The 144,179-nt window shown below is 36.9% G+C and overlaps 1 protein-coding gene, 1 long non-coding RNA gene, 5 other non-coding genes and 1 pseudogene across 7 annotated transcripts; 7 read left to right on the top strand and 1 right to left on the bottom strand.

The window, feature by feature from the left end:
• Positions 1 to 8,299: 8,299 nt before the first annotated feature.
• Positions 8,300 to 8,370, top strand: TRNAC-GCA (transfer RNA cysteine (anticodon GCA)). The gene has a single exon. It is a non-coding gene; the product is annotated as a tRNA-Cys (tRNA).
• Positions 8,371 to 20,888: 12,518 nt separating this feature from the next.
• On the top strand, positions 20,889 to 20,992 carry LOC112768641 (small nucleolar RNA R71). Its single transcript, XR_003186045.1, has one exon. It is a non-coding gene; the product is annotated as a small nucleolar RNA R71 (small nucleolar RNA).
• Positions 20,993 to 32,600: 11,608 nt separating this feature from the next.
• On the top strand, positions 32,601 to 32,708 carry LOC112768342 (small nucleolar RNA R71). Its single transcript, XR_003185777.1, has one exon. It is a non-coding gene; the product is annotated as a small nucleolar RNA R71 (small nucleolar RNA).
• A 10,608-nt stretch (positions 32,709 to 43,316) lies between these two features.
• On the top strand, positions 43,317 to 47,220 carry LOC112765085 (uncharacterized). The gene is made up of 6 exons (XM_025810951.2): positions 43,317 to 43,559; positions 43,641 to 43,672; positions 45,065 to 45,253; positions 46,073 to 46,120; positions 46,717 to 46,781; positions 46,853 to 47,220. Exons 1-6 carry the CDS (start codon positions 43,474 to 43,476, stop codon positions 46,955 to 46,957), a joined length of 525 nt encoding a protein of 174 aa, XP_025666736.1. The 5' UTR covers positions 43,317 to 43,473; the 3' UTR covers positions 46,958 to 47,220.
• Positions 47,221 to 50,632: 3,412 nt separating this feature from the next.
• On the top strand, positions 50,633 to 54,302 carry LOC112767064 (uncharacterized). The gene is made up of 3 exons (XR_011875252.1): positions 50,633 to 51,082; positions 52,885 to 52,969; positions 53,846 to 54,302. It is a non-coding gene; the product is annotated as an uncharacterized lncRNA (long non-coding RNA).
• A 1,371-nt stretch (positions 54,303 to 55,673) lies between these two features.
• On the bottom strand, positions 55,674 to 107,004 carry LOC112763293 (B-box zinc finger protein 24-like; annotated as a pseudogene).
• LOC112767534 (small nucleolar RNA R71) lies at positions 80,864 to 80,971 on the top strand. The gene has a single exon (XR_003184976.1). It is a non-coding gene; the product is annotated as a small nucleolar RNA R71 (small nucleolar RNA).
• Positions 107,005 to 133,529: 26,525 nt separating the features above from the next.
• LOC112767746 (small nucleolar RNA R71) lies at positions 133,530 to 133,637 on the top strand. The gene has a single exon (XR_003185186.1). It is a non-coding gene; the product is annotated as a small nucleolar RNA R71 (small nucleolar RNA).
• The last annotated feature ends 10,542 nt before the right edge of the window (positions 133,638 to 144,179 follow it).

The raw sequence follows: 144,179 nt of genomic DNA, 5'->3' as shown, positions 1-144,179 counted from the left end.
ACTTTCAAGCTTATATTTCTTACCTTGTGAACCTATCCCTCTAAGCTTCACTCATAAATATTTCTTGTATGCTTGAGGACAAGCATTCCTCTAAGTTTGGTTTTGGAAGATTCGGCCGTTGCAAGTGAGACTCAATGGCCTCATCATCAGGAGCTAGAAAGGGGAAAGACAAGCAACTGGTAGAGTAAGCCACATTTGATCAGAGAAGGTTCAAATCCAAACACAATGAATGCACCTTCTTTGGTTGGATGATAGGCAAAGATGTTGTCCCGGAGGTGCCTTTCAAGCTAAGAAAAGATGAATACCCCGAGATATAAAAAGTGATTAGAAAAAAGAGATGGGAGCTTCTCTGTGATCAACCTTAAATAATGAGTATGGTTCTCATCCATGAGTTTTATGCCAATGTCATAAGAGAATTTAACGATGAAGAGCCATACATGAGCTATGTAAGAGGGATGACTATTGACTTTAGCCCAGACACCATCAATAGGGTGCTAAAGACCAAGCCAAAACGGTTCAAACAAACTAGCTATGAAGAAAGGGTTGAACATGACGCAAGATGTGAGGATATGCTAAGTGATTTATGCAAGATAGGCACTGATTGGGTGATGGATTCACATAAACTCCCACTCAAGCTTAGAAGAGGTGATCTCACACCGGAAGCCAAGGGATGGCACGACATAGTGAGGAGATCATTAATCCCTACTTCAAACAACTCCGAAGTGACAGTGAATAGAGCAATAATGATCCACTGCATAATGAAAGGAGGGGAGATCAATGTGGGAGAAGTCATAGCCAAGAACATTGTTGACATCGCTGAAAAGGTCACACCAGATAGTTGGCTAGGATATCCTAGTACTATTTTGCGGCTATGTGAAGAGGCTGGAGTGCCACTTGAGGAGTTTGAAGATACTGACATAGTGTCCATTGGGAAGCCTATCACCAAGGAAAGATTGGAGTATGTCACCACAATCCAATTGGAGAGGCAGCCTCTAGCAAGAAGAAAGAAAAGGAGGGAAGCAAGACAAGAGGAGGAGCAAGAAGAAATAGAAGAACCAAATGCCTTAAACATGAACCAACTTTAATTTGCCTTAGAAGGAATCAATAAGCAATACTCAGAATTCAACAAAGCCAAGAGGAACAAGTTCAGCAACAAAGGGACCTTTGGCAATTGATGGATCAGCAAAGAGGAGTTCAAGCTCAATGGATGGATCAGCATAGGGAATTTCAAACACATATAATGGAACAACAAAAAGAACAATATACCAAAATGTATGAAGCCATTAACAACTCAACTGCTGAATACGAAAGATCCATGAACAAGGTAATGCAAGAACAGGTTCAGTTAAGGGAAGAGCAGGCTCGACAAAGGGAGCTCCTCCAAAGGATGGATGATAGACAAGACACCTTTCACAAGGAATACAATGAAAGCAGAATGTTCAGAGAGGCTAGACACGGAGATAGAGTTGAGTATGATATGTGCACTCAAGCAAAACTCAGTTACCTTTGTGGAACACTCCCAGTGCTCTACCCACAAATCCAAACATTTCAATAAGCACACAAGGTATTAGAAGAATAAGAAATCTCAAGGGTGAAATTCAATGTTCAAAGGCTAAAAGATAAAATGATAAGCTCAGGGATATGGAAAGCAGAAGACTCAACAACAAAACAACAAAACAACAAGAAGAAGTAAGAAAGAAGAAGAGGGAGGATCCGAAAGACAAAGGAAAGAAAAGAGAATCAAGCAAAGGAAAGGGGCATAAAGCTTAAAGGAGGTGAAGTTCTTTTTAGTACTTTAATAAATAAAGAAGATGTGTGTCTGAAACATGTTACACCTTCTAGGCTGTTTTCTTTTACAATATGCATTGTCATTCATGATGCTTACTCCATGTATCACTCATTTGCTTGGAATGTATGCTTGCCTTAAGTTTCTTTTACTTTCTAATGGAATAAAAGATGTGGTTTGAACAAAAACAGAGAGGGAATCTAGCTTAAGAAGAATAAGTAGGCCTCATGAAAGTGTTAGTATATATGTTTTCATTGTGAATAGATCAAGGCTCAAGATGATTAAAAGGGGTTAAGATGCTTTCTCACATAAGACTAGTTGGTTAGTGGTAATAAGACTCTAGACAGTAGAGATATAAAGATCCTTGACAATGAAGTAATACAAAAAAAAAAAAAAACAAGAGCTAAGAAGAAAAAGAGAAACAAAGAAAAGAACAAAAAAGTGGACAGCTAGGCATCAATGACAGAATTTTGGATATGTGTCTGTGGTGATTGATGTTAGGGGATATACTTGGGCAAGTAAATCCGAGGGGTGCTTTGCCACCCGGTAACTTGAGTTAACTAACTCGGAATTATCGATTGAAAACTCACCATCAAGAGTAGCCCCATAACAGAACATTTAGCAACCCAAAGAGGTGCTGGACACCACTATCCAAATAAAACTTCAAGTTATATGCCTGTAATTGAATGTGTTAAGGAGAGAGGCTTGAGTTAATAAATCTTTTAGAGTGTTTCAACGCTTAACAACTTAAACCAATTGGTTTGGGATTGTTGATTGAAAGCTTATGCTAAAAAGCCACCTTAAGACAGGATTTTTAGCTCAATTGAAACAGATAAATCTTGAAAAAAAAAGAGAGGAAAAAAGAACAGTTTGAGGACTATATGATAAGGCAATGAAAAAAAAGGTCTAGTAAAGCTAGCCAAACTAGTATTGAAGCAAGTGTCTTAACTAGAAAATTTAAATGAGCCTTGATCATTTGCACTAAATAAATGACTACACTAATGAGGATGATGACACATTCCATGAAATAAGTCTTCTCTGTTATGACATTTAATTCTTGCATCTTAAATTCTCTTGTCAAAGTCTTCTACCTTTTGCTTGAGGACAAACAACATTTTAAGTTTGGTGTTGTGATGCATTAGCATATTTGCTATATTAGCTAGCTAGTTTAGTTAGTTTTAGCTTATTTTCATTCATTATCTTTGAAATAAACAAGCACTTTGATAAGTTTTACTCCCATGCATAAAAATACCAAGGACTAGGTTAATTGCAGCCAAATTCATGCAAATGATTCAAGAAATGCATAAATGAATGAGTATCAATGAATCTCTTGAAATTGATTGCATGGATTGGTAAGACTTTCAAGCAATTTCCCTTGTTAATGATAGGTGATGAAACAAGAAGGCATTGAAGCAAGAATAAAGCAAGCAAGTGGCTAACAACTCCTTCAAGAAGAGCAATGTGCACGTTGCTAACTTGAAGCTACATTGGAGTGCTTGGCAACAACGCCAAGAAGCAAACTGAGCAAGGTTTGGCTGGGAAATAAAGGTTGCTATGTTGCCAACTCCAGGATACATTGGCGTGTCCAATGATAACGCTAGGGAGCTTGGAGGGTGATATCAAGCCACTCGAGCACGTTGCCCACCCAGGATACATGGGCGTGCTTAATGGAAACGCCAGCAACATAGGCAATCTTGGAGGACTACCCACGTTGCCAAAGAGAGAAGAGGAAAGCGTGCTTAGCAACAACGTCTGAGGCAAAGGTTCTGGTCCAGGGAAGGAGCTCGAGCACGTTGCCAATGTGCTGATTCATTGGTGTGTGTAATGGCAATGCCAGGGAGCAAATCCTGGAAGGAGGCAGTCTGGAGAGCACGTTGCCAATGCTGGTCCTAGAGGCGTGTTCCACTAACAACGCCAGGCAACCACGGAGAGTATTTCTAAACCCTCAAGCACATTTCCAGCCTAGAGATACATGGGCGTGCTCTATGATAACGTAGCAAGCAAAGTTTGGAGCCATAAGGAAGGCTCGAGCACGTTGCCAACGCCAGGTTCTAAAGGCGTGCTCAATGGCAACGTTGAAGCAAAGCCTAGAGGAAGGAAGCAGCCCTGGAGAAGAGCTTGAGCACGTTCCTAACGCCGGGTTCCAAAGGCATGTTCTAAAGCAACGCCAGAAAGCAAAGCGTAGAGGAAGGAAGCAGCCCTGGAGAGAGCTCGAGCACGTTGCCAACCTGAGGATGCATTGGCGTGTCCAATGATAACACCAAGGAGGAAGCCTGGTCCTGGGAATGAGGCTAGCACGTTGCCAACGCCAGATTCTAAAGGCGTGTTTAATGGCAACGTTGCAAGCAAGGTTTAGAGCTAGAAGGCAGTCTTGGAAGGCAATTCCAAGCTTCAATCACATTTCCAACACTGGGTTCATAGGCGTGTGTAATGGCAATGCCAGGAAGCAAGCATGGAGCAAGGGGGCAGAGGCTGGCACGTTGCTAACGTGCTGAAAAGGAGCGTGTTCAGCAACAACGCCGGCGACCATGGAAGCCTGACTTCACCTTCTTCAATGATGCATAACTTGATCTAGGAAGATCCAATTGAGACGATTTCAATTGTATTAGAAAGAGGACAATCAGAGCTTTCCAACGATGTATAATAGTCTATAGTGAAGCAGAGGATTGAAGCTGAAACTAGGGGCAACTTTGAGCATCAAAAGTGAGTTCATGAAGGAGAGGGTCAAGTGTTTGGCAATAACTTGGGCCAGCAACGCCCAAGCTACCAGCCCAGGACAATCACAAGCATGTTACCAACGTGCTACAACACTGGCGTGTTTGCCAGTAACGCCATTCACTGGGCCAGAATTGATGAGAACAAGCTCTGCTCTCTCTGTTCTCTTCAAAGGCCAGTAAACTCCACTCTAATGAGCCAGCCAATTCAACAGGAAAAAGCCCAAATTGCTAACCCAATTAAGAACCTCTCAAAGAGTTTTAGGACTAGTATAAATAGGGATGAGTACTGTAATTTAGGGGGCTTGGACACTTTTACCTTTATACTAGTTTTAATTACTTTTACTTTTACTGCATTGGAAGAGAGGAGATACCAGAAAGCAATTTTGTTTTATTTGGACGTGAACTTTCAGTTTTAAGAACTTCTTCTTCTTCATTCTTCTCTACACTTAGTTTAATTTTTATCTTTGCAATTGTTGTTGAAATTGGAGCTATGATTCACTAAACCCCATTTTCATTAGGGGGAAAAGCTCTATTTATTTGAATGAATTGATAACTCTTCTTCTCCTTCTTAATTCAAGGGGTTCATCCAAGAGGAAAGTCTTGTTCTTCAAAGATTCAATCACCATCGAGAGAGGGGTTGAATCTATGTGAATTATGTGATGAACTTGAGAAAGGAGTCACATAATTCAGTTTAGAGTTCATTCTTTCATAATTTCCTTGATCAATACACTTTGGGTTGGTATGTGAGATGTAATCACCCTTGGTTGAGATCCTGGGAATTGTGTGGCTTGAAAGATTAGTTAATGAGCTTCATCTCTTCTCATGAACAATTAGATCACGAGAGTGGCAATTGATTGTGTTGATGAGAAATTGAGTTACCAAGAGATTGGAATTCAATTATTCACAATTTGCCATGGATCTATACCTATGATTGAGAAGGAAGTGATCATCATCAATTCATGAGAATTTACATCTCTAATCCCTAATGATCTCTTCCATCATTAATTCTCATTTCCTTTGTTCTTTAGTTATTTTTTAATACCCATTACCCAACTCCCTTTTACATTCAAGCAATTTAACGTTCCTGCTATTTAGATTCAGTTTTAATTACTTGCAATTTACTTCTCTGCCCTCTACAATTCAGCACTCTACTTTCTTGCAATCTACTTTTTATGTCATTTAAGTTTCTTGCAATCTAAGTTTCCATTATTTACTTTCAGTCATTTAATTCGCCTCAATTACTTTACTTCTTTAAATTTCTTGTCATTTAATTCCTTGCAATTTCTTTCAAGCATTCAAATCTCATGAAATCAAAATGATGTTTGCTTAACTAAAAAAACCATTTAATTAAAGTTGCTTAATCCACCAATCTCCGTGGGATCGACCTCACTCAGGTGAGTTTTACTTCTTGATACGATCCGGTATACTTGCCGGTTACGTGAGAATTATTAATTTTCACGTATCACTTTGCCAAGATCTTTGGAAGCTTCTTTACCTAGGTTGTCATCTACTTCTACATTTGAGTGGGTAAAAGTCATCTCTATTAGCTTTATTGTCCCACTTGAGTATGGCTTGCTTGAAACGGATGGTCAACTTAGGGAACTTTGTGGGATAAAGCATAAGAAAAGGATGTTTCGTGGTTGGCGTTGCAAATAAAGGCTCATTTTGGTTGACACATCAAAGATGAGATACAAAGGTTGGACTAGTGCTCAATTAGGTGGGTCTAGAAAGAGAATTTAGCACTTCATTGAGAATTCATCTTCCTTGTCACCCGGATGGATTAATGATAATCAACTTGAAGACGGGTGTAGAAAGAAGATATGGGATTCGGGAATACATGAGGATCAATTGTGGGAGCCCTTAGCTTGTGCGGAACTCCATCAAGACTTGGTAATATTAATTTTAAAGAATGGAGCTCATTGGAAGTCTAAGCATCGGTGGTTGTTCAAGGAAGAGTTCAAGCACAAGCCACCTTGATGAGGAGCTCCCATAAGTCCAACTTAAGGACAATAAATAAAAGTGCTAGGTGGGAGACACCCCACCATGGTAACATCTTTTCATTTTTTCTTCTCTTTTGTAAATATTAGTAAAATTAGTTTAATTTCATGTTTTGATTGGTTTGTTGAGTTTAGTTGGTAGTCTAGTATGTTAAATAAGGTTTTAGGGTGTTTTGGTAGCTGTTTGGAGGTTTGGAATGCTTGGTTTGGTGCAAGAACATGGAAAAATTTTGAAAAATAGAGCACCATGCCACGCGTACGCATGACCCCAAGTCTTTTGCCAATCGCGCACGCGTCACTCATGCGTACGCGTGGAATCCAAAATTTCCAATTTCCATACAAATTCCAGAGAGTTGTGCGAGTTTTCTGCTGGAATTGTGCCTTTCGCACAACACCATCCATGCATACGCGTCACCTCACGCGTATGCATCGCCTCTCTGATTTTCCTATCATGCGTACGCGTGACCCACGCGTACGCGTGACCTACGCGTACGCGTCACTCCCATTTCACCTCACCACGCGCACGCGTCACACCACGCGTACACGTGGATTGCCCTGTTTCACCATTCTTCTTTTCTCGTCTTCTTTCTATTTCTTTCCTTCTCCTCTCTTCTTCTCTTTTATTTCCCATTCTTCAACCATCATCCAATACTACCGTACACCATCAACCATTTGTTAGTTTAGTTAGCTAGCTAGTTTAGTTAGTTTCATTTTTTGTTGTTAATTTTTGTTTTCATGATAAGTGTTGGATTATTAATTTTATTGCTGTATATTACTGCTTATTACTAACTAAATGCTATTTTAGCATAATTGTTTTTGGATATTCATTGTTGGATTCTCTTGTTGAGGTTACAATTTATTACTTGGTTTTGAATTTTTCATGCTTAACCTTTGTGAACACCAAGTACATGAGAATTGTCTTTAACGAATGTTAAATCTTTTTTGAATCACATGATTTGGCCACCATGTGATTTGAACCCTTTTCTTTGATTAGGAAATTTCTTGATGGATGTTGTGTATTTATCTTAATGCGTTGTATTTCTTGACCATATGCATCCATATGTTATGCTTATGCCTTAATGACATGATTGACCATTATTTGTTTACTTATGTGTTCTACACATATTTGAAACTAGTCATTTTGGCATAATGTTTCTTTTGTAAAATTGGATTGGAAGCTCACCTAGGGATATCCTTTTGAATTTCTCAAGCTATATAGACCATGCTTGCTATGTGATTGACTTTTCACCTCTAGTTCTCTTTTACTACATTGCATAGCAATCATATTTCCCATCTTATGTCCACTAAGTGAGGTGAGCCCAAATTCAAAGTATGTCATCGATTGATGTGTAAGTTTCATATATCACTTGGTCCATTAAATTCTCTTGCACATCAATCAATGTCCATTCATTATCAAATTCACAATTGCTTGATTTAATTACTTGAATGCTCTCATGTTTTTTATTGCTTGTTTGGTTGTCTTACCCTACAAGTTTTCTTTGAAGTATTTCAAGCACACTAGAATGAGTGAAGTGCATGTTCCTTTTGTGCAATTGTGACATAGCTCTCTATGTTAATGTGTGTGTTCTAAACGGTGCCCAATTTGAAATTCACACACTACTATTCATTGATATCACACTAATTCACTCACTCAATTCTGGTGGTTTCTACCTCATCTAACAATTTACGCTTCCTTGCTTTTACATTTACTTTTCTCACTATCTTGCCTTCTATTTTCAGGATGAATCTCATATCTCTTTTTCAATAAAAAAAGGGTATTCTCATATATATATCGTTTTGGCGGCATGGCCGAGCGGTAAGGCGGGGGACTGCAAATCCTTTTTCCCCAGTTCAAATCCGGGTGTCGCCTGATCGACAAGAGAATTGAATTTTGACCTTTTAATTAAAAAAATGAGAGGAAAAACGAATTTATCTGTAATGTTTTCCGACTCTACTAGAAATCTGATCAAAACTTGTTTGATGTTCTAATAGAATTTATTGAATTGTTTCGTGTTAATATAATAGTTTTAGTGCAGAATCGAATCCCCCTTTGACTCTGTACCAGCGATTTAAATAAATATATATAGTTATTATAGTTTCTAGTATTCTCAGTGATTAGATTAATACCAAAAAAAAACAACAAGAATTAGTGAACAATAGTAAAATAATTCCTTCATAGTGATATTTTTTATAGAGATAGGAGAAAATAGATAGAGAGGTAGGAATTTATCGAACGAACCGCACTCCTTCGTATACGTCAGGAGTCCATTGATGAGAAGGGGCTGGGGAAAGCTTGAACCCAATTCCTACAGTGATGAATATAAGCGCAATTGAGATTCCTGGGGAGTTATACATTTGTGTATTGATAAGACCATTCACTATTTCTTGAAGCTCGATCTCTCCCCCGGATGAACCATAGAGCCAAGAGAAACCATGAACCAGAATAGAAGAGCTTGCCCCACCCATGAGTAAATATTTCGTAGTAGCCTCATTAGACCGTACATCTTTCTTGGTATATCCAGAAAGTAGATAGGAGCATAGACTGAAACATTCTGGAGCTACAAAGATAGTTATTAAATCGTTAGCGCCGCATAAAAACATTCCTCCTAGAGTAGCTGTTAATACGAATAACAGAAACTCTGTTAGAGCCATTCTACTACTTTAATTCCGGTTTCAAAAATGGATAATTTTGTGTCTAATTGTATAAAGGCAGGCGCGGATCGATGAATAGGAGATGTTGTGCGAGTATCTACAGGACCCAAATTATCAATAGGTTCGCCAAGTACGTTAAAAATTCGTCCTAGAGTTGCTCCGCCCACTGGAACACTTAGGGGAGCTCCCGTATCAATCACTTCCATTCCTCTCATTAGACCATCTGTAGCGCTCATAGCTACAGCTCTAACTCGATTATTTCCTAATAATTGCTGTACTTCACAAGTCACGTTAATTTGTTGACCAACAATGTCTCGACCCTTTACTACCAGAGCGTTGTAAATATTTGGCATCTTCCCTGGAGGGAAAGCTACATCCAATACCGGACCTATTATTTGGTCGATACGTCCCAGGTTTTTTTTTTCAAGCACAGAAATCTCAGGACCAGAAGTGGTAGGATTTATTCTCATATTTTAATATATCCTTTTTTTAGTTTTAGTTAGATTAGAAGATTTTTGAAAAGATTCAGAATTTCGATATAATTAGATTAGATAGAAATGGATTAAAACGAGAAGTAAAATACTTTTTATTTTTGATTTTAATCTGACCCGCTCGACTCAACCCTATATGTATGGCTAAAAATTGCCTCTGTAACGTGAAGAAATCGATCGATTTCTTCACGATCGGATTATATTTGTTTTCAATACTGTTGTCAATATTAGTGTTGAAAACATAGAATCGCGAAAAACAAATGAATTCGTTAATTCCTTCATGCTCGTTCCAAGTTCGAAGTACCATTTGTACAAATAAGAATCCCCCTCGTTACAAGATTTCTTCTTCATATAGATAGATATAGGATCTATGGAGCAATTACTTAGAAGTACATTTTTTGAAATAGCCCTTCCTATCTGATAGAAAAGGATCCCATGATCCTGAACCGATCTTACCTGGGATATAAGCAAAAATGGAAGTGGGAGAAAGAACAAGCAGCAACCGGTTGATCCACCAGCTGAAGGTGGCAACTCGGCAAATCTTCATACCCTCTTGCTCATCTTTGAATGCACCGAGGACGGTGCAAACTTTCAAGTGTAGGGAGGTCGTTCGACCAATCGGCATTTTTGGGTGACAAATTTCTAATCCCAACACTTTTGCATTTCATTTTTAGGTCTTCTAGGATTTTTTGTCGCATTTTCTTGTTTTGCATATATATATAATAAGCTTAGTCAAATAATAAAATTTTTCAAGAAATCTATCTGTAGGGCATCCCAATTGATTTGAGTACAATTTTTTTTTCATCGAACTTGCTTGAATTATATATCGTGGATCATGTTTTTGAGCTAAGAACACAAGCATGTGAGATTTGAGTCTAATTGTGTGGTTACATCATATAACCACTTATTTTCATTCTTGTGTGTATTATTCTCTTTCTATGATTGTAATCTTTGATTTGTTTGATTCTTTATGTCCATTATTTTGTGTATGAATGTATTTATATGATTGAGGCCATCATTTCAATTAGCTCACTTACCCAAATAGCCTTACCTTTTATCTTTCATTGTTAGCCAACTTTGAGCCTATGATAAACCCACTTGTTCTTAATTTTAGCACATTACAAGCCTTAAAGCGAAAAACATTAAATATCCTTTACTTGGATCTTTGATTAGCTTAGGCTAGTGAGTGTGTATCATTCAAGTGTGGGAAAACTTGGGACATTAGTTGAGGTAAAAGGGTAGTTTTGTATTTCTATTGAAAACATTGGGAATTGGGTACATACTCATGTGTTAATTAAATATAAAACCATATGCATTGATGCTCTTGTGTATATTGTAGTTTGAAAAAAAATGAGAAAAACAAATAGGAAAATAAAAAGAAAAAAATATGTAGAAAAAGAAAAGAAAAAATAGAAAAAGAAAAAGAAAGAAAAAAAAGCAATAAAAAGGGGACAAAATACCCCAAAGTAAAGTTTAATAATAATCAATGCATATGAGTTGTGATAGTGATGCACGGAAAATTTGTCTCTCAACAAATCTCCCTTCGGCAAGTGTACCGAAGTTGTCGTCAAGTAAAAACTCACAATAGAGTGAGGTCGAATCCCACAGGGATTGATTGATCAAGCAACTTTAATTAGAAGAATGTTCTAGTTGAGCGAATCCAGGATTTAGGTTGAGAGTTGCAGAAAATAAAATGGCGGGAATGTAAATAACAGAAAAGTAAATGCTAGAATTAAAGTACTGAAAGTAAATGACTGAAAATAAATTGCAGAATTGTAAATGGGAATGGGGGATTTGCTCATAAAAGTAAATGGCAGAAATTAAAGAGAATGGGTAAGATCAGAGATGGGGAGTTCATTGGGCTTAGGAGATGTTGCAATTCTCCGGATCAAGTTCATTTTCATCTCTTCCTCAATCAATGCACTCATTGATCTCCTTGGCAATCTTAAGTGATTGAATTACAATTTCTTGCAATTCAATCTCTCAAATCTTGATCAATAGCCAATTCCTTGGTCAATTGCTCATGAGAAGAGATGAAGTATGGTCACTGATTATACCACATGCATTTCCCAAATCAAGTATTGAGAGGGTTATAGTCACATACCCATCCAAACCCAATTTGATCCAGCATGAGAAAGCATTTCTAGCTTGATCTCTTCATTCCTCTTTCAAGGTTCAAAAGAGATCCAAGTTTGAATAGCTTCTCTTCCAAGATAACTACTCAATTGGATGAAGATCGAAAGCTTTCAAGTAAAATCAAGAGGAAAGATAGAAGAAGAATAATGAAAATTAGTATTGATCCATCAAATTACAACAGAGCTCCCTAACCCAATGAAAGGGGTTTAGTTGTTCATAGCTCTTGAAAATGAAAACAAAGATGGAGAATACATCATAAAACTAGAATTTGCAAAGAAAGTAAAATACAGAGAGTAGTTCTCTTTTTCCCAGCCTCCAGAGCTTCTTTACAATTCAAAGCTACTCCTATATATACTACTCTTCTCAGCTTCTAGTTTACTCTTCAAGTCTTGAGCCTTTGGATCTTGAGTTTGAAGCAGTTCTTTTCTTCATTTGGGCTTGGCTTTACTTGCAGAGAGAAAGTGCTAAGTGGGCAGAGACTTCAGCTCAGGACGTTAGGGGTGTTAATATTTAGTGAGAATATAAGTTCGAGAACGTTAGTGACACTTAACATTGTCACTAACGTTCCAATGCACCCCTTTGCCTTACGTTAAAAGCCACGTTAACCGACCCACGTTAACTAGGTTAACGTGGCTTTTAACGTTGCCTTATTAATCCTTCGAGAACGTTAGTGACACTCAACATTGTCACTAACATTCCAGTGTGCCCCTTCTTGTTTTACGTTAAAGCCCACGTTAACCTAGTTAACGTGGCTTCTAACGTGGTCCTTGCCAACCTTCGAGAACGTTAGTGACACTCAACATTGTCACTAACGTTCCAATGTGCCCCTGGGTCTCACGTTAGAGTCCACGTTAACTAGGTTAACGTGGCCTCTAACGTAGCCATCTTTAGCCATCCCAACGTTAGTGACAATGTTGAGTGTCACTAACGTTGGCTCATCCTTCATTCCTCATCGTTAGCTTCCACGTTAACTAAGTTAACGTGGATGTTAACGTGACTCTTGGGGGTTGTGTGGTTGCTTCAACGTTAGTGACAATGTTGAGTGTCACTAACGTTGTTGACAACTCTTCATCCTTTACGTTAGTTCCCACGTTAACCAAGTTAACGTGGGAGTTAACGTGGTACTTTGCACCATAGGCCAACGTTAGTGACAATGTTGAGTGTCACTAACGTTGGCTTCTCTTCCCCCCTTAACGTTAGAGGTCACGTTAACTAGGTTAACATGGCTTCTAACGTGGCCACTTATGAGTAATTGCCAACGTTAGTGACAATGTTAAGTGTCACTAACGTTGGCTCATCTTCTCTTCTCCACGTTAGAGTTCACGTTAACTTAGTTAACGTGACTCTCTAATGTGGGCATTGATGGCTTTTTGAGAATGTTATTGGCAATCACTTTTCTCATTAATCTTGCAAGTTACCTCCCCTTTTCTTGCTTCCTTTTTGGTTCTGAAATCAAGCAATAAAGTGCATCAAAGCTCTAGTCCAAGTCATGAGTAATGCAACATAATATTTGTCACTAAACTTATGCAAAATCCTCATGAAATTATGTAAAATGCACAATGTATGCTTGAATCAAGGTATAAGTGAATATTTACCCAAAACTAGCTTATTTCCTAAAGAAATGTATGAAACTATCCTAAAAACAGTAAAGAAAAGGTCAGTGAAACTGGCCAAGATGCCCTGGCATCACAACACCAAACTTAAAGCTTGCTTGTCCCTAAGCAAGTACTGGAACAAGAGAATGATGAATGGAATATCCAGAGGAATGAGTCATCCTTGTGGAAGTCATATTACTGATTTTATGGTGGTTTCATGCATAGCAACTTAGGTTCATTCCATTACTGGCTTTCAGACCTTTATCATGTCCCTAAACACTTACTTTGTTTATATCTCATGAGACTTTTATTCATTGACCCTTTTATTGTTATTTCAAGGGTTATTTGTGTTATTTAGGCTAAGTGCTCTGTAAGGGGGCAACTCTTTAAGATAAGCTTTGATGACAAGTCATCTTAGCCTATTTTCACTAGTTTTTTTTACTTATTTTCGATTGATTTATGCACTTTCTTGAGCCATAAGCAAGCCAATTGGGTAGATTTCCATGTTTCCTTTGATTCAATCAACCATGTATGAATTAATGCAATTTCATGAGATTTTATGCTATAATTGTCATATATTATGAAAGAATAACAAACTCATGATTTTAAGCAAAGCTTTGATGTGTTTGGTTGATTGATGATAGGTGAAAAGAGTTTTGAAGAAGGTTGAAGGAAGAAGGAATGGCTAGGAGTAAGAGAGAACAAAAAGTTTGAGCCAAAGTTTGCCTCAAACTTTAGCTCAAACTTTTAAAAGAGTTGAAAACATACCAGAGAAAAAAAGCTTGAGCAAAAGTTTGCCTCAAACTTTAGCTCAAACTTTTGGAAGAATTGAAAACACTCCAGAGGAAAAAAGCTTGAGCAAAAGTTTGCCTCAAACTTTAGCTCAAACTTTTGGGAGAAAAGCTTGAGCCAACGTTTGCCTCAAACTTTTTGGCAAACGTTGGCATCACAAAATCAATACCCTGGAGGAAAAAGCTTGCGCCAACGTTTGAGGTCAAACTTTTGCTCAAACGTTGGTGCCACACTTGCACACCCTGGAGGAGAAAAGCTTGCGCCAACGTTTGCCTCAAGCTTTTTGGCAAACATTGGCGCCACACACATTTACAAGGGGGCCAACGTTTGAGCAAAAGTTTGACCTCAAACTTTGGCTCAAACGTTGGTAGCAGCAAGCTTAAGCAATCTGGTATAAAAAGTTTGAGTAAAAGTTTGCCTCAAACTTTTACTCAAACTTTTATGATTTCAACCCGGTTCACAATGGATCTTTCTCCAACTCCAAGAGCAATCAACCAAGGCCTTTATCAACCCAATTCCATCAAGAACAAAGGCCCAATTCAAGGCTTGAAGACCATTTGAAGAAAGTGTATAAATAGCTTAGGATTTAAGTTTTAGGAGAGTTTTTTTCCTTTTAGAACTTTCCGTTTTAGTTTTGCTGAGTGCTTTTGGTTTTAGAATTAATTTGAGTTTCTGAGTTCGGGGAAGGAGAATTGAATTCTCTTCCTCTTAGTTTTCTTGTTTTTAATTTCAATTACACTTGTCTTGAGTCTTGGGTGTTGAGAATTGGGGAAATTCTGTCTCAATCTCACCTTGAGATCTCATTCTGTTTCTTTTACTGCATCATTGGAGAATTGAGATTTACATTCAAGCTTTCTTCTGTTTTGATCTTTAATTTCTTGCAATTGAATTCCACATTTGGATCTAGGAAGGCATTGAGATCTAAACTCGGTTATCTAGTCTCTTGGGTCCTGAGATCTGGAGTTTGCATTTTAACTTCTCTGTTCAAAGCTTTTCAAGTTCATTTATATTTCCGTTAGAGATCCGGTTCAATTCAAGTCACCTTCTACTTGTCTGATTAATGCAATTTACTTTTCCTTGTTTAATTTCTGCAAATCCATTTCCCAATTCCCTTTATAATTCAAGCCATTTACATTTCTTGCACTTTAAGATTCTGCAATTTACATTTCTTGCAATCTAAGTTTCTGCAATTTACATTACTTGTTCTTTAAGATTCAGCTTATTTACTTTCTTTGCTCTTTAATTTCCTGCAATCTACCCTTCTCCCTTTACATTTCAAGCAATTTAGTTCCTGCAATCACAAATCACCCAACCAATACTTGATTCGCTTGACTAAATCAACCACTAAACTAAAATTGCTCAATCCTTCAATCCCTGTGGGATCGACCTCACTCCCGTGAGTTTTTATTACTTGATGCGACCCGGTACACTTGCCGGTTAGTCTTGGGTGTTTTGGAAATTCGTTTTTCCACAAATTTTCCCATCAAGCTTTCAGCCAACACTCCCGAACCAGTTGGTTCAAGGTGCTAGGTGTTGAAGCACCCCTAAGGACTTACTCCCTCAAGTCTCTCCCCCATACATACACACCACAGGCATATAGTTTATTTATTTTCTTTTCTTGAGACCTTGGTGTCCAGCACCTCTTTGGGTTACTAAATGCTCTGTAGTGAGGGTTACTCTTGATAATGGATTTTCAGCTGATAATCCCGGGTTAGTTAACCCAAGTTACCAAGTGATAAAGCACCCCTAAGAGCTTATTCATCCAAGTAGATCCCTCACACAGGAGCACCACAGACACTTGCCTCAAGGGTAAAACCATTGATGCCTAGCCTTATTGCTTACTCTTTTTCTTTTGTTTTTCACTTCCATTGTTCTTTCCCTTTTTTCTTCTTAGGATCTTGTTATTAACATAGTCTCATGAGTATATCCAAATTCAAGTATTCAGGATAGATAGTTGTCCTCCTAACCTTGTGGTTGAACCAACTTAGCTAACTTATGACTACCCCAAAGATTCATGAGTGCACTTCCACAATATGAACTCTACTCTGGTCTTTTAATAACATAATCATTCTCTTCTTCAATTTGATTCAAAAGGGACAAGCTTACAAGTAAATAAGGGAATGATGCAGTGACATTTAAACCAGAAATCATGGACCTATTTAGAAGGACGATTTAAAAGACAGAATTTTAAAAAGTTTAAACATAACATGGAAGCAGGTTCTATTTCATACAAGATCTTCCTTATTTAAAGCATATAAAACAATGGACTAAAAAGAACTCCACCACCTTTCATTCATGTGGATGTCCCTGCTCCCCTCCTTGCTTGTCCTCATTGTGTCTCTCTTGAATGCTTGTGCTTCCACTTCCTTTGCCTTTTCCAAGCAGCTTCTTCCAGAAACCACCATCTTCCATCTTCTTCTTGAGTGTCTCCTTTTGCTATTTCACCTTCCTCACTTCTTGTTCTACAAAATCTTTTTGGACCTCATCATATGTAAGGATGGCATAGTGTAGCTGATGCATATTACTGGTCATGTAGTTCAACTTGGCTTGAGTATTTACATAGAACTCCTCCCTATGTAGTTGCCTCCCTTCATTGAGTACACTGAACTTATTGAAAGTTTTCATTTGGGCTATCTGCCACTGGTTGAGTTCTTACAAGTACTTCTCTTGAAGTTCTTACCTCTCATTCACTTGGTTGATGGCTTGAGTGAGCCAGGAGTAGTGTTCCTGCTGCTGCTCCATTTGTTGTTTTTGCCATGCTTCTTGTTGGTTCAGCCAGTTGGTTTGAAGGTTCAGCATTTGCTCTTGTCCTTCCATATGTCTCTGTCCCAAATCTTCAATGGCTCTTAGAAGGTGAGTCATATTCAAGTTGGCTGGGTCATGATGCTCTTCTTGTTGATATTCTTCTTGATTAGCTTCTTCCTGGGCCCTTTGCCTTCCTATATGTGGCCTTCTTAGTTGCTGAGCCGGTGTGGTATAGACCATTCGCTCGAGTGTGACTGGCCTCCCTGGGTTCACCCAGTCTGGGCTGCTGTCCTCAAATATTACTTTGGCCTTGTTGCACAAGCGGAGGATGGTGCTGGGGTACCAAAGTCTGGCACCTGAGTCAGCTTTCTCAGCTGACTCTTGAATCCCTTCGGCAATGAGCTCATGCACTTTGATTTCCCCACCTTGCACTAAGCATTGTACCATAGTGGCTCGATTGATGTTAACCTCTGAATTATTAGCAGCTAGTAGGATGGACCTCCTTACAAGCTCAAACCACCCTTTGGCCTCAGGGTGAAGGTCTCCCCTTTTTATGAATTTTGGTCTCCCATCTGAATACCTCTCCCAGTCAGCGGCTATGACACAGATATCTGATGCTATTTCTGAGAGCTCATCCTTATCGGGGCTTCTACTTATCCTTGCCTGATAACTCTCCTCATCAAAATGAGGTGATTTCAAGTGAAGAGCTCTTGTTATGGCACTTGGGCTGAAGTCCACCTCCCTTCCTCTCACATAGCTTTTGAAGGTTGGGGCTTTGGTCTTATCCTCTCTAACTGCATTTGCATAGAATTCTTTGATGAGGTTTCCATTGATCTTCCCCTCTGGACTGGTGAGCAATTGCCACCCCCTCTGTTCGATTTTTCTCCAAATCTGTGGTGATTCATTGGCATTGATTTGGAAGATTAATTCTGGCAATATCCTTCTGGCACTTATCCGCTCAAATTCATGCTCATGAAAGGCAGTTTTGAATCTCTTGTCATCAAAAGGAGCACTCTCCATAGGCCCTTTCCTCTTTTGCCTCTTTGAGCTTGATGATGCCATGACTTGAATTGTTGTTTGAGGGGATTTGGGGCTTCGGATAGATGAAGAGTGGGTTGGTTAAAGTAATTTGTGATGAAGAGTTTAGTGTGCCAATAGAAGTATGGAGAGTGGGGATTTGGATGTGAGGAGTGAGCATGCACTAAGGTTCACTTATATAAGAAAATCATGAGTGAGTGAAGGGTGTGGATTGCATGAATGTTTACTAGATGGGCGGATGGGGTTGTATATGAAGGAAAGACAAGGATCATCACTTTAATGAGAGTGATTGGTTCGGTCTTCAAGGGTTTTCTTTCTCCAATGTTGCATGGCAGCGTTTCCCCATGCGTTTCCTCTTGAGACATATGTGTAGTGCTCTTCATTAAGTGGCGAAATCTCCCCCATTTAATTGTCCAATCAATCCCTTTTTATGCTTCTTTTCCTTTTCTATAAAGATTTGAAACAAGGAAATTAATATCATAAAAAAAATCTACGGCTGGAAAAAAATGAAAGAAAGGATTTGATTATTTGTTTATGAATTCCAACTAACTAACTAACCATTGGTGGGTCCTTATATGCATTTTGGTGGCACCATGGGGTGACACCAAACTTAGTTTGAAGCAATGTGATGAAAAGTTTTGTTCAAAGCTTCCAAGACTAGCATGCATCTTGGTTTGCTTTGAACACCAAATTTGTTCCCCACTATATTTTGCATAAGAAGATTTTCACCAATTGTTTGTTAAGTTTGGATTGAAGCTCATAAAGATTGACTTATTCATTATCATCTGAAAGCATATAAAACATGGGTTGCCTCCCATGAAGTGCTTCTTTAGCGTCACTAGCTTGACATTTTTCCTTCATCATGGTGGTTGGTAGTGCTTAAAGTCCTCCCCTCTTGCTGTGGACTTGTATCCATTGGTTGGATCAATAATCTCCACATGTTCCAGGGAAAGAACTCTGTTGATAGTGAAGACCTTGGGTAATTGAGATGGCACAGTAGGGAGATTAGGGGAATATCTGGGAAGTAGGCTGAGACAACTCTATCCCCTGGAGAAAAGTCTTCCGTAGGGATCTTCTTGTTCTTCCACCCTCTTGGTACCTTCTTCTTTGTTTCTTTTGAGGTTGCCTTCTCCTTGGTGACCTCTTTTTCTAAAGGAGCTGTGGTGCTGTCTTCACCTGCCTCTAGAGGTTTAGGTTCCTCCAACTTTTCCTTGAGCTGTGACAATTGCTGTTTTTCTTGTTTGTCAGTTAAGGGGGTCTCAAAATGAACTGGCTGTGCTTCAGTGCTTGTTTCCTCCTTCAGTGTCTCATTATCATTTGTGCTTAGTTCCTTGTCCTCTTGATTTGTTTCTTGTGAGAGTTTGAAAACATTGAAGCTGAGTCGTTCATCATGGATTCTCAATATTAGCTCCCATTTCTCTACATCAATAAGTGCTCTGGCCGTAGCTAGGAATGGTCTTCCCAATATAATTGGATGAGTGTGACTCTCTTCCATGTCCAGAATGACAAAGTCTGTTGGGAGAAAGTACTTCCCAACTTTTAGCAACACATTTTCCACCACTCCTATTGCTTGCTTTTGAGTTTTGTCAGCCAGTCTGATAATGACATATGTGGGCATTATCTCATTGATCTGCAGCCTCTTCACCAGGGATAAGGGCAGTAAGTTGATGCTGGCCCCTAAATCACATAGTGCTCTGTCGAACATGTTTTCACCTATGGCACAAGGTATATGAAAACTTCCTGGGTCTCTTCTTTTTGTAGGCAACTCAGGTTGAATAAGGGCACTACATTCCTTGTTCATCACTATAGTCTGCCCTCCCTTGAGTGAGCTTTTCCTTGAAAGAAGTTCTTTCATATACTTGATGAATGCAGGCATTTGTTGAATTGCCTTGATGAATGGTATGTTCACATGCAGAGATGCAAACAAGTCTAAGAACCTTGAGTATATTCTTTTTCTCACAACACCATTGAGCAGTTGAGGGAATGGTGCATAGAGCTTCAGCAGCTCTTGTTGTGAGATTTCTGGTTCTTTGTGATCTCTATCCTCCTCCTTTGTTGAGTTGTCTTCAGGTTGTTTGCACACTTTGCTTTGCTTGTCTTCAATCTCTTGATCACTTGTAGTGACCATTTTGCAATCTTCCCATCTTACTTTCTTTGCTTCTCCCTTGGGGTTTTTCTCCGTGTCACTTGGGAAGCTATCAGTAGGTTTGGGAATCTTCTCAGCTAAATATCCCACCTGAAATTCCAGCTTCCTGATGGTCTCTCCCTGGTTCTTAATATTGGCTCGCACCTCCTCTTTGAACACCTTATTTTCTTGAATCTCTTGGCATATTCCTTCAAGTAAGGATTCAATCTTAGAGAGCTTGTCATCAATTGATGAGTGATTCGGAGCAGACGTGTTGTTTTGGTTTTGATAAGTATGTGGAGAAGTGTTATTGTAGGGGTGTTGAGATGTCCTCTGGGTGAATTACTTTTGATCTTGCTCACTTCTCCACCCAAAGTTCGGGTGATTTCTCTATCCAGAGTTGTAAGTCTTGGAGTATGGATCATAGTTTTTCCTTGGTGAATTCCCAATGTAGTTGGCTTGCTCCTGACTCCCCTCTGTTTCTTCATTCACTCCTTCTTGGATTGTTGATGAAGATGAGATTGCTTCTACTTGGTTCCTCTCCATCTTCTTGGTGAGGTCAGCCAGCTGCTGGGTAATGAGCTTGTTTTGGGCCAACAGAGCATCTACATTGTTTAGCTCCATCACTCCTCTTGTGTTCCCTCTTTCGGAAGCATAGAAGTAGTCGTTTTCTACTACTGTTTCAATAACATCTATGGCTTCCTCAATGGTCTTCTTCTTGTTCAAGGATCCTCCAGATGAATGGTCTACTGCCTTCTTTGACTCATAAGAGAGCCCTTCATAGAAAATGTGCAGCTGGACCCATTTGTTGAACATGTCAGGTGGACACCTCCTTGTTAAGTCTTTAAACCTCTCCCATGCTTCATACAGAGTCTCACCATCTTGTTGCCTGAAGGTTTGAACCTCAGCTCTCAGCCTATTGATTCATTGAGGAGGGTAGAATCTTGCTAAGAATTTGTTCACCACATCCTCCCAAGTTGTCAAGCTCGCCCTTGGGAAGGATTCCAGCCACTTGGCTGCCTTGTCTCTGAGTGAGAAGGGAAATAAGAGCAGTCTATAGGCGTCATGATGAACACCATTAGATTTCACTGTGTCACATATTCTCAGGAAGGTGGTCAAATGTTAATTGGGGTCTTCTTGAACACCTCCTCCAAACGAACAGTTGTTCTGAACAAGGGTGATGAGCTGTGGTTTAAGTTCAAAGTTGTTGGCATGGATTGTTGGATTTTGGATGCTACTTCCACAATTGCCTGGGTTTGGATTAATGTAAGAGCCCAAAACTCTTCTATCCTCCCCAGCATGATTTGCTCCACCTCCTCTGCCATGGTTGTGAGTCTCTTCTTCATGATGATTTTTCATGTTTTCTTCCATGTTTGGTTCAAAGTATTCCTCAAATTGTTCCTCCTCTTCTTCAGCACCAACTACTCGTTTTTCTTTTGCCTCCCTCCTTAGTCTAAGGAAGGTTCTCTCCGGTTCAGAATCAAAGGAAGTTGAAGCCCCGCTTCTTCTCCCTGTCATACAACCAACAAGCAGAGAAAATAGGTGCAGACAGTATTTGTGTCAGAATTGTTGTTAGTTGTGGGTGATGCAATATATCAAACAGTTAGTGGGTTAGCAAACAGAATTGAAAATAACAAAGAAAAAACAAAAGAGTAGAGGGAGAAGGGAAGAAGCATAACTAAAACAAAAAGTAAATCACTCAAACAGAAAATGAAATTCACAAAATAAAATGCTCAATCTAGTGATCTTCCAATCTAATCATTGTTGATGCACAATCAATTCCCGGCAACGGCGCCATAAACTTGATGCACGAAAAACTTGTCTCTCAACAAATCTCCCTTCGGCAAGTGTACCGAAGTTGTCGTCAAGTAAAAACTCACAATAGAGTGAGGTCGAATCCCACAAGGATTGATTGATCAAGCAACTTTAATTAAAAGAATGTTCTAGTTGAGCGAATCCAAGATTTGGGTTGAGAGTTGCAGAAAATAAAATGGCGGGAATGTAAATAACAGAAAAGTAAATGCTAGAATTAAAGTACTGGAAGTAAATGACTGAAAATAAATTGCAGAATTGTAAATGGGAATGGAGGATTTGCTCATAAAAGTAAATGGCAGAAATTAAAGAGAATGGGTAAGATCAGAGATGGGGAGTTCATTGGGCTTAGGAGATGTTGCAATTCTCCGGATCAAGTTCATTTTCATCTCTTCCTCAATCAATGCACTCATTGATCTCCTTGGCAATCTTAAGTGATTGAATTACAATTTCTTGCAATTCAATCTCTCAAATCTTGATCAATAGCCAATTCCTTGGTCAATTGCTCATGAGAAGAGATGAAGTATGGTCACTGATTATACCACATGCATTTCCCAAATCAAGTATTGAGAGGGTTATAGTCACATACCCATCCAAACCCAATTTGGTCCAGCATGAGAAAGCATTTCTAGCTTGATCTCTTCATTCCTCTTTCAAGGTTCAAAAGAGATCCAAGTTTGAATAGCTTCTCTTCCAAGATAACTACTCAATTGGATGAAGATCGAAAGCTTTCAAGTAAAATCAAGAGGAAAGATAGAAGAAGAATAATGAAAATTAGTATTGATCCATCAAATTACAACAGAGCTCCCTAACCTAATGAAAGGGTTTAGTTGTTCATAGCTCTTGAAAATGAAAACAAAGATGGAGAATACATCATAAAACTATAATTTGCAAAGAAAGTAAAATACAGAGAGTAGTTCTCTTTTTCCCAGCCTCCAGAGCTTCTTTACAATTCAAAGCTACTCCTATATATACTACTCTTCTCAGCTTCTAGTTTACTCTTCAAGTCTTGGGCCTTTGGATCTTGAGTTTGAAGCAGTTCTTTTCTTCATTTGGGCTTGGCTTTACTTGCAGAGAGAAAGTGCTAAGTGGGCAGAGACTTCAGCTCAGGACGTTAGGGGTGTTAATATTTAGTGAGAATATAAGTTCGAGAATGTTAGTGACACTTAACATTGTCACTAACGTTCCAATGCACCCCTTTGCCTTACGTTAAAACCCACGTTAACTAGGTTAACGTGGCTTTTAACGTTGCCTTGTTAATCCTTCGAGAACGTTAGTGACACTCAACATTGTCACTAACGTTCCAGTGTGCCCCTTCTTGTTTTACATTAAAGCCCACGTTAACTAGGTTAACGTGGCTTCTAACGTGGTCCTTGCCAACCTTCGAGAACGTTAGTGACACTCAACATTATCACTAACGTTCCAATGTGCCCCTGGGTCTAACGTTAGAGTCCACGTTAACTAGGTTAACGTGGCCTCTAACGTAGCCATCTTTAGCCATCCCAACGTTAGTGACAATGTTAAGTGTCACTAACGTTGGCTCATCCTTCATTCCTCATCGTTAGCTTCCACGTTAACTAAGTTAACGTGGATGTTAACGTGACTCTTGAGGGTTGTGTGGTTGCTTCAACGTTAGTGACAATGTTGAGTGTCACTAACGTTGTTGACAACTCTTCATCCTTTACGTTAGTTCCCACGTTAACCAAGTTAACGTGGGAGTTAACGTGGTACTTTGCACCATAGGCCAACGTTAGTGACAATGTTGAGTGTCACTAACGTTGGCTTCTCTTCCCCCCTTAACGTTAGAGGTCACGTTAACTAGGTTAACGTGGCTTCTAACGTGGCCACTTATGAGTAATTGCCAACGTTAGTGACAATGTTAAGTGTCACTAACGTTGGCTCATCTTCTCTTCTCCACGTTAGAGTTCACGTTAACTTAGTTAACGTGACTCTCTAACGTGGGCATTGATGGCTTTTTGAGAATGTTATTGGCAATCACTTTTCTCATTAATCTTGCAAGTTACCTCCCCTTTTCTTGCTTCCTTTTTGGTTCTGAAATCAAGCAATAAAGTGCATCAAAGCTCTAGTCCAAGTCATGAGTAATGCAACATAATATTTGTCACTAAACTTATGCAAAATCCTCATGAAATTATGTAAAATGCACAATGTATGCTTGAATCAAGCTATAAGTGAATATTTACCCAAAACTAGCTTATTTCCTAAAGAAATATATGAAACTATCCTAAAAACAGTAAAGAAAAGGTCAGTGAAACTGGCCAAGATGCCCTGGCATCAGATAGAAAAAAAAGGAAAATGCATGAGTGTGGAAAAAGTGAAGAATGGGTCGTTAGGCTTGTATTAGATTTTTATAGGTTGTTATATAGGTTAGGTGGGAAGCTTAAGTTAATCAAAGATTCAAATTTCAAGTCCACTTGACCAAATGCATCCTTATCTTGACCCTAGCCTCATTACAACCCATGGATAAGTCCTCATGATATTTGTATGCATGCATGAAATAATTGTTGATTGTTAGATGAAAAAAAATCTTGGAAAGCATGATTAGGAGAGAATTGAGTGAATCAACCCTATACACTTGAGTGACTAGAGCAGATACACATCCGGTGAGGGTTCGATTACTCAATAACATGTTTTCACCCATGATCATCTCTTTTTTTGCAAGTTTGTAAAATCTTTCAATAACTCAATTCAATTGTGGGTTTGATTTGATTGCTATTGCTTGAGCCCTTATGCTTATATTAGTTTTTCTTGGGAATTGATCTATTTTGACCAAGTAATTGCATCTATTTAGATAGATTACATATAGGTATATTGCATCTAGTTAGTTTGCATTTAATAAATGATGATACCCTTTGTCTCTTTCTTGGTTTAGCATGAGGACATGCTTGGTTTAAGTGTGGGGAGATTTGATAAATCCCAATTTTATGGTTTATCTTGTGCTTAATTTAGGGGATTTTATTAACTTTTCTCACATTTATTCAATAAAATTGCATAGTTTCATGACTTTCTCCTAATTTGTGCTTAAGAGTGAAAACATGCATTTTAGGCCTTTAATTTGCTAATTTTAATTCACCTTTGATTCCACTAGATTCCTTGATGTGTTCGTTAGTGAATTCAAGTTGAAAAGGCTAAGAATGGATCAAAGGAGTGAAGAGAAAAGCATGAAAAACGGAGGATTCATGGAAAATCAAGGATTTGGAGTGCATACATCGACGCGCACGCGTGACAGACGCGCACGCGTGGATATGAAGTCGCATGGCGATACGTACGCGTGATCCATGCATACGCATGACCCATGCGTACGCGTCGCAGTTCGCATGTGACCTCATTAAAGTGAAAACACTGGCGGTGATTTCTGAGCTTCCCAAGCCCAAATCCAACTCATTTCTAAGGCTATTACATGATGAATTTAAGAGGGGTCAGGGGGGAAGCAATGAGGAAAGTTTTGATCATGCTTTAGTTAGTTTCTAGAGAGAGAAGCTCTCTCTTCTCTCTAGAATTAGGTTAGATGTAGATTAGGATTTTTTTAGATCTTGGTTCAATTCATGTCTTGATTTACTTTTTCTTCACAATTTCTTGTTCCTTTACCTTTCCTTTCCTAGTGTAGTATTTTACTCCTTGTATTTGTTTACTTTGTTGTTGATGCACTCTTGTTTCTTCTATTTTTTGTTAATGCAATTAATGTTTGATTTATTTTATTGTTTAATTGCTTTGTTGTTGTTAATTTTTTGCAATTTTATTTTGCCTTCCTTTTATGCCTTCCAAGTGTTTGATTAAATACTTGGAAGGATGTTAGAGTAGATTTTTGTGTTCTTGGCTTGGGATGGTAACTTAGGTGAACTTGAGTTGCTAATGTCCAAGCGATTGATAATTGGTATCCATTGACCCTAACTTCTACTAAGTTAATTAGTGAGGTGGCTAGGACTTATGGATTAGGATTGATGTAGCTCATTTGACTTTCCTTCACTTGTTAAAGGATGACTTAATGGGATTAATCCATACAATTATCATATTATGGTTAGTGACAAGGATAAAGATCCTTAACCATCAACCCTTGCCAAGACCTTTTTATTATTTGAGTTTCTTTTACTTTCTTATCATTTATGTTTCTTGCCCCTTATTCCAAAACCCCAAAGATATACAATCCATAACCAATAATAAGAACACTTCTGGTGCGTGGCAGAAGTTACGCCAATTAAGAGATTTTAAATAAGAGAACAGTGTTGCAAGTATAGCCCTTAACCAGCTAAAATCCACTTCACCAATTTAGAAAGGTGTCACAAAAATTTAGAATAAAAATACTGGGAGTATGAATCCGAGGTCGTCTCCCAACGAGTTGCGAGAAAGGATGCTAATTTATTAATTAGGAATTTTCTGAGAGAGTTTGAGTTTGGTTGATAAGCAATTAAATAATTTTAAATTAAAGCAATAAAAACTAAGAATGATTATTAATATTCTAGATAAAAAAGCCTTGACTGGGGGAATGATTAATTGGAAGTTCTATCCTTGTTGGGGTCTCTTAAGTATAGTATTAAAAAGGTTGTTGTTTTCACTTAGTTAACCCTTACTAAATAAAGGAAAGTCAAGTGATTGAGCTAACTCTTATTCGCAAATCCTAGTCCTCTCCCTTGGGAAGGTCTAGCGTTAGTAAATACAGAACTAGCCAACAATTTCCAATTAATCAGCACTTAAGCCTTCCAACTCAAGTGTCTCCTTTTAATCAACCCCATGTCAAGTATGGAGTCTACTCCATTGACATGAATATAACGCTCATAAAAATATAAGAAGACATGATGAATTAAATAAAAATAGGGATTTAAAATTAATAAAAAATAAAAGTAATTCTCTGCATTAACAATCCATGAAAATAATCCAATTACTACTCTAAGAAAGAATTAAGAATATGTTATAATAAATAAAAGAGTAAGTAAAGAAACAAACTATAATAATGTCTTCAACGGAGGTAATGACTTCTTCAATATCCAAAAGCATAAAACTAATTAACTATGAATGTAAAGAGAACCTAGAGGGGAAGTAATCCTCTCTAAATTCAGATCTAAAAACCTAAAACTATCCTAATGAGAATATGTCAATGTGTATTGATGTGAATCTGATCTCCCTTGAGTCTCTGCATGTTCCCTAGCTTTATTCTGTGTTTCTGGGCCGAAAACTGGGTCAAAACGCGACCGGAAATCGCCCCCAGTGTTTTCTGTTAATTCTGCAGATCACGCAGGTCACGCGTACACGTCAGTCACACGTTCGCGTCATTCAGCGATTTTTCTTGTCACGCATACGCGTCGTCCGCGCGTTCGCGTCATTCGTGCAGACTCCAATCCGCGCGTACGCGTCAGGCACGGGCACGCGTCGCTGCAATTTTTTCCATTTCGCGCGCTCGCGTGAGCCATGAGCGCGCGTCAGCATTCGCTGGTCATCTCCTTAGTTTCTTGTGTTCCTTCCATTTTTGCAAGCTTCCTCTCCATTCTCTAAGCCATTCCTGCCCTATAAAGCTTGAAACACTTAACACACGGATCACGGCATCAAATGGTATAAAGGAGAATTAAAATATACTAATTAAAGATCTCTAGGAAGCAAGTTTTCAACCATTAAAACAATACTAGGAAGAAATTATAAAATCATGCAATTAGTATGAATAAGTGGGTGAAGACTTGATGAAACCATTCAATTAAACACAAGATAAACCATAAAATAGTGGTTTATCAACCTCCCCACACTTAAACATTAGCATGTCCTCATGCTTAGCTTTACGGATATAAAATAAATGAGTAGGGAAAAGTAAGACTCATGCAATGTAATGTAATGCACCCTATGTATATGAATGCAACTATATGCTTAAATGATTTTGTCTACTTGGTTAAAAATAAATAAGTTCTTTCAAGACAAAAATAGATCAAATTCCACTAACTCAAATTATACAATAAAAGCAAGTAAACTCGTAGGAAGACAGCTTATGAAAGCAGGAAACATAGAATTAAGCATTGAACCCTTACTGATGGTGTATATGTACTCTAGTCACTCTAGTGTATAGGGTAATCACTCTAATCTTCTCTAATCATGCTTTCTAAACTTTGTTCTTCACCTAACCAATCAACAAGTATTTAATGTACCAATGCAAACATCATGAGGTCTTTTCAAGGTTATAATGGGGCCAAGGTAAAGGTGAGGATATATATGGCTAAGTGAGCTATAAATTGAATCCTTGATTATCCTAAGCTACCACCAAACATACATACTCTATTTTCTTCTTAGATCATCCTTAACTACCCAAAATTCTCCCACTTTTGTTTTATATACTCATGCATCAACTTTTCTCTTAACTTGTATCACATATGCATTGATTTTTATTGAACTTAATTTAGCATTGGGGAAATTTTGTCCCCTTATTTATTTATCTAATTACTTATTTATTTGAATATTTTTGGATTTTTTATTGAAGCATAAAAATAAACATAACATTGCCAATGCACATGGATTTTTAATTTTTCTAGTTTCACATGAGTAGGTACCCAAATTCCCAACATTATATCATGACACATTCCCTTATTAACCCATGTTCCCACAGTTTCCCACACTTAATTGATACACACTTTCTATCTTAAGCTAACCAAAGATTCAATTTGGGGTATTACTTATTTTTCCATTTAAGGCTAGTAATGTGGTAAAATATAGAACAAATGGGATCAAAAGGCTCAAAGTGGCTAACAAAGGTAAATGGAAGGATAGGCTATTTAGGGTAGGTGAGTTAATAAAATAATGGCCTCAGTCATATGCATGCATATAACACATTAAATATTGGACATATAGGATGGAACAAAATATAGATTACAATCATAGAGAAGCAAACACACAAGAATAAAATATTATGGTTAAATAATGTAACCATGTCATTAAGCTCAAGTCTCACAAGTTGTGTGTTCTAACTTTTAACTATGTTCCAAATACAACTCCCAAACAAGTTTAACACAAAAATTTTGGTTTAAATTAGTGAAATTTATCAAAAATATGGTCTTAAAAAGAAACTTATTATTTTTCAACCAAATAGAACATGCATGCAAATAACCTATTACTATGCTATCTATCCTATCCTAAACAAAAGAAAAATTAATAAATATTCTATTTTATTGGTGCTAAGAAAAAGAAATTACCTCCGAAAGTCAGGTACTGACCGACCTCCCCACACTTAAAGCTTGGCACCGTCCTCGGTGCCATCAGTCAGGAACAAAGGGAGGCTGGTAGCAGCATCTCCACAATCGGAATTGTCATGGCTCCCTGTGCTGGTAAATGAAGTAGAGTCTGGGGTGTCTGGGTCTTCTTTAGGTGGGTGGTGACCAACAAGCAGCTCCTTGAGGTATGTAAATCGGCGCTTGTTATGGTTCTCCCTTTGCTTTCCTTTTCTGTCAATCTGGTCTAATCTCTCAATTATCTGATGGAGCAGTTAGTTTGTTGAAGGTGCTTGTGATGTGGAAGGAGTAGGAATATCTTCGGCCAGTTCTGCAGGCCGGCTAGTAGTGGCTGCTGGAGGTCTGATATACTTCCCATTAAGGACTATCTGATCATCTCGTGGAATCATGGCCTTGGTGTCCCCAGCTCTGTAGGAGACTCCGGCTGCTGAGACTAGATCTAAAACCAAAGCGGGAAAAGATAAGTTGTCTGCAATCTGTACATGTCCCATAGCATGCCGAATGTGTCTTGGTAAATTGAGGTGCTGGTCTGTAAGGATACACCAGAGTAGAACAACCATGTCTGCAGTGAAGGAGGACTCGTGAGTGCTCAAAAAGACGTAATGGGACATAATCTGTGCCCATACTCGAGCCTCCAAGGTGAGTGCTGAAGCCAATATGGTCTTAGGTCGAGATCGATGGTATCCATAGATCTATTTGCTACAAGGTTGTGCTATAACTCTGAGAACGGCGTCCCAGTCAAATTGGTATGTCTGGCGTTTGAATGAGGCTTCTTGGAATGTGTCCAATCCTTCTGGAGCAGGGGGAAGATCTAAAGCTCGTTGAATAGCCTCTTCTGTTATGGAGACTTGTTTCTGACGAACATAGACAGATTGCATGGTTTGCATGTGAAAGTTGGAGTAGAATTCTACTACCCATGAAAGATTTACCTGCCTTGGCTGTCTCCGTAGGAATCCCCAATGTCTTCATTCAATTTGCAGCTCAACAAATTCAACAATGTTAGTCGAGAGGATGAGAAGATATTCGTTATTATAATTCCTCTCAGTCAGGATAGGGAACATCTGCTCATAGTAGCGGTTAGGGAACTGCGCAGTGTCCTTTGCTGGGAAAGCTTTTTCTTTTTTATCGACCTTGACGATCCTCTTGATTTGTTTTGTTGAGGGCTTTACTGCTGTGGCTCCAGACTTCTTGGGTACCACTTGTACTGGACTGACCTATTCACTGTCTGAGATGAGGTAAATGATATCTGCTTCAAGTAACCTGGTTACTTCTTTCTTGACAACTTCTAAGATGGTGGGGTTCAATCTTCTTTGGGGTTGACAGACAGGTTTTGATTCCTCTTCTAAATATATTCTGTGCTTACAAACTTGAGGACTGATGCCTACTATATCCACCAAGCTCCATCCAATTGCTTTCTTATGTTTTTTCAGCACACTAAGCAGTTGCTCCTCCTGTTGAGAAGTGAGTTCCCTTGCAATGATGACTAGGAACTTCTAATTATCCTCAAGGTAAGCATACTTGAGGTGTGGAGGGAGGGGCTTCAATTCCAATTTCAGCTCATGGCTAGGTTCTGGATCATCCGGGGCTAGTGGTAATGGTAAAGTGTCTTCATTATGTTCAGAGGGTGTCCCCACACTTGGACCTTGCTCCATGTGCTTCTCTTCTAATTCTTCTTGGTGAACTTCAGCTATAGTTTCATCAATGATGTCACACTAGAAGATAGAATGATCTTCCGGTAGGTGCTTCATAGCTTCATTTAAACTGAAACTTACTGTTTTGCCATCTATCTCAAAGGAGTAAGTTCTTGAGAATGCATCCAGCTTGAACTTTGAAGTTTTCAGGAATGGTCTTTCAAGCAGGATTGATGATGGTCTTCCTGAGTCATTAGGGGGCATTTCCAGGATATAGAAGTCAATGGGAAATGCGAGCCCCTTAATGCTCACTAATACATCTTCAGCAATTCCAACTACTGTAATAATACTTTTATCTGCTAACACAAAACGAGTTGCCGACCTTTTTAAGGGATGGAGCCTTAAGGTATCATATATAGACAATGGCATTATACTAACACACGCTCCTAAGTCATACATGCAATCAGAAAATATCACACCTCCAATGGTACAATTAACCATGCATGGACCTGGATCACTACATTTTTCAGGTATACTTCCCATTAAAGCAGATATAGAACTACCTAAAGGGATAGTTTTTAATTCATTAATTTTATCTTTATGAATGCATAAATCTTTTAGAAACTTTGCATATTTAGGTACTTGCTGAATAACATCAAAAAGGGGAACAGTTACCTCAACCTTTTTAAAAATTTCTACCATTTTGGGATCAAGTTCCATCTGCTTTCTGGACTTCCTTGCAAGGTGTGGGAATGGGATAGGGGTGGTGCCACTTGCAGCTTCTGTATCCTTTGGTACTCTATTCCTTTGCTTTGCTACTTCTTCTTCAACCTTATCTTGTACTTTATCTTCCTCTTCAGCATCTTCCATTTCATCATCTTCTACTTCCACTGAGTCTTCAATTGGGGCGTGTTCTATTGGGCTTGGCTCCTCCTTATTCCTCTCTGGCAGTGTGGTTCCGGACCTCAAGGTGATGCCATTGATGCCTCCACTGGAGCTTAAAGGTTGGTTAGTGGAAGTAGGTAATGAATCTATCTGGGCGGCGAGAGCTTATAAAGTAGCATTCAGACCATTTAAAGTAGAGTTCAGTGTAGTCTGTATGTCTTGTTGTCCTTGTGCAAGAGAACAAAGCATCTCGTCATTTGATGAGAAAGTAGGATAAGTGATCTGTGGTACTTGTTGCTGGTTATGCTGGGGTCCTTGTGACTGTCTTAAGTGAGGAGCTCTGTAAGGTTGGTTCTGATTCTGCTGTCTGTTGTTGTTATTCCACCTCTGGTTTCTACTGTTGTCTCTGCCTCCTCTGTTATAGTTGTCCCTCCAGCCATGGTTGAAATTATCTCTCCAACTTTGGTTGGAGTTGTCTTGCCATCCTTGGTTATAGTTTCCTCATTGGTTGTAATTGCCGCCTTGTTGGTTGTATCCTTGATTCGGGTGGTCATAGAAGTTATGAGTTGCTGCCACAGTATTGTCTTCTTGTTGGAGCTGCGGGCATTCATTAGTATAATGACTATAATCAGCACATATACCGCATACTCTTTGGGGAACTAACTATTGGCTCTATTGTGGTGGGGAAGGCTGAGCTTGTTGTTGTTGATTCAACTGTAATTGCTTCAGTAGGTTGGTCATTTCACATATACTCTGTGTAGGAGCAGAAGTCTCAGTGCTAGAGAAAAATTCTGCAACAGCTTTTGAATGGCTATTCCTGTGCCTGTGATTCCTGGTGGACTCAGCTAAGTCGTTGATCAATTGCCATGCTTCATCTGCGGTCTTGTACTTCTTCAGAGAACCATTACTAGCACCATCTAGTGTAGTTTTATCCCGAGGCTTCATTCCTTGAGTAAAATAGTTGATCAACACTAGTCTGTCAATCATGTGGTGGGGGTATGCGTCCAGAAGGTTCTTAAAACGCTCCCAGTACTCATAGAGAGTTTCTGATTCACCTTGAACAATGCATGAGATCTCTTTCCTTAGTCTGTCAGTAACTTCAGCTGGAAAGTATTTCTCCAAAATTCTCTCCTAAGCATATCCCAGTTAGTAATAGTCGCTTCAGGTTGGGAGTAGTACCACTCCCTCGCCTTTCCTTCAAGAGAAAATGGGAAGGCAGTTAACAGAATAGAAGTTTTATTCGCACCCTGACGCCTAACAGTAGAACAGGCTGTCTGGAAATCTCTGAGTTGCTTGATGGGCTCCTGAGCAAGTAAGCCATGAAACTTGGGCATTAAGTTGATTAGTGCAGTCTTTAGTTCGAAATCTGCAGCCAGAGTTGTGTGATGCACTTGATACGGCTGCATTGTAAAATCTGGGGCTCTAGCTTCCTGGAGAGTAATCCTCCTAGCTTCTGCCATTCTATCTGCACGTGAATTAACTAAATCAGTAGTAAAGGAGCTTGTTTCGCTCTCAGATGGAGGTTTAGATTCGCCCTCAAATGAGACTGGTGAATTGATAACAATCACTTCACCACCCTCAGAGGCTAACCGACGTCGAGCTCGCCTAATACGTGGAATAGTTCTTTCAATTTCAGGATCAAACGTAGCTAAGCTCGGATCAGGCAGTGAACGCGTCATTCAATGAAAGAAACATATAGCTCATGGTAATAAAATAAAAATAAAATATGCAAATAAAAATAAAAATATGTACACTAATTAATAATTTAGCACACAATTAAACTTCCCGGCAACGGCGCCAAAAACTGGTGCGGGGCAGAAGTTAGGCCAATTAAGAGATTTTAAATAAGAGAACAGCGTTCCAAGTATAGCCCTTAACCAGCTAAAATCCACCTCACCAATTTAGAAAGGTGTCACAAAAATTTAGAATACTGGGAGTATGAATCCCAGGTCGTCTCCCAACGAGTTGCGAAAAAGGATGCTAATTTATTAATTAGGAATTTTCTGAGAGAGTTTGAATTTGGTTGATAAGCAATTAAATAATTGTAAATTAAAGCAATAAAAACTAAGAATGATTATTAATATTCTAGATAAAAAAGCCTTGACTAGGGGAATGATTAATTGAAAGTTCTATCCTTGTTGGGGTCTCTTAAGTATAGTATTAAAAAGGTTGTTGTTTTCACTTAGTTAACCCTTACTAAATAAAGGAAAGTCAAGTGATTGAGCTAACTCTTATTCGCAAATCCTAGTCCTCTCCCTTGGGAAGGTCTAGCGTTAGTAAATACGGAACTAGCCAACAATTTCTAATTAATCAGCACTTAAGCCTTCCAACTCAAGTGTCTCCTTTTAATCAACCCCCATGTCAAGTATGGAGTCTACTCCATTGACATGAATATAACACTCATAAAAATATAAGAAGACATGATGAATTAAATAAAAATAGGGATTTAAAATTAATAAAAAAATAAGAGTAATTCTTTGCATTAACAATCTATGAAAATAATCCAATTACTACTCTAAGCAAGAATTACGAATATGTTATAAATAAATAAAAGAGTAAGTAAAGAAACAAACTAGAATAATGTCTTCAACAGAGGTAATGACTTCTTCAATATCCAAAAGCATAAAACTAATTAACTATGAATGTAAAGAGAACCTAGAGGGGAAGTAATCCTCTCTAAATTCAGATCTAAAAACCTAAAACTATCCTAATGAGAATATGTCAATGTGTATTGATGTGAATCTGATCTCCCTTGAGTCTCTGCATGTTCCCTGGAAAATTGGGTCAAAACGCTGCCCGAAATTGCCCCCAGCATTTTCTGTTAATTCTGCAGATCGCGCAGGTCACGCGTACGCGTCAGTCACGCGTACGCGTCATTCAGCAATTTTCCTTGTCACGCGTATGCGTCGTCTGTGTGTTCATGTCATTTGTGTAGACACCAATCTGAGCGTACGCGTCAGGCACGCACACGCGTCACTGCAATTTTTTCCATTCCGCGCGCTCGCGTGAGCCATGCGCGCGCGTCAGAATTCACTGGTCATCTCCTTAGTTTCTTTTGTTCCTTCCATTTTTCCAAGCTTCCTCCCCATTCTCTAAGCCATTCCTGTCCTATAAAGCCTGAAACACTTAACACACGGATCACGGCATCGAATGGTATAAAGGAGAATTAAAATATACTAATTAAAAATCTCTAGGAAGCAAGTTTTCAACCATTAAAATAATACTATGAAGGAATTATAAAATCATGCAATTAGTATGAATAAGTGGGTGAAGACTTGATGAAACCATTCAATTAAACATAAGATAAACCATAAAATAGTGGTTTATCAACTTCCCTGCAATTTCTTGAGAGACAACCCAAGGTTTAAATACTTCGGTTATTTTTATTGGGGTTTGTACTTGTGACAAACAAAATTTTGATTGAGGATTGTTTGTTGGTTTAGAAACTATACTTGCAACGAGATTTCATTGAGAAATTCTATACCGACGAAATTTCTCTCATCAGTAACCTGAGATAGGTGGATTGGGCTTGAAGGATTGGCCCAAGCGTCAATGGAGGGTGGTCTCGACTTGTTTACGATCGGGAGTTGCCGTCCGATTTGTGTGTTTTGGAGAATGGGGGGTGGTACCTGCAAAGACACTCCGATGCCTAAGTTAGCAAAAGGGATAAGCAAGTTTAGAGTATATTGGAACTTAGTTTTACATGAGTGTGTCAGTGTATTTATAGTGGTGATCTAATAACCACCGTTGGAGTAGTTCCACTTCCGAAGGTGGATAACCGTCCCTTTATCTTAGGGTTGTTGAGATATTGCTTCTGGAAGTGGATGAGAGATTTTAGGAGGTAGTTACTTATTTGAATAAGTGCTATCTGCCAGCTCATCTCGTGTCCGACTTCTTTGGGGAGGGACTTCTATCGAACCCGACCTCTTTCCTGGGAGGTCGGTTAGGTGGTAAAGACCAACCTTTAGATTGGACCTTTTTGACTTGTTTGAGGCTGGACCATAGTGTTAGGGCAGGACATGAAAAAGAACTATATTTTTTGTTAATATATTATTAAAATCACTGGTTTTTGGAATTTTTTACTAAATGAAATTCAATCATTATAAAAATGATATTTCTAATACACAATTATTTTGGCTCATTTTATTCATAGCTTGTAGTCTTGTACAAAGTGGTATTGTTGATATGTTGCACATATTAAGTGTTTGTTTGGATGCCATTAAATCGATAAAAAATATTATTTTTTAATGTAAATTTTTTTTTATTTTTTAGCGTGTTTGAAAAATTTTTAATAGTAGAAATAAAAGCACTAAATAGTAAAAAAAAATATTTTTTGAGAAGCTACAATTTACATTTTTTTTAAAATATTTAAAAAAATAGATATTTTTCACATAATAAATAAAAAAAATATTTTTATCTTATTTTATCTAATAATAATTGATAAATAAATAAATCTTTTTATATGAGATGACCAAACATAAAATATTTTTTATTTCTATAAAAAATATTTTAAAAATATTTTCTTTTTTTTTAAATCTTTTTTAAAAATTAAATCCTAAGAGCCCTTGGTTATATTTTAGTAATTAGTAAATAGTGACTAGTCTACTTAATATACTAAAATTGGGTTTTCTCCCAACTAATGAAGGTGAGGTGTCGATCTTTTGTGATTCTGTTTTTCCTCCAAAATGAACTTTCCTATTCTCTATTCTAAATTATTTTATAAAAAAAATATCTTTATTATAATTATATTATAATTAATATTTAATGAATAATATATAATTATACTAATTTAGGAACATATCTTCGTTATAATTATATCAAATCAATATTTAATACATTATTAAACTACTTATCAATTATCAATTAAAAATATTTTTAATCATTTTAATAATAATAATAATAATAATAATAATAATAATAATAATAATAATAATAATAATAATAATAATATATGATAATGATAATTACCTGTGATATCATTTATTGAAGAAAATATAACATAAAAAAATTATTTATTTAAAATATTATTTATTGTATATAATTTATAAAAAAATATATTTCAGTTTTGTTATTGATTAGAAGATAACCTATTTATATTTTGATTAATTTTATTTATTATTATTATTATATTTAATTTACAGAAAGATAAATTAATAACCATATTATTATTTATCAATATATTAATATTGATAATGATTACATACAAATTATTTAATATTTAATATTTTTATATTATTTATTTTTTATATATTTTTTTATATTTATAAATATTTTTTATTATTTTTATATGCTATATGTTTATCCCACTATTTAAAATTTCTAGATCCGTCACTACTTTTGAGCGTGTTTCTTAATTTATTTTTTATAATTCATTGAATACAATTTATTACAGTAAATTCATTATATCAACTAATTGATTTCATTAGATATTTAAATATCACATGATTTATTATAATTCATATCAATCAAATAATTGTAATTTATTATATCAATTATTTTAATTCATTAATTTATAAGGTACATAATAGCATAGATGATTTGTTACTTATAACGATTAAATACAATAAATACAGATTAATTTAGTTAAAAAAATTATTGTCTCATATGTTTTCTTATTATTTTTTTAATTTATTAAATCCAATCAATTATAATAAATTAATTATATCAACTAATTAATTCAATGAATTATTTCCTAATTTATTTTTTTGAATTCAATAAATCAAATAAAATCAATTATACTAATTATTTGTATCAACTAACTGATTTGATTAATTCTTAAAAAATATTTTTATTTAATTTATTTTATTTATTTAAATACATGAATTATAACTGATTAATTATTTAATTTTATTACGATAAATATTAAATTCTATTCCGAATATAAAAATATAAAATTTTATTCCTTCCATTTTTATTTTACCACTATAAAAGACCATATATGCTAGAAGAAAATATAATTTATTTACCAATTACTTTTTCATTAAGTAACTTTTACTACAATTCTTTTTCTTCCTATGAGGCGTCGTCGCAAGAAGTCAACTATCGTGGATACAAACCACCACACACTCTTCAACTCCCGTGCTCATCATTCAGAGCAATATATGATATGTTATCCATGAAGCATTTATAGACCATGGTGTTATCATGTATGCATAAATAAAAAAATTTTCGTAATTAAGCTTAAGTCATTTACCTGTTTGTGTGGTATATTATAGTGTGAAATTACTTTTAATTTGTGTTGTGCAATGATATTATGGTTTAATTTAAGCTTTTGTTTTAGAACTGTCTTATGATTTTATCTCATCATTTTCTATTAGATATCAAGTTGATATATTTTTATTTATTATTATTGAAACAGATGTGATACAAAATTTGTAAAAAAAAATAAAACTCTCACACTCAATTTATTTTATTGTAGTCTTTTATCTCTTCTATTTCTTTTTATTTTCTTCTTATTCATTTTATTTTTTTTTTAAATATCATATAATTTATTATAATTTATACCAATTAATTATTATAATTCATTATATCAATTAGTTTAATTCATTAATTTATAATATGCATGATAAAATAGATTATTTGTTACTTATACGTTTATTCTTCTAAAATCTAAATCTGAATAATTATATTTTTAGTTTTAGTTATGAACAAAATATCTACTTATAATATACTAAAATTTGGTTTTCTCCCAACTAATGAAGGTGAGGTGTCGATCTCTCGTGACTCCGTTTTTCCTCCAAAATGAACTTTCATATTCTCTATTCTAAATTATTTTATAAAAAATATCTTTATTATAATTATATTATAATTAATATTTAATAAATAATACATAATTATACTAATTTAAAAACATATCTTTATTATAATTATATCAAATCAATATTTAATGCATTATTAAACTACTTATCAATTATCAATTAAAAATACTTTTAATCATTTTAATAATAATAATAGTAATAATAATAATAGTAATAATAATAATAATATATGATAATGATAATTACTCGTGATATCATTTATCGAAAAAAATATAACATAAAAAAATATCTTTTATTTAAAATATCATTTACTGTATATAATTCATAAAAAAATATATTTCACTTTTATTATTGATTAGAAGATAACCTATTTATATTTTGATTAATTTTATTTATTATTATTATAATATTTAATTTACAGAAAGATAAATTAATAACTATATTATTATTTATCAATATATTAATAATGATAATGATTACATAAAAATTATTTAATATTAATATTTTTATATTATTTATTTTTTATATATTTTGATATATTTATAAATATTTTTTATTATTTTTATATGCTATATGTTTACCTCCACTATTTAAAATTTCTGGATCCGTCACTACTTTTGAGCGTTTTCTTAATTTATTTTTTATAATTCATTGAATACAATTTATTATAGTAAATTAATTATATCAACTAATTGATTTAATTAGATATTTAAATATCACACGATTTATTATAATTCATATCAATCAAATAATTATAATTTATTATATCAATTATTTTAATTCATTAATTTATAAAATACATAATAGCATAGATGATTTGTTACTTATAATGATTAAATACAATAAATACAGATTAATTTAGTTAAAAAAATCATTGTCTCATATGTTTTCCTATTTATTTTTTAATTTATTAAATTCAATCCATTATTTCCTAATTTATTTTTTTGAATTCAATAAATCAAATAAAATCTATTATACTAATTTGTATCAACTAACTGATTTGATTAATTCTTAAAAATATTTTTATTTAATTTATTTTATTTATTTAAATACATGAATTATAACTGATTAGTTATTTAATTTTATTGCGGTAAATATTAAATTCTATTCCGAATATAAAAATATAAAATTTTATTCCTTCCATTTTTATTTTATCACTATAAAAGATCATATATGCTAGAAAAAAATATCATTCATTTACCAATTACTTTTTCATTAGGTAGCTTTTACAAGAATTCTTTTTCTTCCTATGAGGCGTCGTCGCAAGAAGTCAACTATCGTGGACACAAACCACTACACACTCTTCAACTCCCGTACTCATCATTCAAAGCAATATATGATATATTATCCATGAAGCATTTATAAACCATGGTGTTATCATGTATGCATAAATAAAAAAAATTCCGTAATTAAACTTAAGTCATTTACCTGTTTGTGTGGTATATTATAGTGTGAAATTACTTTCAATTTGCGTTGTACAATGATATTATGGTTTAATTTAAGCTTTTGTTTTAGAACTGTCTTATGATTTTATCTCATCATCATTTTCTCTTAGATATCAAGTTGATGTATTTTTATTTATTATTATTGAAATGGGTGTGATATAAAATTTGTAAAAAAAAAATAAAACTCTCACACTCAATTTATTTTATTGTAGTGTTTTATCTCTTCTATTTTTTTTTATTTTCTTCTTATTCATTTTATTTTTTTAAATATCATATAATTTATTATAATTTATACCAATTAATTAATTATAATTCATTATATCATATAATTTAATTCATTAATTTATAATATGCATGATAAAATAGATTATTTGTTACTTATACGTTTATTCTTCTAAAATCTAAATTTGAATAATTATATATTTAGTTTTAGTTATGAACAAAATATTATTAATAATAAATGATAATTAACCACTCATACTTTTAATCAAAGTGTTTGGATGATTTTTATATTTATTAATATTAATTATTGATTATTTTTCGTCAATAAATTGTATTATAATTTTATGTTAGTTCATAATTGATTAATGATTAATATTCATGAAGTTATGTTATTCTAAATTTTATATTTTATAAATATTTTATTTAGATGTATTTTAAACTTAAAAATGTATTATTTTTAATAATATCATACTTTTACTTTTTTTAATTATTCTAAATGAATATTTATCAAATACTAATTAAAGCCATCCTTCTATTTATTTTTACTAATTTATTATCTAACTATTATATAAAATTAAAATCGTATTAATGAATTTAATATTAAAGTTAATTTATATTTTTATTTAGAGTGTTTTTCGATTTTTTTAGTCTAATCAACCAAAACTATTCAATTATAAATAGTCATTTCTATCTTATTTTATATTATTAACTAATTAAAATTACTAAAATTTAATAATACAATTCTATTTTATATTTTTATATTTAGTTCAATCCATCTAAGCTATATAATAATTATTTTAATTTTTATATTTTATAATATAATACTACATACATTAATAGTAAAATAACATAGTAAATTTTCATGTTTTAATATTAAATATAAAATTAATACGTACAAAAATTTTTAAGCTTTTAAATCAATACGAATCATTGTAAATAATACTTATTTATGGCATAAACAAAGAAATACAGAATCTTAAGTTTAGCATTTAAAAATTTAGGAACATGTTATATGTACAAATGTAATTGCATAGTATTATTTTTTTAATGGTGTAGACCAACCACTCTAATTTTATTTCACAGTCAAATTTAAAAAAAAAGTCGTAATTTTAAAGGTAGTCAGAAAAAACAACAAAATTAATAAAAATAGTTAACTTATATTATTTTATTAATTTATTTAATATATTAAATTATTTTTATTTATATTAAGATTAATTTTAAATATTTTAAAATAAAAAGTATAATTAATTATAATTTGCATCTTAAATTATGTTGAGTACATGATATTCTATTGTGCTGCTAAAAGTAAAAATGAGATAACAAAGATAATTTTATCTCTTAATTCAGTATATTTATTTATATTTTATACTTTTTTTAAGATTAATTTTGTACGGTGTTGGTATATTAAATAAAAATACCTGTTATAATAACAAAAAATAAAATAAAATTTCAATCAATAATTTTTTATTCTTTACGTTGTTTTTTCAATTATATTTTAGATTTTAATTTATTACTAAAAGGTAGTGAAATTCTATTGATACTGAAATAAAGTTACAAAAAGGTCCATAGGGTAGAATAAGTAAAATAATGTGATACCCACATTACAACATCCAAATGAAACAACCTAAGATCTAAAATGTTTATCTTTCTCTTTCTCACCGTCTATTATATTATCGATTCTATTATATAAAAATCGATTTTTTACATTTAATGATAGAGTCAACGTAGCATATTTCTGAGAGTGTTTCTTAATTTATTTTATTTAACTCATTAAATACAATTCATTATGATGCATTAATTATATCAACTAATTGATTTGATTAGATATTTAAGTATCACACAATTTAAAATTATGTATATTGATTTGATTTTTATGATATATAAATTTAAGGAATAAATTAAAATAATACAACTTATTATTTATTTAATTTGAATATAACAAATACAAAATTAATTTAGTCAAAAGTTTATTATTTTCTAATCTTCTATACATAAAAATGACAAAGCAAAATTGTAAAAATAATCTTTTTATCGTTTTTGCTATTTTAATTTTATTTTCTTTGTTTTTTTTATGTGTAATTTTATTTTACATTAACTTTGTGTATTTAATAACAAAATATACTCATATTAATTCTATTATATAATAATATATTTTTCTCCTATGTTAGTTAAAGAATTTCAATAATTATCAACTACATCTAATAGAATGACTGAGAAGTGAGAACTACGACAAGTTAAACCCAGATTCAAAAGGCTGAAACGAAGGAAAGAAAACAGTGGATATATGATTAGAGAAAAATATATAATAACGAGAAATATACTAAAACTGAATTTTTCTTCCAACTAATAAAAGTGAGGTGTCAATTTCTCATGAATTCATTTTTCCTCTAAAATAAAATAACTATTTTCTCTTCTAAATTTATTTTAGAAAAATATATTTATTATAATTATATTACAATTAACATTTAACGAATAATGCATGATTATACTAATTTAGGAAAATATCTTTATTATAATTATATAAAATCAATATTTAATACATTATCAACTAATAAAAGTGAAGTGTCCATTTCTTATGAATTCATTTTCCCTCCAAAATGAAAGCACTATTCTCTCTTCTAAATTTATTTTAGAAAAATATCTTTATTATAATTATATTACAATATTACAATTATATTACAAGTAGCATTTAATGAATAATGCATAATTATAGTAATTTAGAAAAATAAAATAAAATCCAGTAATTTATCTTTCGACTGCACACGTATGTAGAATAACTTTTAAGAAGGAGTCACGTATAGTAAATACGGTCGATGATTGTAAAACTGTATACTAACATTGATATAATATTATTTCAGGTATATGTTTTGTAGGTATCAAAGAAAAGTGTTGAGTTATTTTTTAGTGGGTTTAAATTATTTATTGTTTATTAGAGACTTTTGTACATTATAATTCTCTAATAATTTATTATTTATTTTGAGCTGATTTTGATATGTTTTTACTTGACAGTAAAACAACATATAAAAAATTATTGGTGAGTTTAAGTATTATTAAGTTATTTATAGTCACATTGAGTATATATGTTTGATTTATTAAAAAAAATAAATTACTAAAACTAATTAATAACTATTTTAGAATTAATATATTTAATACTAAATTAAAAAAAATAAACAATACATAATATATTATATTTTTATTAATCAAATTATTATAATTTAAATTAATCTTAACAAAACAATTTAAAATTATAATTTTAATTTTATCACTCACATGGACGCGCTATTACACTTGTTACTAGTAATTGAGAGATATATTAGACAGGTCAATGGAAGATCTTGGCTCGCTCTCTCAAATCTGAGTTGGGTTATTCATTGAATCATTGTTGCTCCAACTCTCTAAACGAGAGAGTGGTTGGAGAAAGAGGGAGAGATGCTGGACAACGCTCAGGCAGCGATATTACCCCAAGCAGCGGAATCGGGCACTGTGGTCAAGCGCTACGCTCCTCCTAATCAAAGGTATTATTGATTATCTGAATCCGAATCCTTTTCCGTTTCCCTTTTCTTTTCCCATCTCATTTCTACTCATTCTTCTTTCAGGAACCGTTCTGCCAACAGGCGCAAGTCTTCTGGTTAGTTCACTCCTTCTCCCCATTCTTCATTGCTTTTATTTATGTCATTTGAATTCCTCCTAAACCAGCTCATCTCATCCAAATTGTAGCCTAGATAGCCCCTTCATTCTAATTATGCACATACCTCCTGAATCCAGATCATAGTTCCTTCCCTCTCATTTGCCCTGCTTTCCATGGACCATCATCTCCACCAACACCATAAAAGGACTCCCTTTTCTTTTTTTTCTTCAGACACGCATCTCTTCTTTATACCAAAAAAAAAAAAAAAAACTTACTGGTTATATATCCATGAAACAAGTCACGGAAGCAAAATCAGGACAAAGTCACGGCTCAGAGACTGAGTTTAACTAGTAACAAAATCTCACCAGAATTATCGTTTTTGTGCCAGAGTGATTCCCTTGTAGCATTTTAGAATTTCTTAACATGATATTTTATGATCTGCCTTTTCCATTTGTAAATTATGTTCGGCTCTCTGTCACTTGGGAGAAAGAAATGAACGTTTAATCATGAACTTGTTAATTCATTCCAGAGTACACAAGAAATGAAACATAAAAATGAGCGTTTTTATTGCCTTTTTGTGAAAAGATACATATATTTTCAACGTGAAACTGGAGTTTTTGTTGTCAAATTTCACCAACTGTTCTTTTGCTTGATTTCTCAGTACCGCAACCGAAAAGAAAAGAAAGAAAAAGTCAGTTGCTACTTGACCTCTTGATCTTCCCTAAAGAAATATTTCTACAATTAACCATCCTGATTAAATAGTTGGGGAGGAACATAGATTCTACCTGGCAAATGAGTTTGATGTCTCTGATATTCGAGAAAAGGAGGTCTATAATTCGGGTTTTGTTGGTGTATTCAGGCTTGTAAAATTGTGTTAATGAAGTCATATTGAGGGATGGTCAATTTGCAGTTAGTACAAAATATCAATGGGAAACCAGTGGCTGCTGTGAACAATACCTTTAGGTCTTAAAAGTTAGAATGTTTAGGTTTTCAAAGAATTCGTGTATAATCAAACCAGAAATAAACCACAACTTCTGGTGAATATTTAATGCTTTGTACCATAGAAAGTTCTGTGCATTTGATAAAATTGAAAGATCAAATTTATTTGGATTATAGAGGAAGAAATTGACCTAGGCATTACATGTCAGTGACAAATGCTTCCCTTTCTAGTAGCTGTGGTTTCCTTTGAAATTCCTTCATTAAGGTACTTACTTTTAGTGGTGTAAAGAACAAAAGTCTTAAAAAGGACAATTACTAGCGTTAGTTACAGTCTTCAGTGTATGTAATTCATTTTCATTTTGTGAGAAATGCAGACCTCACAATGTATTTGCTTCCAGTTCTGGTTTTGTTTGGTTTCTTTCTAATTTATAGATGTTGATTGGCTCCTGTTAGATCGGCTTGATCGAGCAAACAGTGCAGGAAATGATTCAGAAAAGAATCAAAATGCTTTGCCAAGAAATGCTCATGTTCCAGATCAGGGAGATATTGGTTGCTACAGTCTTGTTAATGAGAATCATTATTCAAGATTCATAGCTCTAGAAGGGTGTAGCTGCAGTGCTGCTTCCCAGCTTCTTAACGATCGTATGTTTACATCTTGTTCTCAGTACTTGTTCCTGTGGACTTGTGTCTGTTGATTAATTGCATATTCGTTTAATGTTGTGCTTTCTATATTCCTTAAGTTATTAGAATAATCCTTTAAGAAATGACATTCAGCTTCAATTGGCATACATTGCTTTGAGATACTCGGATTTAAAGGGATATATCAATCACATTGGTTTCTTTGAAATTGTTGATGGCAAGGGGATATGTAAAAAAGAGAGCGAGCCCTGTGAACAAGCATCCCACCTCACCCAAAAGGTGTGATGTAGGAAGCCAAACCTGATAATTTTATCAGCATCAGTGGTTGATTCCACTGCTTGAACTCATGTCTTGAAGTCACACAGAGACAACTCAATTATCGATTTCAAGTTTTATCTAATATTTTTGCTCATTCATTCTTGTGGATTTTGGAAATGCTATTGCCATCCCATTGAGTTAGTTCCTTCAAGATGGTTTATAGTTTTCACTTAACAACTGCATAGGCAAAGAAATCTAGAAATTGCTTTGTGGATATTGAATATATACTTTGATTTAACTGTCAACCCTATGGTTTATGCATACATGGGCCCATTTGCATATCTTTTTTCTTCTTCTTCTTGACATTAAAAGTTCTATGATTCATTTATCCATGATACGTAATATAAATTTATTGGATTACAAAGGGAAAGGGAGGAGGAAAGAAATGTCTGGTGGTGGTGAGGTTTCGAATGGGCAAGATTTGTTCATTTAGTTTTATGAGTCCACTATGTCCATATCCTTGGTTAACAGTACTTGTTATCCGTTGGCTGTAATTTTTTCCAGGTTGGTCAGCTGCAATACAGTCATACAATAATGCCAAAGATTCATCTGGTGAGTTGGCAACCTTCAATGCTGACAAGCTTTTCCTTTTATGAATGTTTTCTACTGTTTTTAATATTTGATGATATGGAACTCAAACTAGTTGAGTAAATCCCAGTCTTGGAATCGTAAGTTTTGCATGATTTGAACTCAATCATAAGCGATATTATGAATTGACTTGGACTAACTACTGTAGTAGACCGATTCTTTTTAGCACATTTGGCAGGCAGTGTCTTGTGAGTTTAATGTATTTATTGCCCCAAAAATCGCATAGTCGTATGTGTTGTATTGGCTACCCTTGTTAGGAGAAATACAGCATGCCAATGACAAGGTGTAGTTCATGCTGAGGATTCATTAAGTGGTGGATATTCATTATTATTTAATTGAAGAATTCCTCTTTAAGCAGCCTCTAGGTGTTATCTCTTTCTTTTGGTTTTCTATATTTCCATATTTTGTTTATGCATTTTTGTCGCTTTTGTGAATCTGGACAATTCCTCGGTAAGATCAAGTGATAATCAGTTTATGTTCTACTTCTGTATACAAACCAAGTAGTATGGCCATGTGATGTTGCTTTCTAATTTTCATTTCTTCCAACTTTGATATATCAGAAAAGCCAGAAATGTATTCGGGTGCTACATCATCAGTGTGGACTCAGTTCAGACTCCCTCATCAGGTAAGCTTTGTACTAATCTCATCCTCCATCTATCCATCCATCAATTGATATCTTGGTATATTTCCTTTCAGATTATGTCCCCAGGTCCTTCATCTTTTGGTTCACAGCTGGACTTCCTGGGAGAACTTCGCCGCCAAATGCATCGTGCAAATCCTAATCCTGGTTTCAGCCCGTGATGGCTGACTTGGATCATTTAATAAGTAGTTGACTGGGTCCCTTAAGAGCACTTGGCTGCTCAGGTACATGCTCTTGTTTGTCAAACTGTTTACATGTTTCGCGGTATATGTAGCTCGATGATATAAGAATCTATGCGCCACTCTGTAAATTCCATTCAGGATTCATATTTACTATGCCTTCGAAGAATGAGTTCCGTCGTTTTTGACTTTTCGCTGTATAACGTAAGCAACTTCAATATAATATGAATTAAATTATTCCCCAAGTCTAGAGTTTCTTTTCAAATTTATAATTAGGTTTTTAAATTTGTAATTAGGTATCTGACCTTAAAGTTATAAAAACATTTTTTTTTTATAAAAAAAATGTTCCTAAAATTGTCGTTGTGCACTAAAATCGTCCCTGAGATTGATAAAAGTGCACTATGTTAGTTCTGACCCAATTTCCATTAATGACGTGATGATATGACTTGATGACGTCGGCTGTTAGTGATATGCGTCACTCCACAATTTGGCCACGTGTAATTGTATGATGATGTGATGACCAGTGACACGTGGCATGCTGATGTGGATGGTTGTGTCATGTGTCACAATGTTATTTGGCCACGTGTCGCAACAGGATTCGTCCACATGTCTATTATGTCATCATTGTAGATGCACTAAATTAGTCTCTTACTTTGCATTAAGTGAACTTTTAGTCCCTGAAATTGAATGTCGTGCACTAAACTAGTCTCTTTACTAGTTTTTTCTCCTTTTTCTTTTTTGCAAATTTAAAATTCTCAATATCTTTAAATGTATCAATTTCAATTTTATTTTTTCACATATTATTCAAATACAAGTGCTTTTATAAAATTTTTTTTCTTGCAGATACCCCTAACTGCCGTCTTAGAGTTAACGTAAAGGCATTTCAAGCGCTCTCACTACCATTTACACACAAAAGAAACGTGTATTTTACAAGAACAAAAAAAATGTTTATTTTAATTATCGATTTCTTGTTAAAAATACATTTTTTGATGAAAAATGTGTCTAATCAATCATATAATTCTTTTTTTATAGTAACATATTTATAAAAAAAACGTTTTTTTTATGAAAAGATGTGTCTAATCAATCATATAATTTTTTTTTACAATAACATACTTATATATTAAAATTTACTAATGTTAAATTATTATTGAAAAAACTTATACAATTAAAACTAAAATTTTAAATTTTTTTATGAAAGAACTTGTATTTAAACGATTTATAAAAAAATAGAATTGAAATTAGTGCATCTAAATATTGAAAATTTTAAATTTAAAAAAATAAAAAAAATTGGTGAAGGGACTAGTTTGGTGCACGACATTCAATTTCAAGGATTAAAATGAGTCACTTAATTCGAAGTGAAGAACTAATTTGGTGTATCTATAATGATGACATAATGGACAACACGTGGACAAATATTGTTGCGACACGTGGCACAAACGGACGACACATAGCATAACCATCCACATCAGCATGCCACGTATCATTGGTTACCACATCATCATACTATTACACGTGGCCAAACTATGGAATGACACATGTCATTAATAGTACACGTCATCAAGCCATGTCATCACGTCGTTAATGAAAAATGGGTCAGGGACTAACATAGTAAACTTTTGTCAATCTTAGGAACGTAATTAATGCAATTGAAATATCAGAGACGATTTTAGTACAAAATGACAATCTCAGAGATTATTTTGAGGTTTAACTCCAACTATATCTTTTACGTTAAATATGGTTCATCTAAGGTCCTCAAGATTTTTCCCTCTCACCTTATGTTTTTGTGTGAACGCAATTGAAGTGCTTGTATCTTCGGCAATGACAATTTCCTAAATCCTAAACACACATGCGAAGCACCATTAAGTGACAGCACAATAGAATGGTTGTTAATAAGATTTTGAAAATTGAATCTGTCGTAAAACTATTGTTTTAGTTACTAGTTCAAAAGATTCAATTGTTGTTTAATTAAAACAATTAAATTATAATAAAATAACATATAAAATTGTTCCGGCCCAGCCCAGCTAGGTCGGAATTTGGGATCGGACAAATCGCCGACCCAACATTGCACCTTACCTGAACCAAGGACGACCCGCGTAGGGCTGGCAATATATACCCTACCCATGGGTACCCGATCCGGACAACCGTTCGGGTAGGGTTGTCTACCCTACCCGCTGCGAGTAGGGTAAGGTAGGGTGCAAATTTGCTTGCGAGTAGGGTAGGATACGGGTTTAGGGTAAAAATTATTATATGATATATATGTAAAAATTATATGATATATATGTAAAAATTATTATGTAGTGAAGAAAGTAAGTATTGTCCTCACAATCTTCTTCTTACAAAAACTTGAAATAATCACTAAGTTAGTTGATGATCATATTATTTGTAATTTTATATTGAATTTCCTTACTATTTTATTGTTTTTAATTTTAATTTGAACTTAGTTTTTTATTTTCTATTTTATTAATATGTGTGAAATTTGGAATGGTTGAATTTTATATTTATTTGAATATTTTTTTGTTTCTGTGGGTAGGGTCGGGTAGAGTAGGGTTTAGAACTTTAGGGTGCGGGTAGGGTTAGGGTTGAGAGATTCTCAACCCGCGGGTAGGGTAGGGTAGAGTTTTAAGAAAGTTTTCAACCCACGGGTAGGGTTAGGATAGAGTCTAAACCCTACCCTACCCTACCCTACCCATTGACAGCACTAACCCGCGTGCTACCTCCCTATCTGCGTGAAACCAGCCAGCTGGAGGAGGGAAACTTCCTGGAAGGTGGATCTACTCCTGTGGGACCCACCCTAGTAGCAGGTATATATGGAGAGGGCCCTACCCTTCTTCACAGGTACATCACCAAAACCCTACTTTTTCTGTCACCTTGTACGGATCCTGACTTGAGCGTCGGAGTCCCTTTTACAGGTGGCTCCCTCACTTATCGTTCCATCAACTCGGGAGGTCGCGAGGCTCCAACCTTCCCCATCTTCAACGTCAGCTCGGGGGATCCGCTCACACACCAATAACCCAAACCCAGGTCCCCTTTTTTACCACCACACACATAGCATCTCCGACCTATTCAAAAAATAACGGATTGAACAAAAATAAATAAATAAAAAATATAAATACCAATAACTAAATTATATTCTTATTATATTAGTTAGTACGTTACATTATGTTAGTGTTATATTATAACGATAGTCATTTGACTAAAATCTTTTGCCAATTTATAATTTTTTAACTTGAATTAAAATTATTAAGTATTTGAAAATTTGAGTATTTTTTAAAATTATTTTTTTCTTTTTAAATAGAATATATCTTCTAGCATATATTTATTTTAGATTGTATTAATTTATCTATATTAGTATTTTAAATACATGTATACATTATAATAAAAATAAAAAAGAAACTAAAATAAATATTACAACAAAAAGAAATCTTAATAAAAGAGAAAAAATAATTTGTTGGGCTCAAATAGCTAGTTCAACTCCAACATAAAAGTGAAATAATAGGTCATGGATTCCTTACTTCTACATTTTTGTAGGAGTATCATTAACCTTTATGAAAATAATTACAAAATGTACTCTTTTTTTTTTCGAAAAATTTACTAATTAGATTTTGACCCCTCCAATTATTAGTTTATAACTTTTTTTCCTTTTCCTTTCATTTTCAGATTCAAAGGCATTCAGAGAAGAGAGGTCTGCTAGGGTTTTTCTCTCTTTATCAATTCCTGCTAGGGTTTTCAATCCCTGTCTTTCTCTCTTCCGCTTCCCCTGCTGCAAATCTCAATATCTATTCCAATAGTTTCTAGTAAGCCTGATAGATTTGGAACATTACAACCATATTGCTAATAGCGCTCTTTTCGTTTTTCGTCCCATCATCTGGTCACCGCCGAATGATGGCAACTAGGCCTGAAAGTCTTTCTCTCCGAACTTGCTTTTGTCCAAGGCTTCTAAACCTTCGATGAGGTGAAGGCACGTATTTGGATCTGACCTTCTTAGTATATAACTACACCTCAAACCAAGTATATCCTCGCTGTCGTAACCTGCGCCCGCCGCTGCGCAACCTGCCGCCACCGTGCAACCTGCCGCCGCCGCGCAAGACGCTACCTCAACACTTGGAGGTTAGTTAATCATTATTTTTTTCTCAATAGTCAAGAAATTTAATTATGCTTGCAATAAAAACTTAGAAATCTATTCAGTATTTTCACTGAAAATAATTTTATTTGTATATGTATCTGGTCACTACCTCTATGGTAAATACTAGATAGAGCAGCACTATCTAATCTAGTGTAGTAGATGTAGATCAACTCAAACTTTTATGAACAGAAAAGAAAAGAAAGTTGTGGAGGCACGTGAAGTGCCATCAACTTTTGTGTATGTGTTGTGGCCAATGGCAGTGAAGGGTGTCTTTTGGATGCTTGCTTTTCTAGCTGCATAAACGGGTAATTATTGGAGAAAGAGAAATGTGATGCGTGACAATGTAAAATTGACCTCACCATTGTTTGATATTATTCATTTAATGTTTTATTATAATGCTGTTGAATGGTCCTTGTTGCTAAAACATTATTATACTTTACTGCTATTACTGTTGTAATCTGTAAGTGATTAATCTTTGTTGAATGAGACTTGATTAGTAAGCTGAGTTAATTGGAATTTCTAAGGGGGGACAAAATCTAAGATAGCAGTAGCTTAGGCATGGTGGATGAACTCAATAAACTATTTATACTCAAATTGGTTTGGAATTTTGGTTTGGTTCGAGAAATCAATTCATTTTAAAATGTAATCAAACTAAACCATTTGGTTTGGTTGCTACTCAATTAGAACATATGATCAGCCATACCAAAACAGTTAGATCATATGATCAAAATGTGCTTTTCATTTCTAGAACTCCAATTGTAGTGGCAAACCACAAAAGGAAGCTCACAAAATGGCTTACATGCTTTTTTGAATACTCTCTATGAATTTTCACAGAACAATCACTGTTTCTGATGACAGAGTCTTCATAGCTGGTGGGAAAGCTCTTCCCTTTGGGCACTTTCAAGTAGGCTACTCGAAGAAAGATTAAGGACTAATTTAGGGCTTTATTCTCTATATTTTCAATGGTGCATAAATTGGCCTGATTAAACCATCTAATAACCCATCGGAGAAAATTATTTCCGTTAATGATTTTTTTTATTTGCATTGTATGAAAAGTTTTTTATTTGTGAAATTTATCATCACGATGTGAGATTGTGGATCATATAAAACTTTTCAAATACACCGGTGGATTTTAAAAGAAATATGCTAATCCCCTTTTTTCATGTTACCATGCTTGTATTGCTTAGGCTCCACTTAGAGGTTTTGCATAGTTCTTTGTCATTTATTGGTCAAAGGACAATATAAGTCCATGAATTGAGAAAATTCCCTGTATCTATATACTGGTTAGTCGTGTTCTGCTGTTTGGTCAATAACTCTTGTTTTTCTGCAGTATGAGTTATATTATATTGATCATTCAGATAGCATATGAGAATATAATAGCTTTTGGAGCTAATTTATAAGGGTTCTAATCTTTTAAATATCAAATAGGTGTTCTACTCTGACTTAATTATGCCGTGGATTTAATCTATTCGTGAATGACAAAATTCTATTCACAGAGAATTTTTGAAAAGCTCATGAGTAATGTTGTTGATGCCTAGGAACTGGACTTAAAAGGAGCTGTGTATGTAGCAATACTTGAAGTGCTTTTATGATTTCAGTATCTAATTTATAATTGAAGTTTGGTGTTTAAGTGTTGTTTTGTATATATCAAGTGCACCCTTATGACTCTGTTGAATCTTATATCAATTGCTGCTCTAAAAAAAATTAAGACTGTTGAAATTAAAGCTTTATCAAATTGAATTTAAGATTTCTGTTGTGATTGAATTTGTTTGTTTGCCATGCACAGAGGTGACCACATAGTAAAGATAATTGATTGTGAAATTGGAAGTTGCGTAAAGGTGCTAGGTGGTCATAGAAGGATTCCTTGGGTGGTAAGCTTGTAATCTGGCTTTCCATAGTAATTTATTGGATCTATGCCATTACTTTCTTTTGGTGCTTATTGTATAGAATGAATCCTCCAGCATGAATTTTGATAAGATATGCATTTAGGAAGTGACAATTCTATGAAATTCAGCACCAAGTTTTCATTATTATCCATCAAAACCATTGGTTGCTATTCAAATTGTGTGGTTTTTTAATGTTTTGTTATTTGCTTACTGTATCCTAAATTGGTATTTGAATAATTTGTTCAAGTGGTTAGTAGTTGAGTTCAAGTTGTTAGTATCTGAATACTGTATTATGAAAGTATGGGTTGAATCGAAAAAGAGATTTCCTTCAATTCAGTGTAGACATCTAAAATTAAATTGTATTCATTGTAATTAAGCATGATTCTCATGTTAACATAAGGAAACAAATGTTGGAAACCTACTCTGTTAGTTATTTAATATTTTATGTTTAGCCTTATATGTTCACTTAATAGTTTCCTACTCCTCTGAAATAGTTAAATTTATATTTTTCCTTCATTGCTTTGTATGTAAACAATGCTTCACCAATTAAATATCATATAATTGTGTTTGTTATGGACTTTAGGTCTCGAGTACTTCCCCTGATGCACGTATTAGATAATAAGTTTAGGTTATAACTTCAAGTCAAAAGCCGCATTTTAAACTTTTTATCTTGTTTTGCTACATAGCTTAGGTCTTTATTGGACATTCAAATTAAGTTATTACACATAAGTTGCTTTCACACAAGAGTTCAATTAAGTAATTTAACTGACTCTTAAATAAAATTGGAAGAGAGAAAAATGATGGTCCTGCTTTTTTAGTTGCATGTATCACTTAGGATTTGATTTTTCTTCTTTGTCAAAGAGAAAATGGCAGAGATGAATTGATGCTTTGACGACTGAAGGAAAGTATGCTCATATGTATCCGAAATCATTGGTGACCATTACAATGCTGTGGCACCTTGGCAGAATGCAATGTTGTACTTCTGATTACATGCCTTAATTTTTTTTGAAGGATCACAAGTTTGAGTTAATTTTTATGCTTTTTATTGTTATCCTAAAAGGAAAAAAAATTCTTGGATTTTTTTTCTCTTTTCTTTATTCTTTGCCTCCCCTTCCTATCCGTCTCCGGTAATTTAAACGTGGAGTTTGGCCATGAAAGTAGAGTTTGTTTCGGAACATACATATATAGAAATGAGTGAGGCTTACATGTGTACATTATTTGTTTTTGTTTTTTTATCATATACATTTTTATTGTGATAAACTTGTAAGTTCCAGAATCCAAACTACTTGTGATTGTGATGTTAATTTTTATATTTTTTTGCCCCTATGTTTCTTGCATTATAAGTACAACCACGTACTTGAAAGCAAACACATCATTCTCTTAATACACTATCAAGTACCAGTGCTGCGATGCAACTCTTTAAGGTGTTAACAACTTTGATAAGAGAAAAGAAAGGAACGAAAAAGTTCAACAAATTTCATTGACAATTTACTTTTTAAAAGAAATGTATTTATGAGTTTTTATTATTCTCAAATGCTATAACAAGGGCATCAGCCCAATGAATTCAGTGCATGCCAAAAGGTGCTTTTAATAAAATTAACATTGGGAGAGTACTTCTTTATCAAGTTGTATCTTATTTATTATTTTTTATATAACACAATAAATAAATATAATATTATAATTCAATGATTAAATATAAGAGATAAATATAAAAAAGAAAAAAATAGCTAAAGCATTCCAATTCTTTTTATATATAAGCATATATTATCTTCTTCTTTTACGAAAAAATTATCTTAGATTTAGGATAAATAAAATTTTAACATGAAAATAAGGGGAAAAAACTCCTTTTTTTGTTGATTATGGAAATTTTTTGAGTATTTTTAATTAGGTTTTTATATATTTTTTTAATAGAATTCTTACACTACTTTTAATTTTATAATTAGGTCATCAGAAAAGAAAAACTATATAACCGAATAATGAGCATGATTAGTGAACAAATCATTATTATCTAAATTTCAATATTTCAAGTAATTTTGTTGTTTTAGTTGTGAATATATATCTAAATTCATAACCTATATATTCCCGTTAATAATATCAGGGCCGAAAAATTTAAAAACTCCTACTAACAATATTGTTCTTTCTTGTTTACAATTGATCCAATGTCTTTGGTAGCAATTACCATCTTTTTTTGTTGGTGCTTTATTGTGCAAGATTATGGATGATCAATTCATATTTGAAGTGAGTCAATTCCTAATGCTACCACAATCATACCTGTCTAAGTTGAATTTGAATCATATGCACTGTAATTATATCTATCAGAAATATATAAACAGAACCAAATCCATATGCACACATACAGAACCAAACCAACCACCATAACAGGTATTATGCAGGGGTAAGAACCTCTACAGTATGGACAATGATCATAATGAACAGGAAAAAATTAAATTCAATTCTATGCTACTATGAACTTTAAGACACTAAAATTATAGCATTTCATCAGAATCCAATAGTCCACAAAGCATGTGAACACATACTTCTATTCTTACTAGAGAAATGTTCTCTGTACTCAACCTTTTCCTATACACCAAGCCAACTTATTCTTCTCTACCATAAGAGTAAATCCGCTCGGCGTGTGAGGGACGACGATTACATATAACACAACTCCTCTTATTTTCCTCGAAGAAGTATGACCATTACGAACATACAACTCGTCATTAAATCTAACACTGCACATTAATGAAAACACTACTACTGACCATTGTTGTGGTTTATTTATCTTAGCCTAGATTAGGCACAGTGAAATGCTCATCATCTATTTCACCTAAGACTTCAATCCTAGGCTTTTTGCTAGACATGTAATATTTATTAGTGGCTTTAAAAGTGTATGGTGCAAGAGTGCTAGTGTGTGACACAGGAAGCTGAGGAACTTCAGCTGCAGCTAGTGTTTCCTGAGGAAACTATTCACCAAAGATACCAACATCTGCTAGCCATTCCAACTCTCCAAATTCGTCTGCTTGTTTCTGAACATATATAAAAAAAGAATAACAGTAAATTACCAAAAAAGAAAAACATTGATATCATGAAATAATAGCATTGTAGGAATGTCAAAATTAAGTGGCTATTCGACTTTGTTTTTCCTTACCATTGCCCTCAGCTAGATAGATGTTGTGCAGGTATATGGTTCAAACTTTAGACTTCAAAGATGATCTTATTTTAAAACATAAAAACCAAATTGGAATGAAGACAGTGCATGTTAGTACTACAGATGAAGTAAATATTTATACTTCACTGTTTAAGTACAATTCTCAAATTTAAAAAATTTTCAATCACTGAAAACTTTTAAAAGAACTTTTTTTTGTTGAGTTAACATGAATTATGATGATTGCTGATAAACCCCATTTTTAGGGTTTATCTTGTGTTGAATTTAGAGGGTTTTGTCAACTTTTCTCCCATGTATTCAATGAAATAGTATAGTTTCGTAAATTCTCCTTTAATTGTGCTTAAGAGTAAAAACATGCTTTTTAGGTCTTAAAATAGTGAAATTTAATTCACCTTAATTCCATTAGATGCCTTGATATATTTGTTAAGTGATTTCAGGTTTATGAGGCAAAGATTAGATTGAGGGAATAAAGAAAAAGCATGTAGAAATGGAGAACTCATGAAGAAATGAAGGAATCGCAAAGCTGTCAAGCCGACCTCTTCGCACTTAATCGATCATAACTTGAGCTACAGAGGTCCAAATGTGGCGGTTTCAGTTATGTTGGAAAGCTAACATCCAGGGCTTCAAAATGATATAAAATTTGCCATAGTTGCATCGCGTTTAGGGACGCGTACACGCACTATACGTGTACACGCCGATGTTGCACGTGACTCACTAAAGTGCAACTCGTGGCCAGTGATTTCTGGCGCATTTTGGGCCCAATCCAACTCATTTCTGATGCTATTTAACCCAAGGATTGAAGAGGGATGAGACACCTAGTCATCATTAGTTTAGTTTAGATTAGTTTTGGAGGGAAAGTTTAGGCTAATCTCTTCTTAGATCTAGGTTTAATTCATGCTTTGATTTACTTTTCCTTTATAATTTCTTGTTTCTCTACTCTTCCTCTCTCTAATTTTGTATTTCAATTCTTGTAATTCTCTACTTTCATGTTGATGCACTTTTGTTCTTTCCTTTTCCTTTTAATGCAATGCATGTTTTGATTTTCTTTATTGTTCATTTGGTTTGTTATTGTTTAATTCTTTGCAATTGAGTAGTGTAGATTTACTTTTCTTGCAATTTTACTATGCTTTCCTTTTATACCTTCCAAGTGTTTGATAAAATGCTTGGTTGGATTATAGAGTAGAATTTTATGCTCTTGGCTTGGGAAGGTAACTTAGAAACTCTTGAGTTACTAATGTCCAAGTAATTGATGATTGGGAGCCATTAACTCTAGGTCTCACCAATTGAATTGGTGGAGAGCTAGGACTTATGGACTTGGATTGGTATAGCACACTTGACTTTCCTTTACTATTAGTTAGGGGATAACTTAGTGGGATTGATCCTTGCCAATTCTCATGTTGTGGTTAGTGATAGGGATAGAGATCCTTGACCACCAAACCTTGCCAAGACCTTTGTAGCTATTAGTTTACTTCCTTGCCATTTATCTTTCATGTCTTTTATCAAAACCCCAAACATAACTCACAACCAATAACAAGAATACTTTATTGCAATTTCTAGGGAGAACGACCCGAGGTTCCAATACTTCGGTTTATAATTTTAGGGGTTTGTACTTGTGACAAACAATCTTTTGTATGAAAGGATTATTTGTTGGTTTAGAAACTATACTTGCAATGAGAATTTATTGTGAATTCTATACCGTCAAAAAATCCGTTCATCAATTGACTACTGCATGGTATTGTCCTAGATGAAAAGTTAAATGAGGTAAACTTATGAGGACATGAAAAGAAATGTTATGTCCTAATATATATAGCAAAATCACTCTTATCATCCTATCTCTTCTATGCAACTAAAATTTCAAAATAAAGCTACCTTACTTTCTCTGGTGATCCAAACTCTGGTAAATCCAATAGTTGATCAACTGCCCAAAAGCTAGGGGGAGTGAAGCTAGGCGATTGCTGAGAAGGGACTTTCCTTGGAACTTATTGCGCAGCTGGATTAGATGGTTCCAAGTGGCTTTTCTCATCACTTTTGGAGCAGTCATTAGAACCCAAAGCCACCCGGATTCCAGTAGCGAGAAACCGCTGGTGGTTCGCAGAAAGGCTGCCAGCTAAATGAATTGGTTCATCACAATCCTTACAGAAGAGTGCTCTGTCTTCGACATCGAATATGAAAGCTGGCTTATCCTGTAGTTATAAGTAGGAGAACGGAGAGAACACAATTAGCAAGATTTATTTTAGTTAACAAGATCATGCATGATGAACAAGTAGCTTTTCATTTGGGATAAAAACCAGTTGTCAAGCAACATTTTCACCACTCACTCAGCAGAAACTATACACTATTTATCAAGATGGTGTTTTCTGTTTTCGTTTCATGTTTTACCACTTCTTCCTAGAGTCCTAAAAACTGAAAGCAGAAACAGAAAACAAGAACAAAAGCCAAACAAACACTAAGAATTTCACATGGTAACCTTGAGTCTGTTGGGCACAAAATTATGTGAAATCACGTAGTATTTTCTAACAAGCTCACATGAAAAAGTTGCAATGTTTTTAAATATCAACTAACTTCTTTCAAAAACTTTGCTTTTAATATAAAAAAATGCAAGATTTGCATTGGCATAAAGAAATATCGAAGACTTTAGACAGTATAAGCTGTCTGGAATATGGAATCAAATTAAAAGTTACAAAATCGCAGTCTTTACCTTGAGATGTGATCAAGTTGGATGGAACTACCTCCATAATGGCTTCAACAAAATCAACCAGGAATCCCCAACTTGATGACTTTCAAGGCATCATCATCGCACAGGTTCCCATGAAAAGATCGCACGAATAAAATCACAACAATAATAGCAAATTAACCACCAAGATTTAATTAGGGAAGGCTGCAAAAGTAAGGAGACAGGGAAACAGATTATCAGCAAAGCATTTGCTATGCAGCCAAAAAACTGGAGAACATACAGAGTTAGAATTGCTGTTATTGATAAACCACTATTTTATGGTTTATCTTGTGCTCAATTGAGTGGTTTTTATCAATTCTTCACTCGCTTATTCATACTAATTGCATGATTTTACATTTCCTTCTTGATTTTGTGCTATGATTGAAAACATGCTTCTTTGGCCTTATATTTGCTAAATATTAATTCCCTTTTATACCATTCGATGCCGTGATATGTGTGTTAAGTGATTTCAGAGATTACAGGGCAGGAATGGCTCAGAGGATGGAAAGGAAGCATGCAAAAGTGGAAGGAATACAAGAAATTGAAGGAACTGCAAAGCTGTCAGCCCGACCCTCTCGCACTAAAACGGTCATAACTTGAGCTACAGAGGTCCAAATGATGTAGTTCCAGTTGCGTTGGAAAGCTAACGTTCGGGGCTTCGATTTGATATATAATATGCCATAGTTTCTTTGACGATAAGTGACGCAAACGCGTGATCCATGCGGACGCGTCGCAGTGGCGAAAAACCAGCGTGTTTGAATTTGAAACCAGCGAATTCTGGGCTGTTTCTGACCTAGTTCTTGGCCCAGAAAACACAGATTAGAGGCTATAAAGTGGGAGAATGCATCCATTCATCAAAAAAACTTATCATACATTCACAATTCAGAATTTTAGATTTAGATGTAGATTTTAGAGGGAGAGGTTCTCTCCCCTCTCTTAGGATTTAGGATTAGGATTCCTCTTAAAGGAATTAGGATTTCTTCTTCTCAAATTCCAGCTTTAATATTCCTTTTATTTATTTTCTCAATTTAGTTTATGAACTCTTTATGTTTGGATTGATTTTCTTTGATTAATGCAATTTGAGGTATTTCAGAATTATGATTGCTTTCCTTTATTTATCTAAATAATTTAGATTTTTCCCTTTTGGCTTTGGTTGATTAATTGGTAACTCTTGAGTTGTCAAACTCATCGTGATTGATAATTGTTATCTTTGCTGATTGATTTAAATTCCTATAACTCTAGTCTTTCCTTAGGAGTTGACTAGGACTTTAGGTGTTAAATTGATTTATCCACTTGACTTACCTTCATAGTTAGAGGTTGACTTAGTGGGGAGCAAAATATAATTCTCATCACCATTGATAAGGATAACTAGGATAGGACTTCTAATTTTCATACCGTGCCAAGAGTTTTATTAGCTATTGATTTATTAATTCCTGCAATCTATTTTTCTCATTCAAATCTTTTTTAAAAACCCAAAAATACTGTTTTCCATAACCAATAATAAATCGTACTTCCCTGTAATTCCTTGAGATACGACCCGAGGTTTAAATACTTCGGTTATAAATTTTATTGGGTTTGCTTAAGTGACAACCAAAACTTTTCTACGAAAGGATTCTCTGTTGGTTTAGAAACTATACTTACAACGCGATAATATTTGTGAAAATTCTTTACCGATAGAAAATCGGATCGTCAAAAAATGGCACCGTTGCCGGGAAATTGCAAACGTGTGCCTTACTATTGGTTATTGTAAATATTTACTTTTAAATTGATTTTTTTTTCAAAAAAAAATATTCAGATTTTTATTTTAAAATTTTTTATCTTATCTTATTTTAGTTTTAAATTTCAAAATTCAATTTTTTTCCAAAAAAAAAAATCATATCTTTTTCAAAAATCTTATCTTATCTTATTTCAAATTCAAATTTCAAATTTCAAATTTCAAATCTTTTCTCTTATTTATTTTATTTTCCTTTGCTTGTTTATTTGTTTTTATTTTTTATTAGCTACTATGAATTCTCACCCCTTTGGCTATAAGTTTGGTTACAATCATGTTACAGGAAGAGGAGATTACAATGAAAGCTTAGGTCATGGATGGGACAATCAAAGATGGGAGGAGCCACAAGAATTTGATCAACCCTCTTGGCGAAAACCACCTCCAAGGCACTATTAACAACCATTCTATGATGCGCACCAAGATAATGGTTATGGTGGACCTCTTCATGACAATCAATACCCATCACAAAAAACCTATGAACCTCCTCCTCCACGTAATTTTGAACCACCATACTCACAAGCCCCTTACCACCAAACACCACCATATGACCCTAACCTATATCCACCACACCAACCACCATATGAACCACACCCAAAACCACCAGCTCAATATTCACCATCTCCATATCCTTATTAAGAAGAACCACCTTCCTATTATGAACCCTTTCTCCAAAATAATGAACCCTCATATCCACCCCAATCTCCAATGGATTACATCCTTCGTGGTCTTCTTTAAGGGCAAGCGAGGATGAAAAGGGATGTACTGGAATTAGCGACTACCTTAACTGAGGTAGTAAATCAATTAGCTTCCCAACATCTGAGCACTCAAGGAACCCCCACGGTTTTATCTGGAGAATCTACTGAAGAATGTAGCATGAAGGAGACACTAGAAACTCCGGTGGACAGTGAGCAGCACGACTTTGTATTGGAACAATTGGAGGAAGCCGTGATCGTTGAAGAGGAAGAAGTAGTTGAGGACTTGGGATATGCGGAACCTCTATGGGAAACTCAAGTCATAAAGCCTCCTTCTAAGACGTTTGCAATTGATGTTGAGGAGGGTGTACAACCTCCAAAGCATATCATGGTTGAAGACTTTGAAGGGGATGATCAAGAGATGGATTCAATCATTAATGAATTCTTATCTACATTTGAATCCTCTCCCATTGGACTTGACATGGAGATTAAAGAAGAAGAAGCACAACCTCCTATGCCCTTGGTGAGCAATGAAGAAGAGATTGAATTGGAAGAAAGCTACCAAGAGGAAGAGTTTGAAATTGAAGAAGCTTGTAAAGAGGTGGAAATTGTCAAGGAAGAACCCAAGGGAATGGAGCTGAAAATCACCTTACCACAGTTGCTGGAGACCTCTTCCCCAAAGCCATCACCATCCATCCCTTCATTCAAGTGGGTAAATCTCTCATCTCTAAGCTTAATTAGCTCACTTGAATATGCTTTGCTTGAAACAGATGGTCAGCTTAGAGCTCTTTGTGGCTTTAAGAGTAAGAGGGAGATGGTTAGTGGTAGGAGTCGTCATGCAAGATTCAATATGGTGGAAAGCTCAAAGTTTAAATGCAAAGGTTGGTGTAAAGCTCAACTGAATGGGTCTAGGAAGTTGTTTGGCCACTTTAGTGAGAATTCAGATTGCCTGCCACCCGGTTGGAACACTAATGATCAACAAGAAGACGGGTGAAAAAGCAAGGTTTGGGACCCCGGAATTCAGTCTAGCAATCAACATTGTTGGGGCCTTGTCACTTGCTTTGACTTGCTTGAAGGCCTTATACGCCTAGTTTGGAATTCCGGAGGATATTGGAATTGCAAACATTGGTGGGGATTCCTGGATCAGTACAAGCACAAGCCACCATGATAAGGAGCTCACCAAATGTCCAACTTAAGGACTATAACTAAAAGTGCTAGGTGGGAGACAACCCACCATGGTATATTCGTTCCTTTTTATTCTTAATCTTATTTTATTTCATTTTTACTAGTGTTCATTCATAATTTCTGCATATTCACCTGCATTTTGCATTTGCATATGCATATTGCATAAAAAAATAAAATGCACGCGATGCGTAAGCACCGCTGACGCGTCCGCGTCACAAGTGCATTAGGAAGAAAAGAAAAGTGAACAGAGAGTCACGCGAGAGCGTGGCTGGAGGCGTTCCTTAGGCACAAATATGCCCACGCGACCGTGTCGCTGGTGCGCAGAAATTGTGATGGTTCCATTCCTTGGTAACGGCGCTAAAAACTCAATACGCACGTTCATAATCTTAGTTCTTTGTCACAACTTCGCACAACTAACCAGCAAGTGCACTGGGTTGTCCAAGTAATAAACCTTACGTGAGTAAGGGTCGATCCCATGGAGATTGTCGGCTTGAAGCAAGCTATGGTCACTTTGTAAATCTTAGTCAGGCGGATTCAATTGATTATAGAGATTTAATAATTAAAAGATAAATAAAATATAAAATAAAGATAGTGATACTTATGTAATTCATTGGTGAGAATTTCAGATAAGCGTATAGAGATGCGTTCGTTCCTCCTGAACCTCTGCTTTCCTATTATCTTCATCCAATCATTCATACTCCCTTCTATGGCAAGCTGTATGTTAGGCATCACCGTTGTCAATGGCTACATCCTGTCCTCTCAGTGAAAATGGTCCAATGCGCTGTCACTGCATGGCTAATCATCTGTCGGTTCTCGATCATATTGGAATAGGATCCATTGATCCTTTTGCGTCTGTCACTACGCCCAGCACTCGTGAGTTTGAAGCTCGTCGCAGCCATCCCTTCCCAGATCCTACTCGAAATACCACAGACAAGGTTTAGACTTTCCGGATCTCAAGAATGGCCGTCCATGGATTCTAACTTATACCACAAAGATTCTGATTAAGGAATCCCAGAGATACTCATTCAATCTAAGGTAGAACGGAAGTGGTTGTCAGGCACGCGTTCATAGTTAATGATGATGACTGCCACGATCATCACATTCGTATTGAGGTGCGAATGAATATCTTAGAATCAGAATAAGCTTGAATTGAATAGAAAAACAATAGTACTTTGTATTAATTCATGAGGAACAGTAGAGCTCCACACCTTAATCTATGGTGTGTAGAAACTCTACCGTTGAAAATACATAAGTGATGAAGGTCCAGGCATGGCCGAGAGGCCAGCCCCCAAACATGATCTAAGGATCAAAAGACAATCTAAAGATGTTCCAAAAGATGTAAATACAATAGTAAAAAGTCCTATTTATGCTAAACTAGTTACTAGGGTTTACAGAAATGAGTAAATGATGCAGAAATCCACTTCCGGGGCCCACTTGGTGTGTGCTTGGGTTGAGCATTGAGCTTTACACGTGTAGAGGCTTCTCTTGGAGTTGAACACCAGTTTGTAACCTGTTTCTGGCGTTTAACTCCACTTTGCAACTTGTTTCTGGTGTTTAACTCCAGAATGCAGCATGGAACTGGCGTTGAATGCCAGTTTGCGTCGTCTAAACTCGGGCAAAGTATGGATTATTATATATTTCTGGAAAATCCTGGATGTCTATTTTCCAACGCAATTGAGAGCGTGCAATTTAGAGTTCTGTAGCTCCAGAAAATCCACTTTGAGTGCAGGGAGGTCAGAATCCAACAGCATCTGCAGTCCTTCTTCAACCTCTGAATCTGATTTTTGCTCAAGTCCCTCAATTTCAGCCAGAAATTACCTGAAATCACAGAAAAACACACAAACTCATAGTAAAGTCCAGAAATATGAATTTTATTTAAAAACTAATAAAAATATACTAAAAACTAATTAAATCATACTAAAAACTATGTAAAAACAATGCCAAAAAGCGTATAAATTATCCGCTCATCACAACACCAAACTTAAATTGTTGCTTGTCCCCAAGCAACTGAAAATCAAATAGGATAAAAAGAAGAGAATATACTATAAATTCTAAAATATCAATGAAACTTAGCTCCAATCAGGTGAGCGGGACTTGTAGCTTTTTGCCTCTTGAATAGTTTTGGCATCTCACTTTATCCATTGAAGTTCAGAATGATTGACATCTATAGGAACTTAGAATTCAGATAGTGTTATTGATTCTCCTAGTTCAGTATGTTGATTCTTGAACATAGCTACTTTATGAGTCTTGGCCGTGGCCCTAAGTACTTTGTTTTCCAGTATTACAACCGGATACATAAATGCCACAGACACATAACTGGGTGAACCTTTGCATATTGTGACTCAGCTTTGCTAAAGTCCCCAATTAGAGGTGTCCAGGGTTCTTAAGCACACTCTTGTTTTTGCTTTGGACCTTGACTTTAACCGCTCAGTCTCAAGTTTTCACTTGACACCTTCATGCCACAAGCGCATGGTTAGGGACAGCTTGGTTTAGCCGCTTAGGCCAGGATTTTATTCCTTTAGGCCCTCCTATCCACTGATGCTCAAAGCCTTGGATCCTTTTTATTTATCCTTGCCTTTTGGTTTTAAGGGCTATTGGCTTTTTGCTCTTGCCTTTTGGTTTAAAGAGCTTTTGGCTTTTTCTGCTTGCTTTTTCTTTTTCTTTCTTTTTTTTTCGCTATTTATTTATTTTTTTCTTTTCTCTCTTTTTTTTCTGCAGGCTTTTGTATTCACTTCTTTTTCTTGCTTCAAGAATCATTTTTATGATTTTTCAGATTATCAAATAACATTTCTCCTGTTCATCATTCTTTCAAGAGCCAACATATTTAACATTCATAAACATCAACTTCAAAAGACTTATGCACTGTTCAAGCATTCATTCAGAAAACAAAAAGTATTGTCACCACATCAAAATAATTAAACTAGTTTCAAGGATGAATTCGAAACCCTGTACTTCTTGTTCTTTTGTAATTAAAACATTTTTCATTTAAGAGAGGTGATGAAGTCATAGGACATTCATAGCTTTAAGACATAGACACTTAAACACTAATGATCATCTAGTAAAGACACAAACATAATTAAACATGAAGCATGGAAACCGAAAACAGAAAATAAATAGACAAGGAGATTAAGGAATGAGTCCACCTTAGTGAGGGTGGCGTCTTCCTCTTCTTGAAGGACCAATGGTGCTTTTGAGCTCCTCTATGTCTCTTCCTTGCCTTTGTTGCTCCTCCCTCATAGCTCTTTGATATTCTTTAATTTCATGGAGGATGATGGAATGCTCTTGGTGTTCCACCCTTAGTTGTCCCATATTGGAGCTTAATTCTCCTAGGGAGGTGTTGATTTGCTCCCAATAGTTTTATGGAGGAAAGTGCATCCCCTGAGGCATCTCAGGGACTTCATGGTGGGGAATTTCCTCATGCTCTTGCTGAGGTCCATGATCTCTTGTTTGCTCCATCCTTTTCTTAGTGATGGGCTTGTCCTCTTCAATGAGGATGTCTCCCTCTATGTCAATTTCAGCCGAATTGCAGAGGTGGCATATGAGGTGAGGAAAGGCTAACCTTTCCCAAGTGGAGGACTTGTCAGCCACCTTGAAAAGTTCTTGAGGTATAATCTCATGAACTTCTACCTCCTCTCCAATCATGATACTATGGATCATGATGGCCCGGTCTATAGTAACTTCAGACCGGTTACTAGTAGGAATGATTGAGCGTTGAATGAACTCTAGCCATCCCCTAGCCACTGGTTTGAGGTCATGCCTTCTTAATTGAACCGGCTTGCCTCTTGAGTCAATTTTCCATTGAGCTCCTTCTACACATATGTCTATGAGAACTTGGTCCAACCTTTGATCAAAGTTAACCCTTCTTGTGTAGGGGCATGCGTTCTCTTCCATCATTGGCAAGTTGAACGCCAGCCTTACATTTTCCGAACTGAAATCTAAGTATTTCCCCTGAACCATGGTAAGCCAATGCTTTGGATTCGGGTTCACACTTTGATCATGGTTCCTAGTGATCCATGTGTTTGCATAGAACTCTTGAACCATTAGGATCCTGACTTGTTGAATGGGGTTGGTGAGAACTTCCCAACCTCTTCTTTGGATCTCAAGTCGGATCTCCGGATACTCATTCTTTTTGAGCTTGAAAGGAACCTCAGGGATCACTTTCTTCTTGGCCACAACTTCATAGAAGTTGTCTTGATGGACCTTTGAGATGAATCTCTCCATCTCCTATGACTCATAGGTGGAAGCAATTGCCTTCCCTTTCCTCTTTCTAGAGGTTTCTCTGGCCTTAGGTGCCATAAATGGTTATGGAAAAATAAAAAGCTATGCTTTTACCACACCAAACTTAAAATGTTTGCTCGTCCCCGAGCAAAAGAAGAAAGAAAGTAGTAGAAGAAGAAGAAAATGGAGGAGATGGAGGAAGAAGATGTATTCGGCCAAGGAGAAGAAGAGAGGGTTGTGTTGTGTGAAAATGAAGAAGGAGTGAGGGGTTTATATAGGAGTGAGGGGGGTGTAGGGTTCGGCCTTTTGGTCTTGGTTAAGAAATCAGTAACTCAGGAGTTATCAAACTCAAACATGATTGATAATTGTTATCTTTGCTAATTGAATTGAACTTCAACAATCCCAATCTTTCCTTAGGGATTAACTAGGATTTGAGGATCTAACTAATTAGTCACTTGAATTTTCTTTACTTTAAGTAAATACTAACTGAGTGGAATTAAGATTCAATCTTCATCATCATTGATAAGGGTAACTAGGATAGGACTTCTAATTTCTCATACCTTGCCAAAAGTTTATTCTATAGTTATTTATTTACTTTACAGTCTTTTACTTATTTCAATTGCAATTTAAATTACTCGCTCCTCATCTTCAAAACCCCGATTTACAATCTCCATAACCGATAATAAGAACATACTTCCCTGCAGTTCCTTGAGAAGATGACCCGAGGTTTAAATACTTCGGTTATCAATTTATTTAGGGGTTTGTTACTTGTGACAACCAAAACGTTTGTACGAAGGAATTTTTGTTGGTTTAGAAACTATACCTACAACACGACTGTCTTTATAAAATTCTTTACTGGCAAAAATCCTAACGTCAAAGAGTCCTCTGACTTACAGAAAAGCATTATAGCTAAGTATCCCAGGAAAGCACTCTCAGTGATCGTACCACCATCTATCTGACTGCCTCTCTACAACAGATTCTTACATAATCATTCTCATTATCATCATTCATTATCATTCTCATTATTCATCATTACTTTCACATTCTTATACAGTACCTCTTTCTTTCTTTGTTCAATCATACTGTACAAACTTTACATCTTTCAATTTTACAATATCCTGGCTCAAACCATTTCTCTTTATCATATTACTCTTTGTATCTCTTTACTTTACTCTGGTTACTCTGTGCTCTGTGTTACTTTATTTTGCTCTGATTACTCTTTTCTCTGCTTAACGTATGTATTTAAAGCTTATGTAAATTTCGATATGAATAGTTAGCCTGTCCCAAGTATAGGTTCATTAAGTCTATACTGAAACAGTTTAACTTTTTATATTATACCTAACCCTGGGTGCAACTCAAGAACTAACTATGTTGCCCTAGTTCGTTAGCTAGTCTCTGTTTGTTTTTTTGTCATTAAAATTTTACAGACTTTTTCTTTGATTTTTATCTTTTCTTCAACTTTTTATCTTTTATTTATCTTTGCCTCAATAATATGTTCTTACCACTCCCTAAGTGTTTTATGAAGGTAATTATGAAATTCTGTGCTTAAAGTTGTCTTTCTAAAGCTTTTACAGAAAACTGCCTTTTCCATATTATTTTATTATTTTTATTAAAATATTATTTTTAATTAAATATTATTATTTAATATTTTATTATTCTTTATTATTTTATCATTAATTTTCGAAAATTACCTTACCTTTTACTTTTAACCTTTAAAATTTACTTTTTACTACCAGTAACTTTTAATATTTCTACTTTAACCACCTTAACTTTCAAAAATTACTAAATAACCCCTTAAACACCAAAATTTTTACTTCCTTGCCCTTTTAAGGATCTAAAGCCCGTTCTTCATTGTTCTTCATCACACTCAAAGTGTTATTCATGTTTGATGAGCGGATAATTTATACGCTTTTTGACATTGTTTTTAGTATGTTTTTAGTAGGATCTAGTTACTTTTAGGGATGTTTTTAATAGATTTTGTGTTAAATTTACATTTCTGGACTTTACTATGAGTTTGTGTGTTTTTCTGTAATTTCAGGTATTTTCTGGCTGAAATTGAGGGACTTGAGCAAAAATCAGATTCAGAGGTTGAAAAAGGACTGCTGATGTTGTTGGATTCTGACCTCCCTGCACTCAAAGTGAATTTTCTGGAGCTACAGAACTCGAAATGGCGCGCTTCCAATTGCGTTGGAAAGTAGACATCCAGGGCTTTCCAGCAATATATAATAGTCCATACTTTGGCCAAGAATTGATGACGTAAACTGGTGTTCAACGCCAGCCTTCTGCCCAAATCTGGCGTCCAGCGCCAGAAAAGGATCCAAAACCAGAGTTGAACGCCCAAACTGGCACAAAAACTGGCGTTCAACTCCACAAATGGCCTCTGCACGTGCAACACTTAGGCTCAGCCCAAACACACACCAAGTGGGCCCCGGAAGTGGATTTATTCATCAATTACTTACTCATGTAAACCCTAGTGACTAGTTTATTATAAATAGGACCTCTTACTATTGTATTAGACGTCTTTTTGACCATCTTTGGTCTCAGTTTTAATCCATTGTTCATCTTTGGATTACCCTATGATCCTTTGATCACGTTTTAGGGGGCTGGCCATCTCGGCCATGCCTGGACCTTCACTTATGTATTTTCATACGGTAGAGTTTCTACACTCCATAGATTAAGGTGTGGAGCTCTGCTGTTCCTCAAAGATTAATGCAAAGTACTACTGTTTTCTATTCAATTCTTCTTATTTCTCTTCTAAGATATCCATTCGCACCCAAGAACGTGATGAAGGTGATGATTATGTGTGACGCTCATCATCCTTCCCCCTTATGAACGCGTGCCTGACAAACACTTCTGTTCTACATGAATTAAGCTAGAATGAGTATCTCTTAGATCTCCTAACCAGAATCTTCGTGGCGTAAGCTAGAATGATGGCAGCATTCAAGAGAATCCGGAAGGTCTAAACCTTGTCTGTGGTATTCTGAGTAGGATTCAATGATTGAATGACTGTGACGAGCTTCAAAATCGCGATTGCAGGGCGTTAGTGACAGACGCAAAAGGAGGGTGAATCCTATTCCAGCATGATCAGGAACCGACAGATGAATAGCCGTGCCGTGACAGGGTGCGTGAGCATAAGATTCACTGAGAGGAGGGGATGTAGCCACTGACAACGGTGATGCCCTTGCATACAGCCAGCCATGGAAAGGAGTAAGACTGATTGGATGAAGATAGCAGGAAAGCAGAGGTTCAGAGGAACGAAAAGCATCTCCATTCGCTTATCTGAAATCCCTGCCAATGAATCTACATAAGTATCTCTATCCCTTTTATTGTTTATTTTAATCTAATAAAATATCATGTTTAAATCCGCCTGACTGAGATTTGCAAGGTGACCATAGCTTGCTTCAAGCCAACAATCTCTGTGGGATCGACCCTTACTCACGTAAGGTTTATTACTTGGACGACCCAGTACACTTGCTGGTTAGTTGAACGGAGTTGTGTCCACACATACATAGAGCCACAATGAGGATTCAATACAATTATATATTGTTACTCTCACACAAGTACAAAGAACATGGAACACAATTTCGTGCACCAATGTTTTTCATAAATTCTTCAGATTCTTTCTCTGTTTTTACCCGTTTTTCAGTCTTTTCAGCAACCGATTTTTACTATAATTGATAATAAATTAGCAGCCACTAAAACCCCATATTTTTTACATGATTTCAACACAAATTGAACCTCAATTTAAGCCTAGGATTTCGTTTTTCCATCAGCCCTCAAGAACAACATTCATAGCTTAAATATCATCAAATTTCATCAAAATTTCAACAAACTTTCACCAAGAATAACTCATATAAGAAATCAATTTCAAGCATAAACAAACCATATCATAATCATACATCTCAAACACAATCAATCAAGATTAAATTTGTCACACCCTACCTGGTTTTGCTGCTCGTAATTCAGTTAGACTTTCAGGTGGTCCTTTAGCATTTTTTCCTCCTAAATCACATCAAGAACAACTTTAAATCCAAAAACCCTCAACTAACCAAATCTCCCTCAGAACGTTAGGAGGTGATTTATAACCTTAGACTTGCTGGAAAGTCACGTTTCTTGGCCCTCAAGTCAAGTTAAGCATGATTCCTAAGGAAGAACATCAAGAAAACACATGTTTAAGCATGTTTCCTTGAAAACCGAATTGAAAGGGGAAAGGAATAGCCATCTCACCTTATTTCCAGCCTTGATAAGTTACATGGTTATGTAGAGGAAGAAGAGAGGATCATTTTGGTGAAATCGGAGTTTTGATTTGAGTTTTGGTTCAGAAGAAATCAAGCTTTGAAGATTAAGTGTTCATGAAGTTTTCTCTCTTTTCTCTCCTTTCAATTTCGGCCAAAGGGAGTAAATGACCAGCCTTGGAGTGTCTTGGGGGTGTAAGGTGAGTTGTGATTGGTTGGCTTGGAGGTGGGTTAAAATAATATTAAAATATCTCAGGTGTATAACTACTAAAACTAGATGTATCGGAACACTTGTAAAAACATCTCTAAAAATTATTTGCTGAGCTACTAGCATAAATGACACTAGTAACATATTTATTATGAGAATAGAACATGTATGATGAGACCTTAGCATTGCTAAAGTCATTAGAGAGTGCTGGTGCTAAGCTGCACTAGTAAACTGTGAACCCGGTTAAACTGATTTCCTGTTTTTAACTAAAATAGACCAAGTAACCTTATAATATCATTCAAGCATCTTATAATACTAATATAATGATAATATTATACTATTATATCTCTTCTCTCATGAGTCGAGTCCGGTTCGTCAAACTGAGACTATTTACGAAAACTAAAATCAGAACTCCTAACCGATACGGTTCAAAAACTAGGTTCTTCGCGATTGCGTTGTCGGGCTTGTCTCAAATAAGGTCCTGAGTTAAAGATAATATAATGACAATGAGGATTGAGATGCTTGATGATACAGAAGAGGTGTTTCCTTTACTGATCTTTCGGAGAAATCCGTGTCTTCAGAAAAGATCTCGCGTACTCGAAAATTAGGGTTGTTACACTTGCTGCACTCCACGCACTCTGCTTGGATGGCTGTGCGTATGCACAGGTAGTTGTGCACACGCACACATCTCTGAGCTCACTCCTTTGATTTCTCTTGCTTCCTCCTCTTTGCATACTCTTCTTCCATTTTCTCCAATCCATTCCTACCTTACATACCTGAAAGAACTCACCAACAATATCAAGGCATCGAATAGAAGGAAAATGGAATAAAATAGATTAAATTAGGTTTAAAAGAGCATATTTTCATGATCAAGCACAAATTGGGAGGAGAGATCAAAAGCATGCTATTCAAGGGAGTAAGTGTGAGTTTATGTAATGAAAATCCATTCAATTCTAACAAAAAATCATCATCAAATATGGATTCATCAACTTGCCTTCCCAAGCATCATCCAATGGCTTTGTGATGAGGCTGGAGTAGAGAAGGTTATTCATGAAACACTGGTGGAGCAATATAAACCAATCATTGCAAGGAAGATGGAGAAAGTGGTGGCCATCAACCCACTACAAAGAGCCAGGAAACACAGGGCTCATGTGCAAGAGCCACAAGGGCCACCACAACAAGAAGAAGTTTATGTACAAGCACCATTTCCATAGTTCCAAGCACAATTTCCAGAAGGCTTTAATTGGGAGGAGATGCAAGGAAACATTCACCAAATGCAAGGGAACATCAACCACATGCAAGAAGACATTACTCAACTTAGGGAGCAACAAAAGCAATGGGAGAAAATGCAAGAGAGTATCCAGCAACTCCAAGGAAGTGTGGAGTGCATGAAGGTGCAGCAAGGCCAATTTTACTGGGGAGAAATGCAAGGCAGCCTCAACAAAATCATGGAGCAAAATCAAGTACAGTAGAGGAACCTTGCTAAATTTAGGTCCCTCTCTGAGGCTAGGACCACATCAAGGAGACAATATAACATAAACACACAAGCAAAGATGAATCACTTGTGTAATGTGGTAGCCACTCTCAACCCCAATTATCCAATATTCATGCAAGGTATGGAAGAGTTGAGTGCAAGGTAAGAAGAGATACTAACCAAGCACAAAGAGGATGAAAAGGACCTATATGAGGAGGTTGGGCTTTTGGAAGCCAAGGGATACCCCTACACAAGAAAGAGCTTTCCAAGAAGAAGGATGGTGATGGGTCCTCCAAAAAGAAGGATAAGGGAAAGGGACCTATGCATTGAAAGCTGCTCAAGGATACAAGGTTGTTGAGTCCCATGGTTGAAAATTTACTCTCTGAATTTCTGCTTGATAGTTTGTATTGATATGTTAGTTGTTGTTAGTTCTTCTATGTTTTAGAGTCTTTCTATGAGTCCTTTAAATTTCTGTTTTTAAATTGAGAAAGAAAAGGTCCTTTTATCAAGTTTTCATCACATCAATAATAAAAGTAGTTGTTTTCAAAAGAATCAATGATGAGTTGTTGCAAAAACAAGAGGAAGAGACTAAGACCCAAGTGGGATAATTCAAAATTTAGAGAAAAGGAACAAAGTATGGAATCATGAATGAAAATCTAAAAGTAAGTAGACCATAATGTACACTTGGACATAGAGGACACAACAAGTAGAGGCCAAAGATGACCCTTGAATATCCATAGAACCAAGGAGTAGTTAGCAAAAGACCCAAGGCTTTGAGCATTAACTACTAGGAATTAAGAAAGAAACAAGTAGCTCAAAGAGCCAAGATCCTAGTATATGCTTGTGGTGAAGATGTGTCAAGAAGAGAGACCTGAGCAAGTAAATTCTTAGGGGTATTTTAACACCTAGTACCCTAAAACCAACTAGTTTGGGAGTGCTAATTTAAAGCTTAACCTAAAGGGTCGTCTTGAGACAAAACACCTAGAGTCGTGGTCAATCAAAGAAACAAAAAGAAGAGGAATGAAAAGAAAGAACAATCAAAGAAAAATAACTAATCTTACTACTTCAAGGTGACAATCAATAGAAAGGGCTCTTAAGGCAAGCACTTAAAAGAGATCCTCAAAAGTCTAGGAGTTCATTGTGATATGATAATAACAAAGTTCATGCATGAATTGATTTTTGGCCTATATTTCTAATTGAGAATGCATCTTTTCAGGGTCAAGTCTCGATCAATTAAGAACAATTCACATTGATTTGCTTGGGGACAAGCAGAACTTAAGTTTGGTATTGTGATGACTTGCATCATCTACCTCTTTTTCTTATCTAAAAGGACCATAGAAATAGTGAAATCTAATCCAATTAATGCAATTTCATGAACTAAATGATGAATTTTATGGTACATTGCTTTGAAAAGAGTTTTGCTTGAATTTCAGGTGAAAAGAGCAACAAAAGAAGAAGGAAGCAAGAAAGAGGAGCTGGGCGTGTGTGCTGGGCATGCCACTTGGTGCAAATACGAACAAACTGAATGGGCGTTGCACACCAGCCAATGGGCATGGCATGCCAGTTAACAAGTCAAGAGAGCAGAGTGAAAGAAATTCAGTGGGCGTGGCATGCCAGCTAATGGTCATGGCACACTAGTTATCAGTTCCAGAGGAGAGTCCATGAAGCTTTCAATGGGCGTGGCACGCCAAGGTGGTGTGGGAAATCGTGATTCACACTTTTCACAACTCCGCACAACTAACCAGCAAGTGCACTGGGTCGTCCAACTAATACCTTACGTGAGTAAGGGTCGATCCCACGGAGATTGTCGGCTTGAAGCAAGCTATGGTCATCCTTCTAAATCTCAGTCAGGCGGATTCAAATGGTTTTGAGGTTTTGATAATTAAAAGATAAATAAAACATAAAATAAAATAAAGTTAGTTATGTAATTCATTGGTGGGAATTTCAGATAATCGTCTGCAGATACTTTGTTGTTTCTGAACCTTTGCTTTCTTACTGCCTTCTTCCAATCATGCATGCTCCCTTCCATGGCAAGCTGTAGGATCCTCTCAGTGAAAATGGTCCTTTACGGTTTCTGCACGGCTAATCAACTGTCGGATTTCTCGTCTCGGATGAAAAATACCAGGTACAGCTACCGCATGGCTAATCATCTGTCGGTTCCCACTAGCGTCGGAATAGGATCCATTGACCCTTTTGCACACTATCACTTGCGCCCAACATTCGCAGGTTTAAAGCTCGTCACAATCATCCCTTCCCAGATCCTACTCGGAATAACACAGACAAGGTTTAGACTTTCCGGATCCTAGGAATGCTGCCAATAATTCTAGCCTATACCACGAAGATACTAATCTTATGGACTCAGTCGGTGTATTAGATATCCAAGAGAGTATACTCCAGCTGTCGTCCAATGACTACGTTGAACATCATGTAGACCGCTTTGTGGTTGTCAGGAACGCGGATCTTGGCTAAGCGAGTAACGAAGATTGGGTGATTGTCACGGGTCACCCCTTCATTCTGACTTAACTGAATTAAGTACGAGAGTATATCTTGGAGAAGAAGTAGGCGTGAATTGAATAGAAAATAGTAGTAATTGCATTAATTCATGAAGAACAGTAGAGCTCCACACCTTAATCTATGGGGTGTAGAAACTCCACCGTAGAAAATACATAAGTGAAAAGAGGTCTAGGCATGGCCGTGAGGCCAGCCTCCAAACGTGAAAAGATGATCAAAGTTACATATGATTCCAAAGATATAAAATAAATCTCTAAAAGTAGTTTTTATACTAAACTGGTAACCTAGGTTTACAGAAAATGAGTAACTAAGTACAGATAGTGCAGAAATCCACTTCCAGGGCCCACTTGGTGTGTGCTTGGGTTAAGAATTGAAGCTTTTTCGTGCATAGGCTGTTCCTGGAGTTAAACGCCAGCTTTGTTGCCAGTTTGGGCGTTTAACTCCAATTCTGGTGCTAGTTTGGGCGTTTTACGCTAAGATGTTTTAGGCTGGCTTTGGATGCTAGTTTAGCCCATCAAATCTCGAGCAAAGTATGGACTATTATATATTGCTGGAAAGCCCAGAATGTCTACTTTCCAACACAATTGAGAACGCGCCAATTGGGCTTTCGTAGCTCCAGAAAATCCATTTCGAGTGCAGAAGGGTCAGAATCCAACAGCATCTGTAGTCCTTTTTTAGCCTCTGAATCAGATTTTTTCTCAGGTCCCTCAATTTCAGCCAGAAAATACTTGAAATCATAGAAAAACATACAAACTCATAGTAAAGTCCAGAAATGTGATTTTTAGATAAAAACTAATAAAAATATAATAAAAAGTAACTAAAACATACTAAAAACTATGTAAAAATAATGTCAAAAAGGGTATAAATTATCCGCTCATCACAACACCAAACTTAAATTGTTGCTTGTACCCAAGCAACTAAAAACAAAATAGGATAAAAAGAAGAGAAAATACAATGAATTCCAAACTTATCAATGAAGATTAGCTTCAATTAGATGAGCGGGACATGTAGCCTTTTTACTTTTGAACAGTTTTGGCATCTCACTTTATCCTTTGAAGTTCAGAATGATTGGCATCTATAGGAACTCAAAATTCAGATAGTGTTATTGATTCTCTTAGTTCAGTATGTTGATTCTTGAACACAGCTACTTTATGAGTCTTGGCCGTGACCCTAAGCATTTTGTTTTCCAGTATTACCACCGGATACATAAATGCCACAGGCACATAACTGGGTGAACCTTTTCAGATTGTGACTCAGCTTTGCTAGAGTCCCCAATTAGAGGTATCCAGAGCTCTTAAGCACACTCTTTTTGCTTTGGACTACGACTTTAATCACTCAGTCTCAAGCTTTTCACTTGACACCTTCACGCCACAAGCACATGGTTAGGGATAGCTTGGTTTAGCCGCTTAGGCTAGGATTTTATTCCTTTGGGCCCTCCTATCCATTAATGCTCAAATCCTTGGATCATTTTTACCCTTGCCTTTTGGTTTAAAGGGCTATTGGCTTTTTCTGCTTGCTTTTTCTTTTTTTTTCTTTTTTCTTTTTTTTGCATATTTTTTTCTTTTTTTTTCGCAAGCTTTGTGTTTCACTGCTTTTTCTTGCTTCAAGAATCAATTATATGATTTTTTAGATTATCAATGGCATTTTTCCTTTTCCATTATTCTTTCAAGAGCCAACAATTTTAACATTCATAAACAACAAATTCAAAAATATGCACTGTTCAAGCATTCATTCAGAAAGCAAAAAGTACTGCCACCACATCAAAATAATTAAACTAATTTCAAGATAGAATTCGAAATCATGCACTTCTTGTTCTTTTGCAATTAAAAACATTTTTTCATTTAAGAAAGGTGAAGGATTCATAGAACATTCATAGCATTAAGACATAGACACTAGACACTAATCATCATGTAATAAAGACACAAACATAGACAAAACATAAAGCATAAATTTCAAAAAATAGAAAAATAAGAACAAGGAAATTTATGAACGGGTCAACCTTAGTGATGGCGGCTAGTTCTTCCTCTTGAAGATCTTATGGAGTGCTTGAGCTCCTCTATGTCTCTTCCTTGCCGTTGTTGCTCCTCCCTCATGGCTCTTTGGTCTTCTCTAATTTCATGGAGGAGGATGGAATGCTCTTGGTGCTCCATCCTTAGTTGCCCCATGTTGGAACTCAATTCTCCTAAGGAGGTGTTGATTTTCTCCCAATAGTTTTGTGGAGGAAAGTGCATCCCTTGAGGCATCTCAGGGATTTCATGATGAGGAACTTCCTCATGCTCTTGTTGAGGTCCATGAGTGGGCTCTCTTGTTTGCTTCATCCTTTTCTTAGTGATAGGCTTGTCTCCTTCAATGAGGATGTCTTCCTCTATGACAATTCCAGCTGAATTGCATAGGGTACAAATGAGATGAGGGAAGGCTAACCTTGCCAAAATGGAGGGCTTGTCTGCCACCTTGTAGGGTTCTATGGATATGATCTCATGAACTTCTACTTCCTCTCCATTCATGATGCTATGGATCATGATAGCCCGGTCTATTATAACTTCAGACCGGTTGCTAGTATGAATGATAGAGCGTTGGATGAACTCCAACCATCCCCTAGCCACGGGTTTGAGGTCAAGCCTTCTTAGTTGAACCGGCTTGCCTCTTGAGTCTCTCTTCCATTGAGCTCCTTCTACACAAATGTCCCTAAGGACTTGGTCTAACCTTTGATCAAAGTTGACCCTTCTAGTGAAAGGATGAGGATCTCCTCTCATCATTGGCAAGTTAAATGCCAACCTTACATTTTCTGGCCTGAAATCCAAGTAATTTCCCCGAACCATTGTGAGCTAATTCTTTGGGTTTGGGTTCATACTTTGGTCATGGTTCCTAGTTATCCATGCATTAGCATAGAACTCTTGAACCATTAAGATTCTGACTTGTTGGATTGGGTTGGTGAGAGCTTCCCAACCTCTTCTTCGAATCTCACATCAGATCTCCGGATATTCACCCTTTTTGAGCTTGAAGGGGACCTCAGAGATCACCTTTTTCTTGGCCACAACTTCATAGAAGTGGTCTTGATGGACCTTTGAGATGAATCTCTCCATCTCCCATGACTCAGAGGTGGAAGCAATTGCCTTCCCTTTCCTCTTTCTAGAGGTTTCTCCAGCCTTAGGTGCCATTGATGGTTATGGAAAAATAGAAAAGCAGAGCCTTTTCCACACCAAACTTAAAAGGTTTGCTCGTCCTCGAGCAAAAGAAGAAAGAAAGGAGTAGAAGAAGAAGAAATGGAGGAGATGGAGGATAGTAAAGGTTTCGGCCAAGGGGGATAGTAGTGTGTATGATGTGTGAAATTGAAGGTAGTGAGGAGGGGTATTTATAGGGTAGGAGAGAGGGGGAATTCGGTCATGAAGGGGTGGGTTTGGGAGGAAATGGTTTGAATTTGAATGATGAGGTAGGTGGGGTTTATGATGGATGGATGTGAGTGGTGAAGAGGATATCGGGAAGAGGGTAAGATTTGATAGGTGAGGGGTATTTGGGGAAGAGTGTTAGGAAAGGTGTGAAGAGGAGAGAAGAAGAGGTGGGGTAGGTGAGGATCCTGTGGGATCCACAAATCCTGAGGTGTGAAGGAATTCTGCTCCCTGCACCATTCTGGCATTCAAACGCCCACTGTGTGCCAATTCTGGTGTTTAACGCCAGCTCTGCTACCTTTCCTGGTGTTAAACGCCAGTCTGCTGCCCCTTTCTGGCATTTAATGCTAGGTAGATGCTAGACACCCATTTCTGGCGTTAAACGCCTAGAGTGCTGCCGATTCTGGCGTTTAACGCCCAGAATGCTGCAAGGCTGGGCGTTAAACGCCCATTCTGCTATCTTTACTGGCGTTTAAACGCCAGTAAGTTTGTCCTCCAGGGTGTGCTATTTTTGATGCTCTTTTTCATTTTGCTTTAATTCTGCAGTTGTTTTTATGACTTCACATGATCATCAACCTCAAGAAAACATAAAATGACAATGGAATATAAATAAATATAATTAAATAACATTGGGTTACCTCCCAACAAGTGCTTCTTTAATGTCAATAGCTTGACAGTGAGCTCTTAGAGAGCTTCACAGAGACTCAAAGCTTGATGATGGCCTTCCAACACCAAACTTAGAAGTTGAGTGTGGGGGCTCTGTTTGACTCTATACTGAGAGAAGCTTTTCATGTTTCCTCTCCATGGTTACAGAAGAAGATCCTTGAGCCTTAAACACAAGGTAGTCCTCATTCAATTGAAGGACTAACTCTCCTCTGTCCACATCAATCACAGCCCTTGCTGTGGCTAGGAAGGGTCTTCCAAAGATGATGGATTCATCTTCTTCCTTCCCAGTGTCTAGGATTAGGAAATTAGCAGGGATGTAAAAGCTTTCAACCTTCACTAAGACATCCTCTACAAGTCTATAAGCCTGTTTCCTTGAATTGTCTGCCATCTCTAGTGAGATTCTTACAGCTTGTACCTTAAAGATCCCCAGTTTCTCCATTATAGAGAGTGTCATGAGGTTTATACTTAAACCAAGGTTACACAGAGCCTTCTTAAAGGTCATGGTGCCTATGATACAAGGTATTAAGAACTTTCCAAGATCCAGTTTCTTCTGAGGTAATTTCTGTTGAACCAAGGTATTTAGTTCATTAATGAGCAATGGAGGTTCATCCTCCCAAGTCTCATTACCAAATAACTTGGCATTCAGCTTCATGATTGATCCTAAATACCGATCAACTTGTTCTTCAATAATATCTCCATCCTCTTTAGAGGAAGAATACTCATCAGAGCTTATGAATGGCAACAGAAAGTTCAGTGGAATCTCTATGGTCTCTATATGAGCCTCAGATTCCTTTGGTTCCTCATTAGGGAACTCCTTAGTGGTCAGTGGACGTCCGTTGAGGTCTTCCTCACTAGAAATCACTGCCTCTTCCTCCTCTATAGGTTCGGCCATGTTGGACATATTGATGGCCTTGCACTCTCTCTTTGGATTCTCTTCTGTATTGCTTGGGAGAGTACTAGGAGGAGTTTCAGTAACTCTTTTACTCAGCTGACCCATTTGTGCCTCCAGATTTCTAATGGAGGACCTTGTTTCATTCATGAAACTGTGAGTGATCTTAGTTAGATTAGAGACTATGGTTGCTAAGTCAGAGAGGCTCTGCTTAGAATTCTCTGTCTGCTGCTCAGAAGATGATGGAAAAGGCTTACTATTGCCAAACCTATTTCTTCCACCATTATTATTGAAGCCTTGATTAGTCTTCTATTGATCCTTCCATGAGAAATTTGGATGATTCTTCCATGAAGGATTATAGGTGTTTCTATAAGATTCTTCCATGTAATTCACCTCTTCCATTGCAGGATTCTCAGGGTCATAAGCTTCTCCTTCAGGGAAAGCTTCTTTAGTACTGCCTGATACAGCTTGCATTTCAGTCAGACTCTGAGAAATCTTATTGACTTGCTGAGTCAATATTTTATTCTGAGCCAATATGGCCTTCAGAGTATCAATCTGAAGAACTCCTTTCTTCTAAGTTGTCCCATTATTCATAGGATTTCTGTCAGAAGTGTACATGAACTGGTTATTTGTAACCATTTTAATGAGTTTCTGGGCTTTTGCAGGCATCTTCTTCAGATGAAGAGATCCACCAGCAGAGTGATCCAATGACATCTTGAACAATTTACACAGACCATCATAGAATATACATAAGATGCTCCATTCTGAAAGCATGTCAGAAGGACACCTTCTGATCAATTGCTTGTATCTTTCCCAAGCTTCATAGAGGGATTCACCTTCCTTCTGTCTGAAGGTTTGGATTTTCACTCTAAGCTTGCTCAACTTTTGAGGTGGAAAGAATTTGGCTAAGAAAGCATTAACCAACTTTTCCCAAGAGTTCAGGATTTCTTTAAGTTGTGAGTCCAACCATGTCCTAGCTCTGTCTCTTACAGCAAAGGGGAAAAGCATAAGTCTGTAGACCTCGGGATTAACCCCATTGGTCTTAACAATGTCACAGATTTGTAAGAATTCAGCTAAGAACTGATGAGGATCTTCCAATAGAAGTCCATGAAACTTGCAATTCTGCTGCATTAGAGAAACTAATTGAGGCTTAAGCTCAAAGTTGTTTGCTCCAATTACAGGAATTGAGATGCTTCTTCCATAGAAGTTAGAAGTGAATGCAGTAAAGTCACCAAGCATCTTCCTTGCATCTCCACCATTGTTGTTATTTTTGGTTACCATGTCTTCTTTTTTGAAAATTTCTGTTAGGTCCTTTCCAGAGTGTTGTGCTTTAGCTTCTCTTAGCTTCCTCTTTAGAGTCCTTTCAGGTTCCGGATCAGCTTCAACAAGAATATTCTTATCCTTGTTCCTGCTCATATGAAAAAGAAGAGAACAGAAAAGAATAGGAATCCTCTATGTCACAGTATAGAGATTCCTTTATGTGAGTAGAAGAATGAAAGAATAGAATGAAGAAGGGAGAAGAAGAAGAATTCGAACACAGAGAGGGAGTGGGTTTGAATTTTTAAGAAGAAGGGTGTTAGTAAATAAATAAAATAAATAGAAAGAGATGAGAGAGATAAGAGATTCGAATTTTAATTTAAAAGAAGAAAAAAATATTTTTGTTTTTAATTTAATTATAAGTTAGAATTTGATTTTATTAAAAGAAATAAAATAAAATTAGAATTTAAAACAATTAGTTAATTAAAAAGAATTTTGAAAAAGTTGTTAGTTAGTTTTCGAAAATTAGAGAGAGGAAAGTAGTTAGGTAGTTTTGAAAAAGATGTGATTGAAATAGAAAACTTTTTAAAATCAAACTAAAAGTCAAGTAGTTAATTGAAAAAGATTTGAAAATCAATTTTGAAAAGATAAGAAGTTAGAAAAGGATTTTGAAATTAAATTTTGAAAAAGATATGATTGAAATTTATTTTGAAAAGGATTTGAAAATGAAATTAAAAATATTTGATTTTTGAAATTAAAGTTGATTACTTGACTAACAAGAAACTAAAAGATATGATTTTATAATTTAAAGATTGAACCTTTCTTAATAGGCAAGTAACAACTTGAAAATTTTTTACTCAAAATATTAAATGTTAGCAATTAATTTGAAAATCATGAAATAAAAATAAGAAAAAGATTTTGAAAATTAATTTTGGGATTTTTGAAAACATGAAAGAAAATTGAAAAAGATTTGATTTTGAAAAAGATTTGAAAAGATAGAATTTTTTTTTATTTGAAATTTTGACTTGACTAACAAGAAACAACTAAAATTTAAAACTTTTGACTAAATCAACCCAAAATTTCGAAATTTATGAGTAAAATAAGGGAAAGATATTATTTTTTATTTTTGAAGTTTTAATGAGAAGAGAGAAAAACAACGAAAAGACACAAAACATAGGAAATTAAGATCAAAACAAAAATTGCATGCAAAAACACTTTGAATGTCAAGATGAACACCAAGAACACTTTGAAGATCATGATGAACATCAAAAACATATTTTTTGAAAATTTTTAAGAAAAGAAAAACATGCAAGACACCAAACTTAAATTTTTTTTTTTTAAACTTTAGACACTAGTAATTCAAGAATGCATATGAAAAACAAGAAAAGACACAAAAACAAGAAAATTTAAAGATCAAACAAGGAAAATCATCAAGAGCAATTTGAAGATCAAGAAAGAACACATGATGAATTTTCGAAAATTTAAAGAAAATTAAAAGCATGCAATTGACACCAAACTTAAAATTTGACACTAGACTCAAACAAGAAACACAAAATATTTTTGGTTTTTATGATTTTATTAATTTTTTTTTTGTATTTTTCGAAAATTATTTTGGAAAAAGAAATAAAGAGATACAAAATTTTTAATAAGAATTCCAGGAATCATGCAACGTTAGTCTAAAGCTTCGGTCCAAAAGAATTAGACATGGCCAGATGGCTAGCCAAGCTTTAAGTGAAAGCTTCGGTCCAAAAGATTTAGACATGGCCAAATAGCCAGCCAAGCTTTAGCATAAAATATACAAGCATGTCAATGAGAAGTGGAAGCCTCAGTCCAACAGATTAGACATGGCTTCACAGCCAGCCAGGGTTCAACATATCTCATGATACTCTAGAATTCAGTCTTAAAAATTCTGAAGAACACAATTTTTTTTATTTTTTTTTTGAAAATAAATAAAAAAATAAAGCTTAAACATAAAATAAAATTACCTAATCTAAGCAACAAGTTGAATCGTCAGTTGTCCAAACTCGAACAATCCCCGGCAACGGCGCCAAAAACTTGGTGCACGGAAATTGTGATTCACACTTTTCACAACTCCGCACAACTAACCAGCAAGTGCACTGGGTCATCCAAATAATACCTTACGTTAGTAAGGGTCGATCCCACGGAGATTGTCGGCTTGAAGCAAGCTATGGTCATCCTTGTAAATCTCAGTCAGGTGGATTCAAATGGTTTTGAGGTTTTGATAATTAAAAGATAAATAAAACATAAAAAAAAAAATTTACTTATGTAATTCATTGGTGCGAATTTCATATAAGCGTCTGCAGATGCTTTGTTGTTTCTGAACCTCTGCTTTCCTACTGCCTTCTTCCAATCATGCATGCTCCCTTCCATGGCAAGCTGTAGGATCCTCTCAGAGAAAATGGTCCTCTACGGTTTCTGCACGGCTAATCAACTGTCGGATTTCTCGTTTTGGATGAAAAATACCAGGTACAGCTACCACATGGCTAATCATCTGTCGGTTCCCACTAGCATCGGAATAGGATCCATTGATCCGTTTGCACACTGTCACTTGCGCCCAACATTCGCAGGTTTGAAGCTCGTCACAGTCACCCCTTCCCAGATCCTACTCGGAATACCACAGACAAGGTTTAGACTTTCCGGATCCTAGGAATGCTGCCAATAATTCTAGCCTATACCACCAAAATACTAATCTCACGGACTCGGTCGGTGTATTAGATATCCAAGAGAGTATACTCCAGCTGTCGTCCAATGACTACGTTGAACATCATGTAGACCGCTTTGTGGTTGTCAGGCACGCGGATCTTGGCTAAGCGAGTAACGAAGATTGGGTGATTGTCACGGGTCACCCCTTCATTCTGACTTAACTAAATTAAGTACGAGATTATATTTTGGAGAAGAAGTAGGCGTGAATTGAATAGAAAACAGTAGTAATTGCATTAATTCATAAAGAACAGCAGAGGTCTATGGGGTGTAGAAACTCCACCGTAGAAAATACATAAGTGAAAAGAGGTCTAGGCATGGCCGTGAGGCCAGCCTCCAAACGTGAAAAGATGATCAAAGTTACATATGATTCCAAAGATATAAAATAAATCTCTAAAAGTAGTTTTTATACCAAACTAGTAACCTAGGTTTACAGAAAATGAGTAACTAAGTGCAGATAGTGCAGAAATCCACTTCCGGGGCCCACTTGGTGTGTGCCTGGGCTGAGCATTGAAGCTTTTTCGTGCATAGGCTGTTCCTGGAGTTAAACGCCAGCTTTGGTGCCAGTTTGGGCGTTTAACTCCAATTCTGGTGCCAGTTTGGGCGTTTTACGCCAAGATATTTTAGGATGGCATTGGACGCCAATTTAGGCCATCAAATCTCGGGCAAAGCATGAACAATTATATATTGCTGGAAACCCCAGGATGTCTACTTCACAACGCAATTGAAAGCACGCCAATTGGGCTTCCGTAGCTCCAGAAAATTCATTTCGAGTACAGGAGGGTCAGAATCCAACAGCATCTGTAGTCCTTTTTCAGCCTTTGAATCAGATTTTTGCTCAGGTCCCTCAATTTCAGCCAGAAAATACCTGAAATCACAGAAAAACACACAAACTCATAGTAAAGTCCAAAAATGTGATTTTTAGATAAAAACTAATAAAAATATAATAAAAAGTAACTAAAATATATTAAAAACTATGTAAAAACAATGCCAAAAGGGTATAAATTATCTGCTCATCACAAGGCCAGGCGTGGCACGCCATCTATAAATTCCAGAGAAGGAACAACAAGCTTTACTATGGGCGTTGTAACAACCCTGATTTTTGAGTATGCGAGATCTTTTTTGAAGGCACGGATTTCGCCAGAAGATCAGAAAAGGGAACACCTCTTCTATATCAACAAGTATCTCAATCCTCATTGTCATTATGTCATCCTTATGCTAGAACCTTTTCTGAGGCAAGCTCGATAACGCGGTCACGAAGAACCTAGTTTTTGAACCGTATCAGTTGGCAGTTTTGATTCTGATTTTCGTAAATAGTCTCTGTTTGACGAACCGGAGTCGATTCATGAGAGGAGAGAGATAATAGTATAATTTTCTCATTATATTAGTATTAAAAAATGCTTGAATGATATTATAAGGTTACCTAGTCTGTTTTAGTTAAAAACAGAAAAATTGGTTTAACCGGATTTACGGTTTACTGGTGCAGCTTAGCACCAACACTCTCTGATGACTTTAGCAATGCTAAGGCCTCATCATACATATTCTATTCTCATAATAAATATGTTACTAGTGTCATTTATGCTAGTAGCTCAGAAAATAATTTTTAGAGATGTTTTTACGAGTGTTCTGATACATCTAGTTTTAGTAGTTATACACCTGAGATATTTTAATATTATTTTAACCCACCTCCAAGCCAACCAATCACAACTCACCTTACACCCCCAAGACCTCCAAGGCTGTCTCATTTCATCATTTTGGTCGAAAATAACAAGAGAGAAAAGAGAGAAACTTTCATGAACACTTAATCTTCAAAGCTTGATTTCTTCTGAACTAAAACTCAAATCAAAACTCCGATTTCACCAAAATGATCCTCTCTTCTTCCTCTACATAACCATGTGACTTATCAAGACTGGAAATAAGGTGAGATGGCTGTCTCCCTCCCTCTTCAATTCGGTTTTCAAGGAAACATGCTTAAACAAGTGTTTTCTTGATGTTCTTCCTTAGATCTCTTGCTTAGCTTGACTTGTGGGCCAAAGATCTTTGATTGTGAGGATAACCTTCCTAAGATGCTGCTGAAGTTCGTTTAGTTGATGGTTTAGAGTTTTAAAGTTGTTCTTGATGTGTTTTAGGAGGAAAAAGTGCTTTAAGAACACTTCAAAGAGTAACCGGATTTGGAGCAGCAAATCAAGGTAGGGATTGACGAATTTAATCTTGATTGATTGTGTTTGAGTTGTGTGATTATGATATGGTTTGGCTGTGCTTGAAATTGATTGTTTGTATGAGTAATTCTTGTTGAAATTTTGGTGAAAATTTGATGAAATCAAGCTATGAATGTGCGTTCTTATGGCTGCTGGAAAATGAAACCCTAGAGCTTAAATTGGGGTTCAATTTGTGTAAAAATCATGTAGAAAGGATGGGGTTTTAGTGGCTGAGAATTTATTTTGAATTTTGGTAAAAATCGGTTCCTGAAAAACGGGTGAAAACAGAGAAAGAATCTGAAGAATTTACGAGGAACACGAAGAACACTTTGAGTGTGGTGAAGAACATTGAAGAACACCTTTTAGATCTTAAAAAGGGCAAGGTTGTAATTATTTTGGTGTTTGAGGGGTTATTTGGTAATTTCTGAAAGTTAGGGTAGTTAAAGTAGAAATATTAAAAGTTACTGGTAGTAAAAAGTGAATTTTAAAGGTTAAAAGTTAAAGTGGGGTAATTTTCAAAAATATATTAATAAAATAATAAATAATAATAAAATATTAAATAATAATATTTAATTAAAAATAATATTTTAATAAAAATAATAAAATAATACGAAAAAGGAGTTTTCTGTAAAAGCTTTAGAAAGATAACTTTAAGAGCAGAATCTCATAATTACCTTCATAAAACACTTAGGGAGTGGTAATAACATGTTAGTGAGGCAAAGATAAAAGAAAGATAAAAAGTTGAAGAAAAAATAAAAGTCGAAGAAAAAGTCTGTAAAGTTTTAATAACAGAAAATCAGACAGAGATTAGTGAACGAACTAGGGCAACATAGTTAGTCATTGAATTGCGACTAGGGTTAGGTATTATATGAAAAGTTAGACTGTTTCAGTATAGACTTAATGAACCTATACTTGGGACAGACTAACTATTCATACCGAAATTTACATAAGCTTTAAATACATATGTTAAACAGAGAAATCAGAGCAGAGTAGAGAAACACAGAGAATAGAGTAATCAGAGAAAAGTAAAGAGATACAGAGAAAAGAGTAACCAGAGTAGAATAAAGGGATACAGAGAAAAGAGTAATCTGTTAAAGAGAAATGGTTTGAGTTAAGATGTTGTAAAAGTAAAAGCTGTAAAGTTTGTACAGTATGATTGAACAGAGAAAGAAAGAGGTACTGCATAAGAATGTGAAAATGATGATGAATAATGAGAATGATGATGAATGATGATAATGAGAATGATTATGTAATGATCTGCTGCGTGAAGGCAGTCAAATAGATAGTGGTACGACCACAGAACGTTTTCCAGTGTTACACAGCTATTGAGAGTTGTACCTGCAACTGATAACCTGGGATCACTTGCAGAGGATATTAATTCATACACAGCTAGAATGCTGCACCTGTAAGGCAAGGATTGCTTACAGAGAATATGATTTCATACACGGCTAGAATGTCGCCACCTGTAAGGTAGAGTTTGCTTACAGAGGATATGACACATACGTCGGTTAGTGAGAACTGTACCTATGCTGACTGGAAAACCATACCCGTTTCAGCTGCTTCGGGTTACGTCGGGAGCGGGTAGAAACCGACAAATGAGCTCATTAACTGCGCTAGGGCTAGACATGCATCATACTTGGTTGTGCATTTCCTTTGTTATGATTGTGGTATGAATGTATGCTTTCCTTGTTTGTATTCCATTCTCTGCGCTTGTGTTATTTTCTTGTATTGTTCTATTTGTGTTCTGCTATCTATTTTCTCTATCTTCTCTACTTATCTGTGTTTTCTAATTACTGCTTCTTTGTATTTTGCTAATAGTCTGCTAAACAACATAGAATTAATGAACTTAACTAATAACCCCGGCCCTACTAAGAACTCCCTAGTTCTAACCCCTTCTCTCTCCCTTCCCCCTTCCGATGGAAGCATGAGTTTCCTTCCGTAATTCGCTGATGATCGTACGCAAAAAAAGGATTCCGCTCTAGGTAGTCTTCTGAGTCTAGAGTGAACTCCGTTTCTGTTTATATGTATATACTGTGAGACCAGCCAACATCTGCACCCCGTTCGTATGCGCACTTTAGCCTAAATCCTGTGTACGAGACTCCTGTTGTGTGGCTACTTGATGAAGTACCAGAGAGACATTATATGGCAATGTCTGACCGTGCAAAAGAGTAGTAGATGATGTTCTACCTTTTGCTGATGTTCCACCTGAGTTGATTTTTGAAGACTTAGAACGTACTTACCCTCGCTTTAGTAGTTTAGAGGGACTAGGTGAGTATAGAGTCTAGGCTAGCCTGGGCAGCAGCTTAGGCACTTCTTGAACAGGTCAGGGCCTAGGATGTTGTATGTATATATATGTATATAGTTATTATCTAGCTATATCTAGGGGTGTTCTAACTAAAATTCTATACTTACATAAAAGTTGGATCACTGAATGTTGTTGACTGCTTGTGATGTATTTATGTGTGGTTGTTTATAACTGTTTTATCTATTATCAGTTGTGAATTGATTAAGAATGATTCCGCCTATTAATCCAAATGTTTTCAAATATATATATATATATACCCCGCAAATTAACTACATTTTTAACAACGAATCAGGCTCATATGATAAATAATAGATAATAATTAGGAAGACAAATTAGAAGCACTCAGTTTCCGGTATGATCTAGACGTCGTTACAATTTGGTATCAGAGAAGTTCGTTCCCAATAGAGCCTGGGGAGTGGACTGACTATACTTTATTGCATACTCTGCTTGTGTGTCTCATGCTGTTAGGGTATCTTCAAGATACATTTGGCATGAATGTCTATGAGTGCTCATTTTGGGAATGATCGTGCCTAACTTGAGATATTAAGACTGATCACCTTAATATTGATTGTTTGGTGCGGATAAGACCTCAAGGACTATGAATAGGCATGGTTTAATCGAGTTCCGAACGACAAATTCTTGTGAGGCACAACTATTCTTATAGCTGTTATGATCTCCATGGCCATGGCTATGTGATATTTAGATGCTGTAAGGAACGAACTGATATCTTTGTCAGGATGGCTTGAAGGAAATAGACTGCTTGAAGATGGATTCTTGCATGCGGCTGAAATTTTGAGGGAAAAATTTTCTTTTAGGAGGGTAGAATGTAACAACCCTGATTTTCGAGTATGCGAGATCTTTTCTGAAGGCACGGATTTTGCCAGAAGATCAGTAAAGGGAACACCTCTTCTATATCAACAAGTATCTCAATCCTCATTGTCATTATGTCATCCTTAAGCTAGAACCTTTTCCGAGGCAAGCTCGATAACGCGGTCACGAAGAACCTAGTTTTTGAATCGTATCAGTTGGCAGTTTTGATTCTGATTTTCGTAAATAGTCTCTGTTTGACGAACCGGAGTCGATTCATGAGAGGAGAGAGATAATAGTATAATTTTATCATTATATTAGTATTAGAAAATGCTTGAATGATATTATAAGGTTACCTTGTCTGTTTTAGTTAAAAACAGAAAAATCGGTTTAACCGGGTTTACGGTTTACTGGTGCAGCTTAGCACCAGCACTCTCTGATGACTTTAGCAATGATAAGGCCTCATCATACATGTTCTATTCTCATAATAAATATATTACTAGTGTCATTTATGCTAGTAGCTCAGAAAATAATTTTTAGAGATGTTTTTACGAGTGTTCCGATACATCTAGTTTTAGTAGTTATACACCTGAGATATTTTAATATTATTTTAACCCACCTCCAAGCCAACCAATCACAACTCACCTTACACCCCCAAGACCTCCAAGGCTGTCTCATTTCATCATTTTGGTCGAAAATAACAAGAGAGAAAAGAGAGAAACTTTCATGAACACTTAATCTTCAAAGCTTGATTTCTTCTGAACTAAAACTCAAATCAAAACTCCGATTTCACCAAAATGATCCTCTCTTCTTCCTCTACATAACCATGTGACTTATCAAGACTGGAAATAAGGTGAGATGGCTGTCTCCCTCCCTCTTCAATTCGGTTTTCAAGGAAACATGCTTAAACAAGTGTTTTCTTGATGTTCTTCCTTAGATCTCTTGCTTAGCTTGACTTGTGGGCCAAAGATCTTTGATTTCCTGCACGTTTAAGGTGAGGATAACCTTCCTAAGATACTTCTGAAGTTCGTTTAGTTGATGGTTTAGAGTTTTAAAGTTGTTCTTGATGTTTTTTAGGAGGAAAAAGTGCTTTAAGAACACTTCAAAGAGTAACCGGATTTGGAGCAGCAAATCAAGGTAGGGATTGACGAATTAAATCTTGATTGATTGTGTTTGAGTTGTGTGATTATGATATGGTTTGGCTGTGCTTGAAATTGATTGTTTGTATGAGTAATTCTTGTTGAAATTTTGGTGAAAATTTGATGAAATTCAAGCTATGAATGTGTGTTCTTATGGCTGCTGGAAAATGAAATCCTAGAGCTTAAATTGGGGTTCAATTTGTGTTAAAATCATGTAGAAAAGATGGGGTTTTAGTGGCTGAGAATTTATTTTGAATTTTGGTAAAAATTGGTTCCTAAAAAGACTGAAAAATGGGTGAAAACAGAGAAAGAATCTGAAGAATTTAAGAAGAACACGAAGAACACTTTGAGTGTGGTGAAGAACATTGAAAAACACCTTTTAGATCTTAAAAAGGGCAAGGTTATAATTATTTTGGTGTTTGAGGGGTTATTTGGTAATTTCTGAAAGTTAGGGTGGTTAAAGTAGAAATATTAAAAGTTACCGGTGGTAAAAAGTGAATTTTAAAGGTTAAAAGTTAAAGTGGAGTAATTTTCGAAAATATATTAATAAAATAATAAATAATAATAAAATATTAAATAATAATATTTAATTAAAAATAATATTTTAATAAAAATAATAAAATAATGCGAAAAAGGCAATTTTCTGTAAAAGCTTTAGAAAGATAACTTTAAGTGCAGAATCTCATAATTATCTTCATAAAACACTTAGGGAGTGGTAATAACATGTTAGTGAGGCAAAGATAAAAGAAAGATAAAAAGTTGAAGAAAAAATAAAAGTCGAAGAAAAAGTCTGTAAAGTTTTAATAACAGAAAATCAGACAGAGATTAGTGAACGAACTAGGGCAACATAGTTAGTCATTGAATTGCGACTAGGGTTAGGTATTATATGAAAAGTTAGACTGTTTCAGTATAGACTTAATGAACCTATACTTGGGACAGACTAACTATTCATACCGAAATTTACATAAGCTTTAAATACATACGTTAAACAGAGAAATCAGAGCAGAGTAAAGAAACACAGAGAATAGAGTAATCAGAGAAAAGTAAAGAGGTACAAAGAAAAGAGTAACCAGAGTAGAATAAAGGGATACAGAAAAAAGAGTAATCTGATAAAGAGAAATGGTTTGAGTTAAGATGTTGTAAAAGTAAAAGCTGTAAAGTTTGTACAGTATGATTGAACAGAGAAAGAAAGAGGTACTGCATAAGAATGTGAAAATGATGATGAATAATGAGAATGATGATGAATGATGATAATGAGAATGATTATGTAATGATCTGCTGCGTGAAGGCAGTCAGATAGATAGTGGTACGACCACAGAACGTTTTCCAGTGTTACACAGCTATTGAGAGCTGTACCTGCAACTGATAACCTGGGATCACTTGCAGAGGATATTAATTCATACACGGCTAGAATGCTGCACCTGTAAGGCAAGGATTGCTTACAGAGAATATGATTTCATACATGGCTAGAATGTCGTCACCTGAAAGGCAGAGTTTGCTTACAGAGGATACGACGCATACGTCGGTTAGTGAGAACTGTACCTATGCTGACTGGAAAACCATACACGTTTCAGCTGCTTCGGGTTACGTCGGGAGCGGTAGAAACTGACAGATGAGCTCATTACCTGCGCTAGGGCTAGACATGCATCATACTTGGTTGTGCATTTCCTTTGTTATGATTGTGGTATGAATGTATGCTTTCCTTGTTTGTATTCCATTCTCTTCTCTTGTGTTATTTTCTTGTATTCTTGTGTTTGTGTTCTGCTATCTATTTTCTCTATCTTCTCTACTTATCTGTGTTTTCTAATTACTGCTTCTTTGTATTCTGCTAATAGTCTGCTAAACAACATAGAATTAATGAACTTAACTAATAACCCCGGCCCTACTAAGAACTCCCCAGTTCTTACCCCTTCTCTCTCCCTTCCCCCTTCAGATAGAAGCATGAGTTCCCTTCCGTAATTCGCTGACGATCGTACGCAAAAAAAGGATTCCGCTCTAGGTAGTCTTCTGAGTCTAGAGTGAACTCCATTTTCTGTTTATATGTATATACTATGAGACCAGCCAACGTCTGCACCCCGTTCGTATGCGCACTTTAGCCTAAATCCTGTGTACGAGACTCCTGTTGTGTGGCTACTTGATGAAGTACCAGAGAGACATTATATGGCAATGTCTGACCGTGCAAAAGAGTAGTAGATGATGTTCTACCTTTTGCTGATGTTCCACCTGACTTGATTTTTGAAGACTTAGAACGTACTTACCCTCGCTTTAGTAGTTTAGAGGGACTAGGTGAGTATAGAGTCTAGGCTAGCCTGGGCAGCAGCTTAGGCACTTCTTGAACAGGTCAGGGCCTAGGATGTTGTATGTATATATATGTATATAGTTATTATCTAGCTATATCTAGGGGTGTTCTAACTAAAATTCTATACTTACATAAAAGTTGGATCACTGAATGTTGTTGACTGCTTGTGATGTATTTATGTGTGGTTGTTTATAACTGTTTTATCTATTATCAGTTGTGAATTGATTAAGAATGATTCCGCCTATTAATCCAAATGTTTTCAAATATATATATATATATACCCCGCAAATTAACTACATTTTTAACAACGAATCAGGCTCATATGATAAATAATAGATAATAATTAGGAAGACAAATTAGAAGCACTCAGTTTCCGGTATGATCTAGACGTCGTTACAATTTGGTATCAGAGAAGTTCGTTCCCAATAGAGCCTGGGGAGTGGACTGACTATACTTTATTGCATACTCTGCTTGTGTGTCTCATGCTGTTAGGGTATCTTCAAGATACATTTGGCATGAATGTCTATGAGTGCTCATTTTGGGAATGATCGTGCCTAACTTGAGATATTAAGACTGATCACCTTAATATTGATTGTTTGGTTCGGATAAGACCTCAAGGACTATGAATAGGCATGGTTTAATCGAGTTCCGAACGACAAATTCTTGTGAGGCACAACTATTCTTATAGCTGTTATGATCTCCATGGCCATGGCTATGTGATATTTAGATGCTGTAAGGAACGAACTGATATCTTTGTCAGGATGGCTTGAAGGAAATAGACTGCTTGAAGATGGATTCTTGCATGCGGCTGAAATTTTGAGGGAAAAATTTTCTTTTAGGAGGGTAGAATGTAACAACCCTGATTTTCGAGTATGCGAGATCTTTTCTGAAGGCACGGATTTTGCCAGAAGATCAGTAAAGGGAACACCTCTTCTATATCAACAAGTATCTCAATCCTCATTGTCATTATGTCATCCTTAAGCTAGAACCTTTTCCGAGGCAAGCTCGATAACGCGGTCACGAAGAACCTAGTTTTTGAATCGTATCAGTTGGCAGTTTTGATTCTGATTTTCGTAAATAGTCTCTGTTTGACAAACCGGAGTCGATTCATGAGAGGAGAGAGATAATAGTATAATTTTATCATTATATTAGTATTAGAAAATGCTTGAATGATATTATAAGGTTACCTTGTCTGTTTTAGTTAAAAACAGAAAAATCGGTTTAACCGGGTTTACGGTTTACTGGTGCAGCTTAGCACCAGCACTCTCTGATGACTTTAGCAATGATAAGGCCTCATCATACATGTTCTATTCTCATAATAAATATATTACTAGTGTCATTTATGCTAGTAGCTCAGAAAATAATTTTTAGAGATGTTTTTACGAGTGTTCCGATACATCTAGTTTTAGTAGTTATACACCTGAGATATTTTAATATTATTTTAACCCACCTCCAAGCCAACCAATCACAACTCACCTTACACCCCCAAGACCTCCAAGGCTGTCTCATTTCATCATTTTGGTCGAAAATAACAAGAGAGAAAAGAGAGAAACTTTCATGAACACTTAATCTTCAAAGCTTGATTTCTTCTGAACTAAAACTCAAATCAAAACTCCGATTTCACCAAAATGATCCTCTCTTCTTCCTCTACATAACCATGTGACTTATCAAGACTGGAAATAAGGTGAGATGGCTGTCTCCCTCCCTCTTCAATTCGGTTTTCAAGGAAACATGCTTAAACAAGTGTTTTCTTGATGTTCTTCCTTAGATCTCTTGCTTAGCTTGACTTGTGGGCCAAAGATCTTTGATTTCCTGCACGTTTAAGGTGAGGATAACCTTCCTAAGATACTTCTGAAGTTCGTTTAGTTGATGGTTTAGAGTTTTAAAGTTGTTCTTGATGTTTTTTAGGAGGAAAAAGTGCTTTAAGAACACTTCAAAGAGTAACCGGATTTGGAGCAGCAAATCAAGGTAGGGATTGACGAATTAAATCTTGATTGATTGTGTTTGAGTTGTGTGATTATGATATGGTTTGGCTGTGCTTGAAATTGATTGTTTGTATGAGTAATTCTTGTTGAAATTTTGGTGAAAATTTGATGAAATTCAAGCTATGAATGTGTGTTCTTATGGCTGCTGGAAAATGAAATCCTAGAGCTTAAATTGGGGTTCAATTTGTGTTAAAATCATGTAGAAAAGATGGGGTTTTAGTGGCTGAGAATTTATTTTGAATTTTGGTAAAAATTGGTTCCTAAAAAGACTGAAAAATGGGTGAAAACAGAGAAAGAATCTGAAGAATTTAAGAAGAACACGAAGAACACTTTGAGTGTGGTGAAGAACATTGAAAAACACCTTTTAGATCTTAAAAAGGGCAAGGTTATAATTATTTTGGTGTTTGAGGGGTTATTTGGTAATTTCTGAAAGTTAGGGTGGTTAAAGTAGAAATATTAAAAGTTACCGGTGGTAAAAAGTGAATTTTAAAGGTTAAAAGTTAAAGTGGAGTAATTTTCGAAAATATATTAATAAAATAATAAATAATAATAAAATATTAAATAATAATATTTAATTAAAAATAATATTTTAATAAAAATAATAAAATAATGCGAAAAAGGCAATTTTCTGTAAAAGCTTTAGAAAGATAACTTTAAGTGCAGAATCTCATAATTATCTTCATAAAACACTTAGGGAGTGGTAATAACATGTTAGTGAGGCAAAGATAAAAGAAAGATAAAAAGTTGAAGAAAAAATAAAAGTCGAAGAAAAAGTCTGTAAAGTTTTAATAACAGAAAATCAGACAGAGATTAGTGAACGAACTAGGGCAACATAGTTAGTCATTGAATTGCGACTAGGGTTAGGTATTATATGAAAAGTTAGACTGTTTCAGTATAGACTTAATGAACCTATACTTGGGACAGACTAACTATTCATACCGAAATTTACATAAGCTTTAAATACATACGTTAAACAGAGAAATCAGAGCAGAGTAAAGAAACACAGAGAATAGAGTAATCAGAGAAAAGTAAAGAGGTACAAAGAAAAGAGTAACCAGAGTAGAATAAAGGGATACAGAAAAAAGAGTAATCTGATAAAGAGAAATGGTTTGAGTTAAGATGTTGTAAAAGTAAAAGCTGTAAAGTTTGTACAGTATGATTGAACAGAGAAAGAAAGAGGTACTGCATAAGAATGTGAAAATGATGATGAATAATGAGAATGATGATGAATGATGATAATGAGAATGATTATGTAATGATCTGCTGCGTGAAGGCAGTCAGATAGATAGTGGTACGACCACAGAACGTTTTCCAGTGTTACACAGCTATTGAGAGCTGTACCTGCAACTGATAACCTGGGATCACTTGCAGAGGATATTAATTCATACACGGCTAGAATGCTGCACCTGTAAGGCAAGGATTGCTTACAGAGAATATGATTTCATACATGGCTAGAATGTCGTCACCTGAAAGGCAGAGTTTGCTTACAGAGGATACGACGCATACGTCGGTTAGTGAGAACTGTACCTATGCTGACTGGAAAACCATACACGTTTCAGCTGCTTCGGGTTACGTCGGGAGCGGTAGAAACTGACAGATGAGCTCATTACCTGCGCTAGGGCTAGACATGCATCATACTTGGTTGTGCATTTCCTTTGTTATGATTGTGGTATGAATGTATGCTTTCCTTGTTTGTATTCCATTCTCTTCTCTTGTGTTATTTTCTTGTATTCTTGTGTTTGTGTTCTGCTATCTATTTTCTCTATCTTCTCTACTTATCTGTGTTTTCTAATTACTGCTTCTTTGTATTCTGCTAATAGTCTGCTAAACAACATAGAATTAATGAACTTAACTAATAACCCCGGCCCTACTAAGAACTCCCCAGTTCTTACCCCTTCTCTCTCCCTTCCCCCTTCAGATAGAAGCATGAGTTCCCTTCCGTAATTCGCTGATGATCGTACGCAAAAAAAGGATTCCGCTCTAGGTAGTCTTCTGAGTCTAGAGTGAACTCCATTTTCTGTTTATATGTATATACTATGAGACCAGCCAACGTCTGCACCCCGTTCGTATGCGCACTTTAGCCTAAATCCTGTGTACGAGACTCCTGTTGTGTGGCTACTTGATGAAGTACCAGAGAGACATTATATGGCAATGTCTGACCGTGCAAAAGAGTAGTAGATGATGTTCTACCTTTTGCTGATGTTCCACCTGACTTGATTTTTGAAGACTTAGAACGTATTTTCCCTCGCTTTAGTAGTTTAGAGGGACTAGGTGAGTATAGAGTCTAGGCTAGCCTGGGCACCAGCTTAGGCACTTCTTGAATAGGTCAGGGCCTAGGATGTTTTATGTATATATAAGTATATAGTTATTATCTAGCTATATCTAGGGGTGTTCTAACTAAAAGTCTATACTTACATAAAAGTTGGATCACTGAATGTTGTTGACTGCTTGTGATGTATTTATGTGTGGTTGTTTATAACTGTTTTATCTGTTATCAGTTGTGAATTGATTATGAATGATTCCGTCTATTAATCCAAATGTTTTCAAAAAAAAAATATATATACCCCGCAAATTAACTACATTTTTAACAACGAATCAGGCTCATATGATAAATAATAGATAATAATTAGGAAGACAAATTGGTAGCACTCAGTTTCCGGTATGATCTAGACATACTAAAAATTGGGTCGTTACAATTTGGTATCAGAGAAGTTCGTTCCTAATAGAGTCTGGGGAGTGGACTGACTATACTTCATTGCATACTCTGCTTGTGTGTCTCATGCTGTTAGGGTTTCTTCAAGATACATTTGGCATGAATGTCTATGAGTGCTCATTTTAGGAATGTCCGTGCCTAACTTGAGATATTAAGACTGATCACCTTAATATTGATTGTTTGGTGCGGATAAGACCTCAATGACTATGAATAGGCATGGTTTAATCGAGTTCCGAACGACAAATTCGTGTGAGGCACAACTATTCTTATAGCTGTTATGATCTCCATGGCCATGGCTATGTGATATTTAGATGCTGTAAGGAACGAACTGATATCTTTGTCAGGATGGCTTGAAGGAAATAGACTGCTTGAAGATGGATTCTTGCATGCGGCTGAAATTTTGAGGGCAAAATTTTCTTTTAGGAGGGTAGAATGTAACAACCCTGATTTTCGAGTATGCGAGATCTTTTCTGAAGGCACGGATTTTGCCAGAAGATCAGTAAAGGGAACACCTCTTCTATATCAACAAGTATCTCAATCCTCATTGTCATTATGTCATCCTTAAGCTAGAACCTTTTCCGAGGCAAGCTCGATAACGCGGTCACGAAGAACCTAGTTTTTGAACCGTATCAGTTGGCAGTTTTGATTCTGATTTTCGTAAACAGTCTCTGTTTGACGAACCGGAGTCGATTCATGAGAGGAGAGAGATAATAGTATAATTTTATCATTATATTAGTATTAGAAAATGCTTGAATGATATTATAAGATTACCTGGTCTGTTTTAGTTAAAAACAGAAAAATCGGTTTAACCGGGTTTACGGTTTACTGGTGCAGCTTAGCACCAGCACTCTCTGATGACTTTAGCAATGATAAGGCCTCATAATACATGTTCTATTCTCATAATAAATATGTTACTAGTGTCATTTATGCTAGTAGCTCAGAAAATAATTTTTAAAGATGTTTTTACGAGTGTTCCGATACATCTAGTTTTAGTAGTTATACACCTGAGATATTTTAATATTATTTTAACCCACCTCCAAGCCAACCAATCACAACTCACCTTACACCCCCAAGAACTCCAAGGTTGTCTCATTTCATCATTTTGGTCGAAAATAACAAGAGAGAAAAGAGAGAAACTTTCATGAACACTTAATCTTCAAAGCTTGATTTCTTCTGAACTAAAACTCAAATCAAAACTCCGATTTCACCAAAATGATCCTCTCTTCTTCCTCTACATAACCATGTGACTTATCAAGACTGGAAATAAGGTGAGATGGCTGTCTCCCTCCCTCTTCAATTTGGTTTTCAAGGAAACATGCTTAAACAAGTGTTTTCTTGATGTTCTTCCTTAGATCTCTTGCTTAGCTTGACTTGTGGGCCAAAGATCTTTGATTTCCTGCACATTTAAGGTAAGGATAACCTTCCTAAGATGCTTCTGAAGTTCGTTTAGTTGATGGTTTAGAGTTTTAAAGTTGTTCTTGATGTGTTTTAGGAGGAAAAAGTACTTTAAGAACACTTCAAAGAGTAACCAGATTTGGAGCAGCAAATCAAGGTAGGGATTGACGAATTAAATCTTGATTGATTGTGTTTGAGTTGTGTGATTATGATATGGTTTGGCTGCGCTTGAAATTGATTGTTTGTATGAGTAATTCTTGTTGAAATTTTGGTGAAAATTTGATGAAATTCAAGCTATGAATGTGCGTTCTTATGGCTGCTGGAAAATGAAACCCTAGAGCTTAAATTGGGGTTCAATTTGTGTTAAAATCATGTAGAAAATATGGGGTTTTAGTGGCTGAGAGTTTATTTTGAATTTTGGTAAAAATCGGTTCCTGAAAAGACTGAAAAACGGGTGAAAACAGAGAAAGAATCTGAAGAATTTACGAAGAACACGAAGAACACTTTGAGTGTGGTGAAGAACATTGAAGAACACCTTTTAGATCTTAAAAAGGGCAAGGTTGTAATTATTTTGGTGTTTGAGGGGTTATTTGGTAATTTCTGAAAGTTAGGGTGGTTAAAGTAGAAATATTAAAAGTTACCGGTGGTAAAAAGTGAATTTTAAAGGTTAAAAGTTAAAGTGGGGTAATTTTCGAAAATATATTAATAAAATAATAAATAATAATAAAATATTAAATAATAATATTTAATTAAAAATAATATTTTAATAAAATAATAAAATTATGCAAAAAAGACAGTTTTCTGTAAAAGCTTTAGAAAGATAACTTTAAGTGCAGAATCTCATAATTACCTTCATAAAACACTTAGGAAGTGGTAATAACATGTTAGTGAGGCAAAGATAAAAGAAAGATAAAAAGTTGAACAAAAAATAAAAGTCGAAGAAAAAGTCTGTAAAGTTTTAATAAGAGAAAATCAGACAGAGATTAGTGAACGAACTAGGGCAACATAGTTAGTCATGGAATTGCGACTAGGGTTAGGTATTATATAAAAAGTTAGACTGTTTCAGTATAGATTTAATGAACCTATACTTGGGACAGACTAACTATTCATACCGAAATTTACATAAGCTTTAAATACATACGTTAAATAGAAAAATCAGAGCAGAGTAGAGAAACACAGAGAACAGAGTAATCAGAGAAAAGTAAAGAGATACAGAGAAAAGAGTAACCAGAGTAGAATAAAGGGATACAGAGAAGAGAGTAATCTGATAAAGAGAAATTGTTTGAGTTAAGATGTTGTAAAAGTAAAAGATGTAAAGTTTGTACAGTTTGATTGAACAGAGAAAGAAAGAGGTACTGCATAAGAATGTGAAAATGATGATGAATAATGAGAATGATGATGAATGATGATAATGAGAAAGATTATGTAATGATCTGCTGCGTGAAGGCAGTCAGATAGATAGTGATACGACCACAGAACGTTTTCCAGTGTTACACAGCTATTGAGAGCTGTACCTGCAACTGATAACCTGGGATCACTTGCAGAGGATATTAATTCATACACAGCTAGAATGCCGCACCTGTATGGCAAGGATTGCTTACAGAGAATATGATTTCATACACGGCTGGAATACCGCCACCTGTAAGGCAGAGTTTGCTTACAGAGGATATGACGCATACGTCGGTTAGTGAGAACTGTACCTATGCTGACTGGAAAACCATACCCGTTTCAGCTGCTTCGGGTTACGTTGGGAGCGGGTAGAAAACGACAGATGAGCTCATTACCTGCGCTAGGGCTAGACATGCATCATACTTGGTTGCGCATTTCCTTTGTTATGATTGTGGTATGAATATATACTTTCCTTGTTTGTATTCCATTCTCTGCGCTCGTGTTATTTTCTTGTATTCTTCTTTTTGTATTCTGCTATCTATTTTCTCTATCTTCTCTACTTATCTGTGTTTTCTAATTACTGCTTCTTTGTATTCTGCTAATAGCCTGCTAAACAACATAGAATTAATGAACTTAACTAATAACCCCGGCCCTACTAAGAACTCCCCAGTTCTTACCCCTTCTCTCTCCCTTCTCCTTTCAGATGGAAGCATGAGTTCCCTTTCGTAATTCGTTGACGATCGTATGCAAAAAAAAGATTCCGCTCTAGGTAGTCTTCTGAGTCTAGAGTGAACTCCGTTTCTGTTTATATGTATATACTGTGAGACCAGCCAACGTCTGCACCCCGTTCGTATGCACACCTTAGCCTAAATCCTGTGTACGAGACTCTTGTTGTATGGCTACTTGATGAAGTACCAGAGAGACGTTATATGACAATGTCTGACCATGCAAAAGAGTAGTAGATGATGATCTACCTTTTGCTGATGTTCCACCTGACTTGATTTTTGAAGACTTAGAACGTACTTTCCCTCGCTTTAGTAGTTTAGAGGGACTAGGTGAGTATAGAGTCTAGGCTAGCCTGGGCACCAGCTTAGGGACTTCTTGAACAGGTCAGGGCCTAGGATGTTGTATCTATATATATGTATACAGTTATTATCTAGCTATATCTAGGGGTGTTCTAACTAAAAGTCTATACTTACATAAAAGTTGGATCACTGAATGTTGTTGACTACTTGTGATGTATTTATGTGTGGTTGTTTATAACTGTTTTATCTGTTATCAGTTGTGAATTGATTATGAATGATTCCGTCTATTAATCCAAATGTTTTCAAAATATATATATATATATATACCCCACAAATTAACTACATTTTTAACAACGAATCAGGCTGATATGATAAATAATAGATAATAATTAGGAAGACAAATTGGTAGCACTCAGTTTCCGGTATGATCTAGACATACTGAAAATTGGGTCGTTACAGGCGTGGCACGCCAAGGCCAGGCATGGCACACCAACTATACATTCCAGAGAGCATTCTTGAAGACCCACAAGGGGCGTGGCAAGCCAGGCTGGGCGTGGCACGCCAACCCTATCATCTACAGGGGGGTGGCATGCCAGATTGAAGGCATGACACACCCGTTCAACTAAGCAGAGGAGAGTGGAAGTTTCAACACAATGGGCGTGCCACTAGATGTTTGAGGCATGGCACACGAACCTTGTTCATATTCTAGTCGTGCCACTTGAGATTGAAGGCATGGCACGCCAGCACAAACCTCCAAGGAAGAAGATCAATGGGCGTGCCACTTTGGATTTTAGGTGTGGCACGCCAAGGCAATATGAACAGGGGCGTGCCACTTGATGACTAGGGCATGGCATGCCAAACTTGCTCGCATGAGGGGCATGCCACTTGAATACGGGGCGTCGCACGCCAGTTCACTGGACTAGAGAAGGTTGATCTTGCATTAATAAGGGCGTGGCACCTGAGCGTGGCACGCCAATTCAACTCTCCAGAGAAGACAATGAAGGCCTTATTGAGGGTGTGGCACGCCACTGCTGGGTGTGGCATGCCAAATATATTTTCTAGAGGAGAAGGCTGAAGAGTCCATTAAGGGCGTGGCACGCCAGTTCTGGGCGTGCCACGCTAGTTCAAGTTTCCAGATAGGAAGAAGGGAGAAGTCACAATGGGCGTGCCACTTGAGCTCGAAGGCGTGGCACGCCAAGCTAGCTAAACAAAGGAGGCGTGCCAGTTGGAAGCTAGGCATGGCACGCCAAGCCAAGCTGAGAAGCTGGGCGCGGCACGCCGCTCACACGTCAGGCACATAGTTCATTTTAATGAGTTTTTCTTTTATTTTCAATTGTAATTTTCTTTTCCTTTTTGTATTTTTCATTTTCTAGTTATAGGAGTAGTATAAATACCTCCTGGAAGTACTGAAAAAGGGGATGGTTGATCAGTTGATTAGTGGGATTGGCTAGTGGTAGTTTTACTTCACTTCATCTTCTTCCATCTCTTGTACTTTTCTCCAAGCTATAAGTAGCTAAACTCCCTCTCATTGGGAGAGGGAGCTCTATTGTACTTGATGCATTAATGATAGTGAATTTCTTCTTCTCTTCGTCTTCTCTTTGATTTGCTTGAAGGAATTTTGTTTATCAAGTCTAGTGTTCAATCATCTTGGAAAAGAGGTTGAATGCAATTTGGGTTTCATGGGAACCTTGGAAAAGGAAACATGGAACCATGCTTGAAATCCCTTCTCACACTTGAGTAGATCTGGGTTTTGGGATTGGATACGGTGACATGAAATCCACCCACCATTTGGATCTATGAGGATGTGTGGTATAATCAGGGACTAAGCTTATCTCTCTTCATGAGCAATTAGACCAAGGAATTGGCTGATTATCAAGATTTGAGATATTGAAACACCAAGTAATTGGGGTTCAATCAATCATGATTGCCAAGAGGACAATGAGTTGTGTGATTGAAGAAGAGATGATCTAGATTTGATCCAAAGAGAGCAACATCTCCTAATCCTAATGAATTTCCCCTATTCTTATCTTTCCTATTCTTTATAGCTTTCCTTACTTTCTGCCATTATCCATTCCCCATTTACAATTCAGTCATTTATGTACCAGCACTTTAAATTCTTGTCATTTAATTTTCTGCACTTTATAGCTTTCCTTTATCTTTAAGTCATTTACATTTCTGCTATTTAGAATTCTGCACTCAACAATTCTTATCAATTAGCTTGACTAATTCACCCATTAATTAAAGTTGCCCAATCTATCAATCTCTGTGGGATTCGACCTCACTCTACTGTGAGTTATTACTTGATGACAATTTGGTATACTTGCCAAAGATGGATTCATTATAATTGATATAGTGAATTTGTACACCATCATGCCGCCAAGAAACGCCGCTGCCGCCGCTAAGATCCACTGTCGGTATCCACTGTCGGTAATGGTTTTAAGTTGGTTTTTGTTTCCTTTGAGTTTCTGGGAGCTTTATCATCACTGCATGTTTGTTACAGTTGCGATCGCCAGAGTTCTGGTCGCCGCTGTCTCTTGGGCTGGCTACTGGGGCTGCTGCCAAACCGGTTCAGTGATCGCCGCTATTTTGTTTTCTTATTACAATAAGTATTTATGTTTCGGAAATTCCTGCGTTAGTATTCTGTTATGGTTAGTTATAAACTCTGAGGTTCTTGTAACATAGGGTCGTGTTCTGAGCATTGCATGTCACTTTTAAGTTGCTATGATTACTGCGAAAGTGATCAGGGGCTGAGGTTTTGGTTGCTGTTGGTTTCAGGCTGAGAGAAAAGAGTTCTGTTGACGCGGTTGGGTTATGGTTTTGAATTGTCGAGGTAGGGGCTTTTCTAAATGCTTATTTATTTAAAATTTGAATTTTTATAAATAGATATGATGTGCAAAATGCATTTCTGGTGATTATGTAAGTTTTATGAATTGTCTGATTTGTTTTGGTTGAATATAGTTGTCTGTTTGATTGAAATATGGTCTGATTTTGTTAAATTGGAAATTTTTAAATAGTCTGATTTGAAATTATTTTAATATTTGAAAGTCTGAGTTTTGTTTTATTGGAAACTGATTTGGTCTTGAACCCGTTGGAAAGGGTTGATGATTGGTTTGGTTGGGACCCGAAAAGGGTGGCAAAGTCCAAGTTTTAGGGGAGATGCTGCCGAAATTTCTATAAAATCCGAGTCTTTGTTGAAATGTTATTTTGAAAATAACGAATTATGTTTGAACTTATTTATTAGGAAAATTATTATATTTTTTTTTAAAAGTAATTCATTTAAGAAAAGAATTATGTTTTAAAGTCGATTTAAATAAGAAAATACTTATGTTTTGGAATTTGATTAAATAAGCAGAATTTGAGGAGTTCTAGTGGATTTAAAAAAGAACTTGAATTTCAATCAATGATAAACCCTGATTTCGTGATTTATCTTGTGCTTATTTTGGGGGATTTTGTCACCTTTTCTCACATTTATTCAATGAAATAGCATGGTTTTGTAATTCTCCCTTGAATTTTGCTTAAGTATAAAACATGCTTTTTAGGCCCTAAATTGGTGATTTTAATTCACTTTATTTCCATTTGATGCCTTGATGTGTTTGATGAGTGAATTCAGGTCCATAAGGCAAGTATTGGATGGAAGAAATGAGGAGAAAAGCATACAAAAAGGGAGAATGCATGAAGAAACAAAGATTGGGGATGCACCAAAGGACGCGCACACGCACTAGGCGTGCACGCGCAAAAGCAGTTTCACCTATAGACGCGCACGCGTACACGCCGCATCTGCGCGGGTTGAGAATTTTCCAAGCGACGCGCACGCGCACATGGCGCGCACGCGCCGATACGCTCACGTGGCCCACTTGAAGGCAAAATGCTGGGGGTGATTTCTGAGCTGCCCAGGCCCAAATCCAACTTGTTTCTGAGTGTATTTCATGCAGAATTGAAGTCCAAGCAAGAAGAGAGCAATTAGTTTAGCCAACATGAGCCTTTAGTTAGTTTTCTAGAGAGAGAAGCTCCCTCTTCTCTCTAGAATTAGGTTAGGATTAGGTTAGACTATTTTAATTTCATGTTTGATTACTTGATCTCATCTTGTTTCTTTGATAATTTCCCATCTCTACATCTTGACTCTCTTAGTTTTTATGTTAATTTCTCATTTTGCTCTCTTTTGTGATGATGATTCATGTTGGATTTGTTTACATTTAATGCAATTTTGATGTTGATGTTTCTTTGATTGATGAATTGAGTTGTGATCTCCCTTTCTTGCAATTAATAGTGGTAAATTTTAGTAGCCTTGCAATTTATGATGTTGACTTTTATTGCATTCTAAGTGTTTGATGAATTGCTCTCTTTAGTTTTTGAGTAGTTTTGTCAACTTTTGGCCTAAGCAAAGGGACTTGAGTGATCTTGAGTTTTTTGTAATGGGTTTCGTGATTTGAGAACCCTGGATGATCAATTTGAAGCCCATTGACGCTAACCCACTACTAAGCCAATTAGTAGGTAGGTTAGGACTTAGGGGTGGATGTGATCAAGCCTGTTTGACATACTTCAAGTCTAGGAGTAAATGTTACGTACTTAAGGCTTCGAGAAGTAGACTTAATGGGTTGGTCTCTCATAATTATCAATAATTAGTTTGTTAACTAGGATGGTGATCTCAAGTACCCAAGTCTTAGCCAAGAGTTCTGTATTTTGCTTTCTTTACTTACTTAATCAGTTTACTTTCTTGTCATCTCATAAACAAACCCCCCTCCCCTCCCACCCCCCATTTTTCTACCCCATCATAGCCAATACGCATGCATTACATTGTTTCTTAGGGAGACGACCCGGAGTCCAAATACTCTGGTTAAAAATTCATTGGGGTTTGTTACTTGTGACAACCTAAATTTTTGTATGAAAGAACTATTGTTTGGTTTAGAAACTATACTTTACAATGAGAATTCATTAGTGGAATTCTAGACCACACAAAAGTCGCGTTCATCAAAATGGCACCGTTGCCGGGGATCCAACGGTGTTATGTTATTGGCTATTGTATATATTGTGAATAGCTTGAACTTTGGTTTGTTTACCAGTTTTCTACTAGTTAGGATTTTATTTTCTTTATTTTTTTATTGCCCTTTGTTTTTATTTTCTCTTTCATTATTAATTCTCATCTTTTTGGCTATGAGTGTAGTTTAAACTATGTTGTAGGAAATGGAAGCTCTAATGAGGATATGCATCAGGGATTTGAGAATCAAGGATGGGAGGAACCTCAAGCTTATGAACAACCTTCATGGCAACAACCTCCTACGAACTCTTATGGGTATAATTCTAATCCTAATGTATACCAGTCCAATGTGTGTGATGACCCTTATTGTGGTTGTCAACCACAATCATCATATGCATGTGACCCCATTCCTCAATATAGCCACACATCATACTCACAAGCCTCACACCACCATTCCACTCTACATGACCATAACTCATACACACCACATCAACCACCATTCGAATCATATATAGAACAACCATCATCCCAATACCGATATTCCCAAGAGCCACAATTTCCACATATACCACCTCAAGAACTCCACCAATATGAACCACCTTCCGAGTACAACAATCTTTCCTTAACCGATGAATTCTCTCTCCCACCACCACCCCCGACAAAGCCTTCATGTTAGAACTGAGAGACCTTGAATCTCGCATCTTAAGGCGGCAAGAGGAGGATGAAACTAAGTTTAAGGAGCTAAGAGCAAAGATAGCTAGCATGGTAGAAGCCGTAAATCGCCTAACATCTCACCTAAGTTTATGCACCTTAAGTACGCCCATTGTTAAATGTGGAGAAACAATCAAGGAGCTTAGTGAGGATATGAACTTGAAACTCCATGGTGAGGAAGGAGAATTGAAGCAAGAAGGACAACAAGAGGAGAAGATAGAGATTAGCGAACAAAAGGAAGTAGTGGATACGTTGAGCACATAAAGGAGTCCTGAATTGAAGAAACCTTTTCCAAGAAGTTTGGAGGAGATGTTGAAGAGAAGAGTAACGTTGCGGAAGTAAGCAAAGAGTTGAAGGAAATTGATCAAGAAGTAGGTTCCATCACTAGTGATTTTTTGCCCATGTTGATCAATCCCCTTGACAATCTTATTGAACCCTTCCCTAGTGGATTAGAAAGCAAGGTTGAGGAAGACTTGAAACCTCCAAGGCCTACTGAGGATGAAGAACTGGGAGAAGTATTCCATGCAACAAGCGCTTCTATCTATGATGATTCCGAATCAACATATGATCCTTTCGAGTTTGAAGAGTCCTTCCCCAATTTGACTAGACTTGATGATGAAGTAGATTTCACTATACCTCCTATCTATGATGAGAGTGATGGGGAAGAAGAGTGTGATCTTGAGGAAGCTTGGCATGAGGAGGAACTTAAAGAACCTTGCCAAGTGGTGGAAACCTCTAGAAGAGGATGGACGGGAGTAGAGCATGCTTTATCAAGATCTTTGGGAACTCCTCCACCTAATTCATCATCCAATCCTTCACTTGAGTGGGTAAAACTTCTAACTCTCAACTTTATTATCCCACTTGAGTATGGTTTGCTTGAAACGGATGGCCAACTTAGGGCGTTTTGTGGAATTAAGCGAAAGAGGAGGATGTTTAGTGGTTGGCGTTCTAAATCTAGGCTCATTATGGTGGGAAGCTCGAAATTGAAGAGCATGGATTGGTGTAATGCTCAATTAAATAGGTTTAGGAGAGTAGTTTAGTGCTTCCATGAGAATTCTGCTTTCTTGTCACCCAGACAAAGTCAAGGCAATCAACTAGAAGATGGGTGCGAGGACAAGATATGGGATCCTGGACTATCCTATGATAGTCAATTTCGGGAGCTCACGTCTTGGAGAGGACCTCACCAAAGCTTAATGAAAAAGGTTGGAACTTCTAACAACCGATTGAAGGACAAGCACTCTTGGAGGTTCAAGGATGGATACAAGCATAAGCCACCTTGACAAGAAGCCTCCCAATGTCCAACTTAAGGACTTAAACTAAAAGTGCTTGGTGGGAGACACCCCACCATGGTAAACTCTTTCCATTCTCTTGTAGATATAATGAATGAATGAATTGGGTTCCATTATATATAGTTTCTTTACTTCTTGGTATATTTTTCTTTGCTTACTAAGGTGTTTATACATTCTATGCCTTAATAAGGGATGAATCTTTGAATTGAGTGTTTGCTTGAATTGTAAGTTTTCTCAAGTTGTTTGGAAAAACCCCCTAAGTTTCAAAATGTGCTTAATCTTGCACTTTAGCTAGTTCTAGAGTCTTAGAGAAGGATGGAAAGTTATGAGGTCTTTTGATGCTCATTAAAAAAAAAAGAGAGAGAGAGAAAAACCCAAGCCACGCGCAAGCGTAAATCACGTGCGTGCGTAGGCTGCTCATCTCAACTATCTGGGCCAAGGACTAGAGAGTTGTGCCACTTTTGGGCCAACTCTGTGTCTCAACTCACGCAGACGCACAATGTACGCGTCCGCGCCACTCCCTGTTTCTTCATACACGCGTTGGCGTACTTCGCGCCTTCGCACCCATTCAATAAGCTCATACCATCCACGCAAACACGCACAGTGCGCGCGTGCGTCGATGCGTTTTAGCATCACCCAGGCCAAAGGACCCAAGAGTTGTGCCAACTCTGGGCCTCTTTTGTGCCTCTGGCCCAGCATACTTGTGCGGACGTGCACCGTACGCGTTCGCGCCAACCCCTAATTCTCCCATTTATGCGTAGGCGCGTACGGCGCTTCCGCGCCAACCCTTAATTACCTCCACCCACGCGGACGCGCATGGTGCGCGCACGCGTGGATTCGAATTTTTACTTACCCCAGAGTCGCGAAGCCCTAGCGCATTCGCGCAATAGTCCTCTTCACCTCCAACGTTCCGTTTCTCTCCATCTTCAACCTCTCACCTCTGAGCAACCACCACCGGCTGCCCTCCGGCGAGCGACCCGCAACCATTGCCACCACCATTACCGCCCAACCCCCTCTTCCTCTCTCCCTCTCTTCCACTCAACGCTCTCTATCTCTGCCTTCTCTTATAGCCAGCCTCAGTGCCGCCCCCAAGCACTACCGTGACCACCATTGTCGTCGATGGCGAGCTCTACGGTGACGTCGAACAAACGCACCACTTCATCTTCCCTTCAGTTGCCCCGTTCAGTTTCTGCATTCCAGGTTCCATACCCCCCTATTCTGCATCCTTTTTTACTACTTACTGTTAATTACATTAGTTTAGTTAGATTATCTTAGTTAGTTAGTTTAGTTTGATTTAGGTGGTTAGCGAATCTGGGCTGAGTAGTGGATTTAGGCTTGTTTGAATTTCTGCTGTTATGTGAATTTACTCTGTTTCATTGCTTTGCTTTTGCTGTGTGTTTATCGTGCCTAATGCTATTGCACACTGCTTTGATGCTATTCTGGTGCCATGCTGAAATCCAGTTTATCTGTATATTGTGTGAGGAAGGAATGCTTTCGTAGCATGCTAGTTTGGTTTGAATCGTTTTTGATTAACTGCTGCAAAAATATTGGCTCATTTGTTTAATTCATATGAATTCATACCTAGTGTTTGTGCTTTTGCTTTTCAATGAACTCATATGGAATCTAATTTGACTATTTGAATTTGGAAAATAGCCAATTTACTGCTGAAATGCTGCCGAATTTTTCTTAACCATAGTCCTTGAACTGACTTTATTTGATGGGTGTAGCAACTTCTAGTTGATGATTTCTGTTTAATTAGAATTTTGTTACCTAATTGGTTGTGGAAAATCTTCAGGAACAAGTTTTGGTCTTGCTTATACTCTTTGCTTGTTATGCATGATGATTTGCGTATAGGCATTGAATGGTTTGAATGAATTTTCTAATTGACCATAACTTATGATTTCCTTAAAATTTTGTGCCTCTTTTGCATAGACACACAAGTTTGAATGTTCTAATCTATGTGACCAAATAGTTCATTGTGTTCATACGTAGTCTCATTAAGTCACATAGACCATGAGGTTTCCAATTCATATTTGAACTTGTGACTTGTATGCATTGTTAGGATTCGTGTTAAATGTGCTTGATTTACTTGTTTCTCAAGGTCCTGATTTCACCAACACAAATTCATTTGATACTAGTGATCCTTGCATTGATTGATGGTTTGTTCCATATTATCTGCTTTCTAGCTATATCATATTTCATCATCAATGACTTGTTACATTTCATGATTGTGAACGTACTTACATCCCTGTTTTGTGCATTCCTTTCGAATTGAGTTAGTAACCACCATATCATTAATTTTCAAACTGATTTCTAACTTTAACCTATTTAACCGAGTAACTTCTTTTGGTTTTTAACTTAACTCTTTAGATAATTCTTTTGGATATGGTGCTTCCTAAGCTTAGTGAACAAGTAATGTGCAAGATATGGTTTGAATTCTTGGTTTGAAATTCGGTTTGAATTCTGAATTATGTTTGCTTGCATTCCAAGAAATCTCCTTTCTTTATTCACTTCATGAGTATGCTTTATACCTATTTGGCTATCTGCTTACATTGTGTCATCTCTGTTTTTCAGGATGTCAGATAGAGGAAAAGCTATAGCCACCACTTCCAAAAAGAGGAAGCATTCCAAGACCTCTACCCCCCACCATATGCTAACTATGCCAAGAATCCGCTAAATGAAGAAGACAAAGAAAATCAGTTACTTCCGTCCACTGATTCAATCAAATTCCCCAACCTCTACTGTGAGCTACGCTTTTCCCGTTATACAAAGAAAAATCTGAACAGTGAAAGGGAGCTAAATCTTCCCAATGACGTGAGGCGTGCCATAAACACCTATATTTCGGAGTTGGGATTGGATTTCATTGATAGGGACCTAGGAAGGATTAACATCTCATGGGTTAAGGAGTTTTACTGTAACTTCTTCCGAGTGAACTTGGATTCAATGCACGTAAGGGGTAGAGAGATTATGATCACTGAGGAGGCTATAGGGGATGCACTGCTTTGCAGAGTTGGTACTCCGGACACTTGTGCCTACCAGCAGGCAGAGGTGGCTATCCTCTCCATGACTTTTGACTATGAGGTGCTTAAGCGCGTGATTGCTACACCAGACGCTCCCTGGGTGATGGATTCGAACAACAAGAAGCCTAAGGGGATGCTATCTGCATATCTGTCTAGGGAGGCTAGGACCTGGCAGCAGATATTTGCCCACTACGTCCTGCCTACCACTCACTTCCCAGAAATTCCGATGGATATGCTAATTCTGATTGGGTGTGTCATGGAAGGGAAAGAGGTGTATTTCCCCCGGCTGATTAGGCATAGCATGTGGAGAGCTCATATCCGCGGCTTGCTACTGACGTGGTGGAAATTGGCGAGTCAAGAATTGTTATAAAATATGCGTTGCAAGTATAGTTCTTAACCAACCAGAAATCCGCTTATCAATTTAGAAGGGTTGTCACAAAAATTAAAATTAAAATACTGGGAGTATGAATCCCAGGTCGTCTCTCAACGAGTTACAGAATGGTGAGCTATTTTATTAATCAGATATTTTCAAAAAGAGTTTGAGTTGAATAAACAGGAAATTAAATTGGGGAAATTAAGTAATTTAAATAAAAGCCTTGACTGGGAGTAGATTTGTTGGAAGCCCTATTCTTGTTGCAGTACTCTCAAGATTAATTGATAATTGAAGGTTGTTTTGTTTAGTTATCCCTTACTAGGTAAGGGAAAGTCAAACAAGTTGGAGTGCTATTTCTATTCATAAGTCCCAATCCGCTTACTTGGAAGGACTGGCGTTAGTGACTAGATGGCAATCCAACAATAAACCCAATTATAGTTTCTCTTTTGAGCATTCCAACTCAAGGGTTCCTTTCAATCAACTCCCCATCAAGTTAGGGAACTACTCGCTCATTGTGAATGTAGAACTCATAACATAGGAAAGGGAATTAAAGAAAGACATGATAAATAAAACTCAAAGGAATCAATTAAAAATAAAAGTAACTCTTGTATTAATAAATTCTAAAATAATCCAATAGTAAAATTGAGTAAATTAAAGGACATGGAAGAGTAAAGCCAAGTAAAGAAAACGAACTAGAATGACGAAGTCTTGATGAGGTAATAACTCTTCTCAATATCCCAATGCAAAGAGCAATAGAAATAAAAATCCTAAGAACTATGAATGTGTAGAGAGAAAACCTAGAGGAGGAGTAAAACTAGATTTAAAAACTAAAAACTATGTAGAATGAATGTTGTTTTTGGTTTCCGCATGTTCTCTGGCTCTAGTCTACTTTTTTGGGCCGAAAACTGGGTCAAAACAGGGCCCAAAATCGCCCCCAGCGAATTCTGCAGATTATGCAGATCGCGCACGTCACGCGATCGCGTCATTCCTGCGGACGCGTCATTCGGCGTTTTGCTTTGCCACGCGGGCACGTCGTCCACGCCTCTGCGTCACTTGTGCTATTCCAATCCGTGCGGTCGCGTGAGCCATGCGGCCGCGTCACTGCGATTTCCTCTCTTCCGCGCGGTCGCGTGAGCCATGCGGCCGTGTCACTTCTCGCTGGTCATCTCCTTAATTTCTTGTGTTCCTTCCATTTTTGCAAGCTTCCTTTCCAACCTCCAACTCATTCATGCCCTATAAAGCCTGAAACACTTAACACACAGATCACGGCATCGAATGGAATAAAGGAGAATTAAAATACATAATTAAAAGTCTCTAGGAAGCAAGTTTTCAATCATGTAATAATTTTAGGAAGGAAATATAAATGCATGCTAATCATATGAATAAGTGGGTAAAGATCACGATAAAACCACGCAACTAAACACATTATAAACCATAAAATAGTGGTTTATCAACCTAACCACACTTAAACATTAGCATGTCCTCATGCTTAGTTAAAGGAGATAAAATAAATGAGTAGGAACATGTAAAACTCATGCAATGCAATGCAACCTATATATATAAATGCAACTATATGATTCTTGTCCACTTGATAAATAGTAAATAAGCTCTTCAAAATAATTACAAATCAAATTCCACTAATTCAATTCTCATGCAGTAAGAACAGATAAAAATGCAAGAAGATAGCTCATGAAAGAAGGGAACATAGAATTTCAAGCATTGAACCCTCACTGATGATGTATGTACACTCTAGTCTCTCTAGTGTATAGGGTGATCACTCTATCCTTCTCTAATCATGCTCTCTAATTTTTGTTCTTCTCCTAACCAATCAACAACATTTAATACACCAATGCAAACATCATGAGGTCTTTTCAAGGTTGTAATGGGGCCAAGGTAAGGGTAAGGATACATATATGGCTAAGTAAGCTTATAAATTGAATCTTTAATTAACCCAAGCTTTAACATAACCTATATATATATATTCTTTATAACTTTAGAATTCATACCTAGCTACCTAGAATTTCCCTTTCACATTCCATACTCATGTATCAACTTTTATTTTAATTTTATCATACATGCATTGACCTTTGAATTCTTAACTTAACATTGGGGTAATTTTGTCTCCTTATTTATTTATTGAATATATATATATATATATATATATATATATATATATATATATATATATATATATATATATATATATATATATATATTCATAAGCATAAAAATAAACATAGCTTATCAATGCACATAGATTTTTAATTCTTATAGTTTCACATGAGTAGGTTTCTAAATTTCCATTATATTATCATGACACATTCCCTTATTATCTTTTGTTCCCACAATTTCCCATACTTAATTAACACACACAATTCTATCTTAAGCTAACCAAAGATTCAGTTTGGAATATATAATTGTTTTTCCACTTAAGGCTAGTAATGTGGTAAAATATAGAACAAATGGGATTTAAAGGCTCAAAGTGGCTAACAAAGGTAAGTGAAAGGGTAGGCTTAATTTGGATAAGTGAGCTAAACAATTAATGGCTTCAATCATATGCAAACATATAAATATAATAAATATTGGACATATAGGATGAAACAAAATATAGATTACAATCATAGAGAAGTAAACACACAAGAATAAAATAATTATGGTTAAATAATGTAATCATGCATAAAGGCTCAAATCTCACAGGTTGTGTGTTCTTTAGCTCAAAAATCATGTTCCAAATACAACTTCAAGAAAATTTAACATAAAAATTTTAATTAAAGTTAGTGAAATTTTGTTCCAAAAATAGAGTCTTAGAAGAAACTTATTGTCTTTTCAATCAAGTAGAACATGCATGCAACTAATCTATTACTATGCAATTTATCCTATTCTATAAAAGAAAAACTAACTAAATATCCTAATTTATTGGTGTTTAGGGAAGAGAAATTACCTCCGAGAGTCAGGTACTGACTGACCTCCCCACACTTAAGGCTTTGCACCGTCCTCGGTGCCATCTGTCAGGAACAGGGGTGGGCTGGTAGCAGTATCTCCACAGTCGGGACCATCATGGCTCCCTGTGCTGGTAAAGGAAGTGGAGTCCGGAGTGTCTGAGTCCTTGAATTTTCCCATGATCAGCTCCTTGAGGTAAGTAAATCGGCGCTTGTTACGGCACTCTCTCATCTTAGCTTTGTGTTCCTACCGATCCAACCTTTCGAGTATCTGATGGAGCAGTTGGTCTGTGGTAGGTGCTTGTGGTACTGAAGGAGGAATGTCTGCAGCCGGTTCAATAGGCTGGCTTGTAGTGGCTGCTGAGAGTCTGATATATTTCCCATTAGGGACATATTGATCATCCTGTGGAAGCATGGCTTTGGTGTTCCCAGCTCTGAAGGAGACTCTGGCTGCGGAGACGAGATCTAAGACCAAGGTAGAAAAAGGTAAGTTGCCCGTAATTTGTACGTGTCCCATGGCATTCCGGATGTGTCTTGGTAGGTTCAGAGGTTGGTCAGTAAGGATGCACCATAGTAGAACGGCCATGTCCGCAGTGAAGGAGGACTCGTGAGTGCTCAGAAAAACGTAATGGGACATGATCTGTGCCCATACGCGAGCCTCCAAGGTAAGTGCTGAAGCTGAGATTCCCTTAGGGCGGGTACGATGGTATCCGTAGATCCATCAGCTGCCAGGTAGTGCGATAACTCTGAGAATGGCGTCCCAGTCAAATTGGTACATCTGGCGCTTGAGTGCGGCTTTTTGAAAGGCATCCAAACCTTCTGGAATAGGAAGAAGACCTAGAGCTCTTTGAATGGCCTCTTCTGTAATAGGGACCTGCTTCTGACGAACAAAGACAGACTGCAGGGTTGGCAGGTGGAAGTTGGAGTAGAACTCGACTACCCAAGAAAGATTGACCTGCCTCGGCTGTCTCTGTAGGAAACCCCATTGTCTTTGTGCAATTTGTGGCTCAACAAAGGTAGCAATATGGTTTGGGAGGAGAAGAAGGTATTCGTTGTTGTAGCTCCTTTATGCCAAGATGGGGAACATCTGCTCACAGTAGCGATTGGGAAATCGCGCAGTATCCTTTGCTGGGAAGGCTTTTTCTTTATCATCAACCTTTATAATCCTCTTAAGTCTCTTTGTTGAGGGCTTTACCGCAGTTGAAGAGGGTTCTGCCACTAGTGCTCTTTTTGTTCCTCTTCTTGCTGTTGATTTGGGAGTAGCTTTCTCTTTTCCTTTCTTGGTGGCCATTCTGAAAAAGGGAAGAGAAAGTAAATTAAATTCAAAGAGATAGAGCAAGGAAGAGAACGGAAAAGGATGGTTATGAATGCACATTTAAAGGTAAATGATGTTAACTCATGGTCATGACTATATGTGAAAAGTCATTAATGGAAAATAGTTAGTGCATATGACGACAAGTGAATGCAAGGTGTTTATTGACATGCTGGCAAAGGCATGAGTAGCATAGATCAAGCATCACTTGTAATAAATCATCACATTTGTATTGACAATTATTTTTAACGAATAAAATATAAAAGGGGTTTTGTGAAAAATGGGCATTTAATAGTAGAATAGAATAACGTAGAAAAGTGCATAATGCCATATGGGCTTTTTCACAAACACATAGCATGCATGGTGGAATAATGTATGGAAAGTATGAAATTGAACATGCAAGCAACCCTTTAAAAAGTAATATATAATTGCCAAACAAATTTAGAACAATCCACAAGCATATAATGAGAAATAATGACTCAAATAAATTTCTAACACCAAGTAAAAAGGAAAAAAAAGAAAAAGAAAATATGAATAATGAAAGTAAAAAGAAAAGAAAAGAAGATAGCATATAAAAATAAGAAGAAAAATAGAATAGTAAGGAGAGGAGAAGAAAATAAAACCTTGTTAGTGGAGGTGAGAGAGAGAGAGACAGAGAGAGTAGAAAGTGAGAAAGAAGGAAGAAGGTAGAAAGAAGAAAGAAGGAGGGAAAAAGATAAAATAGGATTTGGGGAAAAGAAAAGATAAGAGAAGTGACAAATTATGGAAGCCGTGCGGCGCAAGCGACGCGGCCGCGTGGGGCACACGGTCGCGCGAATTGCGCTTAAACTGATTGACGCGGTCGCGTCGGTCACGCGGTCGCGTCGGTCACGCGGTCGCGTGACCCGTTTTATGCCACTGGCGCGAGGGCATCCTCGCACTCGCACAACTCTCTGTTCAAAGTCATTAATTGCCAAATATTGGGTGACGCGATCACGTGGGGCATGTGATCGCACGAGTGGTCATGAGAAGGATATGACGCGGTCGCGTCGGTCACGCGGCTGCGTGGAAAGAATTTGTGCGTTCAGCACCAATCCAGCACCACTTTAGCACAACTTTCGGTCGTACACCCTTTTGACGTCGAATTCCAGGGCACGCGGCCGCGTGGGTGACGCAGTCACGTGGGAGGCCAATGTTCCCACTCGACACGGACGCGTCGGCGACGCCGTCGCGTGGGGCAATTTGTGCCATTGGCACGCCTCCAGCCACGCTCTTGCATGACTCTGTTCATTTTATTAATTCCTCCCGTCTCTTGCGACGCGGACGCATCAATGATGCAGTCGCGTCGCGTGAAATTTTTTTTTTTAGATAAAAATAAAAGTATGTAAATGCAGATGCACGAAATGTACTAATAAAGAGAAGAGTTTTTAAATAGAAAAACTAAGAATAAAGAAAAGAACGATCATACCATGGTAGGTTGTCTCCCACCTAGCACTTTGCTTTAACGTCCGTAAGTTGGACGCTCCATTAGCTCAATCTTCGGCTATGTGAGGATCTTCCAAGAGGAAGATCTCGAGCTCCTTGTTTTTCTGCATCCTCTCTCCATGTTATAGCTTTAAACGATGTCCATTAACTTTGATAAGTTCAGAGCTTGAAGGATGGCTTAGGTGATAAACTCCGTATAGTTCGGCCTTCTCTACTCTGTATGGACCTTCCCATCTTGATCTCAACTTACCTGGCATGAGCCTCAGTCGAGATTTGTAAAGGAGGACTAAGTCCCCAAGTTGGAACTCTTTTCTCTTAATGTGCTGATCATGTACAGCCTTCATCTTCTCCTTGTATAGTCTTGAGTTCTCATAAGCTTCTAGGCGAAGGCTTTCCAATTCTTGCAGTTGCAATTTCCTTTCAGCTCCAGCTTTCTCAATTCCCATGTTGCACTCCTTTACTACCCAAAAGGCTTTGTGCTCTACTTCAACAGGGAGATGACAAGCTTTTCCATAGACTAAGCGGAAAGGACTCATCCCAATGGGTGTCTTGTATGCGTTTCTGTACGCCCAAAGTGCATCTTGTAGCCTGGTGCTCCAGTCTCTTCTATGAGGTTTGACTATCTTCTGCAGGATACGCTTTATCTCTCGGTTTGACACCTCGGCTTGCCCATTAGTCTGAGGATGGTATGCTGTTGCAACCTTATGAATTATTCCATGCTTCTTCATTAATCTTGTTAGTCTCCTGTTACAAAAATGGGTGCCTTGATCGCTCACAATTGCTCGTGGTGATCCAAAGCGACAAATAATGTGGTTTCTCACAAAGGAAACAACAGTGTTAGCATCATCAGTGCGAGTAGGAATTGCTTCCACCCATTTGGAAACGTAATCCACAGCTAACAATATATAAAAATAACCATTAGAATTTGGAAATGGACCCATGAAGTCAATGCCCCAGACGTCAAAAATTTCACAGAAAAGCATAATTTGTTGAGGCATCTCATCCCTCCTGGATATATTACCAAATTTTTGGCATGGGAAACAAATCTACAAAATTTAGCAGCATCTCTAAAAAGTGTAGGCCACCAGAATCCATAGTCTAAGATTTTTCTAGCTGTTCTTTGAGGGCCAAAATGTCCTCCACTTTCAAATGAGTGACAGGCCTCTAAGATGGACTGGAATTCTGATTGAGGCACACACCGTCTAATTACCTGGTCAGCGCCACATCTCCATAAATATGGGTCATCCCATATATAATATTTAGACTCGCTTTTCAGCTTGTCTCTTTGATGCTTAGAAAAGTTTGGAGGAAAGGTGCGGCTAACTAGATAATTAGTTACAGGTGCATACCAAGGGATTACCTCAGATACTGCTTGCAGGTTATCGAATGGGATATTATCAGCTATAGAAGCGGGGTCATTTGTAATGTGCTCGAGGTGACTCAAATGGTCTGCCACTAAATTCTGGTTACCACTCCTATCCTTAATTTCTAAATCAAATTCTTGTAATAGCAGTATCCAACGTATAAGCCTTGGTTTGGACTCCTTTTTAGCTAATAGATACTTTAGAGCTGCGTGGTCTAAGTACACTACTACCTTCGTACCAAGTAAATAGGCTCGGAATTTATCCAGAGCAAAAAATAGCAAGAAGCTCTTTCTCAGTAGTTGTGTAATTGGACTGTGCGACATCTAGAGTTTTAGACGCATAAGCAATAACAAAAGGATCCTTACCTTCACGCTGAGCCAATGCTGCTCCTACTTCATGGTTGAAAGTATCGCACATTATTTCGAATGGCTGGTTCCAGTATGGTCCTTGGTGCACGAAATTGTGATCTCTGGTAATGGCTTATTAGGTCAGATACTCTGATCTAGTTTTACAGTCTGTCACAACTTCGATACAACTGACAAGCAAGTGCACTGGGTCGTCCAAGTAATACCTTACGTGAGTAAGGGTCGAATCCCACGGAGATTGTTGGATTGAAGCAATCTATGATTATTTTGTAAATCTTAGTCAGGAAGTCAATTATGTTTATCAGTTGAATTGCAAATAAACAATAGAGCATGGATTAAAGGTTACTTGTTATGCAGTAATGGAGAATATGTTGGAGTTTTGGAGATGCTTTGTCTTCTGAATCTCTGCTTTCCTCTGTCTTCTTGTTCACGCACGCACGTCCTCCTATGGCAAGCTGTGTGTTGGTGGATCACCGTTGTCAATGGCTACCTTCCATCCTTCCAGTGAAAACTACGCTCATGCGCTCTGTCACAGCACGGCTAATCACCGGTTGGTTCTCGATCCGGTTGGAATAGGATTTACTATCCTTTTTGCGTCTGTCACTAACGCCCAGCCCTCAGGAGTTTGAAGCTCGTCACAGTCATTCAATCCTTGAATCCTACTCGAAATACCATAGACAAAGTTTAGACTTTCCGGATTCTCATGAATGCCGCCATCAGTTCTAGCTTATACCACGGAGATTCTGATTAAGGAATCTAAGAGATACTCATTCAATCGGATATAGAACGGAGGTGGTTGTCAGGCACACGTTCATGGTTTGAGGAAGGTGATGAATGTCACAGATCATCACCTCCATCACAGTTAAGCGCGAATGAACATCTTAGATAGGAACAAGCGTGTTTGAATGGAAAACAGAAATACTTGCATTAATTCATCGAGACACAGCAGAGCTCCTCACCCCCAACAATGGGGTTTAGAGACTCATGCCATCAGAGAATACAAAGTTTAGATCTGAAATGTCATGAGATACAAAATAAGTCTCTAAGAGTTGTTTAAATACTAAACTAGTAGCCTAGGTTTACAAAAATTGGATAAACTATGATGGATGATGCAGAGATCCACTTCTGGGGCCCACTTGGTGTGTGCTAGGGCCCACTTGGTGTGTACTGGGGCTGAGACTTAAGCAATTCACGTGCAGAGGCCATTTGTGGAGTTGAACGCCAGTTTTTATGCCAGTTTGGGCGTTCAACTCCAGCTTTTGATCCTTTTCTGGCGCTGGACGCCAGAATTGGGCAGAGGACTGGCGTTGAACGCCAGTTTACGTCATCTATTCTTGTGCAAAGTATGGACTATTATATATTGCTGGAAAGCCCTGGATGTATACTTTCCAACGCAATTGGAAGCACGCCATTTCGAGTTCTGTAGCTCCAGAAAATCCACTTTGAGTGCAGGGAGGTCAGAATCCAACAGCATCAGCAGTCCTTTTTCAGCCTGAATTAGATTTTTGCTCAGCTCCTTCAATTTCAGCCAGAAAAATACCTGAAATTACAGAAAAACACACAACTCATAGTAAAGTCCAGAAATATGAATTTTTCCTAAAAACTAATAAAAATAAACTAAAAACTAACTAAAACATACTCAAAACTATATGAAATTATCCCCAAAAAGCGTATAAAATATCCGCTCATCACAACACCAAACTTAAACTGTTGCTTGTCCTCAAGCAACTAGACAAATAAAATAGAAGACTAATAGGTTGAGAAGCAATAATATCTCAGAGTTTTTGAATGAAGCTCAGATTCTAATTAGATGAGTGGGGCTAGTAGCTTTTTGCTTCTGAACAGTTTTGGCATCTCACTTTATCCATTGAAGCTCAGAGTGATTGGCATCTATAGGAACTCAGAATTCAGATAGTGTTATTGATTCTCTTAGTTCAGTGTGATGATTCTTGAACACAGCTTCTTTATGAGTCTTGGCCGTGGCCCTAAGCACTTTGTTTTCCAGTATTACCACCGGATACATAAATGCCACAGACACATAACTGGGTGAACCTTTTCAGATTGTGACTCAGCTTTGCTAAAGTCCCAATTAGAGGTGTCCAGAGTTCTTAAGCACACTCTTCTTTTTGCTTTGGACCTTGACTTTAACCGCTCAGTCTCAAGTTTTCACTTGACACCTTCACGCCACAAGCACATGGTTAGGGACAGCTTGGTTTAGCCGCTTAGACCAGGATTTTATTCCTTTAGGCCCTCCTATCCACTGATGCTCAAAGCCTTGGGATCCTTTTTATTTGCCCTTGCCTTTTGGTTTTAAGGGTTATTGGCTGTTTGCTCTTGCCTCTTGGTTTTAAGAGCTTTTGGCTTTTTCTGCTTGCTTTTTCTTTTTCTTTCTATAAATTTTTTTTTCTGCAAGCTTTGTTCTTTGCTGCTTTTTCTTGCTTCAAGAATCATTTTTATGATTTTTCAGATTATCAATAACATGTCTCATGTTCATCATTCTTTCAAGAGCCAACATATTTAACAGTCTTAAACAACAAATTCAAAAGACATATGCACTGTTCAAGCATTCATTCAGAAGACAGAAAGCATTGCCACCACATGTTACTAATTAGAATTTTTCTTATTAAAAACTCAAAATTTTATTACCTCTTATTCAAAAGATCTACTATTTTATTCATGTTTGCTGATGATGAGAAAAATAGACTATAACTTAATTGGGGATAAAATCAAACTAGACGCTAATTACTACTAATGATCATGTAATGAAGACACAAACATAGATAAGCACTTAACATAGAGAAAACGAAAAACAGAGAAAGTAAGAACAAGGAACGAGTCCACCTTAGTGATGATGGCATTTCCTTCTTGAGGCACCAATGATGTTCTTGAGCTCTTTTATGTCTCTTCCTTGCCTTTGTGGCTTGATTCCTAGTGATTTTTGGTATTTCTATCCTCAGTTGCTTCCAATAATTATGTGGAGGGAAGTGCATCCCCTGAGGTATCTCTTGATTTGCAGCCACATGTTCTACCACTGAGCTATAGATCCTTCACATAATTGTGATGTCCACACCAAACTTAGAATGTTGCTCGCCCTCGAGCAAAAGAAGAGGGAATAGATGAAGAAGAAGATGTGGAAATAAAAAACTAGGATTATGAGGAAGGAAGGTGGGGATCCTGTGGGGTCCACAGATCTTGGAATGATCCTGTGAGGTCCACAGATCTTGAGGTGTCAAGGCATTTTCATCCCTGCACCAATTTGGGCATGCAAAATGCCCTTGCACACAACTCTGGGCGTTCAGCGCCAGGTTGGTGCCCATTTTGGGCGTTCAACGCCCCTTTGCTGCCATTTCTGGCGTTGAACGCCAGAACCATGCTTGTTCTGGGCGTTCAGCGCCAGAACTATGCTCTGTTCTGGCGTTTGAACGCCAGACAGATGCTCCTCCAGGGTGTGATTTTTTTTTCTTTTTTTTTTGTTTATTTTGTGACTCCACATGATCATGAACCTAAGAAAACATGAAAAACAAATAAAAATCAGAATTAGATAAACATTGGGTTGCCTCCCAACAAGCGCTTCTTTAATGTCCGTAGCTGGACCTTGCTGAGCTTTTAATCTAGCTTCAGCCTTGAGCATTCTTGCTCAATGTTGCCTTCTAGATAATGCTTGATTCTCTGTCCATTGACAAGGAACTTCTTATCAGAATCACTATCTTGAAGCTCCACATAACCATATGGTGATACACTTGTAATCACGTATGGTCCCCTCCACCGGGATTTTAGTTTCCCGGGGAATAGCCTGAGTCTAGAGTTAAACAATAGAACCTTCTGTCCTGGTTCAAAGATTCTAGATGACAGCTTTCTGTCATGCCACTTTTTTTATTTTTCTTTATATAGCTTGGCATTTTCGAAAGCTGTGAATCTGAACTCCTCTAGCTCATTTAGCTGGAGCAATCTTTTTTCTCCTGCTAATTTGGCATCAAAGTTTAGGAATCTGGTTGCCCAGTAGGCCTTATGTTCCAGTTCCACAGGCAGGTGGCATGCCTTACCATACACGAGTTGGTATGGAGAGGTCCCTATAGGGGTCTTGAATGCTGTTCTGTAAGCCCACAGAGCATCATCCAAGCTCCATGCCCAATCCTTTCTACAGGTATTTACTGTCCGTTCCAGGATTCTTTTTAATTCTCTGTTAGAGACTTCAGCTTGCCCATTGGTTTGTGGATGATATGGAGTGGCCACCTTGTGGCGAATTCCATACCGAACCATGGCAGAGTAAAGCTGTTTATTGCAGAAGTGAGTGCCCCCATCACTGATTAGTACTCTAGGGACACCAAACCTGCTAAAGATATGTTTCTGGAGGAACTTCAGCACTGTTTTAGTATCATTGTTGGGTGTGGCAATAGCCTCAACCCATTTTGATACATAGTCAACTGCCACCAGAATATAAGTGTTTGAGTATGATGGTGGGAAAGGTCCCATGAAGTCAATTCCCCATACATCAAACAACTCTATTTCCAAGATTCCTTGTTGAGGCATGGCGTAACCATAAGGCAGATTACCAGCTCTTTGGCAACTGTCACAATTACGTACAAACTCTCGGGAATCTTTATAGAGTGTGGGCCAATAGAAGCCACATTGGAGGACCTTGGTGGCTGTTCGCTCACCTCCGAAATGGCCTCCATATTGAGATCCATGGCAATGCCATAGGATTCTCTGTGCTTCCTCTCTGGGGACACACCTACGGATAATTCCGTCTGCACATCTCTTAAAGAGATAGGGCTCATCCCACAAGTAGTACTTTGCATCAGTAACTAATTTCTTCTTTTGTATTCTATTGTACTCCTTGGGTATGAACCTTGCAGCTTTATAGTTTGCAATATCGGCAAACCATGGTGCTTCCTGAATGGCAAATAGATGCTCATCAGGGAACGTCTCAGAGATCTCAAGAAAGGGGAGGGACGTCCCTTCCACTGGCTCTATCCGGGACAGATGATCAGCTACTTGGTTCTCTGTCCCTTTTCTGTCTCTTATTTCTATATCAAACTCTTGCAGAAGCAATACCCATCTGATGAGCCTGGGTTTTGAATCCTGCTTTGTGAGTAGATACTTAAGAGCAGCATGGTCCGTATACACAATCACCTTTGATCCTACTAAGTAGGATCTGAACTTGTCAATGGCGTAAACCACTGCAAGTAATTCCTTTTCTGTGGTTGTGTAATTTTTCTGGGCATCATTTAAAACGCGACTGGCATAATAAATGACATGCAGAAGCTTGTCATGCCTCTGTCCCAATACTGCGCCAATGGCATGATCACTGGCATCACACATTAGCTCAAATGGTAATGTCCAGTCTGGTGCAGAAATGACTGGTGCTGTGACCAGCTTAGCTTTCAGCATTTCAAACGCCTGCAGGCACTCTGTGTCAAACACAAATGGCGTGTCAGCAGCTAGCAGATTGCTTAGAGGTTTTGCGATTTTTGAAAATCCTTTATAAACCTCCTATAGAATCCTGCATGCCCCAGAAAGCTTCTGATTGCCTTAACATTGGCAGGTGGTGGTAATTTTTCAATTACCTCTATTTTTGCTTGATCCACCTCTATTCCCTTGTTTGAGATTTTATGCCCAAGAACAATTCCTTCAGTCACCATGAAGTGACACTTTTCCCAGTTTAAAACTAGGTTGGTTTCTTGGCATCTTTTTAGAACAAGTTTCAGGTGATCAAGACAGGAGCTGAATGAGTCTCCATATACTGAAAAGTCATCCATGAAGACTTCCAGAAATTTTTCCACCATGTCAGAGAAAATAGAGAGCATGCATCTCTGGAAGGTTGCAGGCGCATTACATAGCCCAAATGGCATCCTTCTATAAGCAAACACTCCGGATGGACATGTGAATGCTGTTTTCTCTTGATCCTGGGGATCTACTGCAATCTGGTTATAGCCTGAGTAGCCATCCAAAAAGCAGTAATAATCATGACCTGCTAGTCTTTCTAGCATCTGGTCTATGAATGGTAAAGGAAAATGATCCTTTCTGGTGGCTGTATTGAGCCTTCTGTAGTCAATACACATGCGCCACCCTGTAACTGTTCTTGTAGGAATCAGTTCATTTTTTTCATTATGAATCACTGTCATGCCTCCCTTTTTTGGGACGACTTGAACAGGGCTCACCCAGGGGCTATCAGAAATGGGATAAATAATCCCAGCCTCTAGTAATTTGGTGACCTCTTTCTGCACCACTTCCTTCATGGCTGGATTTAGCCGCCTCTGTGGTTGAACCACTGGTTTGGCATTATCCTCCAATAGGATTTTGTGCATGCATCTAGCTGGGCTTATGCCCTTAAGGTCACCTATGGACCACCCAAGAGCTGTCTTGTGTGTCCTTAGCACTTGAATAAGTGCTTCCTCTTCCTGTGAATTTAAAGCAGAGCTTATGATCACTGGAAAAGTGTCACCTTCTCCCAGAAATGCATATTTCAAGGATGGTGGTAGTGGCTTGAGCTCGGGTTTAGGAGGTTTTTCCTCTTTCAGAAGAAAGTTCAGAGGCTCTTTCATGTCCCCTGAATCCTCCAAATCAGGCTGAACATCTTTAAAGATGTCTTCCAACTCTGATTCGAGACTCTCAGCCATGTTGATCTCTTCTACCAAAGAGTCAATGAGATCAACTTTCATGCAGTCTGTTGATGTGTCTGGATGCTGCATGGCTTTGACAGCGTTCAACTTAAACTCATCATCATTGACTCTCAGGGTTATTTCCCCCTGTTGGACATCAATGAGGGATCGTCCAGTTGCTAGGAAGGGTCTTCCTAGAATGAGAGTAGCACTCTTGTGCTCCTCCATTTCCAGCACAACAAAGTCAGTAGGAAAGGCGAATGGCCCAACTCTGACAATCATGTCCTCAATCACGCCTGATGGGTATTTAGTGGAACCATCAGCAAGTTGGAGACATATCCGGGTTGGTTTAACTTCATCAGTTAAGCCAAGCTTCCTGATAGTGGATGCAGGTATCAGGTTGATGCTTGCCCCAAGATCGCATAAGGCTGTCTTGGTGCAATCACCTTCCAACATGCATGGTATCAGAAAACTCCCAGGGTCTTTAAGCTTTTCAGGAAAGCTTTTCAGAATGACTGCACTGCATTCTTCAGTGAGGAGAACTCTTTCTGTTTCTCTCCACTCCTTTTTATGACTCAAGATCTCTTTCATGAACTTGGCATAAGAAGGTATTTGCTCAAGTGCCTCTGCAAAAGGAATCTTTATTTCAAGAGTCCTTAGATAATCTGCAAAGCGAGCAAATTGCTTATCCTGCTCCTCTTTTCGGAGTTTTTGAGGATAAGGTATCTTGGCTTTATATTCCTCAACCTTAGTGGTTAAAGAAGCCTTTTTAGAGGGTTTGTTATCAGCACTTGTGTGTGTCTGATCCCTCACTGGCAATTGAGTACCAGAGTCAGAAGCTGGAGTGACGTTAGACGTTAGCTCACTGTCTGTTCCTGGCGCCTGAACGCCAGAAATGTGCCCATTTTGGGCGTTCAACGCTGGATTCTGCCCCATTTGGGCGTTCAACGCCAGATTCTTGCCCATTTCTGGCGTTGAACGCCAATCCTGCCTTGTTTTTGGCGCTGAACGCCAGTTTTGGGCATGGTCTGGGCGTTCAGTGCCAGCCTTCCACCCATTTTCTGGCGTTTTAGTGCCAGAATTATTTTTCCCTGGGCTCTTACTGTCCTCAGGGGAATTTTTGGTGGGTCGCTCATTTCTTGAATTTTTGATGCCTTGAGGTGGGGTATTTAATGTTTTCCCACTTCTTAATTGAACTGCTTGGCATTCTTCTGCTATTTGCGTTGATAGCTGCTGCTTTGTTTGCTTAAACTGTTCGTCCATATGTATATTAGCTATCCTTGTCTCCTGTAACCTGTCTTTGAATTCAGCTAGCTGCTTTGTTAGAAAATCTAATTGCTGATTGAATTCAGCAGCTTGTTTTACAGTACTGAATTCAGCAGTTACTGTTTTAACCTCTTCATTCATGGAAGGGTTGCTGCTTAGATACAGATGCTGATTCCTGGCAACTGTATCAATGAGCTCTTGAGCTTCTTCAATTTTCTTTCTCATATGGATAGATCCACCAGCTGAGTAATCTAAAGACATCTGAGCTCCTTCTGCAAGCCCATAGTAGAAGATGTCTAACTGAACCCACTCTGAAAACATTTCAGAGGGGCATTTTCGTAGCATCTCTCTGTATCTCTCCCAGGCATCATAAAGAGATTCATTATCTCCTTGTTTAAAGCCTTGGATGTCCAGCCTCAGCTGTGTCATCCTTTTTGGAGGGAAATATTGATTCAGGAATTTTTCTGTCAGTTGTTTCCATGTCCTTATGCTGGCCTTAGGTTGGTTATTTAACCACCTCTTAGCTTGATCTTTTACAGCAAATGGAAACAGTAATAGTCTGTAGACATCCTGATCTATTTCCTTATCATGTACTGTGTCAGCAATTTGTAAAAATTGTGCCAGAAACTCTGTAGGTTCTTCCTGTGGAAGACCGGAATACTGGCAACTTTGCTGCACCATGATAATGAGCTGAGGATTCAACTCAAAGCTACTAACTCCAATGGAGGGTATGCATATGCTACTCCCATATGAAGCAGTAGAGGGGTTAGAATATGACCCCAGAGTCCTCCTGGACTGTTCATTTCCACTTATGTCCATGATGGATATATGGATATAACTTGGACTGATTTATCTTTTTATTTATTTTATTTTATAAGAAATAAATACTTAAATAAAATAAAATAACTAAAAAGAATTTGAATTTTGAAATAAATTTTTTTTAAATAAAAATTAATTAGTAAAAAAAACGAAATTTTTGAAAAAGAGGGGAAATATTTTCGAAAATTAGAGAGGGAGAGAGTTAGTTAGGTAGTTTTGAAAAAGTTAAGAAACAAACAAAAAGTTAGTTGGTTAGTTGCAACAAATTTTGAAAAGATAAGAAGTTAGGAAGTTAGAAAAGATATTTTGAGAAGATATTTTTGAATTTAGTGAGGAGAGAGAAAAACAATAAGATAGTACAAGATTTAAAATTTTTAGATCTAATGCTCCTTGTTTTCGAAAAATTTGGAGGGAAAATACCAAGGAACACCAAACTTAAAAATTTTAAGATCAAGACACAAGGAAAACTCAAGATCACTTTGAAGACTCACAAGAACACAAGAACATGAAGAAAGAACACCAAACTTAAAATTTTTTGAAAACCAAACCAAAATTTTCGAAAATCAAAGGGAAATCAACAAGAAAACACCAAACTTAAAGTTTGGCACAAGATTTAATAGAAAAAATGTTTTTGAAAAAGAAGGTTTTGAAAAGAATATAAAAGACTCTAACCCAATTACCAAGAACACAGATTGACGCTCTAGCCAAATGAGTTATGGGACCTTCAAAAATTTTGAGAAAGATTATTTTTGAAAACACCAAACTTAAAGTTTGGCACAGGATTTAATAGAAAAATTATTTTTGAAGAAGGTTTTTAAAAAATTATGATAGCCAATTATCATGAACATAAACACCACGTTCTAAATAACTGAACTATAAGTTTAAAGTATCTTAACAAGGGATAAATAATAAAAGACTCTAAACAAAAAAAAAAGAAAGATTTTTCCTAATCTAAGCAACAAAATAATCCGTCAGTTGTTCAAACACAAACAATCCCCGGCAACGGCGCCAAAAACTTGGTGCACGAAATTGTGATCTCTGGTAATGGCTTATTAGGTCAGATACTCTGATCTAGTTTTACAGTCTGTCACAACTTCGATACAACTGACCAGCAAGTGCACTGGGTCGTCCAAGTAATACCTTACGTGAGTAAGGGTCGAATCCCACGGAGATTGTTGGATTGAAGCAATCTATGATTATTTTGTAAATCTTAGTCAGGAAGTCAATTATGTTTATCAGTTGAATTGCAAATAAACAATAGAGCATGGATTAAAGGTTACTTGTTATGCAGTAATGGAGAATATGTTGGAGTTTTGGAGATGCTTTGTCTTCTGAATCTCTGCTTTCCTCTGTCTTCTTGTTCACGCACGCACGTCCTCCTATGGCAAGCTGTGTGTTGGTGGATCACCGTTGTCAATGGCTACCTTCCATCCTTCCAGTGAAAACTACGCTCACGCGCTCTGTCACAGCACGGCTAATCACCGGTTGGTTCTCGATCCGGTTGGAATAGGATTTACTATCCTTTTGCGTCTGTCACTAACGCCCAGCCCTCAGGAGTTTGAAGCTCGTCACAGTCATTCAATCCTTGAATCCTACTCGGAATACCACAGACAAGGTTTAGACTTTCCAGATTCTCATGAATGCCGCCATCAGTTCTAGCTTATACCACGGAGATTCTGATTAAGGAATCTAAGAGATACTCATTCAATCGGATATAGAACGGAGGTGGTTGTCAGGCACACGTTCATGGTTTGAGGAAGGTGATGAATGTCACAGATCATCACCTCCATCACAGTTAAGCGCGAATGAACATCTTAGATAGGAACAAGCGTGTTTGAATGGAAAACAGAAATACTTGCATTAATTCATCGAGACACAGCAGAGCTCCTCACCCCCAACAATGGGGTTTAGAGACTCATGCCATCAGAGAATACAAAGTTTAGATCTGAAATGTCATGAGATACAAAATAAGTCTCTAAGAGTTGTTTAAATACTAAACTAGTAGCCTAGGTTTACAAAAATTGGATAAACTATGATGGATGATGCAGAGATCCACTTCTGGGGCCCACTTGGTGTGTGCTAGGGCCCACTTGGTGTGTGCTGGGGCTGAGACTTAAGCAATTCACGTGCAGAGGCCATTTGTGGAGTTGAACGCCAGTTTTTATGCCAGTTTGGGCGTTCAACTCCAGATTTTGATCCTTTTCTGGCGCTGGACGCCAGAATTGGGCAGAGGACTGGCGTTGAACGCCAGTTTACGTCGTCTATTCTTGTGCAAAGTATGGACTATTATATATTGCTGAAAAGCCCTGGATGTCTACTTTCCAACGCAATTGGAATCACGCCATTTCGAGTTCTGTAGCTCCAGAAAATCCACTTTGAGTGCAGGGAGGTCAGAATCCAACAGCATCAGCAATCCTTTTTCAGCCTGAATTAGATTTTTGCTCAGCTCCTTCAATTTCAGCCAGAAAAATACCTGAAATTACAGAAAAACACACAACTCATAGTAAAGTCCAGAAATATGAATTTTTCCTAAAAACTAATAAAAATAAACTAAAAACTAACTAAAACATACTCAAAACTATATGAAATTATCCCCAAAAAGCGTATAAAATATCCGCTCATCAGTCCTCTCACAATTGGAGCTTGAGTCAGGGCGATCTTCAGCTTATCAAATGCTTGTTTGCAATCTTCACTGAACTCGAACTCAATATCCTCCTGCAGTAGTCTGGATAAGGGAAGTGCTACCTTACTGAAGTCCTTAATGAATCTCCTGTAAAAACCTGCATGGCCAAGGAACGAGCGGACTTCCCTCACAGAAGAGGGGTAAGGTAAACTAGAAATAACATCCACCTTTGCTAGATTTACAGAAATGCCAGTATTAGACACAACATGTCCTAGTACAATCCCTTGTTTAACCGTAAAGTGACATTTTTCAAAATTTAATACAAGGTTTGTATTGACACATCTATCTAATACTCTAGATAATCCATCTAAGCAAAGGCTAAAGGAATCGCCATAAACACTAAAATCATCCATAAAAACTTCCATACAGTCCTCAATAAGATCAGAGAAAAGACTCATCATGCACCTTTGGAAAGTAGCTGGTGCATTACACAAGCCAAAGGGCATTCTCTTGTAAGCATAAGTCCCAAAAGGACACGTAAAAGTAGTCTTTTCCTAATCCTCAAGAGCTATATGAATCTGGAAATAACCTGTATAACCATCTAAAAAGCAATAATGTGATTTACCTGACAGGTGATCCAGCATTTGATCAATGAATGGAAGAGGATAGTGATCCTTACGGGTTGCTTGGTTGAGGCGTCTGTAATCAATGCAGACCCTCCAAGCGTTCTGTACTCTGGTTGCTATAAGCTCTCCATGCATTCTTCACTGTAGTGACTCCAGACTTCTTTGGCACTACTTGTACTGGGCTTACCCATTCACTGTCTGAGATAGGATAGATGATATCTGCCTCTAGTAGTCTGGTCACTTCCTTCTTGACAACCTCTAAGATAGTGGGGTGCAGTCTTCTCTGGGGTTGACGAACGGGCCTTGTTCCCTCTTCTAAAAATATTCTGTGCTCACATACTTGAGGGTTGATGCCTACTATATCCACCAAACTCCACCCAATTGCCTTCTTGTGCCTCCTCAGCACACTAAGTAACTACTCTTCTTGTTGAGAAGTGAGTTCCCTTGCAATGATAATTGGACACTTTTGCTTGTCCTCAAGGTAAGCATATTTGAGGTGTGGAGGAAGGGGTTTCAACTCTAACTGCTGCTCATGGTCAGGCTCTGGATTGCCTGAAGCTAGTGAAAATGGCGAAGTACCATCATTGTCGTTCAAGAGTGTCCCCACACTCGGACCTTGTCCTGTGTGCTTCTCTTCTAACTCCTCCTGGTGAACTTTAGCTACGGTTTCGTCAATGATGTCACACTGAAAGATAGAATGATCTTCTGGAGGGTGCTTCATAACTCCATTCAGATTGAAACTTACTAATCGGCCATCTATTTCAAAAGAGTATGTTCCTGAAAAAGCATCCAATTTGAACTTTGATGTCTTCAGGAAAGGTCTTCCAAGTAGGATTGATGACGGCTTCTCTAAGTCATTTTGGGGCATCTCCAGAATATAAAAATCAATGGGGAATGTGAGCCCCTTAATGCCCACTAATACATCTTCAGCAACTCCAACCACTGTAATAATGCTTTTATCTGCTAACACAAAACGAGCTGCCGACCTTTTTAAGGGAGGGAGCCTCAAAATATCATATATAGACAAAGGAATTATACTCACACATGCTCCTAAATCACACATGCAGTCAAAAATTATCACACCACCAATAGTACAATTAACCATACAAGGACCTGGGTCACTACACTTTTCAGGTAAACCTCCCATTAAAGCAGATATGGAACTACCTAAAGGAATAGTTTCTAATTCATTAATTTTGTCTTTATGTATACATAAATCTTTTAGAAACTTTGCATATTTAGGTACCTGTTGAATAACATCAAAAAGAGGAACAGTTACCTCAACCTTTTTGAATATCTCTACCATTTTGGGATCAGGTTCCAGCTGCTTCCTGGGCTTCCTTGCAAGTTGTGGAAATGGAATGGGACTGGTGTCTTCTGCAGTATATGCGCCCTGTGGTGCTTCCTCCTGTGGTTGAACTTCTTCTTTTTCAGCTATGTCCTGTATGTCCTCTTCCTCTTCAACATCTTCTATTTCCACTACCTCTTCAGCTGAGGCGTGTTCTGGTGGCTTGGCTCCTCCTGATTCCTCTCCTGCAGTGTGGTTCCGAACCTGAGGGTGATGGCATTAATGCCACCCTTTGGATTGAGTAATGGTTGAAAGGGGATTCCACTGGAGCTCATAGGTTGGTTATTGGAGTTATTCATTGATCTAATCTGTGAGACAAGAGCTTGCAAAGTAGCGTTCAGACCATTTAGAGTGGCATTAATGTTATTTTCCATGGTCTGTTGTCTCCAATCAATGGATTGTAGTAAATCATCAATAGAAGATGAGGAAGGATAAGTAATTTGAGAGGTCTGCTGTTGGGTATTCTGTGGTCCTTGGGATTGTCTCAAGTGAGGTGCTCTATAAGGCTGGTTCTGGTTCTGCTGCCTGTTGTTGTTATTATTCCACCTTTGATTTCCCTGATTATCTCTGCCTCCTCTGTTGTTGTTGTTGTCCCTCCAATTCTGATTAGAATTGTCTACCATCTATGGTTGTAATTGCCACCTTGATTGTACCCTTGGTTGGGGCGGTCATAGAAGTTATGAGTGGCTGCCACGGTGTTGTCTTCCTGCTGGAGCTGCGGATATTCATCAGTATAGTGGCTATAATCAACACAGATTCTGCAAACTCTCTGTGGGACTAACTGTTGGCTTTGCTGTGGTGGAGAAGGTTGAGCTTGCTAAACTTGTTGTTGATTCAATTGCATCTGCTTCAGCAAGTTAGTCATTTCACAGATACTCTGAGTTAGAGCAGCAGTCTCTCTGCTAGAGGATACTTCTGCAACGACTTTTGAATGGCCTTGTTTCTGCCTGTGATTCCGAGTAGATTCAGCTAAGTCACTGATCAATTACCAAGCCTCATCAGTGGTCTTGTACTTTTTCATAGACCCATTGCTAGCACTTTCCAATGTGGTCTTATCTTGGGGCCTCATGCCCTGTGTGACGTAACCGAGTAACACTATCTTGTCAATCATATGGTGGGGGCATGCTTTCAGAAGATTATTGAAGCACTCCCAGTATTCATAGAGAGTCTCAGATTCATCCTGAACAATCATGGAAATGTCTTTCCTCAGTTTATCAGTAACTTCAGCTGGAAAGAATTTTTCTAAGAATTCTCTTCTCAATTTATCCCAGTTGGATACAGTTGCTGCTGGTTGAGTGTAGTACCACTCTCTTGCCTTCCCCTCAAGAGAAAACGGGAAAGCTTTCAGCAAAATTGAAGTTTCATCTGCACCATCACGCCTGACAGTAGAACAGGCTGCTTGGAAATCTCTCAGGTGCTTAATAGGCTCTTGAGCAGGCAAGCCATGAAACTTGGGCATCAAATTGAGCAGTGCGATCTTTATTTCAAAGTCTGTAGCCACCGCTGGGTGATGCGCTTGAAATGTTTGCATTGTAAAATCAGGGGCTCCAACCTCCTGGATAGTAACTATCCTAGCTGCTGCCATGTTACCTGCATGTAAATCAACCAAATCAGTAGAACGGGGGCTGGTTTCTTTCTCAAGTGACGTTTCAGATCCGCCCTCAGAGAGGACTAACCGACGCTGAGCTTGCCTTATTCGTGAAATAGTTCTTTCAATCTCAGGATCGAATACTGGCAAGTTTGGTTCAGGAAGTGAACGCGTCATCTAACGAAAGAAACAAGCAGCTCATAGTAGCAAAATAAAATAAAATGCAAATAAATAAAATCCAATCAATAACTTTAGCACTCTATTGCAACTCCCCGGCAACGGCGCCAAAAATTGACGTGGTAGAAATTGGCGAGTCAACAATTGTTATAAAATATGCGTTGCAAGTATAGTTCTTAACCAACCAGAAATCCGCTTATCAATTTAGAAGGGTTGTCACAAAATTTAAAATTAAAATACTTGGAGTATGAATCCCAGGTCGTCTCCCAACGAGTTGCAGAAAGGTGTGCTATTTTATTAATCAGATATTTTCAAAAAGAGTTTAAGTTGAATAAACAAGAAATTAAATTGGGGAAATTAAGTAATTTAAATAAAAGCCTTGACTGGGAGTAGATTAGTTGGAAGCCCTATTCTTGTTGCAGTACTCTCAAAATTAATTGATAATTGAAGGTTGTTCTGTTTAGTTATCCCTTACTAGGTAAGGGAAAGTCAAACAAGTTGGAATGCTGTTTCTATTCACAAGTCCCAATCCGCTTACTTGGAAGGACTGGCGTTAGTGACTAGATGGCAATCCAACAATAAACCCAATTACAATTTCTCTTTTGAGCATTCCAACTCAAGGGTTTCTTTCAATCAACTCCCCATCAAGTTAGGGAACTACTCGCTCATTGTGAATGTAGAACTCATAACATAGGAAAGGGAATTAAAGAAAGACATGATAAATAAAACTCAAAGGAATCAATTAAAAATAAAAGTAACTCTTGTATTAATAAATTCTAAAATAATTCAATAGTAAAATTGAGTAAATTAAAGGACATGGAAGAGTAAAGCCAAGTAAAGAAAACGAACTAGAATGACGAAGTCTTGATGAGGTAATAACTCTTCTCAATATCCCAATGCAAAGAGCAATAGAAATAAAAATCCTAAGAACTATGAATGTGTAGAGAGAAAACCTAGAGGAGGAGTAAAACTAGATCTAAAAACTAAAAACTATGTAGAATGAATGTTGTTTTTGGTTTCCGCATGTTCTCTGGCTCTAGTTTGCTTTTCTGGGCCGAAAACTGGGTCAAAACAGGGCCCAAAATCGCCCCCAGCGAATTCTGCAGATTATGCAAACCGCGCACGTCATGCAATCACGTCATTCATGCGGACGCGTCATTCGGCGTTTTGCTTTGCCACGCGGGCGCATCGTCCACGCCTCTGCGTCACTTGTGCTATTCCAATCCGCGCGGTCGCGTGAGCCATGCGGCCGCGTCACTTCTCGCTGGTCATCTCCTTAATTTCTTGTGTTCTTTCCATTTTTGCAAGCTTCCTTTCCAATCTCCAACTCATTCATGCCCTATAAAGCCTGAAACACTTAACATACAGATCACGACATCGAATGGAATAAAGGAGAATTAAAATACACAATTAAAAGTCTCCAGGAAGCAAGTTTTCATTCATGTAATAATTTTAGGAAGGAAATATAAATGCATGCTAATCATATGAATAAGTGGGTAAAGATCATGATAAAACCACATAATTAAACACATTATAAACCATAAAATAGTGGTTTATCAGCTACCGTTTCCTACACTGGTTACTAGTTTAGCTGAGCTAGCTGATGTCCTGTGGGAGGACGATGATGCGACACCACCACCCCCAAATGACGACGATAAGGAAGTTACTATTCTATGGGGTGGATGGGTGCAAGAGAAGCCCCCGACCAGACATCGTTCTCGGGCTAGAGCGGTAGTTGAGGCAGCAGGACCCTCTTCCTCCACAGCAGCCACAGCATCCTTGCCACCACCACCACCAGCACCTAAGCCGACTTATCTGTAGTGCAGCACCTTCTTCGCTTCATGGTGCGCTTCGAGCGTCGTGTCATACGACGTCTTGACCGCATAGACCAGGTATTCGTATCACAGGGCATTGAGCTCCTTCCATTTCCAGACTCTCCCGCTTCTGACGAGCAGGACCAGGAGGAGGAGCATAGTGAGGAGCCGACACAGCAAGAGGTACCACCAGAGACGCAGACCACCACTGAGGCCCAGCAGACTCCTGAGGTCCAGCATGACATTCCAGAGCCATAGCCAGTACCTGAGCCACAGCCAGTACCACCTCCAGTCCCACAGCCCGAGCCTGAGCATGAGCCACAGCCTGGGGCGATTGTTGACCCCCATCCTGAGCTTCAGTAGTAGCATCGAGGACGATGCTTGATTCTAAAGTGTGGGGAGGTCACCGTTCGTGACCGGTGTTTACATTTATGTGGTGAACTTTCAGACAACCATTTCTATTCGCTACTACTTTATTTTGTTTTATTCCGCACTTTATGTTTTGGATCATTTTGGGATTACTGTACATATTTGCTATTGTGGATACTCTTATTTTGGTTGATGCACACTCTTAGTGTGTATATATATATATATATATATATATATATATATATATATATATATATATATATATATATATATATATATATATATGTTTTGCATCTTAGTGTTGATTGTGATTAGGAAATTTTTGGATTGCTAAAAATCTAGTCAACCCTTTTTATATAAGAAATGTATTTTGATTGAAAAAGGGTAAACTAGCAAAAATATTTTTTTTAAATTTTCTAAATCACAATATTGTATTAGCATAAGCATAGTCAATATGATGAAAATTTTCAAGAAATTCATTCTTAGGGCACCACCCCAATTGGTTGAAAAAAAAATTTTTAGAACTTGCTTGAACTATATACTTGTGGATTATGTTTTGAGCTAAGAACACAAGCATGTGAGATTTGAGTTTAATTGTGTGGTTACATCATACATAACCACTTACTTCCATTCTTGTGTGCATTATTTTCCTCCTATGATTGTAATCCTTAATTTGTTTGATTCTTTATGTCCATTATTTTGTGTATACATGCATTTATATGATTGAGGCCATTGTTCAAATAGCTCACTTACCCAAATAAGCCTACCTTTTATCTTCCATTGTTAGCCAATTTCAAGCCTATGCTTAACCCATTTGTTCTTAATTGTAGCACATTATAAGCCTAAGTGAAAAACAATAAATATCCCTTAATTTGGATCTTTGATTAGCTTAGACTAGTGAGAGTGTTTATCATTTGATTTTGGGAAAGTTGGGAACATTGGGTAGAGATAAAAGTGTGTTTGTTGAAAAATCTTGGGAATTGGGTACATACTCATGTATTAATCATGTGTAAACCATATGCATTGATGTTCTTATGTATATATTTTAGCTATAAAAAAAAAGAAGAAAAGCAATAAAAAGGGGAAAAAATGCCCCAAAGTGAAGTTCAATAAGAGTCAATGCGTATGTGTGGTGATCTAAAGAGAATACATGAGTGTGTGAGAAAAGTGAAGAATGGGTAGTTAGGTTTGTTTAGAATTATATAGGTTGTCATAGGTTAGGTGGGAAGTTTAAGTTAATCAAAGATTCAAATCTCAAGCTCACTTGGCCACATGCATCCTACCTTAACCCTAGCCCATTACAACCTATGGGAAAGACCTCATGATATTTGTAAGCATGCATAAAGTAATTGTTGATTGTTAGATGAAAAACAAATCTTGGAAAGCATGATTAGGGGAGAAATGAGTGAATTAACCCCATACACTTGAGTGCATAGAGCGGATACACATCCGGCGAGGGTTCGATCGCTTAATTACATGTTTCCACCCATGATCATCTTTTCTTGCAAGTTTGTGAACACTTTCAATAATCCAATGCAATTGCGGTTTGCTTGATTGCTAATACCTTGGCCCTTATGCTTGTATGTGTATCCTTGAAGATTGATTTATTTTGACTATGCCATTGCATCATGTAAATAGATTGCATGTAGATAGATTGCATTTAGTAGTTGCATTGAATAAATGTTAAATACCCTTTTGCTTCTTCTTGATTTTAGCATGAGGACATGCTTAGTTTAAGTGTGGGGAGATTTGATAAACCCCGATTTAGTGATTTATCTTGTGCTTATTTTGGGGGATTTTGTCACCTTTTCTCGCATTTATTCAATGAAATAGCATGGTTTTGTAATTCTCCCTTGAATTTTGCTTAAGTATAAAAACATGCTTTTTAGGCCCTAAATTGGTGATTTTAATTCACTTTAATTTATTTCGATGCCTCGATGTGTTTGATGAGTGAATTCAGGTTCATAAGACAAGTATTGGATAGAAGAAATGAGGAGAAAATCATACAAAAAGGGAGAATGCATGAAGAAACAAAGATTGGAAATGCACCAAAGGACGCGCACGCGCACCAGGTGCGCATGCGCAAAAGCGGTTTCACCTATAGACGCGCACGCGTACACGCCGTATCCGCGCGGGTTGAGAATTTGCCAATCGACGCGCACACGCACATGGCGCGCACGCGCCGATACGCTCACGTGGCCCACTTGAAGGCAAAACGCTGGGGCGATTTCTGAGCTGCCCAGGCCCAAATCCAACTTGTTTCTGAGTGTATTTCATGCAGAATTAAAGCCCAAGCAAGAGGAGAGCAATTAGTTTAGCCAACATGAGCCTTTTGTTAGTTTTCTAGAGAGAGAAGCTCCCTCTTCTCTCTAGAATTAGGTTAGGATTAGGTTAGACTATTTTAATTTCATGTTTGATTACTTGATCTCATCTTATTTCTTTGATAATTTCCCATCTCTACATCTTGACTCTCTTAGTTTTTATGTTAATTTCTCATTTTGCTCTCTTTTGTGATGATGACTCATGTTGGATTTGTTTACATTTAATGCAATTTTGATGTTGATGTTTCTTTGATTGATGAATTGAGTTGTGATCTCCCTTTCTTGCAATTAATAGTGGTAAATTTTAGTAGCCTTGCAATTTATGATGTTGACTTTTATTGCATTCTACGTGTTTGATGAATTGCTCTCTTTAGTTTTTGAGTATTTTTGTCAACTTTTGGCCTAAGCAAAGGTACTTGAGTGATCTTGAGTTTTTTGGGCATAATGGGTTTGGTGATTTGAGAACCCTGGGTGATCAATTTGAAGCCCATTGACCTAACCCACTACTAAGCCAATTAGTAGGTAGGTTAGGACTTAGGAGTGGATGTGATCAAGCCTATTTGACATACTTCAAGTCTAGGAGTAAATGTTACGTACTTAAGGCTTCGAGAAGTAGACTTAATGGGTTGGCCTCTCATAATTGTCAATAATTAGTTTGTTAACTAGGATGGTGATCTCAAGTACCCAAGTCTTAGCCAAGAGTTCTGTATTTTGCTTTCTTTACTTACTCAATCAGTTTACTTTCTTTCCATCTCATAAACAAACCCCCCCTTTTTCTACCCCATCATAGCCAACACGCATGCATTACATTGTTTCCTAGGGAGACGACCCGGAGTCCAAATACTCTGGTTAAAAATTCATTGGGGTTTGTTATTTGTGACAACCTAAATTTTTGTATGAAAGGACTATTGTTTGGTTTAGAAACTATACTTTACAACGAGAATTCATTAGTGGAATTCTAGACCACACAAAAGTCGCGTTCATCAATCAACCAATTTCGCTTTATGACATTTTAGGTAAAGTTTGAAATATTCTTTGAAATTTTCATTTAGCAAAACTAAAACAATTTCTGAGCCTTTGGAAATGCTTCAGATTTAAAGGATGAAATTGAAATTGGTTTTTGGTTTAAATGATTTGGTTTTGGTTTAAGTAAGTTGGTTTTGAAATTGGTTTGGAATATTTAGATACATGACTTGGTTTTGGTTTAAATTCTATTTTTATTTATTCAAATCAAGAAGCTAAGGTTTTAAAAGTTTTCAATGAATTTAAGAAAATGAGTTAGGTTATTATTTCCTAAAGTCTTGAGACTCTGCTGAGGAATTTTATCACCAAATCCTTATTTAAAATTAATGATTTTGAGTCTTTCAAAAGAAATTTTGAATTTGGCATGGTTTTGAAATTGTTTGGAAGTTTTGGAAAGATGTGGAAAGTGGCTCCATTTTGAAAAGTGATTCTTGGCAAGATGTCAATTGAATACATTTGTTATTTGAAAGTAAATGGGCCAAGAATGATTTTTGAAATAAGACGTTGAGTCTGATTGATTATGGATATTATGAAGATTATTGATAAGTCACTTGCACCTAGCAAGGACGGTTGGTTAATCCCGCTTGTCGAGGTTGCAGCGCCCGCATAAGGACGGTTGGTTAATCCTGCTAGTCAAGGTTGCGGCACCCGCGTAAGGACGATTGGTTAATCCCGCTTATGTGTAGATGTGAGGTTGGAAGCAGAGTATCCCACTCACATCCTTTCAGATCACAGGAGTGTGTTCGGCACTATATCCGTGGGGGGTTTCCATATCTATATACGTGAATGAAAGGCGACATTCCCATGGGAATGTGTCAGATTGGAAATTGAACTGAGAATTTGATTTCACAGCCAGTTGGGCAGACATTCATCATTTGCATCTATGTGATATTGTTTGGGTGTGCATATTGTAATTGGTTTACCTATGTGAATACTTATGTTAACTTCCAACTGTTATACTTGTTGTAATTGCTCTTGATTGTGCTTGAACTACATTAATTGTGATTGTGTTTGATTGGTTAGTTTGTGATGATTTGGTTGATGATTGAGTTGTTTGGTCCGGGGGCCATGTTGGATTGGATGGGCCTGAGACCGTGGTTGGTATGTTTGAGGTCTAGTTATGTATAAAGTATCTGACTGGTTCATCATAGACTTAATGAACCAATGTTTGGAACATGATGATCATTTATACCGCGTAGGTAACTGCTTTCATGTTTATGGTCTAGTAAAGTATGAAAAATCAAACTCTTACAGCATAGACTTAATTGAACCTATTCTTGGGACATGTTGGTCATTCATACTGTCTAGGAAAAATTTTTAAGATTTTACAAGAAAGGAAAAAGGTTTTTTATTTTGAGAAATTTACCAAGTCTTTAAAAAAGATTTCTGGATTTCGAATGTGAACCCATGGTTTTTTGGAAAGACTCATAAGACAAGCAATTTACAAATAGTTTTATTTACGTATCTTATTATGGCAATTCTGTACCCTATAGTGAGAACTAGTGAGGACGATGTTCTCACTCCCCTATATATTTTTCCTTTTTAGGATATGGGCGACGAAGTTTCAGAAGATTTTATTTCATTTTCTGTTTATTCGATATTTTGTATTATCTTAGTTATTATTTGTCCTCGCCTTTATCTTTATCAATTTTGTAAGAGGGGTAGGAATTTGTGATATATATGTTTGTAAGTTATTGTTATGTATATATATAATTTTAATGCATTATTTCTGGTTTGTATGTATATATATGTATATGTTTCCAACGAAAAAGTGTTTCTAAAAGGTTATGCGGTTTTAAGTTTTAAACAGGCTCCTATTTTAATATTAAATATGTTCAGAGTCATCGTAATACCCAAACTATCAGAGTGGCACAACCGGAAGCGTGACATTCTAATAGTGAAGGTGTTACATTTGTGGTATCAAAGCAGTCCTTCCTGTAGAGCCTGAGGAATGGAGTGACTATGCTTTAATTGCATACTCTGAGCATCTATCATGTAGTAATCTTGTTTGAATAATAAGAATTAGAGCTTTATGCACATGACAATCTACTTATTAATGATGTTAGTCTTGCATTGCATAATTCATGGTATTAAGTTTGGCCGGCTTAAAACTAGTGGATTATGTATATGGAAGTACTAATGGGTTGTCATAGACGATATATGAGTAATAGGTAACGCGATTCGTTGGTTTTGAGAACGTTAGAAACTATTTCTCGAGGTTACTCAGTTATGTGTCTTGAATTCTGTTGGAGTCATGTGCCTTATTCTTTCCTAGCCTATCGTGAAGTTCTTGTTGCCTTTTCTTTTGGAAAATAGTTTGGTTTTTCCAACCCTATTTCTCTGTTCATATGCATCCTTGTTTGATCCTAATTGCATATGCCTGTTTGAAATTCTTGGTGTATCTGTCTTTTTCTGTTTAAACTATTTTTCTTGATTCATGTATTTTTCAACATGACTTTGAACTTGTGTTGAGAGAATTGGTGGCCCAAATCTAATAGTCTAGAGCTCATATGGAAGGGGCAAACATGGGAGAACCATACCATACCATTAGGAACAACATTAGATAGTTTTTAGAAGTTTTCAATTTAGTTTTTCTTAGATTTTTCTCTCAACTTTCTTAGGGTTTTGTTAGGGTTTACATTACAAGTTGCAATTTCCATTTTGATCATGGATTCTAGCTTGCTTCCATTGTAAGTATTTCTTGATTTTTCCTTTAAATACAACACTTGTGCTACACTTTCTTATAGTAAAAGCCACTTTGTTAATATATACATACTTTTGCAATTTTGATTTCTAGTTGATGAAATTGATGATTCTTGGTTACTACATGTTTATTTGAGTTGCCATTATTGATTTTGCTTATTGATTGTTCATAGTTTCAAGTATTTTTGTATTACGGCTATGTTTTGTGATTATGCCCACCAACTCTTTGTGAAAATATCAATTTTGAATATGGAGTAGATTTCCACTCATTGGCTTAGGAAAATGAGTATATGGGATACTAAAGTCATAATGTTCGACATTTAGTGGTAATACTTGGATTGTCAGTTGTTCTTATTTCCACTAACGATAGTTTACTAAGGCAATTAGTAAGTTAACTAGGATTTGTGGATTAATAACAATTATGCTCAGTTGACTTACTCTTAGACGTTAAGAGTTGCTAGGTGAGATTAATCCATTATAATTACCATAGTTGTGGTTATGACAACGAAAGGATTCCCTAACTCTACCCAAGCCAAGGTCCCATTTATATTTTGAACCACAATCCAATCATTTTGAGCCTTACCTGTTCTTGCTACATTAATAGTTCTTTCATTCATTTATTAGTTAATTAATTACAATTTTGGTTGTTCTTTAATTTCTTTAATTGTTTGCTTCATTATTGAAACCCCCGATTTCACAACCAAACTTGTGCACCAGTAGTCACTAGTTTCTTGGGAAGACGACCCGGGATTCTAGTCCCGGTTAATTTGGTTTGAATTGTGTCATCTCTATTCTATACTTTGATCGTGGGTTGCTTTGTTCGTTGGGACTATACTTGCAACGCTACCTTCATTCTTGAGAAATTTCCTAACCGACGATCCGGCCCGCACCATGAGAGATGGTTAAAGTTGATTGATGACAAGTATGACTGTGTTTTCTCTCTGATTGTAAGGGTGACAGGGCACCTATTCCCTCTAATGGTGACAGGGCACATATTCCCTCTAATCGTGTCAAGGCACATATTCCCTTCAATGGTATTAATGCGCAACAGAGAGACAATGTTTGGGTTACCTACCGTACATGTCAAGTTTGGCTATATAACCGACAAATGAGCTCATTAGCCATAGATGCTTTGTTTGAGTTTGAATTTATTTTGGTTTGCCTAATTGCTTATTTGTTATTGACTGCTATTTGAGCTATTTGCTATATCTACTTTTTAATTGTGTTTTCCTTGTTTACATTGTATGTGTTTGAACAATTGTGAGATCCCTCATGCTGGTGGTGGTGAATGTGAGGGTTGTTTCTGAATGTGATATTGATTGTAGATTTAATTAAATTGCTTAGGCTAGAGGCTGTGGTTGGTTTCTGATTAAAATTTAGTAAAGTATGAAATATCAAGCTAGTTCAGCATAGACTTAATAAACCTATGTTTGAAGCAAGTTGGTCATTCATAAAGTTAGAAAACTCTTAATATTCTTTTATAAGAAAATTAAGTTTGGATTTCTGAATAATTAACTAATTTCTTTTAAAGAAGTTTTGGATTTTTGGGTCGTTAAACCGTCGGTTTTTCAAAAGAATCATAAGACAACGATAATCACTGAGCTTGAAAATAGATTTCTCTTAAAATATCCTCTTATGAGAATTATGAAATTCCGTGGTGAGAGCGTGTGGTTAGGTTCTCACCCTCCTACAACTTTATCTTTTCAGGGAACGGATGAAGAAGCTTCAGAAGAGTTTTATTGCGTTTTTCTTATGTTATG

The sequence above is a fragment of the Arachis hypogaea genome, chromosome 17, assembly GCF_003086295.3.
Source record: "Arachis hypogaea cultivar Tifrunner chromosome 17, arahy.Tifrunner.gnm2.J5K5, whole genome shotgun sequence".
NCBI lineage: Eukaryota > Viridiplantae > Streptophyta > Magnoliopsida > Fabales > Fabaceae > Arachis > Arachis hypogaea.
This window is presented reverse-complemented; position numbering and strand designations above follow the sequence as displayed.

Bases quoted from the DNA above. Each gene is read 5' to 3' on its own strand.
- LOC112765085 (XM_025810951.2), top strand. From the start codon at position 43,474: ATGCTGGACAACGCTCAGGCAGCGATATTACCCCAAGCAGCGGAATCG. The intron at 45,254-46,072 runs GTATGTTTACAT...AATTTTTTCCAG, and splicing joins TTCCCAGCTTCTTAACGATC to GTTGGTCAGCTGCAATACAG. The intron at 46,121-46,716 runs GTGAGTTGGCAA...TTGATATATCAG, and splicing joins TAATGCCAAAGATTCATCTG to AAAAGCCAGAAATGTATTCG.